Here is a 142,414-nt window from a genome sequence, read left to right on the forward strand (position 1 = left end):
TGGCACAGCGGGCAGCAGACGGACACACAGATGGGACAGTCGGTCTCACAGCTTTTCGTCTGTGTTCATTAGTGGAGTATACAAGTACGCAGCATCGTCCTCCTCATAGATGATGGCCACAGTCCCGCCAACATCTACACTGGTCTGGATGTACGCCTGAGAGAGAGGAGACAACTGAAAGTGAGCTAAAGCCAAAAGAAACTTGAGAACAGCAATTCGAAAGTTTTATTTTTTTAAGATAAATCTGGATTTCATGTAAATACGTCCGAGCTCTCACCCTCTCGAGCAGCTGCAGTCGCTCTTCGTTGAGCAGGTTGTTTTGCCTCAGCTGGTTGACGTTGTTCTCCAGGCCCAGCATCTTCTCCAGGTGTCGGCGGTGTCGCTGCTGCAGCACTTTCACCTTCTTCTGCAGCTCGGCCACAACCGCCTCCAGCTGCTCCTTACTCAGACTGTTCTTATGGTAGCTGCTCATGGAAGGAATGGAAAGAGATTGTAAAAGCTGTAAGTCAGAGAGAGGATATAGGAGAGCTACTGAAGGGGTCTTTCGGAGGTTGAATATCAATATTTGCTGCATCTTTAAAGGTTAACTTCAGTATTTTTCAACCTTATTTTCCAATGTTTTTGTGTCTAACTGACTAATAGGGACAACAATTTCTGAAGTTGGTCCAGTATTGAAGGTGAGCACTGTAGACAGCAGCTGCTCACGGGCTGCAATGTGGTGTTATTGGGGCAAGCTAGCAACGTCATTTACCTTGTTGGCCTGTGCCTGAAAATACAGACATAATTTAGCATGCATGAACTTGTGCTCACCAGTGCTCCTCCAGCTGGTGATCCTGCCGCTCTATATCTTCCTCCTCTGATCTACCGTCGTCTCCTTCTCCCTCATCTGTGTCCAGCCTCTCCACGGTGAGGACCAGAGACGTGGGGGAAGGCGGCGTGTGTTTGGACACTATAGGCAGAGTAGATGTGATGGGCTTGGAGCTCAGAGCGGACGACAGCACCGTATCCGGGGTGAAGTTGAACCGGGCAGGGGTTTTGATGGGGAGAACGTTTGGTATCGTCTCGAAGTAGGCGATGACTTGAGTCTCACGGCCTCCGTGGACGTCTGAGAACTCCTCCGTGGTGCATGTCACTTCTTCAACGCCGAGGGAGGCCACGGTCTCATGTGTGCAGCCCGGCGTGGAGTCATTCATGAGCAGCCCGTGGCCCTGAGATAAAATGCCAGCAGTGATTCCATTCAGGAGCTCGTCTTGACCTTCACCAGCGGGACATTCAGACATCACTACCACCTCTCCACCGTTACTCAGATCATTAACTGTCTGGAGTAAAGTTAAAGGGAAATTTGGCCCCGTTTCGACTGCGTTCACCGATGCCAGCGGGTTCAGGTCTGTCTGGAGGGAGCAGTCAGATTCCCCAACATCCCCCGACTCCACCAGGCTGGTTTCTGCCTGCTGCGACGAGTCGACGGTGATCTCGTACAGATGTACCGTGTGCAACGTGCTCTCCATCTCTACGGCGTCAACAGCCGCGGTCCTGTCATCTGACACCGCTATGCTTTGATTACTGTGAGCTCGAAACCGCTTTGGCTTCTTCTCGCTGTGATCCGGGGCTTTCCGTTTCTAGACAGAAGCAAAAGCAACATGACAGTGTTTACAGTCCAACTGTAGTTCCTTTTTTGACTTGCTGAGATAAATTAACCTAGAACATTCAAATACTACAAATGTTAAAGAACAAATATCAACTTCCTGAAAAGAAAATCGGATTCAGCAAGAATAATGGCAATATAATGACTTTACTTTACCTCGGCCTCCTGGAAGACTGTGGGCACGGCGTCATTCTCAAGGTAACGGATCCCCCAGCGCACCTTGAAGCACGACGGCGCAAAATGTTCGTGGCAAATATACTGGTGTCGAGAGGGAGTCCAGCTCTCACGTCCCATGTTCCTCAGCCAGAGCTGCAGCCGGACCGGGTCCTGGAGAGGGAACCTAGAACAAAACAAAGACTACAGATGTGAGACACTGCTCACACTGCGCTCCTTCAAGAGAAATATTGTAAAGTCTAAAAACTGCCTCCCGAAGCTGGAAATCAGAGCATCAGAACTGATGTTGTGACTCTGTCGACTCGGCACATTTCGGCTTGTGCCGCTACACTCTGTTTAGTAAAATGCAGCCCAACACTGGTAGTTTTTTAGGTACTTAGCGGTGACGCTGTATCAGATTACATTTATTGATGAGATCATATTTCATGTGAGGAAGACAGAATAATAGAAACACCTTGAAATGATAAATAAACACATGAAAGCCACAACAGCAGCTGTTACTGTAAAGCTCGTTGCTTTAGTTTGAATATCCTAGTTATAAGTATTTAAGATTAAATTCCCATAAAATCATCATGTGTGGTGTCATATTGTCAGTGGTGGAATGGAACTAAGTACATTTTATACAACTTTATATTTATACTCCGCTACATTTAATAGGGGAATATTGTACTTTTTACTCCACTACATTTATTTGACACTTCTACTTTTCACTTAAAAAACACATGATATGCTTAGGCCTATACAGTGGTGGAATGTAACTAAGTACATTTACTCAAGTACTGTACTGTAAGTACTTTAATTTTGATACTTTAAGTATATTTTGATGCTAATACTTTTGTGCTTTTACTGAAGTAAGACTTTGAAGGCAGGACTTCTACTTAAAGTATTTTTACACTGTAGTATTGCTACTTTTACTTAGTAAAAGGTCTTAATACTTCTTCCACCACTGGGCCTATAAGATATGATGCAGTACTCTACTACTAATCTACCCAGCAGTAGGGAGGAACATTAACAGGCTCTTACAGGTAACCATTAGTGAGCGGAGCCATTCTGCATAATGAGTACTTTTACTTTGAATCTTTAAGTACATTTTGCTGATAATACTTCTGTATTTTTACCTAAGTAACATTTAGAATTCAGGACTTTTACTTGTAACGGAGTATTTTCAGGTTGTGGTATTTCTACTTTTACTTAAGTAAAGAATATTCTTACTGTAATTCTTCCACCACTGCATACAGGGCTGGGCGATATGGCCAAAATTTTCTATACAGATATATCGATAGAGATATATCACAAGATAGCATGTTTTCTGGTAGTTAAATAAATACATAAATAGTCTATATGAAATAACCACATGGTAAAGCCTATTTATGTATACTCCTGTGTAAATTAAATACTTGACAAATTAAAAGTACGTCTTATTTAATTAAGAACTTTAATGCAAAATGATGGTTTCAAGTGAAAATATAGAGAAAAAAACGAGAAGTGAGAATTTCCAGCTACACACTGACTATGTTTACATTCATGCACACAAATACAGAAAAAATATGATTAAAATAATAGTTTGATTTAACTGAGATTTTCTGAGAAATTAGTTAGTATTTGTTATTATCAATTTAGATGACGTAATTGTGTATCACAATATCTCAATATATGATTTAATCACTATATGATTCCATTGAAAGATGATAAAATATCACATTGAATTGTGGCCCAGCCCTAACTACATATTGTCTGTGAATCATCAGCTCCAGGGCTAAGATGACATCCACAGCTCCAGTCCACCACACTTCCTCCACCATGGCTCAAATCCACTAGAATAAAACTACACGCTGAGTGCTGTTGATGAAATTGTTGTGTTGTTGTTGTTTATTTGTTCTTATTCTTTGAGGTATTTATTTGTTTTTGTCTGATCTTTTATTTTATTTGTTTTCTTTGTTAAATATGTGAAATACATGAAATGTCATGTCTCTCTTTCTCTGATTACTGTGGAAATTCTGACTAAACATTTCATTGTATAATTTAATTATTAATATTATTAGTCTGTCTGTATGTGTTTATATGTTTATATGTTTATATGTAAATAAAATATGTAAATTCAGTAAAAAATATTGTTTAAAAAAATTAAAAAAATTCCACAGCAACATGTTTCCAGAATGAAACAAGTGAAAATGATCTTAAAGGTGAATTTACCCTTCAAAAAAACTCAGGATTTAATCTTCCTTCTTTCTTATCATGATTCAATCAACATAGAAACTCAATTTCTATGGTTTCAAAGGTCAAAACAAGACAAAACAAACATAAAAAAAAACAGAATAATGTTGATTTTTAATAACTACAGTGATTCATGTCAGTCAGTAAACATGTTGTGTAGATTGAGGTTGTGATAGACTGACTTATAGGACAAGAACACGTCCCCTAAAGTCAGAGATGACGTCTCTTCCAGCAGCTAACACAGTAACTAACATTAACTAACACTAACTAACAGATAAATAACATTTAACTTACTTGTAGAAGCTCTTCTTGTCGTTTTCATTCTTACAGTTTGGTACAGAACAATATTTCGGCATCTCCGGTGTTGAAATCTGATTTATCTTCGTGTCCAGATGAAGTCACAACAACAAGGTGAAACTCGTGCTGCTGTGTGTTGTCAAGTGGTGGCGCACAATGTGACGACTGACGATCAGCTGTTCAGAGCCGTGACGTCATATTAAGACGACTTTCGTCCTGAAGAGGAAGCAGCATGTCATTGTTTACCTAGAGTTTAATGAGTTTCTTTATTACATAAAAGCCCTTAAAGTCTGGAAAAACAAAAATGCTTTGAAACTTCTTAGTATAATAGAAGATTATGAATTACAGGTATACAGCCCTATAGCCCTTCATTTATTATTTTCATGTATAATTGTATCTGTTCTTGTGCTGTATGCACCTTCTCCTTTTTATTCTAATGCAATGATCTATGAGCCATGTTGTTTATAAATCTGAATTTGTTCAATAAAAAAAAAGAAGAAATGTCATTGTTTATGACAACTACAGTAAAGTGCAGTGGGGGGTATTTCAGATGTTTTGCTTTAGTAAAAGTAGTAATACTACAGTGTTGAAATACTTTGTTACAAGTAAAGGTTCTGCACTCAAAATTAGCACAAAAGTATTAGCATTAAAATATACTTAAAGTACAAAAAGTACAAATTTAATAATAACAATCTAATTATATTATTGAATTATAGTGTGTTCATTACTTTAATGTTTACTACAGTATGTTTTATACAAGCAGGTAGCTTGTGAATTTCACCAATGGAACAATTAATGAAGCCCATTTCTGCCACTGTGATGAATATTTTGACTTAGTGTCTCAAAATAATGTATATCAATATTTTTACTTTAATGTTGAGATACTAAGTCATTATTTTGAGATAGTTTAAGGATTTTTTTTTCATCACACATCATACTTATCTTTATCAATTATAATACATCATTTATTTGTTGATTATATTTTATATAGTTAATTTGAATCTGCAAAGTAACTAAAATTATCAAATAAATTTAGTGGAGTAAAAGCTACAATATCTCCCTTTGAAATGTGGTGGAGTAGAAGTATAAAGTAGCAGAAAATGGAAATACTCAAGTAAAGTAACCCAAAACTGTACAGTACTTGAGTAAATGTACTTTGTTACTTTCTACCACTAATAAATTGTGTAATAAATTTAAATATATATGTATACATATTTAAATAAACATCTTCATAGGTAGTTGAAACAAACTCCCCTGTTATTTATTTATTGTATATATAATGACCAGTAGCTTGTGAATTTCACCAATGGATCAATAAAGTCTTAACTTTATCCATAATAATAAATCAGAATTTATTTGTTGATTATATTTCGTATTATTAATTTGAATCTGCAAAGTAACTAAAGTTATTAGATAAATATAGTGGAGTAAAATGTAAAAGATTTCCCTCTGAGATGTAGTACAGTACAAGTATGAAGTAGCAGAAAATGGAAATACTTAAGTAAAGTACCTCAATTTTACAGTACTTGAGTAAATGTACTTAACTTTCTACCCCTTATAAATAGTGTAAAAATGTACTTTTTTTTAATTTAACATCTTCATAGGTAATTGAAACAAACCCCCGCTGTGTTACAACAGTAGACAATATAAATAGACATAAATAAAGATACCAGCTTGTTTCTAAAATCACTGGACTGGATTTTTTTATTCAATATTTTTCTCCAAACATTACACGGAATCTTTAAATGATACAGTATATATACATACACATCAGTGTATTTCTTTATCTAAAAAGTTGAGGGCCATTGGACAATGCAGCTGTGCGTTTCAAGACAGGATTGCATTTTGGACGTTTTGTGTACTGAGGAGATCCACAGGTGGGTCACCAGTAGTTGGAACGTGTATCGGAGACTAGAGTGCCATCAGTGTTTGCCGTACACCAAAGCTAGTTTGGAGAGTAGACTGTGCGGGAGCTGCCGGGTGAGTGGCACGACGACGGTCGAGGGTGAAAACATGGAGAGCAGCAATATCTTCCTCAACAGGAAGCAGTGCAAATCAAATGTTACCAGCTACATGACTGAACCAACTAAATACACCACTAATGGCAGACAGCACCTTTGAGAATGTCCACTATGTTTTTGGGACTGGGATCATACATAATCATGTGCGTATTCCTGTAAAATAAAAAATAAACTGACACACTGTCGGATAGTTTCAGAAACACTGATAGACATGCTGCTCTTAACCCAGTTTACAATACTCCAAGCTGTGTACACGGGCCAACAGTACAATGCTAGGTTTCAGAGTCACAAGACGCTCCTTGTAAAAACTGAACAATCATTTTCATTACAGATCTTTGGTACATATCAGCTATTTGATCCCATCTGCTGAGTACATCAAATATGTTAAAAACCAAGCAGCTCCAAGGAGACTCGTCTGACAGGTTGGTTTCTTTACCCAGTGATGGAACACATGATCGGGTAAATGGACAACGGAAATGGGAGTTTTTTTTCCAGTTTTAACTGATAACATGAAAGAACGCACCCAGTTGTGTGTGTGGACTGGGCTGGTTTAAGTGATCTCTTCCCATCTGAACTACACCACGTGGTTTCTGTACACAACTAGCGGAAGTTTGTCAAGGAGAGGGATCCCTTGGGCTAAGCATGAGCGAGAGCATGTCCGAGCACTGTAGGGAGTGAGGTGGCTGGGATGGTTCAGGTCAGATGGGAGGTCGTCAGTGTCACAGACAGGTTAGCGTGGCCTCTACATCATCCCCATCTGCATTAGCGTGTTGGCATACGCCATGGGCTTAACATTCGGATGAGGCTGTAAAGGAGTGAGGCAGACAAACATTAGATTGTGCTTAAACGAACATTTTAAAAGCCCCAAATTAACCTTCAACAGCTTGTTGCAAAGCTAATGCATCAACTAGTAGTCACTTGTGTGTTTTTAGTAGTTATTTAAAACTAAGTTCACACTACAACCAAAACTGGTTGGGCATGATGACAAAACATGCTGAAAAAATAGGACACATCAACTCCAAAACCGGCGGTTAATAATTCTTATTAATAACCGCATTTCCCAATTTAACAATTGATAGTACAGGATACTGACCACAGCAGTGAACTGGTGAAATTCTGGCTTGAGGTCTGATCCCCTGAGATGGATATAAGCTCCTTTGTTTCCCATCTGATCACTGGAGGGAGGCAGAAAACAACACACAACAGTTAAAGGTCACAAAGTGAACAGGCCCAATAACAGCAGACTCAACACCCTCAAAACCCTTTAAAAACAGACTGATCATTGTTTGCATGATTCTGTTTAAATCGATCTGAAATAAAAACCACAATAGCTGGAGCATGCATTCTTTTTGCAGCAGAAAGCTAAGGCTTCTGTCTTTCGGGTCATCACGTTGTACGCTCATGATGATGTCATTACGTTACGTGTGAAACGTAATGAATGTGATCAAAATGTTGGTTTATTGACTTATATAAAATTTTAACTTAGGTTGTGCAAATTTAAGGGGTATGAAGCATTTGACGATACTCTGAGAAATGACATCACAGCAAGCAAAAATACCAATGTAGGCGCTGGCGGACCGTTTCTAATCTATAGTAGAGTTCAAAGAGTTAAGTTAGCCAGCGTGAGTACGTACCAGTAGTTGGGTGCTGAGAACACGGTGATGCACTTCCCTGAGTGAGTGACCTCGTAGCCCTCAGCTTTGACCTCATGACTACGCACAACGAAATCCAGCTTGTTCTGGTCCAGGAAACGCTCCGTCACATCAGGCCCGAACTGACAACTCACTCCTCGCTTGCTGACTGACCGGCCACTCTGCATGACAGAGAGAGAGAGAAGTGGACAGATTAATTCTTAATCTGAGATAGAAGTGGACTGAATGTTGCTCCAACACAAACTACTGGATACCTAATGAGGGAACTGACCTGAGGCTGTGGATCTGACCACAGGAGGTCACACATGGGACCTGTGAAAGAGCAGAGGAAGGTGTTGAGATGGTTTCTTGAAGTCGGTTTTATACTGATGGTGCATTAGGAGTCCGAGCCTACCTGAGTCTGGAGGCTGTCTGTTCCTTTCAATCTTCCTGAGGTCCTCCAATGTGACACCATCTTCACTGAACAGTCCACCATGCATAACCTGAGAAGGAGAATCTTATTACGTCCGGGCCAAACTGCCTACCTTCACAGCAAAACAGCATATTGACATCATACCAGCAACATCACACCTTTCACTACAGTTTCAAAGTCTAAATCCGTAGTCCTACTGTGGGTCAGCCCGGACAGCTGAGCGACAATGCCACCGCTTACCAGTACTTTGCTGTTGATACATTGTGCAAGAGGCAGCCACTGGAAGACCTCGCTGAACAGCTGGAACATCTGGGCTGTGTACTTGGCTTTGACCTCCCCTTCAAATCCATACATCTGGTTCATGTTGTCTGTCTCGTGGTTACCTGCATGTAAAAATCTTGATTTAACAACCCTGTTTACATAACTTCATACGTTAACAAGGTACACGAAAAAGGCTAACGAATGAATTTCAGTGTTGTACTTTGAACTTTATGACAGCACACGTGTTAAGTGTGACACATTAACGTGACATGTTACAGCACACATCTGCAAACACTCCACATGCATCCACAGACTCGTGCACAGGCACACTGTAGGCGCTCTCACCTCGAAGCAAGAAGAAGTTTTCGGGGAAGAGCAGCTTGAAGCCAAAGAGGGTGAGAATGACCTCAAGAGAGAACGAGCCGCGATCCACAAAGTCACCATTGAACAGCTGAATTTTGTAGTTAAGCATCATGACGCACAAGTGTTGATGTTTTAGACACAGAATGGTACAAACAAGGAGGATGACGGCACCAAACAGAGATGTAAAAGCTGATGGATGGCTGTCAACCAGAAAAGGATACGTAGGGGTTGGTCTCTGAGGGTAAGCCATTCAACTTGAAGATGTTCAGGAGATCGTAGTATTGCCCATGAGTGTCACCACAAATTGTTATTTTTTCTGCCTGTCAAAGAGAAACAGAACACCTTAAATAGATAACAGTATAAAACAACAGGAATATTGTGTTTTATTTACTCTCGTGCTGTGACTCTAAAGGCCCAGACACACCAAGCCGACATCAAAGAACTAGCGGAGATGAAGGCCGACTGTAGAGTCGCCTCACGTCGCCTTTGTCTTAGCCGATGAGTTGCATTTGAACACGCCGCAAAGATGACAGCCGACGGACAGTTAGCACTTAAGTTCTGCGTCTGCGTGAGATGAAATAACTCTCCACACCAGCAGGCGGCAGTAGTCTGTATTCGTCATTCAAAAAGGGAAACCTGAAGACCGAAGACGGCGGATATACCGACTATTTCACACCACTCTCACTCACCACTTAGCTTCATTCCAGATGGCCATGTTGCTGTGAAAATATCCGTGTAATGATCAGATGAGAAGAGCCTTCTGTGTTTTTCCTCTTTACTTTACTCGTTGGCTTGCTTTCCTCACTTCCCTTCTCTTCTCTTGCACCGATTCGTTTAAGCTGAACATCCAATCAGAGTGATTTCTCTCGCCGACGGACGCCGGTCAACATGCTGAATCGGCCGACTAGAGCCGACGGTGAAAAAAATAGACCGACAGACGCTCACCGATGGCCCCAAACTGTCCGACATACAACCATCTGCTTGGTGTGTCAAGGCTTTAACCCCTGGAATCCTATTATGAGCTGATCAAAGAATATATGTCTACTGTTGCACTCAATGTATATGAACTAATAGCAACTTTAAAATAGCATCTTTTAGTCACTTCACTAGTGATTATCTGCAAAGCGCTCACCTCTTTTAATGTGATCTCAATAAGACTCGGTAGTTTCGATAGAAGATCTTTAACTTGCACCAAAATCTGAAAGAAAACAAAAAAAGTTTAATTACAGGTTCATGCATGTTTCCTTCAGTCAGTGTGATTCATGTGAACAAACATGTTTACCTGATAAGCACACTTTCTGTGCAGCTTCTTCTGGTCGTTGAACCAATCCATCATCTCCTGCATGAACTTCAATGTGACCTTCCCGTCCTCAAGTTGGGGGCCGTCATAGTCGTCCTCAATCGCTGCAACACAAGATTATCTTCATTTAAGATGACACATCATGAAGTAAAGAATCACACAATGTTCACACTTGTGTATATTTGTTTTACAGCACAAATTTGATCAAAGCACATTATGATTACAGATAAATATTTGCTGAATAACACTGGAAACTTACTCATGTTCTCGATGTCCAGAGAGTCAACGACAGATTTTTTAATCTCATCGCTGGCGATGGCTCTCTCGAAAGCCTTCTGTTTCACAATCTTGTTACATTCCTGATACTTCATCCTCGCATCCTTGTCATTTGGTCGAACCCTCACTACCTATCAACAGAACAGGGAAATGAAATAAATCAACCACACTGGTTAATCATCAACTGGCATCAAGGAAGACATAGGGAAATTGACTCAGTGCAGCTGTAAAGACCAGCAATGTAAACAGCAATAAAAGTATATTACGGTTTTAATTCTGCAGTTTATACTGGATGAAAAATATTGAAACCATTTACAGTCACTGTTGCACCCATCAGGGCTCTAGCCTGTAATCAAAATGGGCCCATATGCGATACGTTTTTTTGAGTGCGAGTAAAAATTTCTTGTGGTCACATTCATGCGAGTGCATGACACAGAGACATCAGCCACTAGCCCCTTTCACACAGAGTTTCCGCAATACTGCCGTAAAGAACATCCGCCGTTATGCCAGCTTTGCTTTTTCACACTGGACTAGACAACGGCGGCTGTCCCGGTGTGTGATTTTAGATATCACGCCGGAATCGCAAAAGCAAACGGGGTGTGATGTTAAACACAACAGCATTGGCGTCTAGTGTGTGTGAGCGTTTAGTTCCGATGTGCCAGCTGTCCCTTTCACACAGACATCGGCTCGGCTCTGTGACGACCTCCACTGCTGGCTCAGCGGCTGTCTCCCTATACCGCCTCCGTACCTTTCCTACAGAAGAGCGAGGAAGAATAACGGCACAACATTTCCGCCTTGAACAGGCTGTGTGAAATGGATTACTGTCTACTGCATCCATCCCAACTGCTCACAGGACCGTATTTGTGCACACGGAGCAGAAATGCTCCAGCGTGAGGATGTTTTTACGCTCGCTCTGTGCGTTTATATCACGTGCATGTGCCCGGTTTTTATGTGCGCGGTTTGAGACTAATTAAACGCCATATGCGTGTACGTAACGGTGCACAGCGCGTGATGTGCATGTACTTAGTGGTGGAAAACTTTACTAAACGATCCATTTAGCTGTTACCATGTTCCAAAAATGAAGCGGTCTAAAGCAGATTATTTTAAAAAGCAGAGAGAGGAGGAGGCTGGTGGTGAGGAAGAGACAACGACAAGTTTGGACTCGCCACTGATGATGAAAGTTCAGACAGGGACTAGAGACTGACTGAACCAGTGTCATTGATTAATACCAGAGGAGGAAGAAGTACTAAGATCTTTGACTTAAGTAAAAAGACTAATAACACAAAGTAGTAAAAAGTAAGTACATAATCAAGAAAATGTACTTAAAGTATAAAAACAAAAGTACTCACTATGCAGCCAAATGGGCCCTTTACATTATAAATTATTAGATTATTATTGATCCAGTAACATGCATATTTTTTTATGTTATAGCTGGCTGCAATAGAGCTAATTATTAATTTTCAATACTGTTGGGTGGTTTAATTCAATGTATAACAATGCATTGTGTTGCATATACTCATTATAAATAAATGTAGTGAAGTAAAAGGTACAATATTTCCCTCTGAAATGTAGTGGAGAAGAACGTAGCCTCAAAACTGTACTTAAATACTTTCCACCACTGATTAATACCATGCGGTAACACAAAAAAGGTGCATCCAAATCATGTACTGGTACTGAGAAAGTTGATAATAGGAAAAGTCAGTCTGGAGCCCTGCCTACACATCTATAGATCTATAAATACATATAAATCCAGCTCCAACCTCTCATAGCTTCATGAGGATTATCTCTCATTTTCTGTTGTCATGGTGCGTGGTCCAGTTTGTGCAGTAAATGTCTATGCTATGACTATGGCTGAGCTTCAGAGGTCTTTGTTGCCAAAGCCCTGGTATATTTATATTCCTTACAGCACGACAAACAATAGAAACTAAATAGCTGTGGTTTGAGTGCCTTCAAACTGGATCTAATTGGCATCATGACTGGATTAAAGGATAATCCCTATTTCAGGCTGTTAAAGTAACATGAAGAGCCTAACTCATAGTGACAGATCAACAGATGGAACAGGACAGGAGAGCTCTTTCTTATGAGAAATGCACATTTAGTTGTGTTTAGCTGCGCACATTGCTCAGGTCTCACATGTTGTAGGTGCTGGAAGTCAATTTATCTTTGTTTTGACTTTGTTTAGTTTAGACATTGAGGCTTTTACTGCTAAACTACCTCAACTTCATCACAGCACGCAGGTTTCCGTTGCTTAGTAAGCGGTACGGCTGGCGTTTTCCACACGTTTTTAGACGCGGCATGTGTACGGCCCCTTATAGGTTCAGACTACATGGCGGTTGAAAGATGCTATATTTCTTACCGTCTCGTAGTCCTTAAGTGCAGCCTTGAACTTGCCCAGTGCCATGTTGGAGGTGGCGCGGCGGTAATACCCCTTGATGTAGTTTTTGTCTATCTCCAGGGCCTTTGTAGCATCAGCCAGGGCGTACCCGTAGCACTCAGTGCGCAGGTACGCCAGGCTTCGGTTGCTGAAGTAGACAGCATTGGTTGGATTGACCTCCAAGGCCTCCGAGTAGTACTTGATTGCATTTTCATAGTCTTTATCTGGAAAACAAATGTCACATCTTCATTGGAGTTTGTTGGGTTCTACAAAGTTACAATAAAACTGTCAGAAACACGGCAAGTAATACAGATGTATTATTCTTTTTCCTGCTAGAACTGATGGAAGATTTTGACAATAATGCTTAAATAAAATATCAACAACGTGCTTTATTCAATACCTCAAGATAAATAATGTGACGATATTCGGTATATGAATAGTGGTGGATTTATTTAATATACTTTTATTAATTCAACATTTAATCTACAGTATGAGTGGGCGATATGGCGTCTGAGAGGAGTTATTAGTAATGCAGATCTTGTTCATTTCACTAAATCCAGGAACAACATTTTAGCTAAATCAAATTGTTAAAATAATCCAAATCCCAAATGACATGTGGGTCACCATATTCATACCTTCAATATATAATATTTCATCTCCATGCCACACACACACTAACATCTGTGCATGTTCGATTCTGCACACTTTGGGAAAAAGGAAGTTATGAAACAGTGAAAACTTCCTTTAATCCCATTAGTGTGCAAATGATAAGGTAACAGCCAATATCACTGCCATGACACATGCTATTCTTATTATTTCCACTCTGTACGGCAAACCTAATTGTAAAATATAGCATTTCATATTGCGTACTAAACACAGATGTAATTTCAGACATTTCCTGAATTAAGGCTCCATTAGTAAATTCAGTTTATAGCCAATACAAAGATGCACTTATCTCAGTGAAATGTTTACGTTTGACATGCATTTGCTTGTTTCTAACCAGTTGGGTGTATTTGATCGTAATTGTTGATTTCCTTACAGTAGACAACAAACTAAACCAGGTTTTGCAGTTTTGTAATATCTGCCATTAAGCAAGCATCAACTGCCACAATGTACTAGTTTGACATGATAAATCTCTCTGACATGAAGAAATAAGTTTTAATATCAGGAGAGGTGATGGCACATTTAAACTACAATTGCCCATGAATGATAGTTAGTAAATATCTAACCCTGTCCTGCTGTTTATGTTATGCAGTATACCTCAGATATTCCCGCCCATCCTACAATAGACAACCTTTCCCTGATATCTGCTCTGAGTCTGACTCATCATTGTCTCTCAGCCCTCTAGAAACTTCAACCTAAAGGGATCATGTTGAAAGCTAATATCTATATCATCAATAACATTAGTAATATCCTATAGTGTTTTGCATTAGGAAGAACAGGCAACTGAGTGACATTTTGAAATACACCTAAATTAACAAGTATTCAAAACAGAGATTACAGAGTGGACCAACGGAAGAGAACTTGGCTTTCGTTATAGATGATTAGGATTATGATGATTGATTCTCTCTGTCAGCTGCAGTTTAAACATGTGAATTTAAGCACGTTCATGTATGACTGTATGTATGATCCATATTTTATGCGTGTATGGACATTGTGACTTTGGTATGTTGTGTGATGCAGTGGCCTAGAGCCCAAGACAAATTTCCCTGTGGGAAAATAAAGTATATCTTATCTTAATTAGACTCAAATGTTAAGCTACCCAGCAGTATATAAAGTAACTAAAATTGGCTCCATCTTTACCAGCTGTAACATTAAAGTGATGAACTGCATTCATGCTTCAGTAATTATAATCCAGTAATATAATATATATGAATCTGAAACTGGGCCATATTTCTTCATAATGAGCACTTTTGGTCCTTTATTTTGATTTTTTTTTTATTTAATTTGAGGAAAACTGTCATAGTATAAAGAACACACCACCATATGCATCATCTGAGTCATTTTTTTTAACTTTTTTTATGCAATCAGAATAGTAGGATTTTCATAGAACGCATATCTTTGCAAATAAAATTAAGTATTGACTGAGTTAATCTTTGCATAATAAACTATTAATTAGAAATTGATTTGCAATGTATTGCAATACTCAATATTTTAGATATTTTCTACCACTCCTAGTAAACACTGAGTCAGTGGTACCAGACAGTAGAAATATGGATCATGTAACCTTAATCACTGACTATTTTGCAATTTAGGAATTGCTTTTAAAAAAAATATTAAGGAAAACGTATCTGCCATGGTGGCAGGTGATCTGAAATGTTTTACCTGCCACAACGAACATTTACTCTGTCTTAGCCCCCAACCCTCTGGAATCATCTCCCCCAATCTATTAGAGCTGCTGAATCTCTGGACTGTTTTAAGCAGCTTCTAAAAACCCATCTTTATAGGCAAGTCTTTCTATAGGCCTCATCCACATGTGTGTTTGTTTTTGTTTGATCTGTTTCTGTATTTAATATTGTAATTTTTCCTGTATTTCATCATTGTTTGATGCTTCATTTGTGTGTGAAGCACTTTGTAACTGTGTGTTTTAAAAGGTGCTATATAAATAAAGCTTTACTTACTTACCCTGTATTTGGCAGGTGACAGGTGCTCATTTCATTCCCTGACTGTAGTACAGTATTGATACTTTTAAGATCTGAATAACTTCCACCACTGATGATAATAATAATATATGTCTTGGACCAAATCGGAGGTGCAATGTGACTGGCATTATTCACATCCTTTCAAAATGAACTGGCCTAATAATAATAATCTTAATTAATAAACAGTAACAGTATTGATTATTGGAACAATGTGACTGTTATTATTTACATCCTTTCTAAATGAACTGCCTCAGGCTTAATATTAATAATAATTTAGATTATTATTAATAACCATATTGATTATTGGAACAATGTGATTGCTGTTAGACTCTGCTGTTCAGGCACATGCTGTCTAACAGAATATTCTAGCAGAGTTGTATCTGAATCTCCCTTTAAGCTAACTGAGACTCTGTAACACGACTGAATACAAACCAGAGAACACAACATGCTCAAAAAAACACATGAAAAGCACCAAATCCGAGCAAGTTAGCTGTGTTTCATATATATATATACACACACACGACACGTGTGGCAGCAGCATGTGTGAACGTCGATGCTGATGTTGTGCTGGCTGCTAGCTGTTAGGTGTTAGCTGCTAGCTATTAGCTGCTAGCTGTTATCTGCTAGCTGCTAGCTGTTAGCTGTTAGCTGTTAGCTGCTAGCTGTTAGCTGCTAGCTATTAGCTGCTAGCTGTTATCTGTTAGCTGCTAGCTGCTAGCTATTAGCTGTTAGCTGCTAGCTGTTAGCTGTTAGCTGCTAATCCAATGAATGGAGGTTGACAGTGTTAGCATGCTTCCACAGCGCTGTTAGCTTAGCTTCATCATTAGCCACCGGCTCCCGTTTGGAGCGTTTTACGACACATTAACGTGTCTACTGTGATGAATAGAGACATGTGAGTGTGTTATAAGGTGCTGGTGGAAGCCGTCGACCTGTCAGGTGCGTCACATTTACCTTTAAAGAACTTATTCGCCTTCTCCTTCAGCAGCTCTGCATCATTACCTCCCTCCGCCATCTTCTTCTCTTCTGCCGTCTTCCGATTAGTCTGCCATTGACTGCACCGGTCGCAAAAGGTCGCAAAGACCTTTTTTTTTTGGCTCCAAATATTCAAAGTATTTTTTTTTTTTTTTTTTTGTAAATATGTTTTATTGATTTTCAAAGATTTTATCCCACAAAAATAACAGATACAAACATTTATAAATAAAAAAAATAGATATCATTCATCAGATCTCAAAGTAATTGTTTTAGTTAACTTTACTTACTGTTTTGCTGCAGATAGATTATTTCTTAATATATGGAAAACACAGCTTGCAGTGCGAAATTATTTTTCAGTTCTAAGAAAATTGTAATTAAATTGAATCATTAGTGTTATTTAAATGTTTATTACTTGAAAAAAATATAGATTAGATTAACTTTATTGTCATTGCAGCACAGGTACTGAGACAACAAAATGCACTTAAGCATCCAACCAGAAGTGCAAAAGCAGTAAAGTGCAGAGTAATGCACAGAATAATGTATAAAATACAGAATAAATATATTGTGGAATAAACAGTAAGGGGTATGAATACATTATGATATATACAGTAGGGGCAATGGGCTATGAACAGTATGTATAAATACACTAAAATACATAGGCAGTGCATGTACAGCCATATAGTTACAGGTAATGCTAATAGTAGACATACCGTTAATATTAGTGTTATTAAAGTAGTGTTATTAGTGTTCTTAAAATGAAAAATACAACAAACACTGTAGTAAAAACAAAGAAACTTTAATAAAAATATAAAAAAAGAAACTATATAACTATATAAGAAATTGGTTCTCAATTAATAAGCCTAATGCAAAACTATAATACACCAGTTCAGTTTAAACTGGGGCTGTTAATTGATTAAAATAGTTAATTGCGATTAATCGCATATTTTTTAAATTTTTTAATCTGTTCAAAATGTACCTTAAAGGGAGATTTGTCAAGTGTTTAATACTCATCAACATGGGAGTGAGCAAATATGCTTTCTTTATGCAAATGTATTAAATACTGAAAATCAATTAACAACACAAAACAATGACAAATGTTATCCAGAAACCCTCACAGCTACTGCATGTCGCATTAACTTTGACAGCCCTAGTTTAAACTATTCTTTGGTAAATTCATATGTGCATCTTTTTTGAGGTTTTTATGCCTGAGAAGGAAACTGGCAGTTTTTGTGAGGGTTTTCCATATTGATTGTTGCTACGTTTTATGTTTTCCTGTCCAATAATAATTTCCTTTTGTGTAAGTAATAAAACGCGTGTGTGTGGGTGGTTAGGTGTGAGACTGAGAGATATTGACAATGACATTTCAAAGCTAAAGGTATAATATGTCAAGTAGGAATAATATCTCCATTTCTGTTCTTTTAGTTTATTAACCAGCAGAGGTCAGTATAGGACTTCACTAAAATACAGATGAAATGAAGCAGCATAACCGGTTGGGTTTACAGGGAATTCTGTCCATGTGAGGTTAACCAGAAAAAATGTTGAGATGGTGAGTAACGTGTTACAACCGAATCATTAGCTGGAGATTAGGTAAATGATTCACGTCGGAGCCAATTTCCCCTGGCTTGTCTTGAATCAGGACTTTGATTTTGAGAGATGCTCCGTTCTCATGTCTCTGCCTCTATGACTGAACTGCAAAAATATTCCAATAAATTAAAATGATGTAACACAAAAGCCTCAGTCACAAGTCCTTTTGGTCGTAATCCAGATGCCTCAAGGATTGAGGAAGTTACAGTGGAAGTTTCCTACCTCCGGGCAACCACAGATATACGGAGGGACAAATGTGGCACAGGTGCACATCTACACAACTTTAGTCACCCACACATGGCATCTGACGCACCCCGGCCTCAAACAACTGGTTGGCAAAAACATCACGCAAACTTTAAGCAGAAACACACCCAAGCTGAGACTCGAAACTCTCATCACGTTCTCATCCCAACTCGTCAAATACTGATGCTTTGTCAGGACCCCTTGCCGTGCTCGGTACCCCAGCGCCTCAAGCTGTGGCGCTCCACTACGGTCGCAGTAAACACGTGGTTAACGTTGTGGTTTCAAAGAAAAAAATAGCTTAGGTTTAAGCAACATAACCACTTCGTTAGGTTTAGGAAAAAAACATCATGGTTTGGCTTAAAACTATTACGTTTGTAAAGGGAAAGTGAAAGTTAACGTTGTGGACACATTGAATTATGAACAGGCTTCTGTTCTCATTCCAAGGGCGTCAAATGCTGACGCTTTGTCTCGGCCGTCGGCGTTCGATAATGCCACACAAGGCACCCTTTATGAGACGCACGGGGCTTTCCAGTAACTACAATGTAAATCCAACGGCAGCAACAGTAAACGCTCAGGGAAAGTGCTGTGGTGACGTAGTTTAAAGAGATAAAGAAACACACCGGGCGGGCGGGATGGGAGGTGGATGGGTCCAACAAACATAAGGCTTTCATCCAGGAGACCGCTGTTCATGTCCGTGCGTTACGTTTCACTTTCACATTACAATCAGCTGTTCATTTGTGTCCTGTGTTCACAATCTTTAGTTTCATTTTCATTGTAGCCTACAAACGTAGTCATTTTAAGCACAACCATGTTGTTTTTCCCTAAACTTTAATAAGTGGTTTTGTTGCCTAAACCTAAGCAAGTGTTTTGATTAATTCACAACATTAGGCATGTGTTTACTGTGACTGAAAAGTGACGCAGAGGGGTCTGACATAGCGTCAGTATGTGAGGAGTTGGGATGAGAATGTGTTGAGTAAACCCGTGGATAACGTTGTGAATTCAAACAAAAACACTTGTTTAGGTTTAGGTAACAACCATAACCATAACCATGGTTTGGGTTCAAATTACTACGTTTGTAAAGTGAAAGTGAAACGTTGTGAACGCAAATAGCGTGTTGTTGGTTTCACACAGGACACGAACAGCAGTCTCCTGGATGAGAGCCATGTGTTTGTTGGAGTCATTCACCACCTCTTCCTTGTTTTTTTGCTCTTCAAACTACGTCACCAGTCCCCACAGTCCCCGACCACTTTCTGTGAGCGTTTAATATTGACACGGACGGGTTTACATCGAAGTTACTCTGAAGTCTCATACAGACGCTAAAGGGTGCCTTGTGCGTTAGTATTTGACGTCCTTGTGAATGAGTGACTGAAACTCTACACTCAAAAAGAGCTGTGGTGAGTGGAGTCAGGAGAGAGAAGGACATCTGTCTTGTGTACCAGAAAGGAAAAGTCAACCCTTTGAGATATAGGTTTGTGGTTTTGGTGTGTTTGGGTTATAGATGGTTATAGGGTTACAAGTTCAACAGAATGAGAGACGTTCAAGAGAGGCATGTGACACAGAGGATACAGCCCAGTCCAGTCTGCCGCCCTGACTCACAAGCGACATCCCGCAGCGAAGAGTAAGAGGCCAAGCAGCCGGGTGACTCACCGTGACCCCTGTCGAACACTTACTTACCCCACACTTTCTCTCAGCTAGAGCACCTATGAGTCGTCGCTTTCTCTGAGCCATAACACGTCTAGCTCTGTGATGGTTTTACTAGTAGCGCTTGAGGGAAGGTGGGGAGAAAAAAAAAAAAACAACGACGAGATTGACTGGGAACGAGCTGACGTTACCGCCTCAGCCCCACATGAGAGTAAACGCAGACAGTGAGTGGGAGAGACGGGCTGTGGGAGGGAGAGAGGGAGAGAGAGAATCTGGCTAGAACGGGGAGAACGGAGGAGGGAGGAGGGAAATTGCTGTCCTCTTGGGTGTACGATGCATGAGCGTGGGCTTCGGAGGGGTCCTGAGAAAGTTAAAACAAACAACGAGTGGAGGAGCGCAGAGATATACGAGCAACCAGAGAAAGAGACACGTGAAGGTCAGGGCGAATGTGAGTGACATTCCAGGGTCGCGAGCCAATGAATGATGAGGCCTCCGAGCGAGCGGAGTATACGTTACATAGGCCTGATCCAGACCCTCTTACTATTTATCATCCTGTAGCATAAGTGTTTTGAACAACCCTTTTATACTCCACCCCCTTTAACCGTCATGTCAGACTTTGTAGAAGCTGAAATAGCAGCAGTCTTGTTTCCCCTCCTCTGCTCCACTCTGTCCAAATAATTCACTAATGAGAGCTTGACTCCAGGGGGTCTGTGGGGGGTCGCACTTATTTGAACCATGTGTTTTTCTAGCGGGCAGGCCAAAGGACTTCAAGCGAAATTAAAGATAAACTGAGGGGAAAAAAAACTCATCCTCTAGAGCTCTACCCTTCCTCCTTTTCCTTATTTCCCTCTATCTTTTCCTGTGCTTAGTTTAGACATTTTAGTTCCTCTGTATTTTACTGATCTGTCTCTTTGAGTCATCTACGAATTGCTCACATTATACGTCTCTCCTGCATGTACCAGTACGATCAGTGTGTAAATCAACATCCTGACATGACACATCGCATCGTATTTGGGGAGTGAGGAGTCGGAAATTTCATGTAGTTGGAAAAAGCAACATGATGCATACCTGCCTGAAAAGTCTGTTTTACCTTTTCCACATTAACCCCCCCACCCTCTCTGTTTTCTCTTGGTGTTGTACCCAGGGGGGTTGGAGGGGTGGAGACTGGAGGAGGGTATAGAAAGTAATTGTGTTTATATTTTGTTGAGCGTCTGTTTACATTTCTTGTAGGGCTGTTTTAACTATAAAGTCGGGTTGTTACCTTCAGTGCCTGCAATGAAATCAGCCGCAGTGGGAGTCCTGGTTTTATAAGAATCTGAGTCCAGATGAACTTAATGTTTTGCTTTGTTTGTTTCTTAAAATTCTTCTCTAACTTTTGCATTTAAACACATTTTTTAGTTATGGAGTTATTCAATAAGGGTTTAGTTAACCCTAAGAGCCCACATGGACCTGATTTTGTCTTTTTATGGGGGATTTAGAAGGTCAACAGTATCTATCATGTGGTGTACATCATCTGAAAGCGATTCATTTGAAATGCAGCTCAAAATGCAGCTTAGAAATAGATTGCGAAACATTATGATAGAAGTATATGATGACCATTCCCATGCTCACTTATGTCTCCTACGGTTTTTGCAGCCATTTTTGGGTTGATATCATTTGTTACGCATATTTGGTGCTGACTTTAATCATTTTTTACCACTCGAGAATTGATAAAAATGATCAAAAAAACGCTCCAAAATACCACATTAAAAAGGGAGTGACTGATACTCTTTGATCAACTTAATGTTATTGAAGTATAACAACCCTAAATAACACTTCAGTTATTCCTATGCTTGATCATAACGACTTAATATGACCTAAAACCTAGGTGTTATTTTTATTCTGAATTGTTATTTGATACTCACGTGACAGTGGTGCAGTCCTGCTTTGCCCAACTAAGACAGCTTACCAAGATCAGGTCATTCCTTTCATCTGCAGACTTAGAAAATGTCATCCATGCTTTTATCTCCTCAACAAACTTTATTCTGGTGTTAGCAGGGGAAAACATCCAAGGGCTGCAGATGATAAAAAAAAAACCCGCTGCTGCTAAGAGAAGAGACCACATCATACCGATTCTTGCTGCCCTTCACTGGTTGAGTTTTAGATTTGATTTTAAGACTTTACTGCTTGTTTTGAAAGCCTTGAATGGTTTGGCTCCTGCCTGCTGCTTGAGATCCTCTGGCAGGATCCTGGACCGGGCTTTTACTGTCTGAGCCCCTCAGCTGTGCAAACTCAGCGTCTTCCTTTAAATCTCATCTTAAGACTTGTGGCTTTTTCTTAACTGCTAGTATATTGTTGTAACTATTTGAATTATTTTATCTTGTTTATATCTCAAAGGTGCTAAATGCAAGATTGGGAGCATTTCTATTGCCTCCACAAGGCTCTCAACATGGAGACAACAGAGCTGGCGGCTCACAGCTAACATTGCTAACAGTGATAACCTGAGGGGGCTACACTTCCATAACGTCAGTCACATGCACTCAAAACACGCGTGACCGACCTGGCGATGTCGACAAAGCATGCACAGAGAAGCTCAGATTACAACACGCACAGATGGAGAGTGACTTCATTCTCTGCTCAGGTAGACATTACTCCTCTATATCTTTAAATAGCTAATAGCTGTTTGCTGTTATGTTAATGCTCTGAATTTTTTTTTTTATTATTGTAAAGCACTTTGTAACATTTTTTTTGAAAGGTGCTGTATAAATAAAGATTGAATCGATTTTTTTCCGCTGTAAAAAATAGGAAAAACAGAAACTTCTTTCCACATAGAAAAAGTTGTGGCATTTGGAAACAGAACAAATAAGGAACTTTTAAACTGACTGTCTCAAATGTGCCCAATTGACTCCTTCGTTATTAACAGCTCTTTTCATTTCAGTACTTCGGTAACAAAAAGCAGATTTTATATCTATTATATCTGTATCTGTCAGTTTTATATATCATATTTGCTGGTAGAGCAAACTGTGAGTACGTACTGTACTGGCATGTGGCTCTTTTTTAGAAAATCTTTCCAAACCAGAAGGCAGTTTTGACTCGTGCACTAAAACAATAAAAAAACAGCATTAGCCACTGAAACCACGGCTCCATACCTGAGTGTGAGCCCACACACACACACACACACACACACACACACACACACACATACACAAAGCCTGAATGGAGTCAATCCCTGACGATGGAAATGTGAAGCAGACTATGGGAGTTTTTTTTTTTTTTTTTAATGGCTCGTACCCAGCAGCAGCAGCCGCCCCCGGATCGACTGGCACCACAGCCTTGTTAAAGGAAATTTAGAAAATGACCGACTAAACAGATAATTAGAAGGAATAAAAACAAATTGCGATGGGAAGTGAAAGCAGCCCAGATTCCTTAAAAATTAGATTAGGATGAAAAAACGATTTTACAGTATGAACTCAGCGTTTGGCACGAGTCTGGCCTTATTTGGCCATATCTGCTGATATGATGATAATTCTTCATTTTCCTTTGGTTTTCACTGTCATCAGTCCGGATTCTTCCCTCCCACTGTCATCATCCTGGTTCTCCCATTCACATCTACTTTTGCCATCATTCCCTCATTCACATGCTGTCCTCCCTTCTGTCTCTTTTACTAATTTTTGAGCCTCACAAGTGTTTGATGTGTGCTGGGCACGAGAACAAGGGAATCGGATACACACCCCAAACAGGAAATGAGAAATTCAAGCAAATAGACCCGTGTCTGTGTGTGCCTCGGAGAGAAAGACTCGCGGAGAGGAATGCAGATAGATAGACGCCGGAGGAGGAAATGATATAGACACACACTGAATCAAGAGAGCTGTAAATGTTGGAGGTGAAAAGGTTGTTACATACTGTGTGTGTGAGGACAGAGAGAGGAGGTGGAAGAGTATTTATAGACAGTGACCAGCCCAGATGCTGCTCTACATCATCGCCCTATGACATCATCCATCCATAGGGTTCAAAAACGTCCATTTAACTGCACACGTGATCTCAGCCAGTCACCTTATACTTCTCAACAACACCTTTCCTGTGCTCATGTCAGCTCACTTGGAGTCAGACAGTGTTGTGTTTGTTTGCTCATTTCACCTGGAGGTTACACCATCAGCTTTGTGACAGGTTCTGCATCACACCCACATCACACAGACTAATGTGCTATAGACCAGTGGTTTTCAAAGTGGGGTCTGGGGACCTCCACGGGGGTCTTTAAGTGGGTTCCAGGGGGTCCCAAGCTAAAAGGGGAATCATTTATGTTCACTGTAATTCCATCCATAAGTAACACAATGACAGAATGTCATGTGCAAACTATTAGGGCTGTCAAAGTTAACGCAATAATAATGCATTAACGCAAATTAATTTTTAAGCTAGAATGACGGTTCTGGTATCATATGAAACTATAAATCCATTGGTACCAACCATGTCATACTAGCTTGTCACGAAGGAGGTTAAATAACGCTCCAAAGTTACGCTAAATTTTGGCGAGGAAAAACTATCATGGCCATTTTCAAAGGGGTCCCTTGACCTCTGACCTCAATGTATGTGAATGAAAATGGGTTCTATGGGTACCCACGAGTCTCCCCTTTACAGACATGCCCACTTTATGATAATCACATGCAGTTTGGGGCAAGTTATAGTCAAGTCAGAACACTGACACACTGACACATATTTTTCATGCTAAATGCAGTACTGTGAGGGTTTCTGGACAATATTTGTCATTGTTTCGTGTTGTTAATTGATTTTCAATAATAAATATATACATACATTTGCATAAAGCAGCATATTTGCCCACTCCCATGTTTATAAGAATATTAAATACTTGAATCTCCCTTTAAAAAGCATCTGTATTCCAGTTTGTGTGTGTCCACTGTTACGCAATGGTTGGGAAAGTACTGTTGCTCTACTGACTGATATTTGTTTGAACTGTTGTGTCATGGTTGTCTGTCTGCTGCTTTGCTTGTTTATTGCCGTCTCGCCACATCAGATCTCAGCCTTTCACGCCACTTGAGACAATTCAGCGAGAGGCTGGGGTGGTTTTCTCTCTCTCCACCTTGTTCTCAGAGCTGTGGAAGTCCTCCTTCCCTTTCAAGTCTCACAGTCATCTAACGGTCAGAGAGTGAGCACCCAGACATCCTGAGTCACTTATGATGCGGGTTCCTTTCTGTGGGGAAAGTTTGACCATGTGTGCCGCTGCGCTCCGTCGTTCATTGCTCATAAACAGTAGGAGCACAGCCTGCGATGTTAAATAAACTAGCCGCCACAACATGTCGTCGCTACCGTTAACTAGAGAGAAAACAACAACCACACTGCCAGATGAAAGGGCTGCAGCGGGTCACTGTCGCTTTGACAGATAATCCCTCTCTTGTTTTATGAGTTTAACCGGGGTTGCCGTCTATAGCAGCGGTTTCCAAACTTTTTCACCTCAAGAACCCCTAAACTGACACGAATTAGACCCCCATTTGATAAGATTTTGTCCGAGCGTCCCCCATCTGATAGGATGTTTGCTTTTAGATGTTTTATTACAGAAAGTGTATGAAACCAAAACAGTCATGAGATAAGATAAGAAATAACTTTATTAATACCAAAGAATATTCTTTTGCCAGAGATAGCTCAGAAATTACAACAACATAACAATAAAAAACACAACGGAGTAATAAATATAAAGTGTATAAGAAGTAATATTAACACCAGTGCCTAATAGAATAACAATAAAAGTTAGATACATTTAGTAAAGAAGTAAACTGAAATAGAAAAGTAATATAGCACACGATATTGAAAAAGTAATAAGTAATATTTAGGGCTGTCAATAGATAGGTATATGATAGATATAGATATATATTTAACCACGATTTATCGCAAATTGATCACACATTTTTTATCTGTTCAAAATGTGCCTGAAGGGGAGACACCCCAGATGAATAGGGTACAAAATTGAACTAACAGATATCACCATGAAGCATTCCCGATTGATTACTTACATTAAGACAATTTTTTTTTGTATTACAACTTTTCTGAAAATGTTTAAATATGCAAATTATGTATTAACTTATTAATTTTCATAGATTTCCAGAACAGAAATCTGAACATTGAATAAAGCCAGGTTCAAAATTCTTGTTTCATTTTGTTGACATATTAGAGTTAAAGGTTTTTACAGAGGGGATTTTGGATATCTCTTTGCATCACTCCATAAATCAGGAAATAGTGTCAACCGCTATAAAATAAATAAATAAACAATTCGACATGTTTTTAGGAATGAAATGTTATATAAATCAAAATATGAATAATATATGAACAAACCCCCCTGTAAAAACCTTCAGAATATAGATAGGACTGAAACTGGACAGGTAAGTGCTGCTGAAGTGGAGATTTGCACATGATTCGACTGTTATCAGGCCATTAAATAAGCGTTATCAGTCACTATAAGTACCATAGATGTGGGTCATTTGGGGCCTATTACGCCTACTACGTTGTAAAATTGAAAGAGAAACTTAAAAGCAACAAGTACTAACATGTAAAACTGAATGAAACGTCACATTTTGAACACAAAAAACGGTTTCTTTAGGTTTAGGCAAAAAAAAACAAAACATTGTGTTTTGGGTTAAAATAACTACGAACACAAAGACAACTACACATTGTTGGTTTCACACGGGATGCAACCTCTGGTCTCCTGGGTGAAAACCCTGTGCAGCGCCTGACTTCTGCTTCTGCTCCTGTCATAATTATGGTCGCTAGAGGTCACTGTCGTGTTCTTTTATACCTTCTTTCTGTGATTTCGACCATGTGAATAGATGATAAAACCTACTAGTGGGTGTAGTAGGCCCCTATTAACCCACATCTATGAGGGTTATAGCGACTGATAACGCCTATTTATTATCTCAGAGTATGAGAAAAAAACATAATTTTGGCCTTTAAAAGGTACATTTTGCACAGACACAGGTGAATAGGGTAAAAAAACAAACTAATAGATATCATCATGAAACTTCCCCACTTGATTACTTACATTAAGACGATTATTTTCTGTATTAGAAGTTTTCCGAAATGTTTAAATATGAAAATGAGGTATTATCTAATGTTAACTTTTGTTGAATTTAGGAGAAATCTACAGACGCAAATAGACAAAGTAGTAAAATAAACACCTAAATGAATATTTTGGATGTTTTCGTTCCACCAGTCTGAAGGAAGTTATGGAAGCAAAATAGCCCAAAATCTCAAAGTTAGCCAGTGTATGAAAAACAATGTTTTTTCCTGGGGTGTCTCGCCTTAAGTCACTGAACCTCTGCCATGTTAATACCAGCTGCGAAGCACAAACACAGACTCAGAAACCTTTGCTCAGTGTCTGAAAATATCCAGTCACACATCGGCAAGCCATCCAGGATGCAGAGGGGGAGAGTTTCCTCTTCCTGTTGCTCTTTCTGTTGGACTTTCCTGTCAGTTAGCATTAACTACTGACAGACCTTTGGGTGCCTTCCAGACTCATCCCTGAGCCTTTTTTTTTTATCTCAAGGGAGTACGATTCCTTACTGTAAAGTTCACATCCTGTACACTTGGGTGGCCGGGCAGGGGAGGCAGCGTAAATTTACTCTCTGGAGCAGACACCAGCGGGTATATCTAAGAGAAAACCAGGACCACACTCAGCGGCTCAGTCATACGAGTTCATCAGGTGGTGTGAACCAAAAAACCCACAGATAGCATCTTCCAAACTCTCACTGGACCCCCCGGTGGAATGCTTTATGACCTCCCTCTTTATCATCGCTGTGGTCAAAAAGCTGATCACCCTGAATTCATTTTGTTACAGATTGCTCAGATGCCACTAGGGAAGGCGTGCCGTGCTGTGTGTGCAGCTCTCGGTGTATCGAGCCTTTATGATTCAGCTGTGCCAGAGGGATGTGGATGTTAAGATGGACTGGCTTGAATTAGTGCCCACTTTTGGAGTCTGGGTTCTGTTATACCTGACCACCCATGTTTCCTTTTTCTCCTTGTGTTGTGCACATGTGTTTATAGGTGTGTGCATGTGTGAGTATGTATTGTACTGTATGCTACGGGTGAAGTCAAAAATGTATTTGTTTGGAACTTTAAAATGGAGGCAAAGAAAGAAGAGCAACACCGAAACTGAGACATACTGTATGGAAAATGAGCAAAAGCAATGGTGGAAAAAGAATTAAGATTATTTACTTTCAGTAAATGAAAGTACCGCAATGTCAAAATATTCAATGACAACTACAAGTTCTGCAGTCAAACATAAGTGTTAACAGAAGAAATTAACTTATCTATCAAAAGTTAAAGTAGTCCTTATACAGATTTGACATTATAGTTAGCTATATAAAACAAATGTTTGGGCAACACGGTGGCGCAGTGATTAGTGCTGTTGATCCCTGGTCTGTGTGGATTTTGCATGTTCTCCCCGTGTTAGAGTGGGTTTCCTCCGGGTTCTCCAGTTTCCTACCAAAATATGTTTTCCCCCCTGGAGGGGTTGCATCAGGAAGGGCATCCGGCGGAAAACCTATGCCAAATCAATGTGCGCACCAATGATCCACTCCCTAACGGGAGCAGCCGAAAGTTTAACAACATACGTATAATATATATTTGATTATTATTACTGGTACATTTCATGAGGAAACCACATTTTAAAGTAGCTCGCTGATATGGAGATAATTTGACTAACGCTTGTGAAACTGCGGTAACGTGAGCTGCCGAGTGCAAAAGCGTGGTCCGCCAGCCGCCATCTGACTTCAGTTGCTCCTAAAGTAGTGTCATTATGGTAAGGATGACTTCTGAGCGAGGCGAACGGCGTTACCACGGTTTTGCACTCGGCGGCTCACGTTACCGCAGCCTTGGAAAGGGAGGAGTGAGCGGAGGGGTACTCGGTTGGTTGCAATCTACAAGCACACCGCTAGATGCCGCCAAATCCTACACACTGTCCCTTTAAATATTGTTACTGGTGTATTCATGAGGAAACATCATTTTAATGTAGCTGGTTGAGATGGTGATAATTTGACCAACTACTGTGGAGTTTAACATATAAAAATGAATCCTACTGCATTAATTAATCATGTTTTTTAAGGTAAGACCTGCAACTTGTAACTATATTATATATAATAAAAATGTGGTGGACTAAAATGACTATATTACCATCTGAAATGTAGTAGAGTAGAAGTTTAATAAAGCATATCAGGTTAAGTACAGGTGCCTCAATATTGTACAATAAATGTAGATTACTTTCCAACATGGTTAAAAGTGCAAAATAACAGGTAAAGAACGTATCAGATGTAGCTAAAAAGTAGTGAATAGTAGTAAAGCCACTTACTTTATAGGTATAAATTCATGAGCACGTGTGCAGATATTACATACTACACGTGTGTTTGAATATGTTCTCATGGGTGCACATGTTTAATGTGATTGCGTGTGAGAGTGCATTGAATGGGAGGAGAAATGAGGAAGGATTGCATAAACCAAACACATAACTTCACTCTGATGCCCGCTCCCAAAGTGCCCCGATCGCAGGAAATGGGTGTAAAGGAATGACTCAGCTTGCTTTGACCTCCTCCCCCCCACCCCCCCACCCTCCTCTCCTTCAGGGCTGCTTTAATTAGAAAAGCAACTTGTTTGTTTTTCTTCGTCACAACACCCAGTCTGCTCCTCTCAGTTTTTAAAAACGAGCGCATCCCAAGTTTGGTGATGACTCATAGCTTTCTCCTCCACCCATCATGCACTCTCTCCCTCCCTCTCTCTGTGTGTAACTCAGCTGGCCTAGTTTCGCCTTCGGTGCAACGATGTAAGTAAAAAAAAAAAACAGCTGTCACACAGATGTATGTCCTTATCATACCTGCTCAGGTGTGTCCGATTTGCAGGATTCTCTCAACACGCTCCAACTTTGATAGTGTCATGCTGAAACATTTATGTTTTCACCAGTTGCTCAAGGCTAACACACACACACATTTGTACATTCGTGCACCCGTGCTCACACACGTACACAAACACTCACATGCTGCTTCAAAGGATGGCGTGTCGTAAACAGAGGGACTGGGAAGGAGGAATGTGTTGTTCATTGGGGAATTCGGAGCCAGTTGGGAGAGGAAGGAGGGGTGGGGGCACGCTGACCTAATGTCCCTCTGAGTGGAGGCGATGGAGGAACAGGCCGCCAAGCCGAGCCGAGTCGAGCCGAGCCTTCCTCTCTGCTGTCATAACCCTTGTACGCCCATCAATACAGCCGAGGAGGCCGCAGATCACGGCTGACTAATCTAAAACAGACCCTGTACCCAGCTAACACCTCCCCAACCTCCCATATATCCAATAAGAAGAGTCAGGTTACCATGTGATACAGACAATGTGTGTGTGTGTGTGTGTGTGTGTGTGTGTGTGTGTGTGTGTGCATTCAAAGATGATATTTCTTCCTGTCCACTGTGTCAGTTTAACGCCAGTATGTGTGTGATTTGTGGCTTTAGTCACACCTCTCTCGATTGGAGTCAGCAGCGTTACCCCTGCTTTACTATGCGTGTCCATGTTTGTGGATGTGTGTGTGTGTGTGTGTGTGTGTGCGTGCGTGTGTGTGTGTGTGTGTGTGGGATGAGTAATGGAGTGTGATTGAACTTAAGTTTACTCCCTCTGGTGAGGGTCACAGCTTTGACTCAGTTTATGGCAGAGCTGAAGCCCCGCCCCATCTCCCAGCATGCCTCTGTTCTACTGGCTTCTGTAACTACATGACTGTGTTCAAAACCCTTCACTATTCACTACACTAGGGAGGAGGTCGGGGTGGATGGATGGATGGGTGGGTCAAAAACAACTTGACTCGGCGTTCAAACCCCGAAAAAGGTCAACGGTGATTTGTCACGTAACTTCTGGTGTTGTTTTAACCCAAACCACGATCTTTTCCTAAACCTAACCAAGTTGTTTTCTGTGAAGACGGAAGTTTATTTTGAAAAGAGTAGAGTGTAAATTGACATGTGCATCACATGCTGCTAGACATTCATAGGACAATGCACAACAAATGTGGAATAACTTTTCGTAAGATATCATACGAACCGTTGTATGAGGATATGTTGGTCTAGTTAGCATTATATAGAGGACAACAATGATCTGACAATGAAATGCTCAAATATAATCATTAGTAATGAAACATTTCCACTGATCAATATATGTATTTTTTCCTTTTACAATGAATCCCATAACGCGTCATGTAGGTTAGCAACTAACGATCTTTTTCTTTATCGATTCAATAATTTTCGAATAACCAATTTGTTCAGTCTCCCAATCTCTATTTCCTAAAGCCCAATAAGGTGATGTCGTCAAATTGATCGTTTCATCTGACCAAAAGTTACAAACCCAGATATATTCAGTTTACTGCAACATGAAGCAAAGACAAGCAGCAAATCCTCACAAATGAGAAGCTGGTTATGTTATGAAACTATTGATTAATCGATTATTAAAATAGTTGCTGGTAAATTTTCTGTTGATCGACTAATCAATCAACTAATCGTTTCAGCTCTAACGTCATTTGAAAGGGGTAACTCGCTCACAGTGACAAACCCTCTGAGGATAATCTCTGTGGCTTTACGTTTTGGTTTTAGTTTACCAACCCTGTCTCCATCAGCAGCCGGTAGCTGTTTTCAGCAAACTAAAGCCCCTTCCCCACTGGACAAAACACCCACTAACACCCACTAACATCTGGCTTTTGTCTTTAGTGGGAATGGTTACAATCAGCATTCATTCCCGGGACAAATGACTCCGCAGTAGTCAATTTTTCGCCCCTTTTCCGGTGCGATGCTATGTGGCGCACATTGAAGTGAATATATAAATAATATCAACAGGGATTTGGACAATTATTCTAATTTATTAACGTACAAAACATACAATTAATATGCTCTTGTCAAAGCCACTAGACTCCAGTCAGACAACCATTATTTGACCTCGCTGATCATCAAAACACACTTCATTCAAATTCGACAGAAACCAAATGAAACTCACCAAAACCGTCTTTGTTAGTCTTTCCACTGTTCCAACAATCACCAACTTTGAAATAAACCCTTAATTCACAGAGTGAGATGTAAAAAGAAACAGCCGTTGTATGCTCTCCTCAAAGCCACCAGACTCCATTGACAGAAACATTAATTTGACCTCACTCATCATTGTTAAACACACTTCATTCAAACTCGACAGAAACTAAATAAAACTCTTTGTTATTCTTTCCACTGTTCCAACAACCACCAACTCTGGTTTGGTCGAAATAAACTCTTAATTCACTGAGTTAAATGTGAAAAGAAACAGCCGTTTTATGAGCTCCTCAAAGCCACCAGACTGCGTTGACAGAAACAGTAATTTTATCTTGCTAATTGTTGTAAAACACACTTCATTCAAACCGTCTTTGTTAGTCTTTCCACTGTTCCAACAACCACCAACTCTGGTTTGACAGAAAAAGAAGTAACCACTGTGACATTTTCACTGTTTACTAACCCTGCTTTCCAGCGTGTTTGTGACGTTGAACATGACACACCAGAAACAAAAACAGAAAGCCATACTCGTGTGCTGGCAATGGGAAAGGAGCCTATATTTAGTGGGGTTTCCAGTGTTTAAATAACTGCGTATACGTGCTAATTTTGGTGGAATAAATAAACTGTGATGAACCCACTGGATTCTCTACCGACCGGCAGAAAAGGTTAGTGTAAGTCAAACATCTAGCTGGATATTTATGTCTCAGCAATTGCTGGAAAACAGAAGCTGAGTTTACATGTCAGTGAATGTTAGACTTACTTATGGTTAGCCATAAAGACTTTATAGGGTGAAAACAAATCAAGGCCATCTGTTTGTCAGCTTGTTTTAGATTAATCTATCCCCAACAGAACCAAACATAAAACTATTGATGCACATTTAAAATTGTTGTTGTGTTCAACAGAAAACCCTCAGAAATATGTTCAGAGTTTTTAGAAAAGACTGTTGACAGAAACCTCTAATTAAAAACACATTGAGTCACACATGCTAGTGCATTAGAGTGCTGCAGGGATGACGTATTTCTGTAGGCCAACCAGGAAGTTAACATCGCCCCTGGCTCCCTCGACAAAAAGACAATAGGATAGTTTTCCATTGGGTTTTGCAGAAAATAAGCTCTGTGGCAAACACGTTTATGATACCTACACGTTTTGTTCTGCAAGATAATCTTCATAAATGACCATCACTTTTATGAGTTTTGAAGTGTAAATACAATCGGCAGAAGTAAAAAGCTAACGTTAAGCTATAAATGAACAACACCACGGTTGCATGAACGCAAGTATACACAACGAGGCAGTAAAGGTTAGAATCTCTTAACCTCTTAAGCCCTCGGGTGCTGGAAGGTGTGGTTCTCCTAGACAGACATACCAAATTAAATCAAGAATAGCTCCACAACTATCAGGTCTATATGCATGATCTTGGTCTCTATGGATAGGTAAGACCTCAGAGAATTCATCCCCAGTGTGAGTAACATTGTGACTGTTACTGTGCCTGAGTAAATTGAACCAAAGGAAAAATTTACATTTTTATCCTCGCCTAAAATGTTTTCTAGATTAGACAGTGGATAACACCATTATAGCAATGATGTCATGCACAGAGATGCCACTGAATTTGTTCAGCAACTCCTTGACTACAACTGTGCCAAAGTAGATATAAATAACACAAAGCACATAGATTCTACAAAGGTTTTAGTAAGGATAGGACCAGGTAGTTTTCTACCTCTTGAAAGGGAATCTGGCCATAAAATACTACTGATATCCACTACAGGAGGCTATGGGCACACAATGGAGCCTTTGGCCATGACTTTTACCTCGTACATTATCACATTCTACCATTGTGCAACAGTATAAAATCCCCCCCAAAAAAAAAGAAATTATAATTTTGACTCCATTATAATAATGAAATACAATAAAGTAAAACTTCAATAATAACAAATAGGATCAATCAATGAGATCAATAATGATGCCAATGAGATAATAAAAAATTAATCCAAAGTCAAGAATGTACATTCAATATATAAACATATTATAAAGAAAAAATGCAATTTCTCGTGCGTTGATTTTGTCACTAAAATATTGAAATCATTACCAAACAAACATTGTTTGGACAAAATACACTTGGGAGTGTTGTTTTAGTAGCGTTAAAGGTCCCACATTGTAAAAAGTGAGATTTTCATGTCTTTTATATCATAAAGCAGGTTTAAGTGATATATAAATACTGTGAAAGTATCAAAACACTCAATCCATGAAGAAATAACCACAGCCCGTATTCAGAAACTGTGTTTGAAACAAGCCGTTAGGATTTCTGTCCATTTGTGATGTCACAAATCTACAATATTTAGACCATTTCACAGTTTTACACGTAAACATACTAAAAGTGTCACAGTTTATTTCCTGTTGCAGTGTATGTGAATGACATCAGCTGACAGGATGTAAACATGGACCCGAGCTGTTGCCTAGCAACGCACTTCCGTTGAAATGCGCTAAAACGGTGCGTTTCAGACAGAGCATGAACACAGAGGTATATTCAGACAGACTATATGAGAAAAATAATGAGTTTCTTCTAGTAGACACCAAAAATACAAACATGAACCTGAAAATTAGCATGATATGTCCCCTTTAAGGCCTCTAAAAGACAACCACAGCATTTTATGAAGTTTTTAAAGGCAGTGTTTTAACACACAACTCATTAAGCTTATGTTAACCACAGACCTTATTTCAGGCATTTAACTAAAAACCCATTGACTTCCAGACGAGGGAACCGGAGGTGCTTTTAATGTTTTAGGACTCATTCCTGCAGCTCTCTATAGAGGCTATCTCAGGGCTGCTAAAGAGAATTAATGGGATCTCCTCCTCGCCCACCGTCACCATCATCCACTGATCTGTTCCTCAGTTGGGATTGTGAGATTAAACCCTGCCTCTCCTCTGGTTGGAGAGTCATGGTCAGTGTTGTCAGCTCCTCTCCTCTGTTTATTACCCAGGGAGATGGTAGCTGTTTATAGAGGGGGGGAGGGATGTGTCCCTCTGTGTCCAGGGACAGAGAGAGAGAGAGAGAGAGAGACTCTGAGAAGAAGGAAGGAAACGGAGGGGCGGTACCGTGAGAAGGAGCCAGTCCAGAGATGTAATTGGTACCTTTCCTTTTTTAGAAAACGCTTCTTACTTACTGAGGTCCAGCAAATGAGTCAGGGCGCAGCGTGCTTTATAACCACACTCAGACACTCTCACATGCTTTATCATACTTTCCCTTTGTAGTTTCCACTTTGAAGAAGGTTTGAGTTTCTCCTCTTCCTCTTTGATCCTCCGTGTGTTAAAGCTATGATGTTATAGCTGGTTATGTGCATGACAAAAGATCACAGCCACCATCTGGTGAATGAGAGATTTTCATTTGTGAATACGTCCCCAGTTGATTTTTATATTGTAGACTATAGCGAGCAGAGGTGTGTGGTCCTTTTATTCCCTGTTCATTCACGCCCCTACATCTGTTTTCTTCCCCTATCACTGGCCTTGTTTAGTTCAGGTGATAACTCTGGAGAGTCTTCAAAGAGCTGGCAGGGGGTTAACATAAAGATGAGAGAGGAAAAGAAGAGACGGAGCGAGCGACATGGTCCGCTGACTCACACTGTGATAGAGATCTCTGCTTAAACTTCAGGTGTGAAGTGAGAGGGACGGCGGGGAAGGTAAGACAGGTGGAGAGGGGGAAAACCTGTCAACTCACCTTCTGCATATTCAGCAGTTCAGCCTTCACACGAAATCTGAGGACTCACAAATGCAAAAGTTTAGTTTATATTTATCACAAGATTCAGTGAGATAGGATGTGTGTGAGAGAGAGGTTCTTTCACTTCTTCTTCTTCTTATATGAGTGAGGACATTTCCTCTGGTCCTCATTTCTATAAAGGGCTGTTTGAGGGTTAAGATTTGAATTATTAAGTTTATCAAAGACGTCTTTACAGACACAGAAGTACAAAAATTGCATGTGTGTGTGTTTGCATTGGAGGATACCTATGCAATATAGTAATCTAACTATAAAGCAAGGAATCTCTGTCTGCCTGTCTGTACGTCTGTGTGTCCTTCGTATAGCTCTAGAACTGCTCATCTGATCTACTTCACACTTGGCGGGCGTATTGATGGGGACCCAAGGATGTGCAGTGTCAAATTTGTTGCATTTTGGACATGCGATACATTCAATGTTCATAAAATGTGAATAAACAAGCGATATCGCTCTGTGCAGCAGCGGGGGCGGGACTTCAGGGCTCTGCGGACTAAGTCGAGCATTTCGTCTGCAGCAGGCGTCTAGTTTTGCTGCTGGATATACTAACGTTACAGTGGCACCACAGACATTAAGGCCGTTAAGGCCATGGATGTATTAAGAGAACTGGATACAGCATTGGAGGCGGGGCCCCGTTCATTCCTATGAAACTTGCTCAGTGGTGCATGAAGCCAAAATGGCTCGACTTCCGACTGGAAAAGTACCCGGAATTTCCGATGATCTTCCCCATCCATTGGGCACATGAAGCAGGCGCAGTAGCGTCCGCTCGGTCACATGGCTGAGTCAGAGGGTCACAACCGTCACGCCATCGTGACAGCTTGCTAACTCCACTTCCCAGTGCTCGCTTCAGCCTCGGTCTGGGTCTCTTTAACATGAATGGAGGAAGGGAAATAACTCTGGATTCAGCTATTAGTGCATTTTACAACTTTTAGGACTTAATGATTTAAATAAGAGTTATTCAAGTGTTGTCATCTGCTGAGTTACAGATGTCTCTTTCCCAATGTAAGTCTATGGGAAAAAGTCTTTTTGGGCCCAATGACATCACGTGACGGACACGGAAGTTGGAGTGCCGCCGTTTGGTCACTACGAAAATTGGGATCAATGACAGGCGCTGTTCTTGGGGGCTTGGTTAAGGCATATACACGCAGGAAACCTGCCAACCATCCTGTTATTAAAATATAGATCTCTATTAGTACAAAAATATTACTTCACGGTTCAAATCACTCAGGCATGAACACCTTGGTTGACTTTAAGTAACAAACTACAGTGCAAGAGGAGCTCACAAGTTATACGCCGGAGCACTTACTATTGCCAGACCACAACAGTCCGGGGAGGACAAAGCTAAAATAAATAAATAAAACAAAAACATAATTAATCCCACACAACAACTCCTCACAACAAAACAGAAAGAAAATATACTTCAAAACCCCACCTGCTATACAGCAAACGTATTCAGATTACTCACTGAGCAGCGAACTACCAGCACACACACACACAGAGAGCCACGTCAGGGTAAGATGCCTCCCAGACACTGAGCTCGCCTATGAACAAAACATATAATTTCATTCCTTGCCAAAATGACAAAACCACAGTATTACTGTACATCAAATAGTTTACTCACAATGAAGCAGGAACGTCCACAGTTACCCTCAGCCTAACGCAGGTAACTTCAGTCAACTCCTGCTGCCACACACACACACACACACAAACACACACACGGAGGAGACAAAGGTCTCAGAGCCCGCAGCCTGCCAACAGGTGCCTTTAATCACCTAATCACTGCCAGTGCACTACATGACAGGTCCGACCAGACCAACCATCCTACACCGTCAGTTCCACCTATAATACAGCCAAATGGAAAAATCACATTGGCTTTTTGTCGAGGGAACCACGTCGATGCTAACTTCATGGTTGGCCTACAAAAATACGTCATCCCTGCACCACTCTATAGTTCCATTTTTGGAAAATTATTGAATTAAGAAAAAACATTGTAAATGAAATTGCAGCCGGGAATCAGAATTGAAATTAAAATGATAATAATAATAATAATAATAATAATAATAATAATAATAATAATAATAATAATAATAATAATAATAATAATAATCACTGCACAATTATAACTGGGGGTAGGAAGGTATGTTTATTGATGCACAGATTCAGCACCTGGAGCAACAATGGCTTTGAGCAGCTGTGTGTTTGTGGAGCAGCAGCAGGACACCAGGGTGTGTTATTAAGGTCGAGCTCCGTCTGAGTCCACAGGATTTTACACCGGGTCGCTTTACTGCTCCACTTATAATGACCAGTGGCAAAAGATCAGTGGACATATAATTGCAAATGTCATAGATGTTGTAATAAGACAGAACCCAAAATAGCATTTCAGGGACCGGCGGCGTGGCGAATCAGCTAACATGACCTCCTTGTAAAAACAAAAAAAGAGAAAATGTTTCAGGCAGCGTTACATGAAACAGATCCACTCATTTCTCTGCAAATAAAAGAAGACGAATCACAAGCACATGGATGCAATTAAAGAGCCAATTATGACAAAATTGACTTATTCGCTCTGATGATGTGCAACAAAAGAATAATTTTCCGGTTACTCATGCAGTCGTATAAACGCGGCACGTGGATTGCGTTAGTGTTAAAAGAACACCTGCTTGACCTTGAAATGCTGCAGGCATCCGCCATCTCTCTTGCGTAACACGACGATGGATTCAAGTGCCCCCTTTTTCGTCTCTTTGGACGGAGCGTTTTCTGGGATGCGCTTGGCAGGAGGTGTCAGCAGTTTGTTTCAGTCCCATAAAAAGCCTGAGGGCTCGAGAGGAAGCAGCTGCTGAGAAATGAACATTGGTTAGAAGGACAAGCCTACTTGAGTTTGACTTCCCTCTGGGACTGTTCCATTAACACCGTGATAGATTTACGAGCCTCTTGACATACGTACTCTTTGTTTGGTCATTACAGGGAAAGTAAAGCAGGTGGAATGGCGGCATTTTTAGAAACTAATGTTAATGATCTTGTCCCCTCCAACAAAACTCATGTTTTTGCTTGTTTGGGTTTGGTAATGATGCTGCATTCATGGAGAGAAACCTTTTAAAATTCCTATTACATCTGCCCTGCCAAGATAAAACAGCACATGATGTGCCTCGGCACCATTAAAAATCAAGAGCTGGCAACAGATCTGTCTTAGAGGTGAGACAAAAGGGGATTCAATTATGATGATCGTGTTTCATTTTACTTTGTTTATGTGCTTTCTTTCCAAACAAGCACTCTCTGTGTGTTTGGCTTGCAGGAGGAAAATTCCTGTGCTTTCCAGAGGAACCCTGGGTAACCAGCTTTGGAACAAGATAGCACAGATCACTGTCACCTTGTTAGCAACGCACGCATCCCCCACACCACACTCCCTATAGCTTATGTAAGGTATTTGACGTTGATGTGTGCTTGAGCCGCGGCTGCGTGTCAGTGGGTTCAGTGTTTTCATGTGCATGTGTGCAGTATGTGTGTGTTTAATTTTCCATGTAGTCACTGCCCTTAAGTCTGGGACTTACCAACGGGTCTGGACCTGCTCTCCTCACTCCCAATTCAGCCTCGTGGGCTGCCAGTAATCCCTTGAGTACTGAGGGAGAGGGGTGGGGCTGGGAGGGTGGGGGTGGACGAGGAGATAGTAAAAAAAAAAAAAAAAGGTTGATATGGCGTGCATCCCAACAGGTAAAGGCTGTGCCAAGAACGGGGCTGTGCGTCCGGGAAGCCCAGCAGGGCTTGCTGCTCTTCTTCAGTCAGCCCTCAGTGGTCCAGAGTAAACAGGCATCCACTGCATGCCCAGAAATAGACCACACGCACCTGGCATACGGCACGCTTTTCCACTGGTGGATCTCTCTCCTGACACTGGACAGTTGTTGCCAGTGGACAATCAGGTTTTATAAAATTTGCTGAAAGAAGCATGATGTGTGTTCTGTGCATGCTGAGTGAGGGATTCCCCTCCCTGCCGACAGTGGTCAGCAATTTTTTGTTGATGGTTCTAAAGATTATCTTTCCAGATATTCCTGTGGTGTGAGGTATGTTAAGAGTGTTTTTTACATCCCCCGATAGGCTTGTAACTCCATCGATCTCAAATTGCAAATATTAATCATATTCAGTGTTTACAATCAGATATCCTGTTGTGTGTGGGGAACCCCGAGGACAGCAGTCGTCTCAAGAAGGGAGCCCAAAATTGCAAAATCTGATCTGAGATCTGCAAAAAAACTCTTGCGAGACTCGCCGCCCGACGATTTATCCTCCTGACCTAAAATATTTAAGATCAATGCCTAATCTTAACCGTCTTGTGAGTGTCCCCAGTTCGCTGGCTACCTTCCAGCCACTACCGAGAACAGACGATGACGCAGCAACGTGGGAGAGGACGATAGCCAATTGAGAACCAAGCTGAGGTGAAGCGGAAGGACAACAACAGCCGTCATGGCAAAACACAAAGCATAAAGTAGATGGACCTCAGAAATGGAGGACCAACACGAGTGTTTATTGAACATGTCTCCATGACTTCATCCATATTTTTCTTTTTTCTTCGTGAATTTTCAGCTCAAAGTAAAAACAAACATCATTAATTCTTCCTGCCTGTCGTCCGCCGTGTTTGTTTACACTAAAGTCACGTTTGATCGCGAGAGATTATGCGAGATTTTGAGAGTCGTGACTCTTGTTGTTCATGAATGAATCTGTTAGTGTGTGTTGTGCTGTTTTGGCCAAATCGTTGCGCTCCACACACTATAGGAACAAAACTGTTAAATTTATCATAACATGTCATTATGTGTGGGCTCTCTCACATTTGAAAAATCTTTTAGTGTGGGCCAGAAGTAGAAGAGTAGTGTAGGAGGTGTTGTAGTTACACGTCAGTTATACGTCACGGTGTTCATGTCCACAACACGCTAGGTGTGCTTGTTGTTGCTCATTTCGTAAAATGTTCTCTCCCCTTGCCGGAATTAAAACACACACACACACATGCATGCACTGACAAGTGCGACACACACAGACACATGCCTTTACAGCACAGCTCTCTGACAAGTGGAAACATCGCATGTGGTTTTATTTTGCTCACAAAAACCTTCCCCTCTCACGTGATAATTTAACATCAATGTTTATTTCAAATTGTTAAAATATTTACAAATTTTCAAATTGTAAGTGCACTATAAAGTCTTTTGGAGTTGTTCTTGAGTTGTGCAAAAAGCATCACACGTCAGATGAAAGTTATAAACCTGAAAGAAAAGGCAATAAATTGCCCCTAATTCACTATGGCGAATAAAAAACAAACAAGCAAAATGTGTGTATTGGGTCTGACTGGCTTCCCTAAAACCAACACCACAACCACATCCCCCTGACCCTCGCCATCTAGAGACAACAAGCTGGCTGTGAAGCCCGAGAGAGAGGAAAAACATGGTGTCATCACTCTTACAACCACTGCTATTACTCATGGCTTTGACAGCACGGGAGGCTTCATAACAGGACAAACTGGCATTGAACTATGAACACAAAAAAAGCTTTGTATAAATCACGTGGGTTGAAAAAACAAACAAAGTAAAAGTGATGGACGGTTCGTGTGAAACTCCAGCTTCCTCCGTCAGAGGGAGTTTCCCCAGGTCGGACTGTCCCTGCGGTCGTCTGTTGTCCTTTACGGTGCCACTCTCTCCAAAAACACCTGTCGCATTATCGTCCAGGAAAACCCCAACAACTGCTGTTTTCCATACCTGGGATTAAGCACCTTTAACTGTGACCTCATCAGGAAGATGATATGGAAATAACAGAAACGTCCCAGAAAACAAAAAAGTGTTCTTCCATCAAGGTCATTTTGGTCCTTTGGTATCCTTTATCCACCTTTTTGGGGGGTTTTATAAATCACTTTTTATCCTTTTCCATGTCAAACTGACACACCTTTACACCACTTCTTTACAGATCTGTCCCTCCAACAAATAAATTAATTCATTTCAAGACAGATATTTTTTACTACTGCGAGGAAAAAAGTATATACACATAGAAAATGATATCTTTAATATCTATATAAAGAAGTTCATGGTTTGATGTGCGTTCAATGTGATAAGGAGGAAAAGTTGGACCACAAAGATCCTGATGACTTCAAATATTCCCCTCGTCCCCTTAACCTCCGTCACACGCTCCTCTCTGTGGTCTCCGACACATCTCTGTGTGTGTTTGAGGGGAGGCAGAGCAGTGTGCCGCGTTGTATTTTTAGCTACACTTGCAGGACTTCACAATCATATTGGACAGCTGCTCCACCTGAAAGTGAAAAGCAACAGGAACGTGATGAATCATCTGCATCAAGAGTTGCTTTCACATAAAGTGTTGTGTAAACGTTTCACCTCAGAATGGAGGCTACTTGGCTGCGGTATAGATACCTTGTGTTGCCGGCCCACGTAGTAGAGGATTGGCAGTGGCTCCAGAGCCTGGGGAACGCAGCAGGGCTGGGCAGAGGCTCCTGGGTTGTGATGCTTGTACAGGGCCAAAATCTGTAAACAATTATACGAGGGAAGGATGTGAAAACGGAGAACTCAGCTCAGAAATCACCAACATGACGGATTTACGAGTTTGAGTTTATGATGTTCAAATCCAGGTACAAGCCGCAAAGTGTTGCTTCTTGGAATAGACTTTATAAATGTAATTTAGAGCCCAGTTTCCTTAAAATGACGTTCCCATACAACTAAACTGCATCCTCAATTACATTCAGAGGGAAGCGGATTTTGTCGCGGATCAGACGTATCACAAATACGTTGGCAATGACAGTCTGTGGAAAGGCCGCAGCAAGTGACACGCAGCAGCACGCAGAGCAGATGACGTATATCAAGTGACCGTTAATGAGAGTTACGTGGAATAATGATGAGTACAACAAGCGAGAAAGTGTACTATGAGTGGACAGGTAAAAAAAACACAGGACTATCCCCCAGGAGACAGCAGTTCGTGTCCCGTGTGAGAGTCAACGTTCACTTATTTTTGTTGCCTAAACTTAACGAAGTAGTGTTGTTGTTTTGTTTTAATTCACAATGTTAACGTCTTAACACTTTGCGACCGTAATCCGGGAGAAAATACGTTTCCCTCAGAACGTAATTGAGAATACAGTTTAGTTGTATGGGAATGTAATTTTGTAGGAGACAGGGTCGGCCATTTAATATTTGTAAATTAAAACATTTATTAATTGGTTGACACTAAATTTCATCCATCCAGTAGTTGTTGAGATATTTCAGTCTAGACCAAAGTGGTTTTGGTATCAGTCAAAGTCAGTCAGTGAATCATGATTTGAATTGGGCCTGCAGCTAGTGATTACTGTCATTAACAATTAATATGTCATTAGTCTGTTATTTTTCTGACTAATTAAGTCAACAAAATGTCAGAAAATTGTGAAACTAATTCAAAGGGAACATATCGTGCTCATTTTCAGGTTCATACTTGTATTTGGATTCTACTAGATCATGTTTACATGCTTTAAGGTTAAAAAAACACATTATGTTCCTCATACTGTCTGTCTGAATATGCCTGGTCGCCTGGTCTCTTTAAAAGGTCCCATATTGTGAGATTTTCATGTCTTTTATATTATAAAGCAGGTTTAAGTGATATATTAATACTGTGAAAGTATCAAAACACTCAATCCACAGATAAATACACACAGCCCATATTCAGAAACCGTGCGTTTGAAACAAGCCGTCAGGATTTCGGTACATTTGTGATGTCACAAATCTACAATATTTATATAAGATAAGATAAGATATCCCTTTGTTAGTCCCGCAGTGGGGAAATCTGCACTGTACAGCAGCAGAGGGGATAGTGCAAAAACAAGAAGCATCAGCTAACACAGCAAAAAAAGAGCTAAACAAAGTGTAACAAAATATGAACCATTTAAATAGAAGGAAGTATAAAAATAGGAGCAGTATATACAGTATTGACAATAAACAGACTATTAACAAAATTGCACAGTTTAGACATTTTCACAATTTTAAATGTAAACATTCTAAATGTGTCCCAGTTTATTTCCTGTTGCAGTGTATGTGAATGACATCAGCTGACAGGAAGTAAACATGGAACCAAGCTGTTTCCTAGCAACGCAATTCCGTTGAAATGTGATAAAAAAACGGGGTGTTTACGATAGAGGTATATTCAGACAGACAGTATGAGAAAAATAATGTGTTGTTTGAACATTAAAGCATGTAAACATGTTCTAGTACAAACACAAAATACAAATATGAACCTGAAGATGAGCGTGATATGTCCCCTTTAAGACCCCCTCCTGAAAAAGCCCAGTCTGCTCTGATTGGCTTGAGGGAAAAACATGGAGTACCTTTGGACAAAAGCGTCTGCTAAATTTAAATTGTACTTTTGCAAAGGTTGCAAAGGTTCTCAAGCTGTGGGCGGTATATTCTAATGATCCTGCCTGTGACATAGGAAGGGGAGCCAGATCTGAATGGCTTGTTGAATCACATGTTTTCTGATCTCAGCAGCCCACGGAAAACTGACTGGGTTGTCTTCTGTCACAGTCCGTGGGTTGGTAGGCACTCCAGATACCCATATTGAAAAAGTGAGTTTTTTATGATATGTCCCCTTTAAACCCTCTTAACAAGCCGTGGCTGTCAAACAACACAGACCTCACCACTACTGGTCCTTTAGTAACCAGAGGAGGAGAAAATCAAGTTGTGAGAAAGCTTTTGGTCTGAGCTGCTAATCAGCCATGTAATCAGATGTGGATTGCACACTACAGTGAGGTGTTGCTGCACTATACCTGAGAATATTTGTTTTCAGCATTCCAGATGTAGGTGCAGGACCCCATGCAGTAGTTGGCATTGTAGCCCGTCGGCTTGTGTATCCACTTCCAGCCCAGATCTTTCCTGAAGTCGATGTACAAGCTCCGCACGCAGCACGTCTCTGTCGTGCTGCATGAGAGAAAACAGGGAAACGTCTTTTGTGAAGTGTGTGATGAGATGGCGTAGAGATTCTTAGAGCATCGTTGCTGTATTAGTCAGTTTTAAAGCTGCACTAAAGATAGTTTTAATGTAGGATTGCACACATCCCATCGTTGTACAAATTGCCAGAGGTGGGACCAAGTCATTGTTATGTAAGTCTCAAGTCAAGACGGAAAAGTTTGAGTTTCGAGTCCTAAACAAGTCATAAGGTGCTCTTCGACTGACGTTAACCAACTGTTACTAATGTTACGCTAGTTCATAGTTTTCTCCTACAGCTTGATTGGAAGCTGGCGGATTGGTTCAAACAAAGTGGATCTGGGGAATCAAGTGTAAGATAATCAATTGCAAGTCCCAATAATATTCACCATAAATAAAGAGTCCAGAGTTCAACACAAAAACACCATTTTTCGGAGATTCAGCACCAAACAACAAACGATAGAAATTCAGTTTGTTCCCCCAGAAGTAAATCCTCTTCCCAAACAAATCAATAAAGGATCACTCAAAAAGTAAATAAACTCAACATCTCTGACGCTGTCAGATTTACCTCCGGTACCGGGCAATTGATCGACTTTTTAAATATCATAAAACTTTGGGCTTGTGGGGGAAGATATCAAGTATTTTCAAGTCAAAGTCCAAGTGAAGTCCCGAGTCACTGGTGTTAAAGTCCAAGTCGAGTTGCCAACTTGAGTCGAGTTGTGACTCGAGTCCACACCTTTGCAAACTGCAGCTGCATCTGAGAAGTCTTTCCCCGCCTAAGCAGGAGTCTTACAGTAAGATTTACTGAAGTTACCTAAGTGAAAGTCTGGTGTCTGATATATTGCAGTCGCTTCTCTCCCGACAGAAAACAACAAATCAAAACGTGTGTAAAACTACAAACTGTCCCCTACAGCGCTCCAGTGCGGCTGTGGCCCAGAAGAAAGAGTAGGTTGGTGGTCTGAACCCCGGCTCCTCCTGTCTACACGTCAAAGTGTCCTTGAGCAAGACACTGAACCCCATCTGCTTTGCATGGCAGCTCGACCTTGCAACAGTGTGTGTGCGTGAGTGAATGAGAGGCACATTGTAAACTGCTTCATCCTACTGAGGTTAAATGTAGTTAAAGGTGCAAATGTAGTCAATTTACCAAACAGCTATGAGTTGTGAAATGGATACTCAGGAGTAGTTAATGTGTTTTAACCTGTTGCTGCCAATGTTTGCCTAGTGCAGCTTTAAAAAAATATAAATGAAATACAATACAACAGAACAGTGTGATATGTGCAGGGTCGCTTACGCTGTGCAGGTGTCTTTCGTCTCCGTGGAGCGTTTTTTGCGCGAGGAGACGTGGGTGCTGCTGTTCTGAGGGATGGACATGGTCAGGATGTAGGGTGGTTGCTTTGTCATCGATTGTAACAATCCCGTGTCTCCCCTACCGGTCTCGATCCCAGAGATGGAAAAACTGAAGCTACTGTCGACACTTGCCTGGCTGCATTCACAGAACAGCCGAAGTTGGAAACTATGCTCATCCTCTGGTGACACAGAAATACATAACATTTAGTCATTTAAAACCGGTTGGTCACTTTATTTGTGAAGTAATGCACAGGATTGCACATGGGTTGAGCTGAACGAATAAATAAAGCTTGTTTGTCTCACTGGTCCCTTTGAGCCAGTTCTGCAGGGTCTCGGTGACATCGAAGGACAGCCATTTGTCTTTCCACTTGTTGGTGACGAAGCGGGAAGCGAGGTAGCTGGCCGAGGTATCCAGACCTTGGTACAGCTCCACCCGCTGCTCAGTTGCGATCGTGGTTTGCTTGATGAGCATCCGCAGCTCGGCGCTGGTCAGCAGGCGGTAATCTCCCACGCTGTCCCGTATCTCTGAGATGTTGAAGAACATCGGGATCTTTATGGAGCTCTTGGTGGTCCCTGTGTCATTTTTTGCTGTGGGATATAAAACAATTACTTATTAGGAGATTTCACAAAACCATTTTGGACGAGCAAGTTCAGGCAAGACTTAATCTCAACACAGATAATGACTGAGGCACAATATGCTGTGAGTAAAGGCATGTTAGAGAGACAAATGGATGTGTTAAGGCCTGTCATATAATCTAGAGTTTCAAACCAACCTCATCCTTTAAGAACGGGAGCTACTTTGAATGGGAAATGTAATTTAAATGTTCTTCTTTTAAAGCCCTTTACACACCGGAGGGCATTTCTTTTGTACAATTAATTCAAACGTTAATATATTTTTTTCGAACTGGTGTTCTTGTCATGAATACTTTCACGCAGAACACAAATATTACACAGCGAAAAAGAAACATACTTTTTTTCCGGAACAAGGTAGATTTTTCTGAACTTTCGCACAGCGAATAAAGGCATCAACCAATCACATTGTGCACAACGGGTTGCATTACACCTACATTTATAAAATCAACCACACGGAGGCTCCATAGTCCGATCCAGGACGGCTCCTTTCAACCTTGACAAATTTAATTTTCAATTCAATTTATTTTTATATAACGTCAAATCATAACCATATTCGCCGGCAAGTATTTCACATTTTCGTGTTGTTTATTCGGTGTGCAAAGTGTTCTAACTTGTTGGTCTGTGTTTTAAAGGTCTTGACACCATGGATGTATTAAGAGAACTGGATACAGCGTTGGAGGCGAGGCTCCGTTCATTCATATGAAAGTTGCTCGTGTTCGTATTGGGAAGTTGATTCCCCTCAAAAAACATTATCCGCTAATTTACAGAAGTCTCTTTCCCAATGTAAGTCTATGGGAAAAAGTATTTTTGGTCCCAACGGCATCACGTGACGGACACAAACATTGTAGTACCGCTGTTTGGCCACTGCGAAAATTGCCATCAACGACCGGCGCTCTTCTTGGGGGCTTGCCTGACACAACAAGCCGACGGTCAGCCGTCGTACAGTTCTGTCGGTGAGCGTCTGTCGGTTTAGTTTTTGCGGTGTGTCCCGCTCCGTCAGCTCTAGTCTTCCCTTGTTGGAGTTTTTTCAGCCGATTCAGCATGTCGAACAGCACTTCATACATATATCACTGTAATTTATTATGTCATGTAACCCTGGGATGTTTGTTACTCTGTTTTTCATAAACAAACAGAATTCAGTACACACGCTAATAAAAAAGAATGGTTACTCAATAATGTTAACTGCAGCCAAACATTCATCTATTCCAGCTGCTGTAAAGTTGACCATAAAGAGCGTTTTGTTTTCTTACAGTATTCCTGTTCATGTTTGCAACTTTTATTCCTGAGCCTGCCCATATCATGACAGCGGGAACATTCCCCCCGCAGAGGCTGATAGAAAACAGAGCCAAGCTACTGAAGGCTTTAACACCATAAATCCACCAGCACTACATCGCAAAGGATTAAGTCGGACGGAGACGTGCAAAGATAAGCGGAAGAAGAGTGAAACACAGCGTGGAAAGAGAGAGTGAGGGGGGGTGGTAACAGGCAAAGAAAACTGAAGAATGCACTCATATGAATATAACTCACAGTTGTGAGTGGTGGGAGTGGGGGTGCTGAGAAATTGGAGATGTGTATCAATGGAGCTTGGGACCTGGCGCTGGCCCAAAACTTCTACTCTGCCTCAGCCTGCCAAAGCCGGGATTCTCTGCTCTCAAGTCCGGGAATTACTCTTTGACAGGAGGTGAAATCCAGCCTGGATCCAGGCTGTACCAGGATCCTCCGTGTCACGGCTGCTTCTGTATCATTTACCAGTATCACCATCTGTGCTGTTGCTTAGGTAGTGTTTCACCCCCTTAGTAGTGAAGCCAAACTGAAACTGAAAAAAAAAAGAGCGCTGGCTTGGAGTGTAAAAGGGAAATGAGATGACAGTTTACTGGTCCCACCCAGAGCACAGCCAAATGTTTGGTTGTAAGAGCTTGAATGGAAACACGGAGCGGCTGTCACAACAGTGTACAGTATGTGAAGAGCGGTGAACTCGCCGTGATGTACCCAAGCAGCAAACACCAAGCACGGAAAGTCTCCAGCTACACTGAGATAACTGTGCTAAGGGTTGTAGAAGTGTTTACGAAACAGGAAATTAAGTCACTTCCCCTAAGATGCACGCTGGCTTCAGTACCATAATTACAGTGAAGCTTTATCCTCACTTCTACTTTCCAATTAACACCATCGTCTTCCTATCACTGCTCATCTTGACACTTCGAGAGGACAAAGTGTCTTCTCCAAGGCCTCGCTGTTCCAGATAAGGGTAAAGAGAGCACCCCAGCCTGCGTACTAACATGGGTGTGGGGGGGATTTGTGTGTGTTGAATCAAGGCCTATCCGCAGGTAAGCCGGGGACAGCTGTTGTGACAGGTAGGGAGACAGCTCTGTAATTACCAGTGGGGAGGAACCAGATTCCAGCAACAGGCTAAATACCTGCCTCCTTCATATATACGCTCGGCTCCACCCTCCCACAGCGCACTAGTTTCCCCACCTCACCCTGTTTTACACAGACCCCCGTTGCTACTCTTCTCCATCGTAGGGTGGCAGCAGCTTCATTTCCTCTTGAATATAATAATTACTCAGTAAGCAGTGAACTCATTTCACTCCCGAAGTGGCTGCTTTCCAAAAAAAGGGGAAAATGTTCTCTCTGTTAACGAGCTGAATTACATTTGGACCGATACCATGTCAAATGGGAGAGGTGAATTTGTGTGGGCTCCGAGGGAGGGATGTGACTGCTAATTCACAGAAGGAATCTAGCCTAAATCTACCACACAATTACCACGATGGAGGCTAAAACTATTAAAGTTGCTGCACTCAAATATGCATCCCCGCAGGCTGATTTGGGATCATCAGGAAAGTGTGAGTCGTCCAATAAAAAGAACCTCAAATTGAAGTGACGAGCCGGATTTAATAATTAACTAATAGGAAAAAACTTGTTCTCCACTTGGCTTCTTCTTTAATTGCTTTGCTCATACTCAGCCCTGTCTTTTATTCACAGAAGAGCAGAAGCTGGATTGTCACCTACAACCCTCCTGAGGGTGTGTGTTTTGTAGTTTTTAAAGGGCGGGTCCATTATTATTATTTTTTTATTAGGGTTTTATATCATTGTGTAGCTTCCCAGTGCTGTTCCTTATGTATTCAAATCCAAACATTCAAATTTTGGTCGAAGTACGTATGTTTTAGCGTCAAAATGCTATTTTCCCAAGCTCTTCTAAAAACGTTTTGACCTGACGCAGGTTTCTGCATGATGATGCCGCTACAAGTACAGTATATATACATCCTTATAGTCAGTGTATTAACGTTACATACCGACTGAGGCAGCGGTAGACCAGCAACTCCCGTGTTCTGTGAGGTAAAATTACTGTTTTTGTGAAGGGAGTCTGGTGGCTTTGGAGGCCGAGATATAAGGGCTTCAGTTCCCTGTTGGAAAGAGTTTTCTGACGGCAAAGTAAAGCTCTGAAAATATTCTAAATAAAGAGTACACTTAAACAGATTTTTTTTAGGTGGCAAAAATACGTTTTTCTCCCGTTCACAGCCGCTTTACCTCGCCATCAGACGGCTCTTTCCCACGGGGAACTGAAGCCGTTATATTGTTCTCTTTAAATCCACCAGACTACATTTACAAAAACAGTGATTTTTCCTCGCTGAATTGAAATCTCGGGAGTTGCTGGTCTACCGCTGCATCCGTCCGTTAGTTTGTTTGTGTTATTGTGTGACTTTCGGATCTGAAATAATAATAACTAGTCATTTTATCTTGCAAAACACGGGAGTATACATACAATCCCACTTCAATGAATACGAACTACCTCTTTCAGTTATTACCAAACTTAGCACAGCTAATGTTGACTCAGCTTGTGTTCACATTAGTCATCACCTTATTGATTAGCTGACTTTGGTAACCTACGTCACTGCTTTATGCAATAGCTAAATGGGAGTTTCCATTTAAAAAAAAAAAAAGGGACAGAACCTCAAATGGAACCGCCCTTTAAATAATTGCAAAACACTTCTTGCTGGGCCTGCACACGTACACTTCCCAGAGTGCAGTCTGTTTTAAGGAGCCGTGCTGAGGGTTAAGACAGTGGATGGGTGTTCTCTGGCATTCCACAGAGGTAGGAAACACATGCTCCCCATGGGCACCGCTTGCACCGGACCTGAGTCACTCGAGATCTCAGTGGCCATCGGCCTGCCTTCCTTCCTGCCAAGCTGCCCTGTCACAAACACACTGCAAACACACTGATAATAAGCTCAGGAAACCCAGCAGAGAGAGAGAGAGACAGAAAGAGAGAGAGAGAGAGAGACGGGTAATCATGGGCAGGGAGATATGGGAATGAAATGGAAAATGGTCAGGGAGAAGGAGATCTGATGGAGGACAAGTGACAGGATAAGCAAGGGAGAACCCAACGCTCAAATTACAGGAAACCCCCAATCCCTGAGGGACAGAGAGAGAGAGAATGAGACAGGGTGAGGGTGAAGGAGTGCATTTCATGTCTTCTCACATCTCATTTTTCCCTCCTGTTTCTTTGGTTTTCATTTAAGCAGAACAAAATCATGCCCCTTCGTTTTGAAAGTTTCCTTTGTTCTCTCTTTGGTCTGCACACTCCTCAGCACGGTCCATCCACCCACTTTTGAAGTGGTGGATAAAAGAGGCATAACGTGGATGCCTGCCTGATAGGGTGAGGAGTATAGGCATGTAGAGAACAATGGAGCAAAGAAACCAAACTAAAAAAAAAAAAAATCTGTTTATCATAATAGTTTGAGAGTCATTGCAGGTTTACAGCCAAAAACCATTTGGCTGAACAAACAGCGTATGCACGCTTAGCCAAACAAACAGCGCTAATAACGCAGTAAAAATGCCAAAGATACCACGAAAGCAACACGGAGCATCAGAGCAGATGCAACACACGGTCCTGCTAACGTGTAACGCCTGTGATCTCTAAACTCCTCAGGCTGCCTGGAGATGTTGGGTGGAGATCAGAAGGGGTACACATGTTGAGGGGATTTATGGACGACATTGGAACTGACCTCAGCCGTCGGGCCAATGCTGATTAATTTGGGCTGCAGCTGATACGTTTGTCCATCCCAGTGATTGATTTAAGATGTATTTATGCTGAATGTAGCAACCCAGTCGTTACAATGTTGGCATTGTAAAAATATATGTTCAAAAAAGTTTCATAAATAGGTTTCTCGTGTCACGCTTGCAGAAATGCTGCGTGGTTCACGTTGTGAAACGATTGGTTAGGTTTAGGCAACAAAACCAATTTCGTTAAGGTTAGAAAAAATACAATGGTTTGAGTTAGAGCTGCAACGATTAATCGCCAACTATTTTGATAATCGATTAATCGGTTTGAGTAATTTTTTAAAGAAAAGAGAAGTCTAAATTCTCTGATTCCAGCCTCTTAAATATAAATATTTTCTGTTTTCTTTACTCCTCTATGAGAGTAAACTGTATATCTGTTTGGTTTCACACGGGACACAGACAGCGGTCTCCTGGGTGAAAGTCCTGTGTTTGTTTGACCCATCAACCACCACCCCGCTTTCTTGCTTATTATACTCGTCATTATACCACCTACCTACCACATAACTTTCAATAACGGTCGCTCAATATACTGTCTCACTTGCTCTGACCAAATGCAAAAACATCGACATTCAATGCATCCGTGCTTTGCAGAAACGTGCAATGCCAAAATGTTTTCCTGGCAACTGGGCTGTGAATTGTGGTGGGCTAATCTCTATAAACAGATTCTGCATTCATTGTTGTATCTGCAAGCGACGGGACAATATTTTAGTATCAGAAGTGTTCTGGGCTCCGTTTGTAGTCCGAGTAGTATTGACAAAATCCCGCTCGAACAGGCTTTGGTTGAATGCAGGTAAACAGTCCGCGTGGAGCGCAAAAGAGGTGGAGCGCATCGGCCGAAATGCAGTCTAGGAACCCACCAGCTATTGTCTAACAATGATTTAGCTTTTTATTGGTTTAAAATGAGCCTGTAAATTGGAAGTCTACACCCGGATATCTGCTCCCTTGCCCCCAGAGGCTTATCCTTTGACAGACCGATAGCCGGTGCGTTCCGAGATTGGTGGTGGGCCAACATAATGACAAGGTGAAATATTGGCTTTGAGCGACAAAATGTCTTAGACCATCTTTGTTTTTTGATATATTTGTATACAGCAGTTCTCGTTCTAAAGGGCACCTGTTGATTTCCCTCTGCCATTAACAACTGTCAATGTAAGATCTGAACAACGTTTCAATCATCTCCAGGATCTTTGCCTCCATGTGTGTGTGTGTGTGTGTGTGTGTGTGTGTTGAGCAGTCTGTCTCAAGTGGCTGTAAATGTAGGAGCATAAATCACAGTCGTACTGTTACTTGACGTTCTTAGTGCCGTAGTTAAGCCATCACCAATTCTTGACAATGGGCGTCCATGTGTGCAGAAGACATATGTACTCACTGGTCATGTTGAACTTATGCAGCACCTTAGCGAAGTACTCCTCCTCCTCCTGATGTTCGGAGATGTCCGTCTGGACCTGGGTCTGCTGCTCCCTCAGCATCTCCTTGGTGCTGTTGTAGAGGGACAACAGGGTGGTGGGGATGTCCTCGTCGTCTCCAGCCTGATCTGGCTCAGGCTCTTTTGGCAAGCGCAGTTTGCTGAGGATCTGGCTCCTGATGGCCTCAATGCGCTTTTTCTTCACCATCTCCAGGTCCAGCGTCTTACACGTAGACATACCGGCTACGTTGCCCACCGTGTACACAACCATGAGCATCAAGACCGCCAGCTTCATGGTGCCAACCTGACTGTTTGCAACCGGGGGATGCTTAGGGAACGGTGAATCACTCCGTGGAGAGGTGCGAGTGACGCAAGGTGTTTACACACAGCCAAACAATTAAAGCAGTGTTGAGAGTCCTCAAAGTTCAGGACGACTGGTGCCAACGCTGTCGCTGCTGCTGCTGCTGCTGCTGTGAAAACCACCTAACACTTGTGTCTTCTTTGCACAGGAGCAGATGGAGAGAATCCCAGAGGGCAGACAGACGGCAAGTGACGAGCCGACCTCTGACTCAGCCACACAGGTAACACAATGACGTCCAAGAAATGACTCCAGAGCGGAGCTGTCAAATGCTTACAGAGCCCAACCAAACATGCACACAGACAGCAGATTCAGAAGACCCCTCAGCGAGTCCAAAACACTCAAACAGAGCCGGTTCTGTACTCCCAGACCAGCTTGTGATTCATATGATTTCAAGCCTCCACCCGGGATATTAAACTAACTTACTGCGAAGCGAGTATATAAACCTCCACGTGTCAGATCAGTGCTCACCAGGCAGTTTCTCTTTACATGTCCCCGGAGGGCAGCTGAGCCAATGTGAAGGGAGCTGTATAACACGTACTTACTATCGGAGTCTAAGGCTTTTCAGCTGACACTGCTTCCTGTCCTCCTTGACCCAGAAGGTTTCCTCACAGATCATTCAGGGCTACCCTGAACAAGGATGTGATGTCAAGTAGGCTCTCTCTAAATGTCTCTAAGGAAGAGAAAATAGCTACAATGAGTGTAAAAAATGCCCTTTCTATTTTCCTGTTTCTGATCAGATGACCTCAGGGGCTTTGAGCCAACCCGGAGCTAATCAAATATCCACGGTGAAGGGAAAGAAACTATATTTATAAATCTCTTTATAACTTATAAACTTATTCTAAACCAGTTCACAAACGTATGCAGTCAAGCCCTCAAGAATAGTCCCTAAAGAGAAAAAAGAAAACATCTGATAAACTTGTGTCGCTCTCCGCTCTGACTACCTCTTTTTTAGAAATAACAGCATGTGATCCGTGCACAGCTGCAGTTCACCAGAAAATGCTCTCAGCGCCTCCGATTCATGCCGACTTCACACACACAGAGCGGCTGTCTCCGTAGCTGTGTCTTCATTCTCAATAATGTGATGTCTGAGATGAGCAGGGATGCTTATCAGAAGATAAAAAAAACGGACAAAAAGTTTGACACACCTTCTCTTTAAATGAGTACCATCCAGACACAGCAGCAGTAGAGACAGCAGCAGTAACAGTCCCTCTTAGAGCACACTGTTTAGAGAGTCGGATTCTTGTCTCTTGTCTCTATCCATCCATCGGTATCACCTCGTTTATGCCCTCTGCAGCTCCTTCACACCTTCCCTCTCGAGTCTCCTCTGACACAACTCCCTATTCGCACCTCTATTTAACTCCCTGTCTCTCTCCCTTTCTCCCTCTCTCCTGATGCTTGTCAGAGCTTGCTGGTGACAAAGTGATTTGTGGAGGCTCAGCTAACTTTTCTCTTGCACTCCCTCGCTCTGCCTCGTTCTCTCTCTTCCCCCCACCCCACTCTAACTCTTCTTTTTTTTCTGGTTCCTGTTACTCGTCTAATAGAGCGGGGAGCTCTCCGCCCAGGAAATGAGGGTAACGGCCGCAGTGTAAAACATCTGCTGTTTAACAGAGCTCTGCTGCTTGCCTTCTGTCCACATCAGGAAGCCAGGAGCTGAACACGCTGAATGACTTGACTTTAGAGGCACCAGCTCTCTCTCACACACATACACCACACTCTCTAGCCTGTCTGCCACTGACTGACATGTCAACAAAGCCCTGCACGGCACCAGTGTCCCACCAACTGACCGCCACATTTACCTGGTGGCTTTGAAGGTGAACGCCTGCCAGGGCCAAAGAACTGAGCCACTTGGGACCGGCGTGTCTAAAAGTAGAAGGGTGCATTTGAAGGGATGGAGAGCCAACAGGGCTGGACTGTGTGGTGCATTGACCTACGTCTGGGTGCTTTTTAGAGGTCGGATTGTGTATTTTCAAAAGGAAGGCTAGACTAAAACAAACCGGTGATGGTTTCAATCATTTTGTCTCTGTCTGGAGGGATGATTCAACAGGGAAGTAAAGAAAGTAAAATGCCATGCATTCAGTCTTTGCTCTTGGATTTTTTACGGCTTTGCCCAAACGTGTTGGTTGTTTATTGTCTTCCTTTCACTGTGACAGTTATGAAGAATGAGCTATTCATCAAACACTGACAATAAACGGTGACATTTAGCATAGGGAAACTCACAGCAAAAATCCCCTGAAATACCAGCAACAATAGCAGAAACAAAGATGACTCAAACAAAGATACTACACACAATTTGTCCCACAGTATCAACAGCGATATATCTCCGATTACCATTAATGATAAAAAAAAAGAATAGGAGTGTGGCTATCAGCTGTCAACAACACTAATGTGTCCTGTTGTGTGTTGGTCTGTGCTCTGATGGGTGTGCACTGCCGTCTGGTGGCAAAAGATGGTACATCATTTATAGGAGGTTGTCATCAACCTCAACTCTTATGTTTGAATATTGTATTATATTTTTTTCTGATGCACACTTATGTTCTTTTTCGCACAAAATAAATTGTGCAGTACAAATGTACACAACTTTTATAACAGTAGTGTAGTTGAGGTAGATGCCTCAGTAGCGCATCCAACATAAGACCCATCCTACCCTGGACACCATCTGTTTCACCTGCTGCCCTCCGGCAGACACTTCAGGTCCATCAAATCATGGACAAACAGATAAAAAAACTATTTCTACCCCACAGCCGTACGTGAACTGAACACTGACAAACACTGACACCGACTGTCTGCCTGCAATAATACCAGCACTAAACTACATTTACAGCTACTTTGTATATATGTCTATACAGCTTTACATTACGTATTTACATTTCAACTGCACCTTAGTTATTCCTTTGTAAATTTGTATTCCTGTATTGTGTATATAGAGCCAATACAACTCAGCAAACGTGCAATGTCTGATGTGTAATATCCTACTGTTTTTATAGGTCAAGCAGTACATATTTTTCTATTTATACTTTACTACTATACTATTTTTTTTACTCTTCTTTATTTGTACTTCTGTTTAATAGATGTGTATGCACCGTCAGGATTACTATTTAATTTGGTTATACTCTGTGCAATGACAATATAGAAATTCTATTCTATTCTATTCCAGAGAAAAGTCACAACAGACACAATTATTGATCTTACTCCTGTATCATTTTGTCAACACAGCAGTGATGTATTTGAAAACTGAAGCTAATGAGCATTTCCTCTTTCGCTCTTTTAACCAGAGATGCATCCTGTGATAAAAATTAAGGGCGTCTGAGTCACTATTAGACAAAGAAAGAGTACTAACAGAGCTTAGGAAGCTACTGAACACACACTGTGCTAAATTTCGCTCCTGTTCTTGTCGTGCAAATGAAGCCTGATTCAAAATCCCAAATAATTGTCATGACCTATTATTCTCTTCTCTCCATTTGTCTGCTAACATACTGCATGGGCCTCTGAACACAACAACCAACGTGCCTCACTGACCCCGATACCCTAACACGTCTTACCAGTCTGCCATGGGGCATTTCATACCCTCCACCACAAGGCCTCGGTGCCAGCACCTCAAGGTGTCTGTGTGTCTCTGAGCACAAGAGTGCAACATGGTCTGCTTTCCCATCATTCGCTGTGAAGTCCTAAATGATTCTGCAGAGGATCCCATGGAGCTGTGGCAAAGCCCAAAGTCTCGCCGAGGGAGGACGCTGGGGGAAAAAAATATTCACAGTCAACAGGGAGAACAGAACAGTCTATAATTCATTGCTACCACATCAGAGTTGGTCCGGCATACATTTCATATCTGTGGCAGAGTGACATGATGCTGCAGCTTCTTTCAACAGTCTTCTTTGTGACTATTGGGCAGTGGAATGAGGTCTGCTCTGGAACTTTATTTTGGATAGCAGCTCTTATATTAATAGACAAGCATGTAAAGTGCACAATACTATGAGGCATGTTCCTATTTTAGTACATAAGGAGTGGTGGAAGAAGCACTGTCTGGGATCTTTCACAACAATTTAAAAAAACTGAATTTGTCACGACATAATGCAGGATACGACCCAAATGCATAGAGACAGGATTAATTCACTGATTTAATACCAAAGTGAAGGTATATATACTATAGGCTTAAAGTCAGAATTGCAGGGCTCAGAGGCTCAAAAGTAAATGGCAAGAAACAACATAGCAACCTTGACAAACTGAGAGGGAGTGAGTGGAAATGGGCAAGTTAAATACTGCAGGGCTGACGAGGGAAAGTGGAAACAGGTGAGCAAGTGGGCGGGGAAGGTCTGGCAACTGCAGAGCAAATGAGGGACGTGGGAACAGGTGTGTAGCTGGGCGGAGCAGTCAGGTGATGGAGAAAGGAGGGAAAGTCTGAGGTGGATGGATGGAAAATGGCAATAAAGGGGTCTGGGGAACAGGGAGTGTGACTAAAGAGGAGGGACAGTCCTGCATTCAAAATCTTACTCAAGTAAAAGTACAGAGGTGTCATCAGTAAAGGGTACTTAAAAGTATCAAAAGTAAAAGTACTCATTACGCAGCTGAATGATTGCTGTCAATGTTATATTATCATATAAAGTTTGATTAATATTGTATATGTGTTTTAAGAAAAGAAGCATTTATGTGGTAGCTGGTCAATGTTAAGCAACTTTTAAGAACTTTATATGCTATTAAAATAGATATTAAAGGTCCCATATCATGCTCATTTTCAGGTTCATACTTGTATTTTGTGTTTTGTACTAGAACATTTTTACATCCTGCAATGTTAAAAAAAACACGTTATTTTCCTCGTACTGTCTGCTTGAATATGCCTGTACTCATCCTCTGTCTGAAATGCTCCGTTTTAGCTCATTTCAATGGAATGGCAACGGAAGTCCATGTTTACTTCCTGTCAGCTGATGTCATTCACATACACTGCAACCGAAAATAAACTGGGACACATTAAGAATGTTTATGTCTAAAACCATGTAATGGTCTAAATATTGTAAATTTGTGACATCACAAATGGCCAGAAATCCTAACGGCTTGTTTCAAACGCACAATTTCTGAATACGGGCTGTGTGTATTTCTCCGTATATTGAGCATTTTGATAGTTTAACAGTATTTATATAGCACTTAAACCTGTTTTGTAAATAAGAAAAAGACCTGAAAATCTCACTTTTTACAATATCGGACCTTTAAAGTAATGTAAACATTAATGCATCAATAATTATCATACAATAATACAATATACATTAGTCTGAAATGGGCCTGCAAAAGGTTCTCATTCTGCATAATGTGCTTTTAGTATATTAGTATATTTTGATGCTAATACTTTTATACTTTTACTTTTAAAAATTTGAATGCAAGACTTTTACTTATACCAGAGTATTTCTACACTGAGATGTTTGTACTTTTACTTAAAGTAAAACCTCTCTGAGTACTTCTTCCATCACTGAGGTCAACTGAGGTTAGGAAAACTATAACAGCTGCTTCCTGTTGACGTCATCACGCCACCCGTCTCCAAGGTTACAACGTACGTGTATCCATGAGCGTGTTTTAACTGACGTAGCCAGCTTTTGTGAATTGGCATCCTGTGTCTTGTTGCTCTTTTCTGCGCAGTTTCTAAGCGGTAAGTTAAACATTGTAATGATTATTTACTATTTCTGTGTTTATGAATGTACGAGGCATCGTGTCAGTGTGAAAAACTGACTGAAAATGAAGACAGAGTGAGTCAGTTTACTGTTTAACGACATACTAATAATAAGCAGAGAGGGTTACCATGGTGACGACGCTCAGGACGAGGAGACGGCAGAGGGAGGGAGTTATAGTAGCAGCAGAGACACAGAGAGACACCTCTGAGATCCTCCTTACTGCTGCAATAGTTCAGACTTAAAGGACTTTCGATGGACTTAAATCACCTGCAGACTCGCTGCTGACTTGTCGATGAAGACCCTTTCAGATTGTGGACAGGTGAGTGTGCCTCTCATGCTGGTTGTGACACAAAAACTATAGTTAATAAGTGTCCACAAGCAGTATTCTCTCTCAGGTGTCACAGGTTAAGAAAACAAACCCTTACCTAAAAGAAGTTTATTCAAGTGTGCCATTAGTATACTTCTTTTAAACTTAGAATAAGAGAGCATACTTTCAGTTTGCTTTTTATGTACTTATCAGAGATAAGTATACTTAAGAAAAGTCTAAGTATACTTGGCTTATACTGACAAGTATACAGAAAAGTCTAAGTATACTTGGCTCATACTGACAAGTATACAGAAAAGTCTAAGTATACTTGCCTTATACTGACAAGTATACAGAAAAGTCTAAGTATACTTGGCTCATACTGACAAGTATACAGAAAAGTCTAAGTATACTTGGCTTATACTGACAAGTATACAGAAAAGTCTAAGTATACTTGCCTTATACTGACAAGTATACAGAAAAGTTTAAGTATACTTGGCTCATACTGACAGGTATACAGAAAAGTTTAAGTATACTTGCCTTATACTGACAAGTAAACAGAAAAGTCTAAGTATACTTGGCTCATACTGACAGGTATACAGAAAAGTTTAAGTATACTTGCCTTATACTGACAAGTGAACAGAAAAGTCTAAGTATACTTGGCTCATACTGACAGGTATACAGAAAAGTCCAAGTATACTTGGCTCATACTGACAGGTATACAGAAAAGTCTAAGTATACTTGGCTCATACTGACAAGTAAACAGAAAAGTCTAAGTATACTTGGCTCATACTGACAGGTATACAGAAAAGTTTAAGTATACTTGCCTTATACTGACAAGTATACAGAAAAGTCTAAGTATACTTGGCTCATACTGACAAGTATACAGAAAAGTTTAAGTATACTTGCCTTATACTGACAAGTAAACAGAAAAGTCTAAGTATACTTGGCTCATACTGACAGGTATACAGAAAAGTCCAAGTATACTTGGCTCATACTGACAGGTATACAGAAAAGTCCAAGTATACTTGGCTCATACTGACAAGTATACAGAAAAGTTTAAGTATACTTGGCTCATACTGACAGGTATACAGAAAAGTCCAAGTATACTTGGCTCATACTGACAAGTATACAAGAAAGTGTACTTTCATAAACTCAAAAGTGGGCTACAAGTATAAAACTAGTAAACTATCACTATTCAAGTGTGCTATTAGTATACTTCTTTTAAACTTAGAATAAGAGAGAGCATACTTTCAGTATACTTATGTACTTATCAGAGATATACTTAACAAGTATACTTAAGAAAAGTCTAAGTATACTTGGCTCATACTGACAAGTATACAGAAAAGTCTAAGTATACTTGCCTTATATTGACAAGTATAAAGTCTAAGTATACTTCGCTCGTACTGACAAGTATACAGAAAAGTTGAATATACAGTATACGAAGTACAAGTTCAAAACTAGTAAACTATCAGTATACTTATAGTTGCAGTACAAAATAAAACTTATGTGTAAACTAGTTGTGTACTCAAAGTTTACTATACTATACCCCTTACCTAAAATAAGTTTATTTAAGTGTGCTATTAGTATACTTCTTTTAAACTTAGAATAAGAGAGCATACTTTCAGTTTACTTTTTATGTAGGCTCTTATCAGAGATATACTTAGCAAGTATACTAAAGAAAAGTCTAAGTATACTTGGATCATACTGATAAGTATACAGGAAACTCTAAGTATACTTGGCTCATACTGACAAGTATACAGGAAACTCTAAGTATACTTGGTTTATACTGACAAGTATACAGAAAAGTCGAAGTACAGTATACTTGGCTTATACTGACAAGTATACAGAAAAGTTTAAGTATTCTTGCCTTATAGGCCTACTTGTACAGTACTTAATCTTTTGATTGAGATATACTTAAGAAGTATACTTTAAAGTGTACTTTCATAAACTAAAAAGTGGGCTACAAGTATAAAACTAGTAAACTATCAGTATACTTATAGTTGCAGTACAAAATAAAACTTATGTGTAAACTAGTTGTGTACTCAAAGTTTACTATACCAATAAAAAGTGGGCCAATTTAGTCCCAATTCTTCATAAAATAAACTTAAAGTATATTACTTTTTCGAAAGGAGAATAATAAAATTAAGGTTAGGTTAGATTACAGTGTTAGAGGAAAGTTAATAGACATGTGCATACAGCGTACTAATGTTATTCTATTTGGGGAATCTATTACATTTTAGTGAAGTGCTGAGTGTGTTTGTCTTTTGACAGGTGACAGGTACTAACTGCCCGATGGAGAAATATGAAAAGCTGGCCAAAATTGGCGAGGGTTCCTACGGTGTGGTGTTCAAGTGCAGACACAGAGACACTGGACAGATAGTTGCCATCAAGAAGTTTGTGGAGTCTGAAGATGACCCTGTCATTAAGAAGATTGCATTGCGAGAAATACGAATGCTGAAGGTGAGAAGAGATGAGTATCGCCCAATAGTATCAAGTTGGCTCACATCTAACACCACAGGCTTTTATTGCTTTGTTTGGAAGGTGTCATGCAGATATAATTAGCCCATTCATACACAAGGCAAAGAGCTTTAAAGACATTTAAACTAGGGCTGTCAACCGATTAAAATATTGAATCTGGATTAATTGCACTCAACATGGGAGTGGACAAATATGCTGATTTATGCAAATATATGTATGTATTTATTGTAAGGAATCAATTAACAACACAAAACAATGATAGATATTGTCCAGAAACCCTCACAGGTACTGCATTTAGCATAAAAAAATATGCTCAAATCATAACATGGCAAACTGCAGCCCAACAGGCAACAACAGCTGTCAGTGTGTCAGTGTGCTGACTTGACTATGACTTGCCCCAAACTGCATGTGATTATCATAAAGTGGGCGTGTCTGTAAAGGGGAGACTCGTGGGTACCCATAGAACCCATTTTCATTCACATATCTGAAGGTCAGAGGTCAAGGGACCCCTTTGAAAATGGCCATGGCCGTTTTTAAAATTATTTCTGTTCTATTGTCATATTGTACTGAAATGGCCTGTGTGGAATAATAAAATATTATGAATATAATAAGCGCTTTCAGTCCAAAATGGCGGCAGCGACTGTTATCAAAAAACATTCATCTCCTTACTCTTACTCTTTGGCAGTACTCTAGCCTGGAACGTCATGAGGTTGGTTGGCTCGGCTGAGTTACACAGATACAAATAGAGACATCCCTTAAAAAATATCGTAGCCATCACAAGCTAACGTAAGGCACAATAATTTATTGTATTTTATTTCTTATTCTTTTATTGCAAAATACTCATACGTATAAAAATAAATATATATGTACACAAACATCCACAGAATGTCCAATATATATTTGCATTTTTTTTTTTTATTTTATACACCCAGTGGTACAAATAGATAATTTATTTTTGGAACAAAACTTTACTTTTTTAACCCAAAATGTTGACCGTCTGACCGTCTACCGCTGGAGGCGAATGGAGGCAAACCAACCTTGTTACGTATGCAATGGCGTCACTCCAACATGGCGGCTCGCTAGCTAGATACCTAGGTAGAAATTACGAAAATAATTTGTCACATTTGTGGTTTTAACAACTTTTTTTAAATCAGATTTTATGCAAGATGTTTTTTCTAATACATTTGGCCACTACAAGTGCCAAAATATGCACGTTTCATGCCCTGTTTAAGTCTGTGTTTAAAGACTAAAGACAGATTTTAGATCCTCTATAGGTTTAATTAAACATTTTGCACTGAAACAGTGTCCATGTTCTCCGTTGGTCCTGCAGCAGCTGAAACACGTGAATCTGGTCAACCTGCTGGAGGTCTTCAGGAGGAAACGACGGCTCCACTTGGTGTTTGAGTTCTGCGAGCAGACGGTCCTCAACGAGCTGGACAAACACCCTCGAGGGTAGGTCAGGGGAGTCTCGCCATTGTCTATGAGTTGTTCTGAATTACATCAGTGAGTTGTGGAAGAAACTGAAGGGCCACATATGTAGAAAATTGAAGACAATCATTCACTTTACATCTTCAGTGTGTGTGTATCTGATCTATGTTGTTGGTACTGCTCTCAAGAACATTTTACTCATTTTGAGGCACTTGTACTTTAGTCGAGTACTTCCCTTTTATGCCTCACTACATCTTAGACAGAAACATTATACTTTTTACTCTACAGCATTTAGGCAACAAAACCACTGTCGTTAGTTTTAGGAAAGAACTACAGTACATGGTTGGGCTTAAAACAACTACGTCAGTACAGTGAAAATGACACTGAACGTTGTGAACACGAGACACGAACGAACAGCTGATTGTAAAGAGACGCGCAGGACACGAACCCCAGGATGATCCTTACTTGTTGGACCCATCCACCTCCCTTCCCGCCCGCCCACCCGATGTGTGTCTTTCACTCTTTAACATCACCACACTCCTGTTTACTGTCAGAGCGGATGGGTTGCTTATTTCACAGTTTGTGGGTTGGTAGGCACTCCAGATACCCAAATGTATGTTTACAAGCACTGAGAAAGTGAGTTTTTCATGATATGACCCGTTTAAGTACAATATGGATGCAGGACCTTTAATTGAAATGGAGTATTTTTACATTGTGGTATTGTTACGCTAACTTAAGTAAAGGATCTGAATATCTTCCACCAGTGCAAAAGTGGGCCTCTCCTTAACATATAAGTCATTGTGTGTACTTGCATTTGTTAAGAGTACTGCTTACAGAAGAAGGACAGCAGAAAGGACCGGGGTGAATTACAAAGACTGTTGCCAAGAGATTTCAAAGACGTAGAGAGTTGTTGGCAGCAGACTGAAGGAGGAACAGCTATTTCGGGGAATGGGTTATCCTTTTTGCTCCTCATGCAATCTATAGTCACAAGATAAGAGTTTTAGTTTCGTCATGTGAAGTCACACAGCACGCCCAGGCTACCAGGTGCTATCGGACCATTTCTCCTTTTCCCGCAAGGCCGTGCAGCAGAAACTCTAGCTGCTCCTGAAAACAAAGGCGCTGTTGCTGTTAGAGACAGGCCTAAGGTTACCCGGGTGACAAGAGGGCTGTGTTAAAGCACCACTTCTGTTTTTTTTTTTTTAAATAATAGACAAGCAAGACATGACTAGTAAATAGGTTTTGTTTTGTTCCTCTAACAACAATCAATATTCCTTTGTCTCTCTGCAGGGTACCAGAGGCTCAGCTGAAGAGTATAGTGTGGCAGACTCTGCAGGCTGTCAACTTCTGCCACAAGCACAATGTCAGTATATTTTCAATACTAAATCATCATGTATTTAGTCTTTGAGCCTCTCCATACTGGTCACGCAGCGACCCGTTCCCAGTGTGACAACACTATAAAAGTTGGGGGACAAAATCCACAGCCTCATATACTGTAAGCTCCAGCTTTTATTTACAGAATGTAAATCAAAGACTGTGTATTTTGTCCACCATATTTTAGTTGGAAAGGACGAATAACTCTCTCAACATACAGCTGATTATTGTTTTAAGATACACTTAAAAAAGAAATATGAACATATCCTTAAGATGTTTTATTTTTTCACTGTTTTACTGTTGACTATTGCTGCTGTTGACTATTGCTGCCCAAAGTGGGGCCTGTGAGCCAAGTTTGGCCTGCCATAAGGTTCGATTTGGCCCGCCAGATGTTAGCGATTTATTTAGTTTTTTAATTGAAAGACCCGCGGGAACTTTACTGCCTTTCAGAGGCTGTAGCAGGCTCAGTTAAAAGGGGTCCCTTGACCTCTGGCCTCAAGATATGTGAATGAAAATGGGTTCTATGGGTACCCGTGAGTCTCCCCTTTACAAACATGCCCACTATATGATAATCACGCACAGTTTGGGGGAAACCCATAGAGTTTTTTGAATGCGGTGTGTTATTTTTGCCTATTCTTTAGATTATTTCTGCATGCTGGGGTCCTTAAACAATCTCGGAAATTCATAAATTATGACTGGAAATGAGCTCAATTGTGAGCAAAAGAGTTTACTTTTGGCCCGTGGCCCACCATTGAGTTCCTTGGCCATCCAAGGGAAAACCATACCATAAATTAACCTACAAATTGATATAAACATGCTTTTCTTACGGTACAAAATATTTGAAAAATTGTGAGAACTGACTGAAGAGGTGCACCATCTCAAACCACAAAACATGTGAACTCGTCTAACATAAATGTAAAGACAATTCCAGATCACAATGAGCAAACTTTGTTTAGGCTTCGATCCTCCCAACAGGAGTCATTTAAGTCTCAGTAACTGCGATGCAGTATTCAGTTTCAATACTGAAATGTGTACAGGTTCCTGATCTCTTGCTATTGTTCCTCCAGGTCCTTCCCTAATATAAGCCTCTTTCTCCGTCACTAAGAGACTGTGTATCACGTTGCTAAACCTTGATGCCGAGCGTTTGTGTTGCAGTGCATCCACCGTGATGTAAAGCCAGAGAACATCCTCCTCACCAAAACCGGAGTCATCAAGCTCTGCGACTTCGGCTTCGCCCGCATTCTGAGTAAGTCATCCAGAGAGCGAGTGCATTTAAGTGCATTTAGTGCTAATCTGCCTCTAATGACTTATTCAACACGGAGCCTGAATGAGCTCCTGCCTCCTCACTTTCAATGTCTCGATGAATGCATGGCACAGGAGGACCGCTCAGCCACTCTGTGTCTCTGTTTACCCTTCCTGCTTTAGGTTTCCGTGTTATGTTACCATACATTAACATGTAGTCATTCAGCATGCCTTGTAATCCCTTCCTCTACAATGTACGTGTTATTCAGTATTCATTATTTAGCATTCTAAGTGCATGTGTGTCTCGTACAAGTTATCTCCATCTTGTCTGTGTGTCGGTGTTCTCAGCGGGACCGGAGGATGACTACACAGACTACGTGGCGACCCGCTGGTACCGGGCCCCTGAGCTGCTGGTCGGGGACACTCAGTACGGGCCTGCCGTGGACGTGTGGGCCCTGGGCTGCGTCTTCGCCGAGCTGCTCAACGGGAATCCACTGTGGCCCGGGAAGTCTGATGTTGACCAGCTCTACCTCATCCGAAAAACTCTAGGTACACTGAAGGGCCACAGAAATAATCTACCTAGGGATGCATAAACTCACTTGCAGAATTATGACATTGCTTTCTTGTTAGTTCCCACGATCAGCAGATGGATTTAAGAGTAGAGGTCGACCGATAGTGGATTTTTAAAGGCCGATATCAACCGATATCACACTGATGATCTCCTTTCTGACCTTAGGTGACCTGATCCCTCGTCACCAGCAGGTCTTCCGCTCCAACGTCTTCTTCAGTGGAGTCAGTATTCCTGAACCTGACACGACGGTACGACTCCTCTTACCATTAAGAATGCATAATAATGTTCTTAACAGAGAGGCGATGACGTGTGGTCGATGTTATTATTTCCCATTTATATTTGCTCTTAGGAGCCCTTGGAAAAGCGCTTCCATGGCGTGTCTCTTCACGCCCTCCAGGTTATGAAGGTACGTTATGTTTATGTGTGATAGAGCCTGACTGAAATGCCAACACTCCACGCTAACTCTTCACGCCTTTGTGTGAGCAGTCGTGCCTGGTGATGGACCCCTCGCTCCGGCTGTCCTTGGAAGAGCTGCTGGAGCTGCCTTACTTCCAGGAGGATGGAGTCAACTGGGGCCGTGAGGGCGAGCGCCCGGGAAGACGACATGACAAAGGTTCACGACGCAGACAGCCAGGGGTACGTATGAAACATAGCGGCTTTAAGGGATAGTTTGGGTGTTTTGAAGTGGGGTTGTATGAGGTACTTATCCATAGTCAGTGTATTACCTACAGTAGATGACGGTCGGCACGCCAACAGTTTGGAGAAAAATCCCGAAATACGAAATATCCCTTTAATGGTGTAAGAAATGTTGCCTTAACCCCAAACTTACAGACTGTGCACCCTGCTATAGCCACACACGTCTCATTTGTCAGACACAAGAGCTGCTTTTTTACCATTGCCTATACATTCAAAGAAGAAACTACCTACTTAACTTAACATTTAAACGACGGTCCCTCTTCCTATTTTTACCACAGGTGTAAAAAAATAAAGCATCATCTCAACCTGTTTTCTCTCTCTCTTTCTCTCTCCAGGCTCAGTACCTGCCTCAGTTACCCAACAGCAACATCTCACCAGCACCGGATGTTAAGAAGCAGGTGAAGCATAAATATCACCTGCCCAACATTTAACAAAGCAACACGTTTGTGTCTGAACTGAGAAGGATGGACTTGTGGAAACATCTGAATACAGTACAGTTTGCATATATTCTTGGTGTGGCGGTGAAAAAGTGTATTTTAAGTCTATGATCACTTTCACTTGTCATGTTTGTTGACATCACTTAGTGTACACAACACTCAACAGTTAAGACATTTACACTTGCAGGTTAGGCAACATACTGTACTTAAAGTACCCAAAGGATACAGCAAGTGTCAGTGCTGAAGACGTCATTCACATCTCTATAAAATGATATTAAATAGCTCATGAAAGTCACCAGTGTGCCGTCATCTCATGGCAAATGTACTGTAGTTTTCTAGTGCAGCCAATGACAACTGATCCCCATGCAGGTTCATAGCGGCTACTAAATAAGCACTACATGTTCCCCTCTGAGACCTGCGGGATCAGCAGTGATTTTTTTTAAACTTGACCTCACTGTATAAAATGACCTCTGGTGACCTCTAGGATAATCACAGCCTCTTGAAACTTTACAGCCACAAACTAAAGAAATAGGGCATTCAGAGGATGGATGGCTTTCCTAGGTAGAATTACAATAAGGGGGTTTCTGAGCAGTTTACACAACAGAAGTGCTCGCCATCTAATCGCCAAATGTCAAAAGTTTCTGTTACCAAATCACAGCATGGCTGTTTCTATGGTGTTCCTCAAGGTCTTGGTGTTTTAATGTGGAATTTAGCAGGGATTATTGATTATTTTTATCAATTATCGAGTGGTAATAAATGGTTAAATTTAGCAACAAATCTGTGTAACAAATGGTATCAACCCAAACATTGCTGCAACAACTTATGAGACATAATAGAGCATGGGAATAACCATCGTCTACTTTCATCATAATGTTACATGCACAATGTGCTGAGATGCATCTCAAATTAATCTTCATGTTCCCAGCTTTCAGATGATGTACACCACTTCTATGTGACATCTACTGTTGACCTGCTATCTCCCCCTAAAGACCCCCTGCACCCCCTAAAAAAGACAAACAATGGGTCTGTTAGGATTAAAGATAGTCAATAAACCACAATATTTTTTAATAATATTTATTTCCTGATACATTTTATTATAAAAATATAGAATGAATAAATGCATTAGTTTACATGATGTAAATGTTGTATTACAAAAACAAAAAAAAAGTACTTAGTATATATCACAGTACCACATCTAATACTGTACGCTTGATGTCTATGTTCCTGGGTCTCATCAAGGTTTAATAAAAACCTGCCGTGACAGTTGACCCTCAGTAATTTAATGAGTTCTTGACACATCGCAGCCTCAGTCTTTGACAACGATCCCTAAAGTCTGACAATCAACACACCGACAGCCTGACACGCAGCTTGATCGATCACCTGACCTGAACTCATCAAATTACTGAATGCTGTACGTCACTGTGCTACTTCCTGTAAACCAACACAGTCCGTCACAAGATGATTGATGGAATTTGGACAAAATACTTCTCGTTTAAGCATAAAATACATTTATATACAATTATGTTTTTATCATGTGATTCCTGCATTTATCTTCTTCAAAAAAACACCTCCCAAAAAGTGCATATAGTCAGGTGAGGAAACAAAACATTAAACAAAAATGACCCCAAACAACTCTTTAAACCAATACTAAAAGACGCTGTTAAGAGGATATATGTTGTTAACTGTTTTACAAGTGTTATATTATTTATTCCTGAGTAGCTGCAGATGAAGCTTTTATCAGCTAAAGCAAAATAAAAATAAAAAAAAGTGCCCTCTTGTGGCGAAATGCACAGCTGCACGGTGGAAGGACGGATTGCAAAGTGGACTTTACTGCATCAAAGTGATGCGGTGTGTGAGCGTCTCTGAACATAACACTTAACAAGATGGGAAACAAACTTAATTACAGTATGATACTGAAGCTTGTTCCTGTTTGAGGTGTGCTATTACAAAGAAACTACACCGTAAGCCAAACTTCCCGTATTTAGATGTCTATGTAGTGACAGGTGGTTTATATAAATTATAACATAATTAGACAATCAGGGACTTAATCTGTTCTTTGGGATCATTTCAGATTATTTACTAATAATATAGAAGATAAACTTTTTGTATTCTGGGGGTTTAACTAAACTTTTAACATTTGGTAAAAGCTTATTCGAGATCATTAACTGAGAATCTTGTTGAAAAGATGACAAAGTTGTTCATAATTTTATAATAATATACCAAACATGCTGACAGAATATGTATAAACATGATGTGAGCAGGTCTGTAAAGATTACATTAGATTAACTAAGGCACCGTCTTTAATGTCACCCTTCAATTATTATCTCAGCAAGAGTCTAGGAAATTCACATTACCAAATGTTTGGGTATTTATTTTTTGCTTTGGCATCATTTAAACCATTAAATTGTTAATTAAAACTATCAGTGGGAGTTCAATCTAAAGAGCAGTGAAGTGAGCAGCTGGGTACAGCTGGCACAGGAGAAAGAATTAAATCAGTGTGCTTGATCTACGTATGAAATTAGGCCCCTGGGTATCAAATGATGCACTTTTTCGGAGGTTCGAAGGCCATAACAAAAAGGTTGAAAACACGGGACTATGCTGTAAAATATCATTACCACCGGGGCGTTGCAATGATCTTGTATGTGCGAGGCAGATTGGCGAAGCTGCTGTACTCGGGGCTGAGATCCACGCTGTCAGGTCCTCCGGAGCAGGACAAGGTGAAACGCTGCAGAATGGACACCAGGAAGAGGAAGATCTCCATGCGAGCGAGGGACTCTCCGACACAAGCTCTCTTTCCTGAGAGATAACCACAAACAAACCAGTCAGAATTAGAAGAATATATACCAATAAAAAAAAATGATTGCAGGGACTTGTTTAGCCTCTTGAACACATCATAGCTCAGAAAAGAGCAGGACAACACTGTTGTTTAGCAAGCCACATTTTCTGAATGAGTGAAACAGAGTTGAAGGAAATGTACTTAAAGGGATAGTTCATGTGTTTTGAAGTGTGGTTGTATGATGTACTTATCCATAGTCAGTGTTTTACCTACAGTAGATGACGGTCGGCACACCCCCAGTTTGGAGAAGCAGACAGGAGTACGAGCACGGGATCAAAGCAATGTACTAATGTACGAGCAAAAATATTCTAAATATAGCGTACACTTAATTAACGCTGATATTGATATTTTTTAGGTGGGCCTTTCTTTTAGGTGTCTAAAATACGTTTTGCTGCCCCCGTCCACAGCAGTGCATTGCTTTGCTTCTGTGTGGTAACTCCTATCTGATTCTCCAAACTGGGGGCGTGCCGACCGTCATCTACTGTAGGTAATACACTGATTATGGATAAGTACCTCATACAACCCCACTTCAAAACATCCAAACTATCCCTTTAACAATTTACCTGCAGAGAATGGCAGGAATGCAGGATTTTTCTTAAATTTGCCATTCTGGTCCAGGAAGTGCTGGGGGTTGAAGGACCAGGGTGTCGCCCACTGTTTCTCCTCTTTCAGCACAGAGTGCAACAAGGGAATGACCACAGTGTCCTATTGAGAAAAAAGACATGATGTTAGCGTGCAACATGGGAACAGTGATTGTACAGACAAACACCATTTTTATATTATCTGGAAACATTCTGCATCAATAAACTTAATGTGATGAGAGCAGAATACCTTGGGGATTGTGTAACCCCTGAAGGAGATGTCCTGGAGTGCGTAGTGAGGGATGCTCATGGGGACAATATCCATAACACGCTGAATTTCATGGAGGACTGCGTCTGTAAAGGGGAGGGACTTCTTGTCCTCCATATAAGGACAACGCCCCGGTCCCACCACAGTGTCAATCTCCTGCTGCATTTTATCTTCAGAATGAGAAAAAAACAGTTATTTAACAATTAGTCGAATACTTAATTAGCAAAGCAATAAAATACTCGTGTTATTGCGTCAAACTGACTAATAAGGACAAACAATTCTGAAGTTGGTCCAGTATTGAGGGAGAGCGCTGTAAACGGAAGCTGCTCACCGGCTGCAATATGGTGCTATTGGGGCAAGCTGGCAGCGTCATTTACGTCCACTAAAAGTGCTTCTTGCTGCCATGACAGGCTCTGGTTGTTATCATAAGTGAAAGAGTCTGCGTACATATTTTCTTTTACACTGCTCTCTGTGACCTACCCTGTATTTCGGGGTGTTTGATCAGCACACTTAGTGCAAATCTGATAGTTGAGCTGGTGGTTTCGGTTCCTGCCAGGTACAGATTCAACACCGTCGACACCAAGTTGTCGTGGTGGAACTCGGTTGTGGGAATGTGCTTTTCCTAAAGAAACGAAACAAGAGCAATTTTACTGATTTGACAATACAACCTGCTGCAGGATCACAATTCAAGATGTTCAAATGGACTCGTGGGACTGTGCACAGGGAGTACGTGCATTTTGCATCAGTGAATAAGTATGTGTAATGAGTAAGCATGTCCACAGTAAATGAAACGAACTTCCAGGTCACATATATTCTAGTTAATACCTGACTGAGTCTAGTGAGGAAGCAGTCGATGTAATCTCTGGGTGAGCTGGAGTCCAGCGTGTCCTGGTGTTCCTGGATCTTTTTCACAATAAACTTTTTCAGCTCTTCAATTCTGGCGAACACTTTGTGATGTCGACCTGGCAGCCGTTCCATCAGCCAAGGGAAGACATTATACATCTGTGATGGAAAAAATAATCATGTGAATAATGTGTTCCACGACCAGCTGTTATGTGAGTAGAAAGTAGCTGCCAACCTTTGGTACCAGATAGAAAGCCACCGACCCTCCCTGCAAATCATTCCCTAGAGGACAAAATTAACAAAGAATAGTTTCTGAACCTTGGTATCTACACTTGTACTTTGTACTTTGTTAAACTACAACTAAAAAATAAATATATAATGGACCCTCCAGTTGTGCAGTTGTCTTCCTAACCACTGACCCATCAACACATTCGCACTCCCAACTCATCTCGTCGTCCCGTTTGGTCAGTGCCCCTCGGCATCGGAGACACTCGGCGTACCCCTCTTACGTTACTTTTGGACGGACCAGGGACGGCGTGTCAATATAGGCTCGTTACATGCATAGTGTCCTTTCAAAATAAACTTCACAGGAAGTTAGGTTTAGGCAACACAACCACTTCGTTAGGGTTAGGAAACGGTCGTGGTTGACGTTAACTTCACCGACTAGCGACTCATGGGACTGACGATACCGACGAATCACGTGACTAAAGACTGACGTGAAAAAATAAGTCACACGGGACACCAACAACGGTCTACTGGATGAAAGTCTTGTGTTTGTTTGACCCGTCCACCACCCATCCCGCCCGCCCTGAACGACTCTCACACTATTAATATTACGTCACTTGCTCCGACCGCCAAATAACGCCACGGGTGGATTTACATTGGAGTTAGTTTAAAGCCCGGTTCGTCACATACTGTTGCTAAATGGTGCCTCCGTGCGTCGGTTTCCAATGCCGAGGGGGCACTTACCAATCGGCGATATTTGATGAGTTGGGAGTGAGAACGGGTTGAACCCAACCCACCACGGCAGTATTCTACGGTATAGTCTTTCTCTGCACCTCCTCTTCTTACCTGACCCCAGGGACTGCTGCCAAATCTCAGGGTGTCTGAGATTATCTGTAGCAGGGAGAGGAAGTGGTCATCATCGTAGCTGAAGCGCTGACCAAACACCAAGCAGCAGATCACGTTGGACACGGTGCAGCTCATGAAGTAGGTGGGATCAAAAGGTGTGGCTGGAGAGAAAAAGGAATAAATAAACTTTCAGTTTGACTGTTAAAACAGGTCAGCACCACCTGGACGATTCTGTCCCGTATCTGTTTACTCAGACTTCAATGTTACAGTTTATTTAAGTTTAAAATCCATGAATATTGACAAGAGTAATTTTTTAGTTGTGAGTATATAACTGATGTAGAAACACACAAACAGAACAAACATACCTTTGGTACTCTCTATGCGGGCCACCAGGTGTTTGCTCTCCTCCTGGATCCACTCTTCCATCCCCTTGCGTCCCATCCCAAAATCTCTCAGCGTTGTTAGGGTGAAGCGTCGCAACTGCCGCCAGCGCTCTCCATTACTGATCGCCAAACCTTTTGAAGATGTAGAAATGATAATAGTCATAATAAATCTGGCCTCCACGTACGAAAGAAACAAAATAATTAAAGCTTCTTACAGCGGACTGAAACCTGAGAAACTGTGACCATAAAAAATTGAATAAAAACACAATGTCACTAATAAAGCCACCGTAAAGACACACAGTGTTGTACTCAAACATGCTGTTATGTTACACGTAAACATATAATCCCTGTATTACCATAGCCCCTGGTAACTCTCATCAAGAAAGGAATAGGTCCTCTGCCATAGAAGTCATCTGCTTGGTCCACCAGCGCCTCCTTCACGGCGTCATACCCCACCAGGACCACGGAGCGCTGAGGGCCCAGGTACACCGTCATCACAGGGCCGTGGCTTTCGCTAAGCTGGAGAGCAACAAACATGTATCTGATTCTTGTACAGACATGCAAGGAACAAACCAAAGTGAACACACCCAGAGAACTGCAGAGAACGAACCACATACCCTGGACTCACAAACATGTAAGGGATAATGTACAGCGAGCCGTTCATTGTTGTGAAATAAACTTGCATCGCCCTGAAGGGGTTTATTTCACAACAATGACCCTGGTAGCTGTACATTATCCCACTTATTACACGGCTACTTACTGAAGAAATCAATCATTTTAATGCAGCAACAAATTGGTCAAAACCTAAACAGGAATTGAAATTCCAGTATATAATGTATACTGTATATGAACATTGAATTTAATAGATGGGCCCCATTGTCACTGATATCCGATCCAGCAATTTGAGTCAGTATCTACCCGACATCCGATCTGGTAATGGTACGGGATGATCGAGAAACAGGATGAAATGACTTCAGAGACACACAGTAAATGATGAAAATGATAAAAATATATATATATATATAAATAAATACATTATAAAGATAACTAAATAAATATATAAATAAATAAATACATTATAAAAATAAATGAATATATAAATAAATGAATACATTGTAAATATATATATATACATTATACAAATAAATATGTAAATAAATAAATAAATTACAACTATAGCTTTTTTTTGTATAATCACAGAGTTTATCATGGTCTATAAAATAATAATAATAATTAGAATAAAGAACATTTTTAAGTATTTTATAATTTTATGGTTTGTAGTTCTTGTAGAAAGTGCTTAGGCTACTTTGCACTGGGGACATGGTAAAATTGAGCACATGTACAAAAAAAAAGCTAAATAAAAGAATGTTAATGTGCATTAGTCTGTATTGATGTGATGAATAAGACCGTAATCTATAATTTAAGACATTTATTATACATATTTGGCACTTTTTAAATAAAAATATGAGGGTCATGGGGACAGAAATGTTGCTGCATAACAGAACAGGAGTGACCCCAGTATGTAACTTACAGTATATAGTATAGTTTTATTATCACTCATTCTCACCTTCAGCATAGTTTTGAAAGGAGCTCTTTTGTCCAGCTGGTGCAGGTTTCCTATGACGGGCAGACTAACTGGTCCTGGAGGTAAACACACATGTTTACTGCTCCTCACCTTTAACAGCCACAGAAAGGCGATGATGAGCCCTGCTAGAAGAAACGTGGCAAACAACTCCATAATAATAATAATAATAATAATAATAATATACACGTCTGTCCTCTGCTGCTACACTAATCTTTAGAGAGAGAGACACACTGACTGTTTAACTACACACAGCTGCAGCTCGTCGAGCGGTCAAACTTCCGCCTCTGGAGTGATTTCATGTTGATTTGCGGCAGCACGAAGGAAACTGAGGTAACCTCGAGTAACTCCCTTTCTAGGAATAGAAGGTAACCCACAAGCTGCGAAACTCTTTTAGGTTAGATTGGATTGGTAAGAGCGTTTGTCTCGCGAGAGTTGGTGCAGCTTGTAGGTTACCTTCTACCCTGATCCTGCTCAGAAACAGGATCAGAAAAACATTATTGATCCGTTACAGATGCTTTTATATAAAAGCACAGAAATATAAGAAAATATAAATAAATAAATATATTTTTTTCTGTGCTTATATTTAAAAGCACAGAAGAAATATAAGAAAATAGAAATAAATAAATAAATATATGCATATATTTGTTTTCTGTTTTTATATAAAAGCACAGAAATATAACAAAATAGAATAATAATAATAATAATAATAATAATTATAATTATAATTATAATAATAAAATGTATAAATATATACATATATATATATATATTTCTTATGCTTCTGCACAGAAATGTAAACAAATAGAAATAAATAAATATATATTTTTTTTTCTGTGTTTTTGTATAAAAACACAGAAATATAAGAAAATAGAATACTAATAATAATAAAATGTATAAATATATATATATATATTTATTTATTTATGTGCAGAAATATAAGAAAATAGAAATAAAAGCACATTTATTTATATATATACATATATAATGTAAAGAAAACATTCTAAAAGGGAGATACAATTATTCATAGCAGCAAGTAATTTATTTCCATTTGTATGTATAAAAGGACTTAGTACTTTAATGTAGCAATGCATTTTTATAGCAGCAGTACCTTTATTGTTGTTATATAAGAACGCATGTTCACAATTAACACAGGACCAAGAATGGATTAAAATATATACCAAAAAAATATATGTATGAAAAGACAACCAAAGCAAGAGACAAGAGGATTCATAATCATGCTGACGGGCCTGTCTGCTGCAGCAAACACCAACTGTACAACAAACATAAATGTGTGTCACAATAAAGCAATATATGCTGTATGATCATCCTTGTGAGGGCCTCAAGCGATGATAGGCGGTCTGAGTGGACTCTTCTCAACGCGGCGTGGCGATGATCTGTTGCGCGCGAGGCAAGTTGGCGAAGCCGCTGACCTCTGGAACTAGGTTTATACTGTCGGGGCCTCCGGGGCAGGAAAAGGTGAAATTCTGCAGCAGCGACACTAAGAAGATAAAAAGCTCCATACGAGCCAGAGACTCGCCAACACAGGCTCTCTTCCCTGTGAAGACACACAAACACAAACAAAGCGTAAGATATGTAGCACAAAATGACCCGTTAGTCCTGGACAAACCACACTCACAAACAAAAATATTTCACAAAACAGAGAAGAAGATATTTATCGATACTTTTCTACTATTTGGTGGAAAGACAAGACAACAATAAATTCAATTATCATAACTGGTATTTTATTGCTTTGTGAGTCTCAAAGTGACCTTTAACATAAATACAATTTAGAAAGTGATTTGTTTATTCAAATTATTATTATAATTTTTTTTTTTAAAGTCATTTTATTGGTTTGTTATTCATACTTTGCATGTTTGTTTTGATTTTGATATTATCAATGCAGCCAAGTTAAATTAAAACATATTTTTTTATGTGTAAAAACTAGAGCTGTCAAAGTTAACACAAAGCTTTAACGTATTAACAAAATCGATCTTTCGAAGGTTGTAGCGCGATCAGTTTTAAAGCTAGAGTGAAGGTACTGGTATCATATAAAACTATAAAACCTAACGAATCCATTGGTACCAACCAAAGGATAAATATCACTCTAAACCTATGCTAATTTTTGGCAAGGAAAAACTTTCATGGTCATTTTCAAAGGGGTCCCTTGACCTCTGACCTCAAGATATGTGAATGAAAATGGGTTTATGGGTACCCACGAGTCTCCCCTTTACAGACATGCCCACTATATGATAATCACATGCTGTTTGGGGCAAGTCATAGTCAAGTCAGCACACTGCCATGTTATGATTTGAGCATATTTCTTTATGCTAAAATTACCTGTGAGGGTTTCTGGACAATAATGTCATTGTTTTGTGTTGTTAATTGATTTCCAATAATAAATATATACATACATTTGCAGCATATTTGCCCACTCCCATGTTGATAAGAGTATTAAATACTTGACAAATCTCCCTTTAAGGTTCATTTTGAACAGATAAAATAAATGTCTGATTAATCAAGATAAACTATGCACAATCATGCGATTAATTGCGATTAAATATTTGAATAGATTGACAGCCCTAGTTAATATGCATGATTTATCAACTGCAGCTGAAGATGTGTTTTACCTGCAGAGAATGGCATGAATGCAGTATTTTTCTTGAAGTTGTCATTCTGGTCCAGGAAGTGCTGGGGGTTGAAGGTCAAGGGGGTCGCCCACTGTTTCTCCTCTTTCAGCACAGAGTGCAACAAGGGAATGACCACAGTGTCCTGTTGAGAGAAGACATGATGTTAGCGTCATAATGCTTTATTTCCCCTCTAATGAATATAATATCTTGGGCTGGACAGTACCTTGGGGATTGCGTAACCCCTGAAGGTGATGTCCTGGAGGGTGTAGTGAGGGAGGCTGAGGGGGACTAAGTCCATAAAGCGCTGCACCTCATGGATGACTGCATCTGTGAAGGGGAGGGACTTCCTGTTCTCCATGCTGGGACAACGGCCTTGTCCAATCACAGTGTCAATCTCCTCCTGGATTTTCTCTGCACAAAGCAAAAAGTATTTCCACATGCTTATTCATTTACTGACTATAATGTATGTAGAACTGGTAAAATAAGACGACTGTGTCCTCCATTAGGGGACCTATATGTACCCTGTATTTTGGGGTATTTGATCAGCGCACTGAGGGCATATCTGATGGTGGTGCTGGTGGTTTCTGTTCCTGCCAGGAAGAGATTTAACACTGTAGAGACCAAGTTGTCATAGATGAACTCAGTTGTGGGAAGGTCCTTTTCCTGAGGACAAAGTGGTAAAAAATGCACATGATCAGTTTAAAAAAACACTTTAAAGGGACTGTAAGAATCAGAATTCGCTTGTTAACAGCGACACCTGTGGCCGTTAAGTCAACGAAAGTCAGCGTCCTGTTGCTCGCGCTTGTGCTCGTTCTACATAGACATGACAAGCATCGGTCAAAACAGTGAGGCGACACACGTCAGCTAAAACCACAATATCACTCTATATTTCAGCTGCTTGGCAGTAATGTTAGCTGACCAGACGAAGGTCTCTCCATGAATCAATGCTGATCCTAGTGTTGGCTTTTCCTGCCTCAGCCTCCCGACCGCGGCCGGAGGGAACAGGGGAGACACCGGAGTTTTGGTCGGCGACGATAACGTTTCTCGCTGCGGAGCTCCGTCACTTCACAAGACACGCGACACCTCGGTTGGTCTGGAGGAGCTGCAGCAGTTATTTCTGTTCAAACGTCGACTGCAAATTCACTAGATATTTTCAGAACTAAACTAACTCTTCTGCAGTGTGTAGTGTGCGCGCATGCACGTGAGAGTGGAGCGAAAGAGCGAGAACGAGCGCGGTGTGTGAGTGAAGGCAGGCAGGCAGAGGAGCAGAGTACAGCAGAGACTCCGGCCCTGGAGACCAAAGCTACGGTCTCCGACCGCGGCCAACACTGTTTAACAGACGGGCTTCACTAGATAGAACTTTGCGGTTTTGGTGCTTCCGTGTAGTTTGTGTTGGAGTCCTGTCTGAACAGCGTAGCCACATGCAAGCGTGCATAGGTCACCGACCCGGATTCATTTATACGTGTAAGAAGTTACAAACAGTCCCTTTAACACAGTGGTTTTTCCGTTCTGGGCTACTGTAGAAACATGGCGGTCGGCTCTGTGAAGAGGACCCGCTCCGTATGTAGATATAAACGGCTCATTCTAAGCCAACGAAAACACAAAGACTCTCATCATCAGGTGATTATACACTAAAGAAAACATACTTGTTAATATTATATTCTGTTTCTGCCGATAGATTTGTTATACACTGTTCCTTTTAAAATGACAGATATGGTCTCGGGTTCCTAAAAACAAAACAAATGATCGTTTCCAACCTGATTCATTCGGATGAGAAAGCAGTCGATGAAGTCCCTCGGGGAGCTGGGGTCCAGCGTCTCTTTGTGCTCTTGGATCTTCATTTCGATAAACTCTCTCACCTCATCTACCTTGGCAAAAATAGTGTGCTGGTGGCCGGGCAGACGCTCCATGATCCAGGTAAAGACGTTGTACATCTGAGGGAGATGGAAGCACACAGCACACTGCAGCTTTGTTTCTCAGGGGATAATAAAATATTGTATACAGGACACCATCTGAAAACCCAGCTAATATCAGCCTGTGACTCTCTGGCTCCCAGCTCCACCTACCTGACCCAAAGGGCTGCTTAAGAACTTTATAATCTGAGATGTGATGTTGAGGAGGTGCAGGAACTTCTTGTTTTCATAACCGAAGCGTTGGCCAAACACCAGGCAGCAGATCACATTGGACATGGTGCGGCTCAAGAAGAACGCTGGGTCAAATGGCTTGGCTGGAGGCAGACACAGTTAGCTTTATTAAACATACTAATCAGAAGAAAAAGGTTATGTTGGCAAGAACACAGAATCCAGTTTTATCTGCCATGCAAATGTTTTTCAAATGTTTTAAGTAAAATGTTCAAACTTTGCTGGAGTTTGAACATTTTTTAGCTCACTTTGGACGTTTTAATAACCTGCGTTGACCTGGGAGAAAAGTTTGCATCTTTAAAAGATGATTTCGGTTTATTACAGCTTGGGGCCTGCCATGTTTTTGAAATGCCTGCAGCATTTAGCTTGAAAGCACAATCCAAGGCCATGTATGCATGACACCAAGTTTGTACCTCTGTTGCAACCTTTTTTTTACTCTCATTCAATCATTAACTTTTATTGATCAATATAAAATGTAAAAAAAAATCAATAGAAGTATTATTTAAATTCAAGTTGATCGCCTCCAGTGAAACAATCTCATATTTGTTTAAATGTAAATGCAGTTTAAAATTCCCTATTTGGTATTCCAGTCAATCAAGGCTGTGAGTGAAGCTTCGCTGGTTTAGCGGGTTACGTAACATATTCTGTGTTTACTTTGCACAGACTGCCATCAGAAAGAGATAAAGATTAAAGAGTGCAGCCGAAGCAAGAGAGATAAACACGCCGAGCAATCCAACAAAGCATCCCACACACTCTTTTCAGTTGTTGAGTGATTATTTCATGAATCATGTAGTTTTCTTTACGTCCGTCAGTGTAATTGGTCACATTTGGCTGACAATATTCAGACTTAAAGTTTTATGATTGATAGGGTGTTTCCTTTGTTCTCGGTGTCTCTCAGATTCCATCTTTTTGGTCATTTCATTTACTGTCCTGAAACATACTGTAGCTGTGAGAAACCATTTGGGACCGAAGCTGTGATTCGGGGCCGTACAAAGCAGAACTTAAAGGGAAAATTTGCCTCCTTTTATGTAGATGTGCAATCAGTGTTGATCGACTTATTGACGAGTCCTCGGTGCATGCTGTATTGTCTAAGAAAGCTGAGTTTGCAGCTGCAAGAATCTGTTGTTCTTCCAGCATCCAGCGCCGTCATTTGATGTAGTTGGAGGCAAGAAGAACTGCAACTTCCAGCCCGATCACACAAACAGGCGTGTGAATGACACAATAATGAACAAGGTAAGCGTGTAATAAGAACGCCGTTCTTGCGTGTTATTTCCACACCATGTAGTCTGTACTGACTGCAATGTAAACGCATCTGTGTGAATATGCTACGCTCAGAGCTAGTGACATAGAATAAAAAGTGAGAAAGATTGCCGCTTATGGCGGGCAGGAAGGTGCACGGGTCGAATTAACACAGGACTTTCAACCAGGAGACCAGTGTCCAGGAGAGTGATGTTTTGTTTTGTAAGTTACGTTAGTGACGTGTGCGACGTGCTTTAATAATAATAACACATCGGATTTATATAGCGTTTTACAAAGTTCTCAAAGACGCTTTACATACTGTAGAGAAAAAAAAATCTAAATAAAACAATTTTAAACATAAAAAGAAGTGAAAAAGAGAAAAAAAAACAGATTCATGTTGCATTGATTACGCATGTATTGTAGTTTACGTACTAATTTTAAGGCCAACCATGACGTTTTTCCTAAACCTTCATATACGCATGTAATATTCACGCCTCTATTACACACTTTGGCGTGATACCAATTTGGATATTCAGCCATATTTATTCGAGCCAGAGTATACGACCAAAGAAATGCAGCCGAGAGAGAGAGGCCGAGGATACGGCACAATGCATCCTGGTACATGTAGGCGCTGCCGGCACGGCTCTGCAAGCAGGAGAACTCGGCTTACTCGGTCAATACAGCACGACCTGAGGAATTTAATCTAATTTAATTGACTACAGTTACCATCAACACTGATTGGACATCCACATAAAAAGGTGGTGAATTTTCCCTTTAACTTGACAGATTGTGTATCCTTGTATGAAATATGTGCTCTTACAACAAACAGCTGAAAACACACCTTTAAATGTATCTATGCGAGCCCTCAGGTGTTTGCTCTCCTCTTGGATCCACTCTTCCATCCCCTTGCGTCCCATCCCAAAGTCTTTCAGGGTTGTCAGTGTGAAACGTCGCAGTTGGCGCCAACGCTCCCCGTTACTCATCCCCAAACCTGACAATAGAAAATGTGCAGAGCATGTGTAGATAAAGAGACATGCTGAAATCATGCATGAAACCATTGAAAAAATCCCTGAGATTTTAAAGTGTCTCGTGTTACCGTAGCCTCTGGTAGCCTTGATCAGAAAAGGCAGCGGCCCTCTGCCTGAGAAGTCATCGCCCCGGTCCACCAGAGCCTCCTTCACTGCATCATATCCAACCAGAACGACCGTCCGCTGCCAGCCCAGGTACAACGTCATCACAGGACCGTAGGTCTCACTGAGCTACAACAAGACATGATTTGTCAAGGTAATAAACAGTCTGATGCAAAAAAAAAATTATCTTTGTGCAAAAGTGCAATAAAAAATTTAATAATTAAATCAAAGTGAATAATGTTAAATAAAATCTCACCTTGAGGAAGCTTTTAAAAGGTACATTCCTGTCCACTTGCGGCAGGTTTCCTATGACAGGAAATGCAATGGGTCCTGGAGGTAAACGATTCTTCCTACTGGTTTTGACTCTAAACAACCACAGCAGAGCTAAGATCAGCCCGGCCAACGCAACTGTGGCAGTAAGGTCCATAATGCTCTTTACACTTTGTCTTCTGGATTCTTCGCTGGTCGACAGATCTCTCTTATACTCACTTTCATCCTGTGATTGGCGCTTATATCTGAATAGTGTTTATATTTAACAGGGAGTTGGCAGGAGCGCTGCATTAGGCCACAGGTGAGTCATGTGACTCTCCTGTCTGTTTGCCTTAGTGCACCTTCACCTGCTTATTACTTTTCATTGACAAAGCGAGGCTGACAAAGCAAACATCTGACTTGAATGGACACAAACATGTAATTTACTTCTTCTCTGGCTGGATTAACATGCTAATCCAGCCATAATGGAGCCTGGTGGCTTTTTGACATGCTAGAACTAGAACTACTGCCTCGCAGTTTTACACCTCTGCCCACACTACAGCCCTTCAAACACGGTGTCACACTAGCCAGCTAGAAATCAATGTGGCCGAGACGAAAGAATTAATCATGTGCTGCACAAAACAACATTTGATCACAGAGCTAGTTTCACTTGATGGCCAACATGTTGAAACTGTGGAACACTTTAAATACCTCGGTACAGTCCTGGACACCCAGGTGAGCTTCTCTGTAAATACAGAGTATATCTTCAAGAGATGCTCACAGTGACCTTTATCTTCTAAGGAAACTTAGTGGCCTCGGTGTCAGCCGGCAGATTTTAGAATTAGTGTACAAAACTATTGTTGAGAGTGTTTTAACCTTTAACCTTCCTGCCTGGTACGGTCACCTACACTGTAGATAGAAGAATAAACTGTCTAGGATTGTGTCAATGGTAGGCAAAATAGGTGGTAAACCCCAAAAGCCCTTGACTCAACTTTTTACAGAAAGGACGAGGAAGAAGGCGAGGAGCGTCCTGGCAGATAGCTCCCATCCTCTCTTCAGCCAGTCGGGAGGAGCTATAGAGCCCCTCTGGCAACTAAACATGTGTTTAAAAAGTCTTTCATCCCAAATGCCATCAATACTCTTAACTCAACACAGTGACTGAGCAGATCTGAGCCACAGACACTGACATGAACTGTTTTTAATGTGTAACATAACCTGTCTCTGTTTTTTACTAACTGCTGTCTGTTGTTTTCTGTGTTTTGTGAGCCGAAGAGAAAAATCCACCCTGGTGGACAATAAAGTTTGATTGTATTGATCAGTTCATTATGAGTGGGCCTTCTGTGACGTTACCCACCGTAGGGGTCAAAGGTCACCACTCCTCAATCCCCAAGGATTTTCTTTTCAGTCAAATTTTCAATTTTGACGCATTTATAGATGAAAAGTCAAGTCAATAATCATGGTCAATGATAGATAAGTATGGTTGATCAGCATGTTTGCCAACCTTCAGACATCATAGTCTAATATGAGGATTAATCAGCCTGAGTTCTGAACGAACCGGCCCTCTACCTCCAAGAGGTCAGGGCCCAGTTACGTGTTGGTTAATCTTGTGTGACAAAGAGATTTTCCAAACAGACGGGTTAAAGCATAATAATACAATTTATTCCGAACAATTAATGTTGCATAAGTAAGATAACAGAGTTTACAGAATTCTGGATCCAATCAACGTGTCCCTGACAACATACAATGCATGGGTCAGTTCGCGAAGTCTGAACCCCGAGCTATCCCTGATCCAGCGTTTTTATGGTTTACACAATATCAATAGTCATGAGCTTATGGCACGTGATGTTTTTGCTGCATATCTTCTTTTTTGTTTCTTCTTCTGACTCCATCCTCCCGTGACCTTGTGAAAAGAACAGAACATGCAGTCCCGTGTGCCTCCCCCCTGTCCTCGCCCTTGAGTAGTTCAAAGCCTCTCCAAATGCTGCCGGAGATTATTACAATGTGACTAAATAGAAATCTACAGTCACCGAATCACCTCCTCAAGGAACAAAACAGTGCAACAACAACTGAACAGCCCAAAGTCCTTCATTCCTTCACCCTGAGTTATGCCCTTAGAAGCTAATAATTGAGAGACAGTTATTGAGCAATCATGAAACAATACAACAGTTTTCAGCTTCCCTTATAAGCAGGTTATTTCAGGTCATTGTAAGCACTTTTGTACATAATAAATCCAACAGTTCACTAAAAAACTGAAATCACTAACTTTCTGTATTCTGTTTGGTGGTTTATGAGGCTTTTCAATAATTTCTAGTCTATTTGGTATAATATGTAATTTAGTTAATTTGTTCGACATCATGATAAGGCAGATTTTTCAACCAGTGGTTATGACATTAATGCCAGCTAGACAGAATAAAGCTCTGTCTGTCATGACAATAGAACTGTACTGAAAGCCTTTCCTTTACTCGGGTGACTCTTTACAGCCTTCTGAAGACAGCAGGTATCTGTTAAATCTACAGTATCTGGAGTGATGGAGTGGCCTTCAGTCCAGTACAGTATTGTCATGACAGACAGAGCTTTATTCTGTCTAGCTGGCATTAATGTCATAATCGCTGGTTGAAAAATCTGCATTATCATGATGTAGAACTACTCGGCTACAGTCTTCCTAATGGAGTGCAGGGGATCAGGTGGAAGTGTCAGGTGTGTTGAAAGGATTAGCCACATAGTGCTTCTCACCTGCCGACATAAAGAAACAGCCCATAGTAAGGGTGTGAGAGAGAAAAGTGTCAATTATGTGAGAGATCTGAATAACATCTGTAGAGACCCTCCCTGTTGTATAACATCTGTAGAGACCCTCCCTGTAATTTATCACACACTTTTTGGATAAAAGACATTCATGTGTTAATGAAAATAACAAAACAAAAAAATATCTATGTATGTACTTATTTGTGTATTTATTTAGCCTATTTATCTTCTACTGTTACCTAGATTCTGAGCTTAAATAATGTTACACTTTTATAGAATGATCAAACTATCTTCTTGGCTTTTATTTTGACATGTTTGCCTTCACTTCCGGGTCACGTGACTGCCGTTCTCCGCTCCTCGATTCAAAACAGAAAATGACAGAAAGAAAGTTGAAGAAACTAAATCGGATCATTTTTTTAATTTGTTTTTTTTCGTTTTTCGTTTGGAAACAAGAAACAAACAGAGCACCACGTGATTCCGTTTTTCGTTTGTGGTTTAAAAGGAAAAAACGAAAAACCCACGTGACTTCCGTTCTTCAATTCAAAACGAATAATGAGAAAAGGAATTCGCAAAAACAAACAAACGGCCCGGTTTGGGTTCGTTTTTCATTTTTTGATTCAGAAACCAAAAACCAGAAAACGGCTGTTTTCTGGTTTTTGGTTTAAAACGAAAAAATAAAAAAACGTTTTTTCCTTTCTGAATTCCAAAGGAAAAACGGAATATCCGATGATACCCAGACCAAAAAGCCAATGGGATTTTTCCATTGGCTTTTGCATTAATGCAGAAAATAAACTCTGTGGCAAATAAACGTTTATGATACTTACACGTTTTGTTCAGCAAGAAAATCTTCACAAATGAACACCACTTTTATGAAAAGTGTGAATGCAATCAGCAGAAGTAAAAAGCCAACGTTAGGCTATAAACAAACACCATGGTCGCATGAGCGTGAGTACAAACAACGAGGCATGATGACGTTTAGTAGTCTCGTTTAGCCACTGTTGGATTTATTATGTACAAAAGTGCTTACAATAACCTGACTGTTGGATTTGTTATGAATAGAGTGATTGTGAGGAAAGGGAGGAGGCAGGTGCTGTATTTCTTTTGCAAGGTCAAGAAGAGGAAGTAGTCAGAAGGAGATAACGAAGAAGACATGCAGCAGAAACATCACGTGCCATAAGCTCATGAATATTAATATTGTGTAAACCATGAATAGGCTGGATCAGGGATAGCTCGGGGTTCAGACTTCACGAACTGACCCATGCACTGTATGTTGTCAGGGACACGTAGACTGGATCCAGATATCTGTATACTCTTTTATTTTTACTTATGCAACATTGATTGTTCGGAATAAATTGTATTATTATGCTTTAACCCGTCTGTTTGGAAAATCTCTTTGTCATACAAGATTAACCAACACGTAACTGGGCCTTGACCTCTTGGAGGTAGAAGGCCAGTTCCTTCACCACCTGTTAGCAACCGCCTTTTTTAAGACACATAAAGGCTTCAAAATTCACGTGTGGGATATTTACTGACGTATTTTATGTCGTAGAACAAAACGTTAAAATAACTTCAGCTTGTGTTAACCACAGACCTTATATCAGGCATATAACTAAAAACCCATTGACTTCCAGACGAGGGAACCGGAAGTGCTAAAATGCTAACTCATTTCTGGGTTTTAGGACTCATTCCTGCTGCACTCTATGACCTTGACCTTTGACCACCAAAATCGAATCAGTTCATCCTCGAATCCAAGTGGACGTTTGTGCCAAATTTGAAGAAATTCACTCAAGGCGTTCCTGAGATATCGCTGATCCTAAAACATAATGCCTCCGACTACAGCTGTCGCCACAAAACACAACACCAAATCATAACAGCAGTCAAACACACGTACATACAACGTGGCAAAGTGGAAATACTCGTTACTGAAACAGCCTTTACCTATTTTAAGAGAATGAACTCATAAATTGATCATTATCATTGAGACAACTGACCATGCACGCTGCACATATATAAAAACTAAATTTGACATAACATACTGTATGTTGTATCTTAGTAAATCAAGTCTATGAGTGGAGCTATCGGCATGTTAAACGGTTACGTAACATATTCTATGTTTATTTTGCCATCAGAACGAGATGATAAGATAATAGATGTTAATGCGCTGAGCAATCCAACAAAGCTTTCACACTCTTTTGACTGCAAACCCATTGCTTTAAGTATTTGGTCAATAGCTGCTCGTCTTAGCACCAGTGTGTCTAGGCCATAGATACAGTTTATGATGTTTGAGCTTTTGCTTGTTAATGTTTAGGGTGATTGGAATTGGTCATTTCACATTAAATCCGTGTGAAATATTCACAACAACAGCTGAAAACACACGTTTGAATGTGTTTAATCTTCTACTCGATCCACTCTTCCATCCCGTTGCATCCATCCCATAATCTCTTAGTGTTGAGAAAGACAGAGCCGCAACACCTACGCCATTTATCTCAATCTGTGCTTTAGTCGTGCATATACTCAAACACATTTGTAAGGATATGTAACTGAATTTCAAACCCACACAGCTTGTTCCTTTCAGGGGCAGGGTACTGCTGTACGAGCAAAAATATTCTAAATATAGCATACACTTAAACTGATATTGATATTTTTTAGGTGGGCCTTTCTTTTAGGTGTCTAAAATACGTTTTGCTGCCCCCGTCCACAGCAGTGCATTGCTTTGCTTCTGTGTGGTAACTCCTATCTGATTCTCCAAACTGGGGGCGTGCCGACCGTCATCTACTGTAGGTAATACACTGATTATGGATAAGTACCTCATACAACCCCACTTCAAAACATCCAAACTATCCCTTTAACAATTTACCTGCAGAGAATGGCAGGAATGCAGGATTTTTCTTAAATTTGCCATTCTGGTCCAGGAAGTGCTGGGGGTTGAAGGACCAGGGTGTCGCCCACTGTTTCTCCTCTTTCAGCACAGAGTGCAACAAGGGAATGACCACAGTGTCCTATTGAGAAAAAAGACATGATGTTAGCGTGCAACATGGGAACAGTGATTGTACAGACAAACACCATTTTTATATTATCTGGAAACATTCTGCATCAATAAACTTAATGTGATGAGAGCAGAATACCTTGGGGATTGTGTAACCCCTGAAGGAGATGTCCTGGAGTGCGTAGTGAGGGATGCTCATGGGGACAATATCCATAACACGCTGAATTTCATGGAGGACTGCGTCTGTAAAGGGGAGGGACTTCTTGTCCTCCATATAAGGACAACGCCCCGGTCCCACCACAGTGTCAATCTCCTGCTGCATTTTATCTTCAGAATGAGAAAAAAACAGTTATTTAACAATTAGTCGAATACTTAATTAGCAAAGCAATAAAATACTCGTGTTATTGCGTCAAACTGACTAATAAGGACAAACAATTCTGAAGTTGGTCCAGTATTGAGGGAGAGCGCTGTAAACGGAAGCTGCTCACCGGCTGCAATATGGTGCTATTGGGGCAAGCTGGCAGCGTCATTTACGTCCACTAAAAGTGCTTCTTGCTGCCATGACAGGCTCTGGTTGTTATCATAAGTGAAAGAGTCTGCGTACATATTTTCTTTTACACTGCTCTCTGTGACCTACCCTGTATTTCGGGGTGTTTGATCAGCACACTTAGTGCAAATCTGATAGTTGAGCTGGTGGTTTCGGTTCCTGCCAGGTACAGATTCAACACCGTCGACACCAAGTTGTCGTGGTGGAACTCGGTTGTGGGAATGTGCTTTTCCTAAAGAAACGAAACAAGAGCCATTTTACTGATTTGACAATACAACCTGCTGCAGGATCACAATTCAAGATGTTCAAATGGACTCGTGGGACTGTGCACAGGGAGTACGTGCATTTTGCATCAGTGAATAAGTATGTGTAATGAGTAAGCATGTCCACAGTAAATGAAACGAACTTCCAGGTCACATATATTCTAGTTAATACCTGACTGAGTCTAGTGAGGAAGCAGTCGATGTAATCTCTGGGTGAGCTGGAGTCCAGCGTGTCCTGGTGTTCCTGGATCTTTTTCACAATAAACTTTTTCAGCTCTTCAATTCTGGCGAACACTTTGTGATGTCGACCTGGCAGCCGTTCCATCAGCCAAGGGAAGACATTATACATCTGTGATGGAAAAAATAATCATGTGAATAATGTGTTCCACGACCAGCTGTTATGTGAGTAGAAAGTAGCTGCCAACCTTTGGTACCAGATAGAAAGCCACCGACCCTCCCTGCAAATCATTCCCTAGAGGACAAAATTAACAAAGAATAGTTTCTGAACCTTGGTATCTACACTTGTACTTTGTTAAACTACAACTAAAAAATAAATATATAATGGACCCTCCAGTTGTGCAGTTGTCTTCCTAACCACTGACCCATCAACACATTCGCACTCCCAACTCATCTCGTCGTCCCGTTTGGTCAGTGCCCCTCGGCATCGGAGACACTCGGCGTACCCCTCTTACGTTACTTTTGGACGGACCAGGGACGGCGTGTCAATATAGGCTCGTTACATGCATAGTGTCCTTTCAAAATAAACTTCACAGGAAGTTAGGTTTAGGCAACACAACCACTTCGTTAGGGTTAGGAAACGGTCGTGGTTGACGTTAACTTCACCGACTAGCGACTCATGGGACTGACGATACCGACGAATCACGTGACTAAAGACTGACGTGAAAAAATAAGTCACACGGGACACCAACAACGGTCTACTGGATGAAAGTCTTGTGTTTGTTTGACCCGTCCACCACCCATCCCGCCCGCCCTGAACGACTCTCACACTATTAATATTACGTCACTTGCTCCGACCGCCAAATAACGCCACGGGTGGATTTACATTGGAGTTAGTTTAAAGCCCGGTTCGTCACATACTGTTGCTAAATGGTGCCTCCGTGCGTCGGTTTCCAATGCCGAGGGGGCACTTACCAATCGGCGATATTTGATGAGTTGGGAGTGAGAACGGGTTGAACCCAACCCACCACGGCAGTATTCTACGGTATAGTCTTTCTCTGCACCTCCTCTTCTTACCTGACCCCAGGGACTGCTGCCAAATCTCAGGGTGTCTGAGATTATCTGTAGCAGGGAGAGGAAGTGGTCATCATCGTAGCTGAAGCGCTGACCAAACACCAAGCAGCAGATCACGTTGGACACGGTGCAGCTCATGAAGTAGGTGGGATCAAAAGGTGTGGCTGGAGAGAAAAAGGAATAAATAAACTTTCAGTTTGACTGTTAAAACAGGTCAGCACCACCTGGACGATTCTGTCCCGTATCTGTTTACTCAGACTTCAATGTTACAGTTTATTTAAGTTTAAAATCCATGAATATTGACAAGAGTAATTTTTTAGTTGTGAGTATATAACTGATGTAGAAACACACAAACAGAACAAACATACCTTTGGTACTCTCTATGCGGGCCACCAGGTGTTTGCTCTCCTCCTGGATCCACTCTTCCATCCCCTTGCGTCCCATCCCAAAATCTCTCAGCGTTGTTAGGGTGAAGCGTCGCAACTGCCGCCAGCGCTCTCCATTACTGATCGCCAAACCTTTTGAAGATGTAGAAATGATAATAGTCATAATAAATCTGGCCTCCACGTACGAAAGAAACAAAATAATTAAAGCTTCTTACAGCGGACTGAAACCTGAGAAACTGTGACCATAAAAAATTGAATAAAAACACAATGTCACTAATAAAGCCACCGTAAAGACACACAGTGTTGTACTCAAACATGCTGTTATGTTACACGTAAACATATAATCCCTGTATTACCATAGCCCCTGGTAACTCTCATCAAGAAAGGAATAGGTCCTCTGCCATAGAAGTCATCTGCTTGGTCCACCAGCGCCTCCTTCACGGCGTCATACCCCACCAGGACCACGGAGCGCTGAGGGCCCAGGTACACCGTCATCACAGGGCCGTGGCTTTCACTGAGCTGGAGAGCAACAAACATGTATCTGATTCTTGTACAGACATGCAAGGAACAAACCAAAGTGAACACACCCAGAGAACTGCAGAGAACGAACCACATACCCTGGACTCACAAACATGTAAGGGATAATGTACAGCGAGCCGTTCATTGTTGTGAAATAAACTTGCATCGCCCTGAAGGGGTTTATTTCACAACAATGACCCTGGTAGCTGTACATTATCCCACTTATTACACGGCTACTTACTGAAGAAATCAATCATTTTAATGCAGCAACAAATTGGTCAAAACCTAAACAGGAATTGAAATTCCAGTATATAATGTATACTGTATATGAACATTGAATTTAATAGATGGGCCCCATTGTCACTGATATCCGATCCAGCAATTTGAGTCAGTATCTACCCGACATCCGATCTGGTAATGGTACGGGATGATCGAGAAACAGGATGAAATGACTTCAGAGACACACAGTAAATGATGAAAATGATAAAAATATATATATATATATAAATAAATACATTATAAAGATAACTAAATAAATATATAAATAAATAAATACATTATAAAAATAAATGAATATATAAATAAATGAATACATTGTAAATATATATATATACATTATACAAATAAATATGTAAATAAATAAATAAATTACAACTATAGCTTTTTTTTTGTATAATCACATAGAGTTTATCATGGTCTATAAAATAATAATAATAATTAGAATAAAGAACATTTTTAAGTATTTTATAATTTTATGGTTTATAGTTCTTGTAGAAAGTGCTTAGGCTACTTTGCACTGGGGACATGGTAAAATTGAGCACATGTACAAAAAAAAAGCTAAATAAAAGAATGTTAATGTGCATTAGTCTGTATTGATGTGATGAATAAGACCTTAATCTATAATTTAAGACATTTATTATACATATTTGGCACTTTTTAAATAAAAATATGAGGGTCATGGGGACAGAAATGTTGCTGCATAACATAACAGGAGTGACCCCAATATGTAACTTACAGTATATAGTATAGTTTTATTATCACTCATTCTCACCTTCAGCATAGTTTTGAAAGGAGCTCTTTTGTCCAGCTGGTGCAGGTTTCCTATGACGGGCAGACTAACTGGTCCTGGAGGTAAACACACATGTTTACTGCTCCTCACCTTTAACAGCCACAGAAAGGCGATGATGAGCCCTGCTAGAAGAAACGTGGCAAACAACTCCATAATAATAATAATAATAATAATAATACACACGTCTGTCCTCTGCTGCTACACTAATCTTTAGAGAGAGAGACACACTGACTGTTTAACTACACACAGCTGCAGCTCGTCGAGCGGTCAAACTTCCGCCTCTGGAGTGATTTCATGTTGATTTGCGGCAGCAGGAAGGAAACTGAGGTAACCTCGAGTAACTCCCTTTCTAGGAATAGAAGGTAATCCACAAATTGCGAAACTCTCGCGAGGCTAGATTGGATTGGTAAGAGCGTTTGGCAGAAAGTCTCGCGAGAGTTGGTGCAGCTTGTGGGTTACCTTCTACCCTGATCCTGCTCAGAAACAGGATCAGAAAAACATTATTGATCCGTTACAGATGCTTTTATATAAAAGCACAGAAATATAAGAAAATATAAATAAATAAATATATTTTTTTCTGTGCTTATATTTAAAAGCACAGAAGAAATATAAGAAAATAGAAATAAATAAATAAATATATGCATATATTTGTTTTCTGTTTTTATATAAAAGCACAGAAATATAACAAAATAGAATAATAATAATAATAATAATAATAATAATTATAATTATAATTATAATAATAAAATGTATAAATATATACATATATATATATATATTTCTTATGCTTCTGCACAGAAATGTAAACAAATAGAAATAAATAAATATATATTTTTTTTTCTGTGTTTTTGTATAAAAGCACAGAAATATAAGAAAATAGAATACTAATAATAATAAAATGTATAAATATATATATATATATTTATTTATTTATGTGCAGAAATATAAGAAAATAGAAATAAAAGCACATTTATTTATATATATACATATATAATGTAAAGAAAACATTCTAAAAGGGAGATACAATTATTCATAGCAGCAAGTAATTTATTTCCATTTGTATGTATAAAAGGACTTAGTACTTTAATGTAGCAATGCATTTTTATAGCAGCAGTACCTTTATTGTTGTTATATAAGAACGCATGTTCACAATTAACACAGGACCAAGAATGGATTAAAATATATACAAAAAAAATATATGTATGAAAAGACAACCAAAGCAAGAGACAAGAGGATTCATAATCATGCTGACGGGCCTGTCTGCTGCAGCAAACACCAACTGTACAACAAACATAAATGTGTGTCACAATAAAGCAATATATGCTGTATGATCATCCTTGTGAGGGCCTCAAGCGATGATAGGCGGTCTGAGTGGACTCTTCTCACCGCGGCGTGGCGATGATCTGTTGCGCGCGAGGCAAGTTGGCGAAGCCGCTGACCTCTGGAACTAGGTTTATACTGTCGGGGCCTCCGGGGCAGGAAAAGGTGAAATTCTGCAGCAGCGACACTAAGAAGATAAAAAGCTCCATACGAGCCAGAGACTCGCCAACACAGGCTCTCTTCCCTGTGAAGACACACAAACACAAACAAAGCGTAAGATATGTAGCACAAAATGACCCGTTAGTCCTGGACAAACCACACTCACAAACAAAAATATTTCACAAAACAGAGAAGAAGATATTTATCGATACTTTTCTACTATTTGGTGGAAAGACAAGACAACAATAAATTCAATTATCATAACTGGTATTTTATTGCTTTGTGAGTCTCAAAGTGACCTTTAACATAAATACAATTTAGAAAGTGATTTGTTTATTCAAATTATTATTATAATTTTTTTTTTTAAAGTCATTTTATTGGTTTGTTATTCATACTTTGCATGTTTGTTTTGATTTTGATATTATCAATGCAGCTAAGTTAAATTAAAACATATTTTTTTATGTGTAAAAACTAGAGCTGTCAAAGTTAACACAAAGCTTTAACGTATTAACAAAATCGATCTTTCGAAGGTTGTAGCGCGATCAGTTTTAAAGCTAGAGTGAAGGTACTGGTATCATATAAAACTATAAAACCTAACGAATCCATTGGTACCAACCAAAGGATAAATATCACTCTAAACCTATGCTAATTTTTGGCAAGGAAAAACTTTCATGGTCATTTTCAAAGGGGTCCCTTGACCTCTGACCTCAAGATATGTGAATGAAAATGGGTTTATGGGTACCCACGAGTCTCCCCTTTACAGACATGCCCACTATATGATAATCACATGCTGTTTGGGGCAAGTCATAGTCAAGTCAGCACACTGCCATGTTATGATTTGAGCATATTTCTTTATGCTAAAATTACCTGTGAGGGTTTCTGGACAATAATGTCATTGTTTTGTGTTGTTAATTGATTTCCAATAATAAATATATACATACATTTGCAGCATATTTGCCCACTCCCATGTTGATAAGAGTATTAAATACTTGACAAATCTCCCTTTAAGGTTCATTTTGAACAGATAAAATAAATGTCTGATTAATCAAGATAAACTATGCACAATCATGCGATTAATTGCGATTAAATATTTGAATAGATTGACAGCCCTAGTTAATATGCATGATTTATCAACTGCAGCTGAAGATGTGTTTTACCTGCAGAGAATGGCATGAATGCAGTATTTTTCTTGAAGTTGTCATTCTGGTCCAGGAAGTGCTGGGGGTTGAAGGTCAAGGGGGTCGCCCACTGTTTCTCCTCTTTCAGCACAGAGTGCAACAAGGGAATGACCACAGTGTCCTGTTGAGAGAAGACATGATGTTAGCGTCATAATGCTTTATTTCCCCTCTAATGAATATAATATCTTGGGCTGGACAGTACCTTGGGGATTGCGTAACCCCTGAAGGTGATGTCCTGGAGGGTGTAGTGAGGGAGGCTGAGGGGGACTAAGTCCATAAAGCGCTGCACCTCATGGATGACTGCATCTGTGAAGGGGAGGGACTTCCTGTTCTCCATGCTGGGACAACGGCCTTGTCCAATCACAGTGTCAATCTCCTCCTGGATTTTCTCTGCACAAAGCAAAAAGTATTTCCACATGCTTATTCATTTACTGACTATAATGTATGTAGAACTGGTAAAATAAGACGACTGTGTCCTCCATTAGGGGACCTATATGTACCCTGTATTTTGGGGTATTTGATCAGCGCACTGAGGGCATATCTGATGGTGGTGCTGGTGGTTTCTGTTCCTGCCAGGAAGAGATTTAACACTGTAGAGACCAAGTTGTCATAGATGAACTCAGTTGTGGGAAGGTCCTTTTCCTGAGGACAAAGTGGTAAAAAATGCACATGATCAGTTTTAAAAAACACTTTAAAGGGACTGTAAGAATCAGAATTCGCTTGTTAACAGCGACACCTGTGGCCGTTAAGTCAACGAAAGTCAGCGTCCTGTTGCTCGCGCTTGTGCTCGTTCTACATAGACATGACAAGCATCGGTCAAAACAGTGAGGCGACACACGTCAGCTAAAACCACAATATCACTCTATATTTCAGCTGCTTGGCAGTAATGTTAGCTGACCAGACGAAGGTCTCTCCATGAATCAATGCTGATCCTAGTGTTGGCTTTTCCTGCCTCAGCCTCCCGACCGCGGCCGGAGGGAACAGGGGAGACACCGGAGTTTTGGTCGGCGACGATAACGTTTCTCGCTGCGGAGCTCCGTCACTTCACAAGACACGCGACACCTCGGTTGGTCTGGAGGAGCTGCAGCATTTATTTCTGTTCAAACGTCGACTGCAAATTCACTAGATATTTTCAGAACTAAACTAACTCTTCTGCAGTGTGTAGTGTGCGCGCATGCACGTGAGAGTGGAGCGAAAGAGCGAGAACGAGCGCGGTGTGTGAGTGAAGGCAGGCAGGCAGAGGAGCAGAGTACAGCAGAGACTCCGGCCCTGGAGACCAAAGCTACGGTCTCCGACCGCGGCCAACACTGTTTAACAGACGGGCTTCACTAGATAGAACTTTGCGGTTTTGGTGCTTCCGTGTAGTTTGTGTTGGAGTCCTGTCTGAACAGCGTAGCCACATGCAAGCGTGCATAGGTCACCGACCCGGATTCATTTATACGTGTAAGAAGTTACAAACAGTCCCTTTAACACAGTGGTTTTTCCGTTCTGGGCTACTGTAGAAACATGGCGGTCGGCTCTGTGAAGAGGACCCGCTCCGTATGTAGATATAAACGGCTCATTCTAAGCCAACGAAAACACAAAGACTCTCATCATCAGGTGATTATACACTAAAGAAAACATACTTGTTAATATTATATTCTGTTTCTGCCGATAGATTTGTTATACACTGTTCCTTTTAAAATGACAGATATGGTCTCGGGTTCCTAAAAACAAAACAAATGATCGTTTCCAACCTGATTCATTCGGATGAGAAAGCAGTCGATGAAGTCCCTCGGGGAGCTGGGGTCCAGCGTCTCTTTGTGCTCTTGGATCTTCATTTCGATAAACTCTCTCACCTCATCTACCTTGGCAAAAATAGTGTGCTGGTGGCCGGGCAGACGCTCCATGATCCAGGTAAAGACGTTGTACATCTGAGGGAGATGGAAGCACACAGCACACTGCAGCTTTGTTTCTCAGGGGATAATAAAATATTGTATACAGGACACCATCTGAAAACCCAGCTAATATCAGCCTGTGACTCTCTGGCTCCCAGCTCCACCTACCTGACCCAAAGGGCTGCTTAAGAACTTTATAATCTGAGATGTGATGTTGAGGAGGTGCAGGAACTTCTTGTTTTCATAACCGAAGCGTTGGCCAAACACCAGGCAGCAGATCACATTGGACATGGTGCGGCTCAAGAAGAACGCTGGGTCAAATGGCTTGGCTGGAGGCAGACACAGTTAGCTTTATTAAACATACTAATCAGAAGAAAAAGGTTATGTTGGCAAGAACACAGAATCCAGTTTTATCTGCCATGCAAATGTTTTTCAAATGTTTTAAGTAAAATGTTCAAACTTTGCTGGAGTTTGAACATTTTTTAGCTCACTTTGGACGTTTTAATAACCTGCGTTGACCTGGGAGAAAAGTTTGTATCTTTAAAAGATGATTTCGGTTTATTACAGCTTGGGGCCTGCCATGTTTTTGAAATGCCTGCAGCATTTAGCTTGAAAGCACAATCCAAGGCCATGTATGCATGACACCAAGTTTGTACCTCTGTTGCAACCTTTTTTTTACTCTCATTCAATCATTAACTTTTATTGATCAATATAAAATGTAAAAAAAAATCAATAGAAGTATTATTTAAATTCAAGTTGATCGCCTCCAGTGAAACAATCTCATATTTGTTTAAATGTAAATGCAGTTTAAAATTCCCTATTTGGTATTCCAGTCAATCAAGGCTGTGAGTGAAGCTTCGCTGGTTTAGCGGGTTACGTAACATATTCTGTGTTTACTTTGCACAGACTGCCATCAGAAAGAGATAAAGATTAAAGAGTGCAGCCGAAGCAAGAGAGATAAACACGCCGAGCAATCCAACAAAGCATCCCACACACTCTTTTCAGTTGTTGAGTGATTATTTCATGAATCATGTAGTTTTCTTTACGTCTGTCAGTGTAATTGGTCACATTTGGCTGACAATATTCAGACTTAAAGTTTTATGATTGATAGGGTGTTTCCTTTGTTCTCGGTGTCTCTCAGATTCCATCTTTTTGGTCATTTCATTTACTGTCCTGAAACATACTGTAGCTGTGAGAAACCATTTGGGACCGAAGCTGTGATTCGGGGCCGTACAAAGCAGAACTTAAAGGGAAAATTTGCCTCCTTTTATGTAGATGTGCAATCAGTGTTGATCGACTTATTGACGAGTCCTCGGTGCATGCTGTATTGTCTAAGAAAGCTGAGTTTGCAGCTGCAAGAATCTGTTGTTCTTCCAGCATCCAGCGCCGTCATTTGATGTAGTTGGAGGCAAGAAGAACTGCAACTTCCAGCCCGATCACACAAACAGGCGTGTGAATGACACAATAATGAACAAGGTAAGCGTGTAATAAGAACGCCGTTCTTGCGTGTTATTTCCACACCATGTAGTCTGTACTGACTGCAATGTAAACGCATCTGTGTGAATATGCTACGCTCAGAGCTAGTGACGTAGAATAAAAAGTGAGAAAGATTGCCGCTTATGGCGGGCAGGAAGGTGCACGGGTCGAATTAACACAGGACTTTCAACCAGGAGACCAGTGTCCAGGAGAGTGATGTTTTGTTTTGTAAGTTACGTTAGTGACGTGTGCGACGTGCTTTAATAATAATAACACATCGGATTTATATAGCGTTTTACAAAGTTCTCAAAGACGCTTTACATACTGTAGAGAAAAAAAAATCTAAATAAAACAATTTTAAACATAAAAAGAAGTGAAAAAGAGAAAAAAAAACAGATTCATGTTGCATTGATTACGCATGTATTGTAGTTTACGTACTAATTTTAAGGCCAACCATGACGTTTTTCCTAAACCTTCATATACGCATGTAATACTCACGCCTCTATTACACACTTTGGCGTGATACCAATTTGGATATTCAGCCATATTTATTCGAGCCAGAGTATACGACCAAAGAAATGCAGCCGAGAGAGAGAGGCCGAGGATACGGCACAATGCATCCTGGTACATGTAGGCGCTGCCGGCACGGCTCTGCAAGCAGGAGAACTCGGCTTACTCGGTCAATACAGCACGACCTGAGGAATTTAATCTAATTTAATTGACTACAGTTACCATCAACACTGATTGGACATCCACATAAAAAGGTGGTGAATTTTCCCTTTAACTTGACAGATTGTGTATCCTTGTATGAAATATGTGCTCTTACAACAAACAGCTGAAAACACACCTTTAAATGTATCTATGCAAGCCCTCAGGCGTTTGCTCTCCTCTTGGATCCACTCTTCCATCCCCTTGCGTCCCATCCCAAAGTCTTTCAGGGTTGTCAGTGTGAAACGTCGCAGTTGGCGCCAACGCTCCCCGTTACTCATCCCCAAACCTGACAATAGAAAATGTGCAGAGCATGTGTAGATAAAGAGACATGCTGAAATCATGCATGAAACCATTGAAAAAATCCCTGAGATTTTAAAGTGTCTCGTGTTACCGTAGCCTCTGGTAGCCTTGATCAGAAAAGGCAGCGGCCCTCTGCCTGAGAAGTCATCGCCCCGGTCCACCAGAGCCTCCTTCACTGCATCATATCCAACCAGAACGACCGTCCGCTGCCAGCCCAGGTACAACGTCATCACAGGACCGTAGGTCTCACTGAGCTACAACAAGACATGATTTGTAAAGGTAATAAACAGTCTGATGCAAAAAAAAAATTATCTTTGTGCAAAAGTGCAATAAAAAATTTAATAATTAAATCAAAGTGAATAATGTTAAATAAAATCTCACCTTGAGGAAGCTTTTAAAAGGTACATTCCTGTCCACTTGCGGCAGGTTTCCTATGACAGGAAATGCAATGGGTCCTGGAGGTAAACGATTCTTCCTACTGGTTTTGACTCTAAACAACCACAGCAGAGCTAAGATCAGCCCGGCCAACGCAACTGTGGCAGTAAGGTCCATAATGCTCTTTACACTTTGTCTTCTGGATTCTTCGCTGGTCGACAGATCTCTCTTATACTCACTTTCATCCTGTGATTGGCGCTTATATCTGAATAGTGTTTATATTTAACAGGGAGTTGGCAGGAGCGCTGCATTAGGCCACAGGTGAGTCATGTGACTCTCCTGTCTGTTTGCCTTAGTGCACCTTCACCTGCTTATTACTTTTCATTGACAAAGCGAGGCTGACAAAGCAAACATCTGACTTGAATGGACACAAACATGTAATTTACTTCTTCTCTGGCTGGATTAACATGCTAATCCAGCCATAATGGAGCCTGGTGGCTTTTTGACATGCTAGAACTAGAACTACTGCCTCGCAGTTTTACACCTCTGCCCACACTACAGCCCTTCAAACACGGTGTCACACTAGCCAGCTAGAAATCAATGTGGCCGAGACGAAAGAATTAATCATGTGCTGCACAAAACAACATTTGATCACAGAGCTAGTTTCACTTGATGGCCAACATGTTGAAACTGTGGAACACTTTAAATACCTCGGTACAGTCCTGGACACCCAGGTGAGCTTCTCTGTAAATACAGAGTATATCTTCAAGAGATGCTCACAGTGACCTTTATCTTCTAAGGAAACTTAGTGGCCTCGGTGTCAGCCGGCAGATTTTAGAATTAGTGTACAAAACTATTGTTGAGAGTGTTTTAACCTTTAACCTTCCTGCCTGGTACGGTCACCTACACTGTAGATAGAAGAATAAACTGTCTAGGATTGTGTCAATGGTAGGCAAAATAGGTGGTAAACCCCAAAAGCCCTTGACTCAACTTTTTACAGAAAGGACGAGGAAGAAGGCGAGGAGCGTCCTGGCAGATAGCTCCCATCCTCTCTTCAGCCAGTCGGGAGGAGCTATAGAGCCCCTCTGGCAACTAAACATGTGTTTAAAAAGTCTTTCATCCCAAATGCCATCAATATTCTTAACTCAACACAGTGACTGAGCAGATCTGAGCCACAGACACTGACATGAACTGTTTTTAATGTGTAACATAACCTGTCTCTGTTTTTTACTAACTGCTGTCTGTTGTTTTCTGTGTTTTGTGAGCCGAAGAGAAAAATCCACCCTGGTGGACAATAAAGTTTGATTGTATTGATCAGTTCATTATGAGTGGGCCTTCTGTGACGTTACCCACCGTAGGGGTCAAAGGTCACCACTCCTCAATCCCCAAGGATTTTCTTTTCAGTCAAATTTTCAATTTTGACGCATTTATAGATGAAAAGTCAAGTCAATAATCATGGTCAATGATAGATAAGTATGGTTGATCAGCATGTTTGCCAACCTTCAGACATCATAGTCTAATATGAGGATTAATCAGCCTGAGTTCTGAACGAACTGGCCCTCTACCTCCAAGAGGTCAGGGCCCAGTTACGTGTTGGTTAATCTTGTGTGACAAAGAGATTTTCCAAACAGACGGGTTAAAGCATAATAATACAATTTATTCCGAACAATTAATGTTGCATAAGTAAGATAACAGAGTTTACAGAATTCTGGATCCAATCAACGTGTCCCTGACAACATACAATGCATGGGTCAGTTCGCGAAGTCTGAACCCCGAGCTATCCCTGATCCAGCGTTTTTATGGTTTACACAATATCAATAGTCATGAGCTTATGGCACGTGATGTTTTTGCTGCATATCTTCTTTTTTGTTTCTTCTTCTGACTCCATCCTCCCGTGACCTTGTGAAAAGAACAGAACATGCAGTCCCGTGTGCCTCCCCCCTGTCCTCGCCCTTGAGTAGTTCAAAGCCTCTCCAAATGCTGCCGGAGATTATTACAATGTGACTATATAGAAATCTACAGTCACCGAATCACCTCCTCAAGGAACAAAACAGTGCAACAACAACTGAACAGCCCCAAGTCCTTCATTCCTTCACCCTGAGTTATGCCCTTAGAAGCTAATAATTGAGAGACAGTTATTGAGCAATCATGAAACAATACAACAGTTTTCAGCTTCCCTTATAAGCAGGTTATTTCAGGTCATTGTAAGCACTTTTGTACATAATAAATCCAACAGTTCACTAAAAAACTGAAATCACTAACTTTCTGTATTCTGTTTGGTGGTTTATGAGGCTTTTCAATCATTTCTAGTCTATTTGGTATAATATGTAATTTAGTTAATTTGTTCGACATCATGATAAGGCAGATTTTTCAACCAGTGGTTATGACATTAATGCCAGCTAGACAGAATAAAGCTCTGTCTGTCATGACAATAGAACTGTACTGAAAGCCTTTCCTTTACTCGGGTGACTCTTTACAGCCGTCTGAAGACAGCAGGTATCTGTTAAATCTACAGTATCTGGAGTGATGGAGTGGCCTTCAGTCCAGTACAGTATTGTCATGACAGACAGAGCTTTATTCTGTCTAGCTGGCATTAATGTCATAATCGCTGGTTGAAAAATCTGCATTATCATGATATAGAACTACTCGGCTACTGTCTTCCTAATGGAGTGCAGGGGATCAGGTGGAAGTGTCAGGTGTGTTGAAAGGATTAGCCACATAGTGCTTCTCACCTGCCGACATAAAGAAACAGCCCATAGTAAGGGTGTGAGAGAGAAAAGTGTCAATTATGTGAGAGATCTGAATAACATCTGTAGAGACCCTCCCTGTTGTATAACATCTGTAGAGACCCTCCCTGTTGTATAACATCTGTAGAGACCCTCCCTGTTGTATAACATCTGTAGAGACCCTCCCTGTAATTTATCACACACTTTTTGGATAAAAGACATTCATGTGTTAATGAAAATAACAAAACAAAAAAATATCTATGTATGTACTTATTTGTGTATTTATTTAGCCTATTTATCTTCTACTGTTACCTAGATTCTGAGCTTAAATAATGTTACACTTTTATAGAATGATCAAACTATCTTCTTGGCTTTTATTTTGACATGTTTGCCTTCACTTCCTGGTCACGTGACTGCCGTTCTCCGCTCCTCGATTCAAAACAGAAAATGACAGAAAGAAAGTTGAAGAAACTAAATCGGATCATTTTTTTAATTTGTTTTTTTTCGTTTTTCGTTTGGAAACAAGAAACAAACAGAGCCCCACGTGATTCCGTTTTTCGTTTGTGGTTTAAAAGGAAAAAACGAAAAACCCACGTGACTTCCGTTCTTCAATTCAAAACGAATAATGAGAAAAGGAATTCGCAAAAACAAACAAACGGCCCGGTTTGGGTTCGTTTTTCATTTTTTGATTCAGAAACCAAAAACCAGAAAACGGCTGTTTTCTGGTTTTTGGTTTAAAACGAAAAAATAAAAAAACGTTTTTTCCTTTCTGAATTCCAAAGGAAAAACGGAATATCCGATGATACCCAGACCAAAAAGCCAATGGGATTTTTCCATTGGCTTTTGCATTAATGCAGAAAATAAACTCTGTGGCAAATAAACGTTTATGATACTTACACGTTTTGTTCAGCAAGAAAATCTTCACAAATGAACACCACTTTTATGAAAAGTGTGAATGCAATCAGCAGAAGTAAAAAGCCAACGTTAGGCTATAAACAAACACCATGGTCGCATGAGCGTGAGTACAAACAACGAGGCATGATGACGTTTAGTAGTCTCGTTTAGCCACTGTTGGATTTATTATGTACAAAAGTGCTTACAATAACCTGACTGTTGGATTTGTTATGAATAGAGTGATTGTGAGGAAAGGGAGGAGGCAGGTGCTGTATTTCTTTTGCAAGGTCAAGAAGAGGAAGTAGTCAGAAGGAGATAACGAAGAAGACATGCAGCAGAAACATCACGTGCCATAAGCTCATGAATATTAATATTGTGTAAACCATGAATAGGCTGGATCAGGGATAGCTCGGGGTTCAGACTTCACGAACTGACCCATGCACTGTATGTTGTCAGGGACACGTAGACTGGATCCAGATATCTGTATACTCTTTTATTTTTACTTATGCAACATTGATTGTTCGGAATAAATTGTATTATTATGCTTTAACCCGTCTGTTTGGAAAATCTCTTTGTCATACAAGATTAACCAACACGTAACTGGGCCTTGACCTCTTGGAGGTAGAAGGCCAGTTCCTTCACCACCTGTTAGCAACCGCCTTTTTTAAGACACATAAAGGCTTCAAAATTCACGTGTGGGATATTTACTGACGTATTTTATGTCGTAGAACAAAACGTTAAAATAACTTCAGCTTGTGTTAACCACAGACCTTATATCAGGCATATAACTAAAAACCCATTGACTTCCAGACGAGGGAACCGGAAGTGCTAAAATGCTAACTCATTTCTGGGTTTTAGGACTCATTCCTGCTGCACTCTATGACCTTGACCTTTGACCACCAAAATCGAATCAGTTCATCCTCGAATCCAAGTGGACGTTTGTGCCAAATTTGAAGAAATTCACTCAAGGCGTTCCTGAGATATCGCTGATCCTAAAACATAATGCCTCCGACTACAGCTGTCGCCACAAAACACAACACCAAATCATAACAGCAGTCAAACACACGTACATACAACGTGGCAAAGTGGAAATACTCGTTACTGAAACAGCCTTTACCTATTTTAAGAGAATGAACTCATAAATTGATCATTATCATTGAGACAACTGACCATGCACGCTGCACATATATAAAAACTAAATTTGACATAACATACTGTATGTTGTATCTTAGTAAATCAAGTCTATGAGTGGAGCTATCGGCATGTTAAACGGTTACGTAACATATTCTATGTTTATTTTGCCATCAGAACGAGATGATAAGATAATAGATGTTAATGCGCTGAGCAATCCAACAAAGCTTTCACACTCTTTTGACTGCAAACCCATTGCTTTAAGTATTTGGTCAATAGCTGCTCGTCTTAGCACCAGTGTGTCTAGGCCATAGATACAGTTTATGATGTTTGAGCTTTTGCTTGTTAATGTTTAGGGTGATTGGAATTGGTCATTTCACATTAAATCCGTGTGAAATATTCACAACAACAGCTGAAAACACACGTTTGAATGTGTTTAATCTTCTACTCGATCCACTCTTCCATCCCGTTGCATCCATCCCATAATCTCTTAGTGTTGAGAAAGACAGAGCCGCAACACCTACGCCATTTATCTCAATCTGTGCTTTAGTCGTGCATATACTCAAACACATTTGTAAGGATATGTAACTGAATTTCAAACCCACACAGCTTGTTCCTTTCAGGGGCAGGGCAACAGGGTAGTTGGGTAGTTGGCTGTTTGGCCTGGTAGGCAATCATACCAATATTGAGCAACAAGGCTTTGAGGAATTGCATAACATTCATCATATGATAAACACAAGTGAAGGTTTGTGGTAAAAGTAAATCAGAAAAAGATGATCAAAAATTATTTCGAAATAGAAATATTCATATTGGCAAGGGAAAGAGTCTATGTATAAAGAAATGTATAAAGAAAAGAATACAGAAATCAATAAGTTTGTAAAAATAAATAGGGCAAAATTGCAAAGGGAAAATCATCAATAAATATATTTAATAATAAATAAATATATTTTAAAATATATTTTAATAAAAAATCAATTAAAAGAATATGTTAATTAATTTAAGTAAAAAAAAATGAATAAAAGGGAAAATTAAATAGAGTAGATAAATAGGGGAATTAATACAAAGGTAAATAAATAAAATCCAAAAATATTAATTTATGCCACATTTTATTAACTCATTTTTTTAGGGCTGTCAATCGATTCAAATATTTAGTCGCAATTAATCGCAAATTAATCACACAATTCATATCTGTTCAAGATCTTAAAGGGAGATTTGTCAAGTATTTAATACTCTTATTAACATGGGAGTGTGCTGACTATACTATGACTTGCCCCAAACTGCATGTGATTATCATAAAGTGGGCATGTCTGTAAAGGGGAGACTCGTGGGTACCCATAGAACCCATTTACATTCACATATCTTGAGGTCAGAGGTCAATGGACCCCTTTGAAAATGGCCATGCCAGTTTTTCCTCGCCAAAATTTAGCGTAAGCTTGGAGTGTTATTTATCCTCCTCCACGACAAGCTAGTATGACATGATTGGAACCAATGGATTTCTTAGGTTTTTCTAGTTTCATATCTTCACTCTAGCTTTAAAACTGAGCCCACTACAAAAAAAAAATTGCAAGTTGCATTAATGCGTTAAAGAAATTAGTGGCGTTAAAAAAAAATTGTTATTATCGCGTTAACTTTGACAGCCCTAATTTATTTTAAATATTATTTTTGGTACATTTAATGGCATTTTAATGTATTTATCGAATAATTTATTCATTTGTTTATTTATTTTTTATTTTGGCAGATTCTGTCCGCCATAGCTGAGTCCTTCTTGCATGTGACAAAGGAAGACAGCAAGAAGGTGTCCCTGCAGGCTTTCCTTTAGGATGTCTATCTCAGCACATACAGTATAAAAACTGAGAGCGCTCACACAAACAAACGCATACACAAGTCCACATTCAGCAGCACATGAGCTGTAAACCCAAGAGATTATTATTTTTTTTGCTATGCGACAAAATCTCAGATAAGCACACACGACCATCCAGGCTCAGCGTATCATCCCTCCTCTCCAAACCGTGGCCCTGCTTTCAGCACGCCAGCCAGCAAACAGCAGATGGATGTAGAGAGAAAGACGCACGGTTCATGGTGACAGCAGGATTTATTTAGAGCTCACCTTTGGACTGCATTTCATGTAGGATATGTGCAGATGTGGGTTAATGGGAGTGATTCCTGAAAGCAGGGCAAAGGGAGCAAAGCGTCAATGAAATGGAGAGAATGTGGATGAGGAGGAAATGTTCACTGAGGTCAGATAAAAAAAAGTATAAAATGAACACAGCAATGAGACAAGCAGTGGAGAAACACAACTGTGAAAAGACTAAAACGTCCGTGTGGCTGTCTGGAATCATTACGCCGCTCACTCAGTTAACCTCAAGTCATCCTGTGGCATGGAAAGACTGATACAACACAGACAGACAGTGTTCAGAGGAGTCAAGATCATGAATGATTTACCTGAGGAGCATGGGCATAACGCCAGGAAGAACACCTTCATTAATTTATAAATTCGACGCATAGATAACAAACGAGTGATTAATTAATGCCCTTATATTATAAAGGAAAACCAACACAAGGGTTTTGATGAGAAGAAAAGGTCCCTCTCTTTCTAAAAAGCAAATCCTCCACAGTCAAATGCATCAAAGTCGGAGTCTCCTTCGAAGTCGAAGCTGTTGAAGTGAGGGGAGTCCACGTCCTGGCTGCAGGCGTGGAAGGAGCCTCCGGCAGGGAGCTCGGAGAAGCCCCCTGTGCCGTGGGCGATCTCCGGGGCTCTGGTGGCGAGGGGAGAGGAAGGGGGGCAGGAGGTGAGGTAGCCCAGAGCGGAGGAGGCCGCTGCCCCTCCCATCAGCAGGCACACCGCCCTCACTGCCCGGGCATCGCTGCTGTTGCCATGGCGAAGACAATCTGACATGCGATGAGGAGGGACCACAGAGACGCTGCGCAGGGGTCGCCGTGGTCCACTGCCTGTAGAAGTCATTGGAAAAATAATATCAACAATACATAATTAATTTTGCTTTTATTAAATACACCAAATCAGAAAACCACTTAGTTTAGGGAAAAAGTCGTGGTTTGGCTTAAAAAAAGTACGTAGACTAAGTAAAACACATACGGAAACAACGTAGCACAACTACGGAAAACACGTCACAAACTTCAATAAAAAAAACGTGACCAACGTCATGTGACAAACATCACTAACATAACTTACAAAACAAAACACCGGTCAACAACGGTCTCGAACACGGTGTTTCCTGGTTAAAAGTCGGGTGTTTGTTGGACCCATCTGTCTCCCCAACCGCCCACCATAAGTGGTCTTTCTTGCTTTTTATTGTACGTCACTAGCTATGAGCATTGCATTTCTACGTGGATGCTTTTACATTGCAGTCAGTACAGGATACATGACGTACAAATGAACTGCAGAAATCAAGAAAGGCGTTCTTATGTACGCTAAACGCCTTGCGCATTATTGTGTCATTTTTGTGCAAACGGGTTGTACATGCATGAATATGCACTAAAAGCATGCGCGGCCGGCCCGGCTATGTCAACAAAGCATGGAGAAACTTGGATTACAACACACACAGAGGGAGAGTGACTTCATTCTCTGCTCAGGTAGACATTACTCCTCTATATCTTTACATAGACAATAGTTGTTTACTTCTACATAAATGCTCTGGATATTGAATTTAGCACCTTTAAGTGGTGAAGATGTTTTCTTCATTTGCTTTTTTACTATATGCAGCTTTAAGCTGAGTTATTACATCTGGATGACCTGATAGCGGACCTATGCTGTGGCTTCTCTCTCTTAAGGAGCCTCCCCGCTCAGGGACTCGAAAAAAAGGAGGGGTGCCCTCGCCAACCCTGGGTGACCCGGGGTCTTTATCACTGGAGGAGTCGGGCAGGGGGTCTCTGTCGGTGATGCAGGGAGTGATGCTGCGCTGTCTCTGAAGTGTCTGGGGTGACATGACACCCTAGAGAATGAGACAAAAACAAGGTTATTATATCACAGAGATACATGGTGTAGTGGTAACACAGAAACCTCACAAGAATTCCCTTTGGATGTTTGTAGATATTACATGTTTTTAAGATTTCTCAGATATCAGAAACGTATGTATAAACTTGAGCGGTGAGGTGTTGAGATGAAGACATGAAAACAAGGCTCAAAACTGCTGACTCACCTCTCTCACTTTCCTGATCAAGTTCAGCCACATACTGTGAAAGGTAAAATGACGAGTCATTATATTTGAACCAGAGCCATGCCTGTAAATTATTTATGACAATACAGGCAAAAGAGCAGTATTGCCCCCAATCTGATAATCATCTGCGGTAAACATGTCTGATAGTAAGTGGGACAAAGGAGGCCAAAATTCTTGCATGCGTTCGGCAATATGTCACCATGTGCAGTTAACATCCCATAATGAGTGGGGCAAAGGACATGAACCCAGCGTGACTGTGTGAGAGACAGACTCACTTGCAGTCATCTGGGTTTTCAGTGAGGAGCAGCAGGAACTTGTTCTGTGGCAGGATGAGGGCGAAGCAGCAGTCCCTCCTGCCCCCTGGAGGCAACTTGGGCAGGTCGAGGATTTCTCGTCCCTCTACAATCGACTCGCAGTTGGTTTGTAGCGCCACCAACTGGTCTGGAGGGGACTCTGCATCGCGGCACACCAACAGGCTTCCCTCCAGGGTCAGCACAAGGTATTTCTCCTTCCACTGCTTAAACATGAAGCCTCCTGCAGCAAAATAAAAGACACAAAGAGAGGCATGTCTGTAGGAGCTGGAGTTTGTCTGTTTATTTTTGCTTTCGTTGTCTTGGGTGATTCATGGAGTGAAAGAATGCTGTAGATGAAAGTAGATGTGAAAATCTGGACAGAAGATTGTTTTTTAGGACTAATACTCTATAGCTATGTTAGCAGCTCTGAGGATGTAACCTACTTTGGCACAGCGGTGCTTCGAGCTAGATGCTAATGCTAGCATGGCATTGGGTCGAGTCTAGAAGGTAACCCGCAAATTGCAAAAACTCTCGCGAGACTCACTGCCCGACGACCTATCCTAACCTTAACCATTCAAGGTCAATGTCTAACCTTAACCATCTGGCGCGAGTTTCGCCATTTGCGTATTACCTTCTAGCCACGGCCTGAAAATTGCTCGCCTGGCGCATACGCCAAAAAAGTTTCTAGCTTCTGAGTTTACGTCTGGGGTATGCAGCCCTCTGAAAGATGGTACATGCCCACAGGCTCCGCCCTTTCCACGCTTCCCATTCATTATCTATGTAAGCAACCGTGCAATGCATTCTGGTAACGTGGCGGCGCGATTTGAGAAATGCACCCTCACGTCAGCCGCTCCTCATTTATATAAAGCTGAAGTCTAGGCTACTTTATGCACATCAGGGGCGTCCGGTGCGACTCGCCGCCTCTGGAAACTCCCAAGAAACTTTTAAACTAAACTAACCTGGTGCCTAAACCTAAAGAAGTTGTAGTTTTGTGTCTAAACCTAAAGAAGTTGTAGTTTTATTGCCTAAACCTAAAGAAGTTGTAGTTTTACTACCTAAACCTAAAGAAGTTGTAGTTGTATTGCCTAAACCTAAATAAGTTGTAGTTGTATTGCCTAGACCTAAATAAGTTGTAGTTGTATTGCCTAAACCTAAATAAGTTGTAGTTTTATTGCCTAAACCTAAAGAAGCTGTAGTTTTATTGCCTAAACCTAAAGAAGCTGTAGTTGTATTGCCTAGACCTAAATAAGTTGTAGTTGTATTGCCTAGACCTAAAGAAGTTGTAGTTTTATTGCCTAAACCTAAAGAAGTTGTAGTTTTACTACCTAAACCTAAAGAAGTTGTAGTTGTATTGCCTAAACCTAAATAAGTTGTAGTTGTATTGCCTAGACCTAAATAAGTTGTAGTTGTATTGCCTAAACCTAAATAAGTTGTAGTTTTATTGCCTAAACCTAAAGAAGCTGTAGTTGTATTGCCTAGACCTAAATAAGTTGTAGTTGTATTGCCTAGACCTAAATAAGTTGTAGTTGTATTGCCTAAACCTAAAGAAGTTGTAGTTTTGTTGCCTAAACCTAAAGAAGCCGTTTTGTTTGTGTTCAAATTGTAACGTTTCATTCAGTTTTACATGATAGAACGTGTTGCTTTTAAGTTTCACTTTCACTTTTACAATGTAGTAGGTGTAGTAGGCCCGTAATGACCCACATTTATGGTGCTTATAGCGACTGATAACTCCTATTTAATGGCCTGAATCGGGTGCCAATTTCAAGTAAGGGCTGCTCTAAAGCTGAATAAAAAACTGAAACAATGACAGAAACGAACAAATGGTGAAAAAAGCAACTGCATGTGGCCTGAAATCTGAAATAACTGGAGAAATGTAAACTAGAGATAGAGAGTATAATGCTCAGAGCAGCATGAAGATGTGAAAGTTGAATAGTTATAATGTAAATCTCCCTGTCCTTGCAACCAGCCATCAAGGACAACTTTAACGAGCAGAAACAAAAGGAAAAGCTTCTGTTATTGTGAGTTTTCAGGACAGGACACACATGATGCCGTAAGTGCCCCAGTCAGCCGTCCATTGTGTAATAATGATAATAGATGGCGAGCACATGCTGATGGACGGGGAAGATGTGCTCTATTTCTCCATACAGAGGATTAAAGATGAACAGGTGGAGAGGGGGAGAGATAGAGATATAGGAGTTTAGATGGACTGCTATTATCATGGCATCTACTTGGAAACACTGATGTGCCAACAACTTTATAGATTTAAAAACATGATTGTTATGGTATTTTACTATTATCAGTCCACAGGTAAGAGATAAAGAGAATACGTTTCACTGCTAGTAAACTAAGCCACCGTGACGCCACTATCAAATGAACTCGATGGAGATATAAAACAGATGTAACATAAGCACAAAGACATCGGCTGAATCCTGACTTTGAAAACAAACTTGTCATTCTGTTAGAACACATCTGGGAGCGATTCAATCATTGTTAGGTCTACAGCTGTTCTTGGAGGAATAAATACCAAATATTTATTACTCCATTAGAGGGAATATCACAAACACAAGTTCAATACACTCAATAAGTCTAAAATTGTCTAAAAAAAAAAAAAAGACTGAAAAAGTGTAATTTTGTCAACTCAATGCCTGAGATTCTTCAAAAAGTATAAAAATGTGTTTGAATTTTGGCTGTCAATAATGTTGGACAGACAGTTAGTATTTAGTTTAGTCTATTTGTGATGGGACAGTGCAAATTAATAGATACATATGGTATAGAATAAAATGCCAGAATTAGCCAAAAGGCAATTTTTCATCTGTTGTCCCTGGCCAAGGTGTTACAGAAGGCATCATAAAATACATCATAACACATGACGTCAACTCTGATCATTCACTGTCTGCTTGTCAGATTCAAATTAGAAACTGCAGTCAAACATAGGTGGATAGGGAGAGTATTTAAAAAAAACACTGTGCTTCAAGTAACCCACATCTAATGCTGAAATGTTTTTTATAGAATGAGCACAAACATGAAGTAAACAACAATCAGACAAAGAGATACAGTCCATCAGCCACTAATGAAGGCAGAGTAGGAAGGAATCAAAGCAGGCCTACCATATTTCTTGAGGAAGCCTCGATGAACGCCTGCTGTGCTCATGCCTGTGGTCATCACAGCAACAGGGACTAAATGAGAGGGAGAGCATTTGATGCTGAAAAATAGGGTAAGAGAGAGAGAGAGAGAGAGAGAGAGAGAGAGAGAGAGAGAGAGAGAGAGAGAGAGAGAGAGAGAGAGAGAATAATCCCCACTATTTAGGCCTTCCTTCCTTAAACCCGTGCTGTTGTGAGTGGAATTGGAACCGTCCCCGCTTATGCACACATAAACATCATATGAGCGTAAGAGCCAAATAATCATAACAGCAATGGATAAATCCCACCAGAAAGATCCCATGATTTTACATGGCGGCCATCACCAGATGTCTCGCTGGACTCTTCCCATACTTCTCCTCTCACACAGATTTAAACCTCTATTCGCAGTCTTTGCACACAACATATGGGCGATTCATATTAGTTCATCATTAAACCGTCATCAAACCAGTGTATCTCTGTGCCCTTGGATGGCCTCCGAACTAGGGCTTGGGTCACCTCCCGCTCAGGCAGATTAAAAACAGAGGGATTATTATTCTTGCACAGCTGGAAGCCTGTTGTTGCAGTGCTGTGGATAGGCCCAACCAAGATTTTAATCTGCCCAGACCTGGGATATGTGCCCTCCTACAACAACCTCCAAGATATTAACTGATTTGCAATGTCATATATCCAAGCGGGATTAAACGTCGTTGTCTCTCGGGCTGTGTTTGCTTATCACAGTTAGAATAACATTATGTAACAAGAGGGATCTAAGACAAACACTGTCACACCACGAGGTCATAGTATCTGATGGGAGAGCTTGATTTCACAGAAGCAAACTTAACCTGCATGTTTAGTTTCATCCAGTTTTATTTTGGCTTGGGTTTGAGACATTGGGAGATTACTTGTGTCTTTGGTAAAACTAACCATCATTTATAAATGGTAAATTGATAGTTAATTAAACTTATTTTACTGTTAACAAACAATGAAATGATAATTGATCATGTTTATTGCTATAATATCTGTTATTTTATCATTAGTTTGTGTAATATGAAATAATTAATTAATTAGTAGTTTGCCAGCTAGTTTGCCAAATTGTCAGCTAGTTTGCCAGCTAGTTTTCCAGCTTGCCAGCTTGCCAGCTAGCCAGCTATTTGCCAGCTTGCCAGCTAGTTTGCCAGCTTGCCAGCTAGTTTGCCAGCTAGTTTGCCAAATTGCCAGCTAGTTTGCCAGCTTGCCAGCTAGCCAGCTAGTTTGCCAGCTTGCCAGCTAGTTTGCCAGCTTGCTGGAACGTAAGCGGAGTTTTTTTAACGGAGTGTTTCTGCAGGAAAAGTTGCTGTGTCTCAGTAAAAAAAATGTCTAAAGTTGAAACGCTGAGAGCTTTTGTCAACGAGCGACTGACTGCTTCTGCTGAAGAGGTATTTGAGCTGTTTGAAAGCACGCTAGCAGAGTACGAGGAGGAACTGTGTTGTCTAAAAGAGGAGAACGAGCAACAGCGGAAACTACTGGACGCCTTTTTCAACCCTGAAGTCCGGTTACTCAGAGCAGGTCTGTACAGTTTCATTGTTTTATTATCACTTTTAACTGCTGAGAAAACCAGTGGAGGAAGTATTCAGATCCTCTACTGAAGTATAACATACTCTGTTACAAGATCTTATATACCGTCTATGGTTACAAGTAAAAGTAGCTTTGGTCCAGGACTACTTCCTGTCAGCTACTGCATTAACAGACATTGCAACAGGAAATAGAAGGGGACCCATTGAGAATGTTTAAGTTGTCATGATTGTCAAGGTCTCTAATCAGGCAAATGTACTTTAACTATTTAAAGTAAAAGTACTCACACTTGGGTTGATTTATTTATCAATTTTATTTAGGCAGGTCTGTACAGTTTTATTATCACTTTTAACTGCTGAGAAACCAGTGCTGGAGATTTAGATCTTTTACTGAAGTAAAAGTACTAATACCAAATACTCGGTTACAAGTAAAAGTCTATGAAAATGTAACATAAATGCCGTTAGCCGTGATGTCTAGCTCTGCTTTTCATGGTAATGTGTGAAACCCAAAGTGTTTCCATACTTTACTGTATGTGTAGTGTTTACCACTTTGGATATAAAATGTGAGGGTGCAGGTCGTATCCATGCAGGCCCTCCGCCGTTTTCTGCTTTGTCATTTCGGCTCGCTGCTGCTGGCTGCAGGTTGTTTTGGTTGAAGGATACAGAACGTATATGACGTCACGTTACTCTGACTACAACAATAAAAGCGGTAACTTCCCTCTACCTCCACATAGACTCAAATGAAGCAAATATATAGATTCTGGCATTAAAAAATCAATTTAAAAATCGTGAAAACCAAAATTGCGTTACATAGGTGAATCAATCTTTTTTCCCACCCCTATAAGACGTGTGTATGTATTTCATGATTCTCCACAGATGTCCAGCAGCTGGCGTTGAGTAAAGAAGAGGTTCCCCCTGAACAGCAGGAGTGGAGCTCCAGTTTGGACCAGGAGGACCCAGATCCCCCACACATTAAAGAGGAACAGGAGGACCTCTGGACCAGTCAGGAGGAGGCTGATATCAAGGTCCAATTCACTTCTATCCCTGTGAAGAGTGAAGATGAAGAGAAAGCTCAGTCCTCACAGCATCATGAAGGCCAAACTGAGGATAACAGAGAGGCAGAGCATTTGAAAACAGAAGCTGATGGAGAGGACTGTGGAGGATCCGAACCAGCCAGGAACGCAGATCCAGATAGTCCTTTACAACCAGCTACTCAGGACAAGACTTGCCAGACACACTCCTCTGAATCTAAGACTGATGACAGCAGTGACCGGGAGGAAACTGGGGAACCTCGGTCAGGTTTAAACCATCTGCAACACAATGTATTACCTGTAAGTGATATAGAATGTAATACTGGAAAATCAGCAATTAGTTCCTCTGAATATGCTAGCAGCTTTGGCAACAAGGGACACCTTCAGAAACACACTGGAGTCCAAATAGGGGAGAGACCATTTCGTTGTTCAGTTTGTGGTAAAAGATTCACACGAAAGCAGCATCTGAGACAAGCAGGATTGAAGTACTGATGGCAAAACTTGGTTCAGCACTGATGAGCTAAAACTGTCAGACCAAAATAAGCCTCTTCAGCTAAGATGAAGCTACACGACCATTTCAGTTCTGTATTTATTTGCCTCTACATTATTTGTTATTTTTCAGGGCACTGTGCTTTTTGGTATTACATGTATTCATTGATTAAATTTGTTTACAGCTATACAGCGCTATGGTTTGAGCTGAATTATCAGCAGTGGTCAAACTGAAGCAAAATATTTAACCTTATTCAGCAACATTTTCTCTAAAAGTTCATAAATTCATTACTTTCTAGTTTTTGCTTTACTTTAGAAACTACATGTGTGTGCCATAACTGAAGTATGATTATTATTTGAAAAAGTAGAGTGGTTAATTGTGTACATCCTCGTTTCGAGTGATTTTCTTTCTTTGTGCACTGCCATGGAAGGTGAATCTTGCATATTCAGCAAATATTTCAGTTCCAGTTTCCTTGTTTTGATGTGCAGGAACTTTGTTTTAGGACGTGAATATTTTATCTTTTGTTGACAGATTTCTCTCTGTTTAATCTGTATTTACCAGAACAACTATCATAACAACTGCTCAAGTAATCTGTTCAAATTCTGTTTCATGATGGCTTACAAAGAGTTGAAAAGTTCAGCCGATGTTTTCACCGTAATAACTACAGTTCAAGGTTCAATATTTGCCAACGTTTGGGTAACTAAGCAGTTTGTTGCTTAGGAAATGTAACACTTGTATACAGATATTTCTTTATTTACTTAAATAAAATGAAAATTAAACAAAGATTTTTACATCTGTTTCCTAAGTGGTGGTTAGTAATTAGCTGCATTTACTCCATCACTCCAGAAAAATTGGTTTATTCCACTTTGAATCTTATTTTTGTAGTTTTGAATAATTTTGTACTGTCCAAGTTAATATCTGTGATCAAAGTGACATGACTAAAAATAAACCAACTAACAGTTTATCTAAATCACTTTGTGAAATGAAAGACAGACCGGTGAGGAGTGAGCCCAGAAAAGAGTCCCCTATGTCAGTTGGTACTGAGGCTACCGGCCCCCTCTCAGACACTCAGACCAGTCTCACAACAACAACACGGCTCTCCAAACACCAGAATAAAGCAAATTATAACGCAATGTAAAGAAACCTATTTGGAACATTTGAAAGAAGAAACTAAAAGCCAAAGTAGATTAAAACTGGCAGAATATCTCTCTACTGTGAGAGATAGAAAGCAGAGACAGAGCCTAACCAAGTACAGGTTCGGTGACGACACTGGCAATCGAAATAGGAAGACACGAAAAATCATGGCAACCAAGCGAAAACAAAATTTGACAGATGAGTGTTGTGGATGGCAGGAAGGACATAAATGCAGACTCAAAGACGGGCTGCTACAATGAAGATACTTTAATAAATTAAAACATTCTTAAAGCTGCAGTGGGTAGAAATGGAGCAAATATGATTTAAAAAGTTATTTTTTATAAAACGGTCTCTATATCCTGAAAGTAGTGCATGAGACAGGTAATCTGGAAAAAAACAAAAAAACATGTGCCTCTGTGTCCTCCGGTGTCCTCATGGCATCTGTAAGATTTCACAGACCGGAGGAAAACAACCAATCAGAGCCGAGCTGGAGCCTGCCGTCTCTGAGCAGCTGTCAATCACTCACATACTCCTGATCAAACGGTCAAACTCAGGCAGAAACATCTTGTAGTGTACTGTTTAGCTGTAAAATGAGAAAGTTTGTGACCCGGCAGCCATGTTGAGATCAGTTGAGGAAATACCAAGCACCGCCCGCCAGCAAGCTTTCTCATTTTACAGCTAAACAGTACACCACAAGATGTTTCTGAAAACATTTGAGGTGAGAAATAGGTATTACAGTAACAGAATATTGATTCATATTGGATCAGCGCTGCCTAGTTTGACAGTTTGATCGAAGTTCGTGAGTGATTGACAGCTGCCTCTGTTGAATGAACAGCCAATAAGAACGCTCTCTCTCCGAAATGGCCTGTGATTGGTCAAAGTCTCCTGTCATGGGCAAGACTTTTTAAATCCTGAAAACAGAGCCTTGAAGAGGAGCAGAAGTCTAGTTTTATCTCAGAACACTTGAATTACAATATGCTGAAAGATTATTAAGGATTGTTTTGCCCAATGATGACAAAAACATTCTGCCTACTGCAGGCTTTCATATAGTAAATGACTGATTGGCAAGTGAGAACAGGTGATGAGGGCTAACGAGGGACAGGTGAAACTAATCAGGGCAGTGTTCTGAAACGAGGAGAGGTGAGTCACAACATAAAACAGGAAAACACTCAACATGATTGATATGAAATGAAACAAAGGAAAAACAATAACACTACTTCAGGAGCAATGGAAGACGGCAGACGGTTAGTGGTACCACGGTTTTACTCTCTGTGTGGCTCACATTATATTTCATGTTTCACAAGCGTGTTGGAGAACTACGGTGGCCTTTAAGGTAACATGGTTGTGTATTTATGTCTGTGAGTTACTGTCAATTCTGTCGAGGAGTATTTGATCTCATGTGCAGTATAAGGGCTTTGCATTTGTCACCAGCAGGGGGCAGAAGGGCCCCTGTAAACTTTAGACAGTCACATGTCATTATAGTCCTTGTGATGCATCAAAGGCCTTCAGCCCTGAACCCTCAGGGACTTGACTGACTTCACCTGGTAAATGGTTGAGTGTGAGAGGCGGCAAAGGCATGAGATAGGATAAATATGAATGGGACAGCACTTTGCAGAGACATATCACGTTACCGTGACGATGTCGATTGAGGGTTTTTTATTTTATGTTTTTTACTGCCTATTTGAACATATTCCAGTCTCTTACCCTACGAGACTAAAGGTAGTCTTGAGGAGGAGCAGGAGGATTAGAAGAAGAACAAGAAGAAGATGAGGATAAGAAGAAAGAAGAGGAATCGGAGAAGAAGAAGGAAGAAGAAGAAGATGAGGATAAGAAGAAGGAAGAGGAATCGGAGAAGAAGAAGAAGCAGGAGCTGAAGGAGGAGGAGAAGAAGAAAGAAGAGGAGGAGAAGAAGAAGAAGAAGACGAAGGAGGAGGAGGAGGAGAAGAAGAAGAAGAAGACGAAGGAGGAGAAGAAGAAGAAGCAGGATGAGGAGGAGAAGGTGATGAAGAAGAAGAAGAAGAGGAAGAAGAGTTTTTTTTGTCCTAAAGTAACACAAGAGGGGTACCCTGTGCGTCGGTCTCCGATGCCGAGGGGCACCGACCAAGCGGCGGCACTTTGTCCACAACCCTCTAACCTGGGAGCATCTAACCACGCTGCCTACACTCTTCAACCCTGCTGGAGTTCTTCTGGGCCTGGGCCAGGTGGACCAGGGCCAGGTGGACCAGGACCAGGTGAACCAGGGCCAGGTGGACCAGGGTCGACTGAGGCTGCACTGTGGCCTCCCCCCTCCCCCTCATGTGTTCCTCAGTAAGGACTCGGCCTACAGGGGACCTTGTGGGGCTGCCGGAGGCCCGGTGGTTGCAGAGAGATTCCCTTCCAGTCAGTGATGAATAAGAAACTCTCCAATGGGAGCATCAGAAACACACCCACTGCTCCTCAGAGCGTTTTGATCTTTGGCTGTCATTTGAAAGGCAAATTTTTCATCTTGAAGGACTTTTGGCTGCCTCTTTCCACGCTCTGCGTGACCCCGGACCTGCAATTGACTCCCTCCCCAGGACGCAGCCCTTTCTCTCAACCAAACAACCCCCACTGGTTTGGGATCGGGCCAGAAAGAGTCCTCTGTCATGTGAAGTGTGAGGAAAGGGTGGGCTTTTAGCAGCGGGACTCCTTGATTTGTCTCAGTGTGACGGTTGTCAGACAGTAGGGGGTCCTACAGTAGTACCGCGCACGTTCCTGCATATGTGTATGGGAGCACGAGCGTTACGTGCCGTTTGCTCAGTCGCATTTCTGCGTGTGTGAGCAAAGAGGGAACAATGTGTGAGCAGCGGGGGGTGAGATGACGAGGTGTGAGTACAGTGACACCAGCGGTGTTGACACAGAGCAGCGAGGACAGGTGGTAACGTGGTTTATCCCGCGGCCTGCCTTCGAAAGGACAGTAAGGCTGCCCTTCTCTGACCCTTTGAAAACCACAGGACTCCCAGAGACTTCAAAAGGGGCGACAGAGAGCAGGAGAACAGAGAGGGAGAAAGAGAAAACAGCATGCATGAATTAAAGACAGCAGGTGATGACTTGGTAAAAAAAAAATGAGCTGAGAGGGTTTCCCAACAGCTTTCATGCCAAGAAGCTCTGAATAGATCAACTGGATCTGAGAAGGTCTTTTAAGGTGGTACTGAGCTGCTACTTTACATCAGAAGTGGTGATTACAGTATAGTAATAGAGAATTGTCTTGGCACAAGTCGTTTTATTAGTCAGGTGTTGAATAAAAAAATAATTTAAAGGGTAACTTTGGTGTTTTTCAACCATGTTTTTGTGTCTAACTGAATAATGGGGACAACAGTTTTTAAAATTGGTCCAGTATTGAGGGAGAACGCCGTAACCGGCAGCCACTAAACGAGCTGTGAGGTCAAGTGAGCAGCGTGAGAGTGGTATAAAATGGTCGGCAAATGCCGCTCTGTTTCATGTACGTATCACAACAACAGCTTGTATATCCTCCATCCTCGGTCTTCCGGTTTCCCTTTTTGAATGATGAATACAGACTACCGCCACCTGCTGGTGTGGAGAGTTATTTCCTCTCACGCAGGCGCAGAACGTACGTGGTAGTCGGCCGTCGGCTTTGTGGTGTGTTCGAGTGCAACTTTTTGGCCAAGACAAAGACAACGTGAGGCGACTCAACGGGTGGCCTTCGTCGCCGCTAGTTCTTTGATGTCGGCTTGGTGTTGCCCACAGCTCAAAAGTCAAACTTTTCCCAACTTTTGTTGGCCGCACTTCGCTGTAGAATCAAATGACCACAGCTCGCTGAGCCCGGAAGCAGCTGCCGCTGCTTTTCATAGACATTGCATGGCAGTTCGCCACAGACCGCGCTTCACCACTGCTCTGGTGTGAATTCGGCATTAATTAAGGCCCAGACACGCCAACCATCACAGAACTAGTGGCGACAAAAGGCCTACCTTCGAGTCGCCTCACGTCGCCTGTGTCTTGGCCAAAAAGTTGCATTCGAACACATCGCAAAGACTACAGGCGACGGACAGTTAGCACGTATACGTTCTGCGCCTGCGTGATAGAAAATAACTCCCCACACCAGGAGAAGGACCGTGGATATACGAGCCGTTGCTGTGATACGGACATGAAACAAAGCGGCGTTTGCCGACCATTTTCACACCGCTCTCACTCACCACTTAGCTTCATTCCAGACGGCCATGTCGTGAAAATATCCGTGTATTGGAACAATCAGATGAGATGAAGATGAAAACTGAGAAGAGCCTTCTGTGTGACTTTACTTCTTTCCTTGCTTTCCTCACTTTCTCATCTCGTGCACTGATTCGTTTAAGCTGAACAGCCAATCAGAGTGATTTCTCTCACCTATGGGCAGCGCCACTGATTCAACATGATGAATCGGCCGAAAAAAAACCTCAGACATGGGCAGACTATAGAGCCGACGGTGCGGGACACACCGCAAGACGCTCACCAACGGCCCCAAACTGTCCGATGGCCGACCGTCGGCTTGGTTTATCAGGGCCTTTAGACACAAAAACATGGGAAAATAGGGTCCAGGTTGAAAAATACTGAAGTCACCCTTTAATAACTGTGTGCTCAGAGTTCTCTCTGCATCTAAAACCTCCTCTTGTGTCTCTTCCCCTGGTTGCATGTTAGGCACAGATTCAGTTTTGACCAATTTTGGCAAAAGAAATGGTGAAAGTATAAACATTTCCTCATTTTCTCCTCCAGCCCCACGGCTCCAAGCCCCACTGGTGAACCACTGGTGCCTTATACTTGGCATAGTTCATATTCTCCACTGTGACCACTATGATTTTAAGTATTGCAAGGCCCTCCCCCCATCTTCTCCTTTCTCTTTTTCACTGTTGAAAGTATTTAGTCAGCGCAGTCAAACTGTAAATCTAAGCAATTAAACCAAGCATCAGTCAGTCGGAGCACTGCAGGGGCACTTCTGGACGTTTGAGCCAGTTTTCCATTGAGCATCATTCATGCATGCACGAAATCAGTTAAGAAGCAGCAGCAGCGGGTCTGACTCAGTAATAACCGGTGAGTCAAGGAGAAGCCTGTCAGACTGTCGCCTCTCAGACCACTCACTCATCAGGATGACTGTGTGTTGATGTTTTACGGTCGAGGCACATCTATCGGCTTTTAGGAATAAAGTGTGTGGAAGCAATTTGAGTCTTGTAAACAGAAATGAGAGGGGTGTGATGCAGATTTCAAAGAGCAGAGAGCAGAGAGAGAGAGAGGTGGGGGTTTCCAGGAAGGATGGATAAGACGTTGTGCCATGTGTGCGTATTTGGCAACGTCTACTGTAATGTAGGCTTTCTGAACATGAATTATATGACAGGGTGTAGTGGTTTGAGATGCTATATTCCTCCTAAGTACCTCCATTTCATGCTTCTTCAAGATATTTATTCACATGTTGTACTTTTTATTCTCATGTTTTATTTTATTTTAGCTTATTTTTTACCTTTTTATTTCACTCTTTTATGTGTCTTTTATTTCTGTTATGTTTTGTCTAAATGCCTTTTGATGTGTAAAGCAATTTGAATTCCCTTGAAGGTGCAACAAATAACCCTTTATACTTCTACTCGACTACATTTCAAAGGGAAATATTGTACTTGTGCATCCCAATGGTGGAATGTAACTACTGAAGTACTGTACTTATGTACTTTACTTGAGTATTTACATTTTGTGCCACTCAGCAGTTCTTCTTTGTAGATTTCAAAGGGAAATATTGTACTTTTTAGTGCATCCCAGAGGGGGAATGTAACTAAGTACATTTACTTAAGTACTGTACTTATGTACTTTTGTACTTTACTTGAGTATTTACATTTAGTCCTGCTCAGTACTTCTTCTTTGTCCATTTCAAAGGGAAATATTGTACTTTTTAGTGCATCCCAATGGTGGAATTTAACTACTGAAGTACAATGTTTGTACTTTACTTGAGTATTTACATTTTGTGCTGCTCAATACTTCTTCTTTACTATATTTCAGAAGGAAATATTGTTCTTTACTCCACTACAAATAGATTATTTACAAAATGCATGAGGAGTTTATAAAACACAGTGCACTGCTGTAGTTTCAACTACCCAACAGTATATAAAGTAGTTCAAATGAGACCTGTATTGGCTAACAACAACAGTAAAATGCTGCATAATGCATCAGTTATAATCCATAAAATGACACTGACAGGGAACATTTTGCTTTATAATTTGCTTAATAAATGAAATAACTTTCATTTTGATGATAATACTTCTGTACTTTTACCATAGACTATATTTAGCATATGATAAGGAAAAATGCCACAAATTTTTTTCTGATTAGTCAAAAGTCTTGAAATCTGGTACGTACATTTGGGCAAGTATCTAACAGTATGAGTTTTAATTTTTTTAGATCACATGAAAAATTACACTTTTATTAGGCAAGGCAAGGCAGCTTTACTTGTAGAGCACATTTCAGCAATAGGGCAATTCAAAGTGCTTTACATAAACATTCAAGAACATTGCGACAAAGTGCAAAAGAACATTAAGACATAATTAAAACAGTTATAAAAAAATTAAAGATTAGAAAATAAAAACAAGCTAAAAATAAAAGCTAGGATAGAAGCTAAAATAGAATATAACACACACGAGTAAAAGCTCTAGTTCAGTATATAAGATCATTATCTGGTTTAATAAAAGGCAGCAAACAGGAAAGTTTTAAGCTTTGTTTCAAAAGAACTCAGAATGAATAGTCAATGTCAGGATATTTGGAAAGTGATGAATAAAATTGTGTTTATTTAATGTTATCCATAAAACATTTACTGTATTTGTGAGCATATCTTTGATATTTTATGAGTTTAAAATAAACTTGAAGTATATTACTTATCCTGTAAGGGTTTATCATTATAATTACATTAATTGGACTGAATTGGATGAAATATTATCCACTTTTTTCACCAGAAATTAAGCTCTTCATTGGTGCCAACTGATGGAAATCACACAGGTCCTCTCCCAGAGGTGTCAAAATAAACCAAACACCCCAAAACACCCCCGCAGCAACCAGAGCCAGTACATTTGGAAATAGCTTCTGCCCGCTAATTGCCTCCAGTAATTATTGCCACACACACTCTCCATCACTCGGAAACAGTGGCGGTGAGAAGAAGAAGAGGAAGAGGAAGAAGAAAAGCTCTCTCTAAAGTTTCGACTGTGTCCGCAAATGGATCCAGTTTGTATGAATAAACATCAACTCTGCAAGACTTCTTTGCATTTGCATATTGAGTGAGGAAAAGGCCCCTTTTCCGTTGCGCAAAATTAGCTTTACAACGCCTCTTATTACCATCATTATCCGCATCAGCATGACAGAGGCTGCAGAAGCATCGTGCGCATCTTGTTTTGTTGCTGTGAGAGACATCCTGCGTTTGACTCATATATGCAATAGATGAAGCTCCTGTAGTGGATGCAGAACTTTTTTTTTGTTTTTTGTTTTTTTGTAAAAGATAATTGAATGAGTTACCTCCTTAGATGTCTGCCTATGATAGAATAACCTAAAAATGCAACAGGAAATGCACAATTACAGCCACAGTCTGACTTATCTAAACATGAGTCAGAAATAATTGGGTCCTTAGATGCATTTCCAGCAAATTAAACAGAATTTTTGCTCTGGACTCTGTAAAAAATAGCATATTAACACTGTTTCCCCAAATCCAGGAAGCATCTTGTTTCATAATTTATTTTCCATACACTATGTGCTATTATGAAAATGCATCAACATATTATATCAATAGGCTATAAAACATGTCCAATAAGATGTAAATGTTTATTTTTTTAAAACCACATAATAAAACATTTGCATGCATAGTGTGCTGTAGGCTATTCCAATCGTTTTGCTTTTTTTTGGAAAGAAAAAGACCGAACTTCATTAGAAAATCCGTCAATTATATGTTGTTTTCTCAGCAGAAAAGGTCAAAATACATGAAGCTACTACTTAAAACCTTTTTCCCAAATCCATAAGGTATAGCCTTGAATTCGGCATGGGTATACACTTTTAATAATAGCATATTAACATTGTTTCCCCTGCTTTAACCAAAATAACATGAGCAGAGTGGAAGCCATATAGCTGAAAGGAGTATTAAGTGAGTGGTGATTGAATACTGGCCTCATCATGTGCAGGAAGCATCTTGTTTCATAATGTATTTTTCGTAGACTAGGGTATCTTGTTATAAAAATGCAACCTATAATATTCAATGCTACATCAATAGGCTATAAAACATGTACAATAAGATGTAAATTGTTTTTTTAAAACATCATGATAAGAGCTGTGCATGAATAGTGCATTCTAGTCGTTTTGCTTTTTTTTGGAAAGGACAAGTCCGAACTTCATTAGAAAATCTGTCAAGTATATGTTGTTTGCTCTCCAGAAAAAGGTAAAACTGCATGACTCTACTACTTAAAACTTTTTCCCAAATCCATAAGGTATAGCCTTGAATTCAGCATGAGCGTACACTTTTAATAATAATAGCATATTAACATTGTTTCACCTGCTTTCATCGATAATGTGTGCATGAATAGTGTGCTGTAATCTATTCCAGTCGTTTTGCATTTTTAAAAAGGAAAAGTTCATTAGAAAATCTGTCAATTATATGTTGTTTGCTCACCAGAAAATGTATGAATTTGTTCTGGAGCCTCTCCAAAGCACCAGGATCTATTCTACTATCCTATATAAGTGCAGAAAAAAATATTTTATTCCTCTTTTTAACAAATCACACGGCAATTTAAGAGCCATTGTAAAAGCAAAGAGTAAAACATGTCATGCTTGTTAGTGCAGCAGGCTTCCATGTGATGAGGAACAGGTGGTGTGACTGCTGCAGAGGCACATCTGCCAGACCATCATAGCTCACTGGCTGAATATTCACACCTCCCAGTAGGACCAGCAAACAGGATGCGGTCCCCAGTGTGAGTGTGTGTGCTGTATATGTCAGACAGACAGACAGATTAAGGGAGGAGGAGGAGGAGGAGTGGGTGATACTGTTAAACAACATGCATTTATGACCTGCAAGCTGAGGCGTCTGACAAACTAGAGCAAATACACAGAGAGTGAAGTCTATGTGTATCCATCCAGCTGCACCATTATATGGATGATTTACAGCCAATACCTCACACACCCACACACACTGTAAACAATTGCTGTTAATTTACAGCAGGATTTCAACAATATTAACCTTATATTGCTAAAAACAGTGCTTTACTGTTAATAGTATATTTTTAATTCTGGGACCTGATCTGCTCATGTGAGGCTTGTACATTGTACATGATTGTAAAATCAGTGAATTAGCTTTATTGTTCTTCACTCACATGTTGTTATGGTTTGCATTATGTGCTCAGCTATAGACAGACATTTTGGGGAAAAGTGTCAACAAGTCTATTATAGCCTTTTTCCTAACAAGTGCCTTTAATTGCATTTAGTGTGACTATTCCTATGTCTGTAACCTGCTAAGTCTATTCATCTAGGCAAAAAAATAATGTTTATTAAAATGTATGTAAAAAAAATATACAACCTAAATAGTGCATTAAAACAAATCAGTAAGATAATGCAAAAGAAAGGGGGAAAACAGCTATATAATGTATCTTTAAACAGTAAATTAACTGTAAAAATACTGTGAAATTAATAAAGTTCAAACTGTATTTTTCATTAACACTACAAAGCTGTACATTTCAGTGACAGTATAATAATGTTCATTTTACAGTAACATAAAGGAAACCCTGCTGCCAGTTCTTTACTGTTCTTTTACTGGGAAATTGTTAACAGTGTATCCATCCAGCTGCACCATTGTATGGATGATTTACAGCAGATACCTCACACACACACACACACACACACACACACACACACCAAACATGCATGAGAGAAACATTTCGATAATGTCCTTGTTATGATGTCACATGTGTTGCTTCATGTTTCTTCCATGCATATTGTTCTCCTCAGAGAAGTTCCTGGAATGAGAAGCAATATTATTATTAAGAAAATGAACATTTGCTCCGTCTGCTTCTAATTGAGTCCTGCTTGGTCGGACTCATAAAGAGTCCGTCCACAGCTAATCGATTTTATTGGGCTGTAATGCTTCATGACATTTTAGAGATGACTTCAGAGTTCATTCTTCTTTTTCTCCTCTAATAATCCCTCTCTCCGCAAACAGAAACAGCGAGATGGATCAATTCAAGATGAATCTATTGGGGGGTTTTTTTATCAAGAAAAAGCATCTGCAACTAATAAAAGATTATGGTCCTATAAATTGATGCAGCTCAGAGTGCAGTGATCTGGAACCTAGCCTACTCATATGCGGTTAAATTCATTGCAAATCATCTCACTATCAATATTTTATATTCAATAATATATCAATAGGCTATAAAACATGTCCAATAAGATCTCATTTTTATTTATTTTTTAAACATCATAATAAGAGATGTGCATGAATAGTGTGCTGTAGGCTATTCCAGTCGTTTTGCAAAGGAAAAGTCCGAACTTCATTAGAAAATCTGTCAATTATATGTTGTTTGCTCGCCAGAAAAGGTAAAGCTGCATGATGCTACTCCCCAAATCCATTTCATAATCTTGAATTCGGCATGAGTATACACTTTTAAAAAATAGCATATTAACACTGTTTCCCCTGCTTTAACCAAAATAACATGAGCAGAGTGGAAGCCTTAAAGGAGTATTGGGTGATTGGCGATTGAATAATAGCTTCGTGTGCAGGAAGCATCTTGTATCATAATTTATTTTTCATACACTATAGAGCTTTATTATGAAAATGCATCAACATATAATATTCAATACTATATATATAGGCTATAAAACATGTCCAATAAGATGTAAATGTTTTGGTTTTTTAAACCTCATAATAAGAGATGTGCATGAAATGCTTTTTTTGGAAAGGAAAAGTCCGAACTTCATTTGGAAATCTCTCAATGATATGTTGTTCGCGCACCAGAACAGATGGAACTGCATGATGCTACTACTAAAAACCTTTTTTCCCAGATCCATAAGGTATACCCTTGAATTCGGCATGGGTATGTACTTTTAATAATAGCATATTAACATTGTTTCCCTTGCTTTAACCAAAATAACATGAGCAGAGTGGAAGCCTTATAACCCAAAAGAGTAGCCTATTGGGTAAGTGGCGATAGAATAATGGCCTCATCATGTGCAGGAAGCATCTTGTATCATAATTCATCATTCTATCATAATAATTAGCTTTTATTTGGAAAGGACAAGTCCGAACTTCATACGAAAATCTGTAAATTATATGTTGTTTGCTCACCAGAACAGATGAAACTGCATGATGCTGCAAATAAAAACGTGTTTCCCAAATCTGTAAGGACTACTCTTGAATTCGGCACGGCTTCATGTGCAGGAAGCATCTTGTATCATAATTTATTTTTCCAGACACTAGTGTTTTGTCATGAGATAGAGTTTGGAGCCCTCCCAGAGAGTCCGCTTTCCAAACTGGACGTCTCCAATACACAAAACTCGCTGCCGTCATTATCCCAGTGGGGCTATAAGTGTACTGGGTTTTTGTTAGCTCCAATAGACAATTTAGCATCCAGTCTGCCTAATGAATCACCGTGTGCGGCGCAGAAGAAAAGTGTCGCTTATCACCCTATGATGAAGTGCAAATAGGCCATCATCGACTCCCATTGCTGCTTTGGAAAGAGGGGGGGATGATGGGTGAGGTGGGAATCTCCACACCCGGATGGAAGTGGCTCCCACAGGCCACATAATGTGACACATGCATAAAAATAACACCTTGTGTTCGCACCTTGGCCTGCACTTTTGGCACAAAAAACGATTAGATTTAGCACTTTTTTACGCAGTTGTTTTAGTATAAAGACACAGAAGTTTAGGGTCTCTTGGTCTGTTGACTAAAGTGGGCCATAGAGAAATTTAGGAAGAAAATTGTGCTTCTCAAAGTGGAGTCTAGAGACTTTAAAGGGAGCAAACTCATTCCCCCTCGGCACGACACAAAGCGCCTGGTTCAGTCCTTCATGCTGGTAGCCATCAGGCTCCACAACCAATATGACCCCCATATGAGAACTACTGGGACTTTAAGAACTTTAAACATGCACTATCTGCCTTTAAACATGCACTATCTACCTTTAAACATGCATTATCTGCCTTTAAGCATGCATTATCTGCCTTTAAACATGCACTATCTACCTTTAAACATGCATTATCTGCCTTTAAACATGCACTATCTACCTTTAAACATGCATTATCTGCCTTTAAACATGCACTATCTACCTTTAAACATGCATTATCTGCCTTTAAGCATGCATTATCTGCCTTTAAACATGCACTATCTACCTTTAAACATGCATTATCTGCCTTTAAACATGCACTATCTACCTTTAAACATGCATTATCTGCCTTTAAACATGCACTATCTACCTTTAAACATGCATTATCTGCCTTTAAGCATGCACTATCTACCTTTAAACATGCATTATCTGCCTTTAAACATGCACTATCTACCTTTAAACATGCATTATCTGCCTTTAAGCATGCACCATCTACCTTTAAACATGCATTATCTGCCTTTAAACATGCACTATCTACCTTTTAAACATGCATTATCTGCCTTTAAGCATGCACCATCTACCTTTAAACATGCATTATCTGCCTTTAAACATGCACTATCTACCTTTAAACATGCACTATCTACCTTTAAACATGCATTATCTGCCTTTAAACATGCACTATCTACCTTTAAACATGCATTATCTGCCTTTAAACATGCACTATCTACCTTTTAACATGCACTATCTGCAACCATCTTGGACTCTAACCACTGGCACACTTTACACTTACTTCACACTATACATCCTATATACCATTTTATAGACTGCACATATGCACATATTACATTCATTTATTGCACATACTACATTTATGTATTGACGGACTGTACACACTATGTTCACCCATTCACTCTGTATCTTTTATATCTCTATTTATTGTTTTTATATTTTTTGTATACCTTCACCTCTCCTGTGTTTCACTCTGTTTGCTGATGTTGCTGCTTTGACACCTGAGTTTCCCTCCGGGGATTAATAAAAGGTCATCTTATCTTATCTTATCTTATCTTAACAGCAGAATGGATTGTATTCTCACTAGAACTGTAGATTATATAACAAACCACAGGACAACGTGTACAGTGAGCTTGGCAACATTATCCTAATCATTATTATCAATCACTCCTTTATTCCAAACATCTCAGCCGTGCCTGACCTTTTCTGAACTCTGAAATAAATCACCCCATGAGCACCACCACAGCAATGTAAACTTGAACCGCAGAGCAGTTGTTCTGGACCCCGAGAGACCACAATGAGGATCTGGACTGTTGCTCAACAGCTCTGTTTTGTTTGATGGGAACATTTCCCAGATCTAAATAGGAACCTAATAAATTTCACTAGTTGTTGATGTTGTGAAGCGCCACGCTGGCCACGGGGACGTTTTAAAGAAACAGCTTTTGGCGCCTGTATCCATGTGTTAGGGGTCATAATAATAAATGGGATTTTAAGTATAGACTCGTCCAGGTATAGGCTTTTAAGGAAGCCAAAAGAAACAGTTTTGAAAAGAGGACAGAGGTTTGCAGATGGCCAGGACAAATTGAAACGGGTTTGCCTCGAGGTATTCCAACTATTTTCATTTGTTTCTGTTAAGTCACTTAGGTCTCAGCTCCAAACACACTTGAAAAAATAGATGGTGGTGCAGCCAGCTCCAGCAGCAGACACCCACACATTCCTTACTGTACATGATCTGGAGATTCACACACTCTCTCCACAGGAGCACTAATGCAGTTCTGCCCCATCGGCGTCAACTGACTGAAGTGTGGCACCCAACCAACTGAACAGATTCTTCAGGGTTTATCCCTGTGACAGAGTGTGAAAAGCACCGTAAATCGATGTGGAGGCCAGAAGACAAACAGTAAAACAAATAAACAAATACATAGATAAATAAGGGAGCATTTGGTACCAATGACCAACACCATAATAATAATAATAATAATAATAATAATATAAATAAATAAATAGATGAATAAATAAATAGATTAATAAATACATAATTTAATTAATTAATTAATTAATTAATAAATAACAACAATATACTACTAATACTAATAATACTAATAATACTACTACTACTACTAATAATGATAATAATAATAATGATAACATTTAGTTTGCATATAGTACTTAAATAAACTCAAATAATAATAATAATAATAATAATAATAATAATAATAATAAAATAAAGAAAAGTACTAACCAGAAAAACAAACTATGAAAATCAAAACAAATCTATAGGTCTACTTACTAATATCTATAGGTCTACTATAGGTCTACTTACTAATATCTATAGGTCTACTATAGGTCTACTTACTAATATCTATAGGTCTACTATAGATCTATTTACTAATATCTATAGGTCTACCATAGATCTATCTACTAATATCTATAGGTCTACTATAGATCTATTTACTAATATCTATAGGTCTACTATAGGTCTACTTACTAATATCTATAGGTCTACTATAGATCTATTTACTAATATCTATAGGTCTACCATAGATCTATTTACTAATATCTATAGGTCTACTATAGGTCTACTTACTAATATCTATAAGGCTACTTACTAATATCTATAGGTCTATTTATTAATATATATATATATATATAGTTATGGTTAAGTACCCACTTAACAAATGGAAACTTTTATTTATTTAGCAGAAAATGTCATTAGCAAAGCTAATACTAATAATTTCTAATCCATTCTGTATCTTTCACTAATACTACTCATCATAGCTTCTATAGCTTCACTTTCTTCCTGAAAAACAGAAAAAAACAGTCTTGTGAAAGAAAGTTTTGGTAGCCTATAAAATGAATCAGACTTAGGCTCGTTTCCATATCTTTAGTGAATAGATAGATAGGGGCGTCAATTTCCCTTTTCCATCACCCCACCCACCATCAACCCTCCTCCTCCTCCTCCTCCCGGCCGGTGGCCACTCCGAGCTGTCAGGGCAGCGGGCTATAAAGCAGAGAGGCTCGGTGACTGGAGGACGCTGCTGGTACTCTGAGGAAACTCTGATCTGTCCTGTCTCCGGAAAACTACTGACTGAACTGCAACCTCGGATGATCTAAAACTTTCTAACTCAACTTTGGACGTTAATGGATGAAGGAGGTGTGTAATTAGTCGCTTTAAGACGACAGAGGCTCCATAAAGTCCTCGATATATCGGACCTAGAGACGTACAGAGACGTACTGAGACGTACTGAACTGAGAGGGAGGTTTTTGGGATGCTGGCTCCTCGCGCGCTTCTCCGCTCCTTGCTGTGCGCGCTGAGCTGCGCGTTGCTGCACACCGGAGCGGCCTCGCGACTGAAGTCTCCAGCTCTGCCCATCCAGTCAGAGAGAGAACCGCTGCCCTCCAAAGGCCTGGCAGGTAAGAAGAGTCACCTGTTATTACAGTTATTGTTCCCTATAGTCCTAACAGTGTTATGTTAGACATGCAGTAGCATTATGTGTAGTAGCAAGAGGGAAGCAAAACTACTGTAAAACTACTGTAAAGTGACTATAAAACTACTGTAAAACTACTGTAAAACTACTGTAAAGTGACTATAAAACTACTATAAAACTACTGTAAAACTACTGTAAAGTGACTATAAAACTACTGTAAAACTACTGTAAAACTACTGTAAAGTGACTATAAAACTACTATAAAACTACTGTAAAACTACTGTAAAGTGACTATAAAACTACTATAAAACTACTGTAAAACTACTGTAAAGTGACTTTAAAGTGACTATAAAACTACTGTAAAGTGACTATAAAACTACTATAAAACTACTGTAAAACTACTGTAAAGTGACTTTAAAGTGACTATAAAACTACTGTAAAGTGACTTTACATTTAAGAAGAGACAGCTGTTAATTCGACTAACGTTCAATATTCAAATATTCAAAAAAGCTTTATTGACATGATTGTTCAGGTTACATTATTGCCAAAGCGAAATACATATATTAATATATTAATGAATAATTACATTTACTGTACTATAGGTCTAGTTACTAATATCTATAGGTCTACTTACCAATATTTATCTGGCTACTTACTAATATCTATAGGTGTACTTGCTAATATTTATATGGCTACTTATTAATCTATAGGTCTACTTACTAATATCTAAAGGTCTACTATGGGTCTAATAACTAATATGTATAGGTCTACTTACTAATGTATAGGTCTACTTACTAATATCTATAGGTTTACTTGGTAATATCTATAGGTCTACTTACTAATGTATAGGTCTTCTTACTAATATCTATAGGTCTACTATGGGTCTAATAACTAATATGTATAGGTCTACTTACTAATATCTATAGGTTTACTTGGTAATATCTATAGGTCTACTTACTAACGTATAGGTCTTCTTACTAATATCTATAGGTCTACTTATTAATATCTATAGGTCTACTATAGATCTAGTAACTATTATCTATAGGTCTACTTACTAATACCTATAGGTCTACTTATTAATATCTATAGGTCTACTATAGATCTAGTAACTATTATCTATAGGTCTACTTATTAATACCTATAGGTCTACTATAGGTCTAGATACTAATATCTATTTCACAAGAAATAATCACAAAATAATCACAATATACCAAATACATTTTAAATATACATTCAACATTCAATATTCATTTTACCATCAATTTCAAGATGTGTTGACTCAACACAAACCATAGGGGGCAGCAGCAGCAAAGCACTAGCTAGCTAATTAGTAAGCTAACAATTTAGATTTCCGTTCAAATTAATGTCGTTATTTGCTATCACAATTATGCAGTGATCATACTATTGCTGTTACCAGTTGAAGTGCACGTAGGCCAAGACGTGTAACATACATATTTACTGCTGTAAAAACAATAAATATTGAATTGCTTCATGAAGCTTGCGGTTGTTGTTGGTGCGTACAGGTGTTATGTTGAAGTCTGCTCCCACGTCGAATAGTGTTTCAGCACCACCCTTCGGTAGTGGTAGGTTTAGGTAAGGTAACAGGTAAGGTTTAGGTAAGGTAACATTTAACAGAGTTAAAAGAGGCTAATTTTGTGAATTTCCACGTTTCCTTAAATTGTTCTTCAATGTCTGAGTTTCTCCAGCGTACTAGAGGCAAACATCTGAGTCATAACCGCAGTGAATGCCATTTGATTCATGTGTGAAAGCCCCTACGTATAAAAGCCCACTGCGGTTTTTCACAAGGTAACTAACTCTGGAGTTCAAAACTGTGGGAACTCCACGTTAACCACCGCCTTTATTTTTTAAAACGTGTAATTCCCTGTTGGAAAACTGTAATCAATCGACTTTCCATTACAAGCATTGGCTCCTCCGAGATGATTTATTTCAGCAGAGACAGAAGTGGCAGCGGCTCACAGTTTGGCTCCCTTTAACTGGACTGGACTGTTTAAAGTGTGCAGTCACTTTAATGAAAGAATAATGTGAACCAGGTTGGTAGCAGTGAGCAAGGCAAGCCATCAGGGGTAACAACAATACGTTTGGTGTGTGTGTGTTTACAGGCAGTTATCCTAACCCAAAATCACTATAACATTCCTGCAGTAACACAGCGTGACTAACACTCAATTATGATTTTAGTATAGTAATAATAACAGTTATTTTTGTCTCCCGTAACACCAATATAACGGTGCACACCCTATATATTAGAACAGTGATCTGTTTTTTTTATAGTTATGGCAGGAATTATGGCTCCTTTTTTAAAAGGGCTTCAGTTTCTACATGTTTTATTTGATGTGGATGTAAACACAGAGTCAGCACTCATAGTCATTGTTTCATTTAAATTCTGATAATGACTTTTACTATGTATGGTACCCACTGTAATAATCCTTTTAATATGCACACATAGTGTGTTTCAGTGAGGGTTTATTGATGCACTTTATAGTGCTTGTTACCTCCTGTTGCTTTCTTAACTTACTATCATATCACATTACAGCATGGCGTCAGATTTATTACATTACTTCATAAAATCTTTTTTTTCTTGGCCTGCTTTATGCGTATTTCTGGGAAATATATTTCAGTGGAAAATTGAATGTCTCCCTCGCCTGCTTGTGGATCATTTAGATGAGACAGGATGCAAGGTTGAGTACCAAAACTCATGAGGCATCCAGTGAGTTTCAGTTGCCTCCAACATGCCTGGGCGATGAGCTATGCAAGATTTATTTGTTGTTAAATATAAAAATGGGTACAAATGGCTGAGCCTGCAGAGTGTGCCTGACACTTAATAAAAGCCTCGTAGTTGCACTTTCTCGTAAATATTAAGAACTTTATATAAGTCAGCTCATATCTTAAAATGCCTCAACTGAACTCCTCTGTTCTCCCCTTAATTCTAGCACGATTAAAAAGGACAAACCTCATATACAACCACATCATTTCACAGTTTGTTACTGAGATGTTTCCTCGATGTTTGACCCTGAAGACACACGTGTTTAATCAGCAGTGTTTGTGTTACAGGATGCTCATTCGGAGGTCGATTCTACTCTCTGGAGGACACATGGCACCCAGATCTGGGGGAGCCCTTTGGTGTCATGCACTGTGTCCAATGCGACTGCGAACCTGTAAGTTTTATCTCAGTGTGACTTCTCTCTAAATGTGTGACTCTCACTCAGTTTCTGTGCAGTAGCAGGATGAACTAGCTCGCCTCAGAAAGGCAGAATTCTTTACTGTGTGTGTTTTCAGGTGAGATTTGCTGAGCGACTAATGTGTTTGTTTCTCTGGTGTGTTTCTCTTCCAGCAAAAGAGTCGTCGTGGCAAGGTGTTTGGGAAAGTAAACTGTAAGAACATTAAACAGGACTGCCCAGCCCCGGAGTGTGACGATGCCATCCTGCTGCCAGGACACTGCTGTAGAACCTGCCCTAAAGGTAACCATCTGCTGACCCAATCTCACCACCTGCTGCCCTCAGGTTTACTTGTGATCCAATTCTTCTTGTCCTAAATGTAGGGCTGCAACTAGCGATTAATTTCATTGTCGATTAATCTGTTGACTGTTTTCTTGATTAATCGATTAGTTGTTTGGTTTATTAAAATGTCAGAAATGGGCTTTAGGCTTTTGAGCCAGGCCGTACTGCAGTACAGCATGACACTAAATCACTGATTTAAAAAACAGAGAAATAATTTTGCCACTGGCTCCGAAAGATCTTCGTCTACAAAGAAAGTAAATGTGCTGCACTATAGTCCCGTTGGACTGTTGCTGGGACAACACAAGACATTTGGAGGTTATTTTCTCGATTAATCGATCAGTTGATCTATAAAATGTCAGAAAATTGTGAAAAATGTTGATCAGTGTTTCCCAAAGCCCAAGATGACATCTTCAAATGTCTTGTTTGGTCTACAGTTATAACAGATATTCAGTTTACTGTCATAGAGGAGTAAAGAAATCAGAAAATATTCACATTTAAGAAGCTGGAATCAGAGAATTATGACTTTTTTTCTTAAAAAATAACCAGATTAATTTAATAGTTGACAACTAATCGATCAGTCGTTGCAGCTCTACGTAAATACATGCATTTCAGTCAGCTGAGAAAACAAATTCCCGCAAAAACCTTATGGGAATAAAAGCAAAACTGAATTGCTCTCAGTTGTTCCCCTCCTTTGTTACATCGATGGCTTCTTTTTCTTTGTTTGATCCATACCGCTCTCTCTTTCTTCTTCCTCTCCCTTCCTCCCCCTCTATCTTCAGCCGTTAGATGCAATGAGCAGGTCAATTGATTTCCCATTCAGCTGCATCAAATGGACATTTTCTCTAACCAGCCACATGTGAAAGTACCACCCATCTATTTAGCCTCATTCACACATTGCCACTTACCTTGTCTACACACTATTCCACCTTATTAGAGAATTAGAGCTCCACTGCACATGCTCACACACAAACACACAGGGTGGGTCTTCATGCTGCACTGTTACTCAGCAGATTGTGTGTTTTTCTACGCCGTGTGTCTGGTAATGGAATGGAAAGTAAAGGTAAAGCACTGTGTGGACAACACTGAGCTGTGTGTGTTGTGGTCAAGTTTTAAGGAAAAGGTTGAGTGTGTTTGTCTTAGCTTTGGCACCAAAGCAGCTAGTATGTTTGTGCAAGTGATGGAAAAATGGTGTGTGTTTGTGTGTGTGCACCTGAGGATACAGCGTTGCTAAGTGGGGAGAAGTGAGAGTGACATTACCCAGAAGCCTTTGAGCATGCCCAGTGGAGCAGAGCGGTGAGGGAGTGAGAGAGGAATGATGAGATTTGAGATTTGTGGGTGGTGTGAATCAGACACCGAGAAAGAAAGCAGTCCAGCCGAGCTTCTCAGAAAACTGCCGTGGAGAAATGGAGTTTGTGGGTGACTAAGAGCCAGCGTGTGTGTGTGTGTGCAAAGCAGTTACATTACATCAAGACGCACAGCAGTTTCTGTGGAACAGCGGGTCATTGTTGGGATCGCACGCCAGCGTCACTCCCAATTCTCCTTAAGCTCTTCAGCTGCGAGAGACTACCCTGGTTAGTTACCCCTGGCTGAGAGAGAGAGAGAGAGAGAGGAAGTGAGGAAGACAGAGAGAATGTGCTGCAGCCTTCCGCACTGGATTGAAATGGGTGTCTGTTCCTTCTTCCCATCTCTTCTGTAATTTCTACCTGTCTTGCTTGCTCAAACTCCATTTGTCTCAGTTTCTCTCTGGCTGCACACACCTCACACTCGTCATCCATATTCAACATATAATCAAGTGAAAAAAGGAGGACAGACGATGCTTTAGTCTCATCTGTGCGCCAGACTTCGAGAGCGATGTAGTAGAATGTGTTTTGAAATGTTTGGGCTCACTTGGTTTATTTTGCCAGATACTAAAACAGCTTCAAAGGCAGACACTAAAAGTCTATTAGAAACCAGAATACCTCTACTGCCAGCAGGGTTCGCACAAAGTCCTGGGAAAATGCTAAATTTTTAACCGTTATGTTTTCAAAGTTAGGAATATGCTTGGATTTGGATATACTCCTGAAAAATGCCGTCATCATATTTGTTTGTTGTCTTCTGGCGTCTCACACCAGACTCAGTGGACACTAACCCCAAACGATAAAGTAAAAGAACTGAATGAGTTACCATGAACACTAAACCTTTCTCTCGTTGTTTTTGTTTTAAAGGTTATTTTTTGTTGGCATTTTCACCTTCATTTGACAAACGACAGTGTAGAAATGGGGAGAGATGCAACAAACTATCAAGCGTTAAATAATCATGATCGAATTATACAATAAAAGCTAATATGAGCAGCTGGTAAAATAAACAAAGTGTTGCTATGGGTATAAATGAGTTCTGTAAACTTTATTTTTCACAGTTGCATTCATATCAACAATTTAGATGTGATGATAAAGCAATTTGGGGTTTAGGTACCTTGAAAGTGCTTGAACTTTACTCTTAAAAAGCTGAATGATCCCTGTGCTAATAGTATTCCTATCAGGACAAATAAACATAATAAAATATGTTCCTAGGTCAGCATTCAAAGGCTAACATTAGCCATATACAATATACTAGCAGGTATCTCTCTTTTATTAACTGTTTTTTCCCTCTACAGGTGAAGCTGACAAGAAACAGACTGACGCTGTGCTGGACAGCTTTGAGTATTTCCATGAGAAGGGCAAAGATAAGGAGGATGACCTCCACAAATCTTACAATGACCGATCCTACCTGAGCTCTGAGGAGTTGGGCCCCGGGGAGAGCCGCACTGGTGAGTGTGAGCACCCACAGACAGCTGGACAGACCACCGACACACGTACATTAAAACAGCATCTACACAGCGGACTGCATAAACAGCTATAAATGACTAATAATATCATACAATTATATATATTATACATGATTCAGAGACTTTCACATATGCATGCAAATATGAATACACTCAAACACGCAGGATAATAAAAGCATTGCATACAGGAATGTTTATTATGGCATATGTTAGTAAGTCACCCTCTCTCCTTCTCCAGACTTTGTTGCAGTGTTGACAGGAGTGACGGAATCATGGCTTCCCAGCGCCAATGGTGTTGCCAGAGCTCGCTTCTCTCTGACCCGAACTAGCTTGGCCTTCTCCATCACATACCAGAGGTAATACACACAGCTGAAACGTCTACATCCTTGGATTTTTTTTTGTAGCTTTATGGCGCTTTCACAAGCCAACGTTTAGGCCGTTTTAATCTAACTGCGATGCGGTTCGTTTGGGCAGTTGTGAGCGCAGTAATCGTACTCTGGTGTGGACCAAAACAACTGGACCGAGACCGCTTGCGAGAGGTGGTCTCGGGTCATGCGCCGGTAAACGACAGTTTAACATGGGTGGGAGAGGACTGACCTAGACTTCTGCAGAAGTCCGATGTTTGCTTTACATCCGGGTGGAAGAAAACATACAGAATATGCTAAATAAAGTCCACAAAAATAATGACGTTTATAAAGTTAGCAAATTTATATTTTTATTTGGTCCATTTTAATTTTGAATCGTGAAACGGAACCAGACTAAGTAGAAAACAAACCAAAAGTATTATGATTATGGCGTGTGAAAGCGCCCTTAGTCTCTGAAGGTTTTTCCTTTTTCTGCTCATCCTTTCTGCATCAAATATAAAACAAGTCACAATCTGTCTGTTTCAACCATAACTTAGTTAAAGCACTCGAGCAAACATAGTGAGATGTAGAAAAATATAGTTATGTCTATGACAATGCATTTGATTTTTATACATTTTTATCCCACTGTCTTCCCTTACTTTCCAGAATGAACCGCCCCATTAAAATAGTCTTCCTGGATTCCGCTGGGACCACTGCTTTTGAGTACCGAGTCCCCAAGGGACAGTCAGACATGGTAAGACATCACGTAAATAGAAAATCATCTCTTCTTGCATGCATTAGTGTTGTTTTCATTATGTGTGTCTGTTTGTTTCCTGAGGGGGAGAAATTAAGTACTGGTATGATGAATGCTCTTTCTCCGTGACTCTGCTCAACCTTTTCTCCCCCATAACTCACTCTGCAATAATAAACGCTAAACACACTCACAGACACACACACACACATACACAGTGACACTTCCTCTCTGCTTCATTGCCTCTTTCTAAACACCACAAAACTGATTGCAGTAAACATCAACATACACTCACTCACTCACGAGGTGACATCAGGGAGAAACAGCCATCAGGTCAGAGGTGTGCAAGACTGAGTGTAATAAAAGGCCAATATTATCCTGATAAATCAGTAAACTGATATGTTGGTGTAACAGTAGTGCCCATACATGCATATCCACATACTCCCTATGGTCTGGCTCGATCACTACACATCATATCCTGCCAAAATACACAGATCTCAACCCGAACACTCTGTTCAGCGAGGCAGGAGCCACTTAAATACAAGTCCCAGAAATTGGCCTATTATTATTTTTAGATAAATGTCAGTGTCAAGCACCAGAGGACCTTAGAGAAAACACTCCAACACAAAAAAATGAACTTGGGGGGGAGGGATTTTGCTGGAGCAAAACTTTTGGAAAGAGAATTTTTCACATGTTACATCACTGCTTAGCAGGGGGACAGAGAGCATCGCTAATTAAAACGGAGATTACCCCTGAACTGAAAGTTATGAGGTGCCGGCACACTGCCACATTTCTTCCCTCCACTCGGCTTTATGTTGAAGGTTTGCAGCCAGGGGTTGAGAATACAATCGCATGGTTTATTGTATTTAGCAGATGTGCATGTGTTGTCTGTTTGCATTTCTGTTTTTTACTAGTGAGAGATATGAAAATGTTTGGAGATTATACTGCCCTACAAAGGCAAAAGACCTTCGAGTGTAGAACTGAGAAAAATGACTTTAAATTTTTGTTGTTGTCCAGCATCGGATGGGAGCTCAAACTTGTCTTTTGACCCTTATTCGGACGTTAAGGTATTCTGCCTTTGCATTGCCTGCAAATAGATAAGGGGTCATGCCAAGGTAAAAGGCATTAACTTCCATTTGATCGCTCACTTAGTTGCTGATCACTGTATAAAATCAGTATATGCTAATAATGATAACATCTCCATAAAATATAGTGCTCATGGCACAATTAGGCTTAATATAATATAAGCATAAATGTAATATAATGTAAATGAGAATGATTAATGTGTATTTGAAGGTCACAAAGGTGCATTACCTACTCACTACGTCTTGAGTGATCACGCTGAGGACGGCTTATAGCTGAAACGTGTTTGCCCAAAATAAACTAAAAAAGACTCTTTATCTGTGAGTGCCGGTGATTTGTTTCTTCTGCATTCCCTACTCACCCATCATTAGCACCTATTTTATAACCCTGTTGTTGTACTGAATTGAAACAAAACAACACTATTATAAAACATTTTACAGGGGATAAAAGGTGTTGTTGATGATGTTGTGTGTAAGTGTTGTAATTGTGAATAAAAGTGACACTTTATAAATAAATTAACTTGGATAGAAAGTGAAACCAGCGCGGCAAACTTTACTTTGATGCGCAGCAACACAAAGACTGAGTAGGTCTACTTTAACTCAATTTGGGTGTTACTGAGTGCAGCACAAAAAAGACAAAGACCCGTAACTGATTTTAAGGGATTCTGCATTGTCTTCTTTGGATGCTTTGGAAGTTACGGCAAATACAACTCACTATTTTCTCCTAAAAACAACACAGTTGACATGGGATATTTGTCCATGTGAAAGAGCAGGTCTATGTTGTTCCAAAAATCACCAAAACGTTAAGGTCTTTTGCCTTTGCGTGGCGGTATGGGCCGAGTATATTTTGATGTGTCTCCACTGTGACAATGCTGCAGCTTACCTACCTGTGTTTGTACTTGTGTCTGTGTGTGTAGATCTGTGGAGTATGGAAGAACCTGGCTAAGCCTGTACTGCGACAGCTGCAGTCTGAGCAGCTGCGCATCAGCATGAGCACAGCGACGAGCAGAGGAGAAGAAGTGGAGGGGAAGATCATCAAACACAGGGCGCTGTTTGCTGGTGCGTGTGCATGCGGGATATTAAAGCATTCTGATGGTTCATTGTAATGCTCTTTTAGACATTTCTTTGTGTTGTTGTAGTGCACAGTAAACTCAATATTTACAAAGCAGTGGAATTGTATACGTTCTCATGTAATCTTAAAAAGCCTTGCACGGATTAATGTAGGGCTTTGTTTACAGAGACGTATTTGTACAGAAGAGAATGCAGATACTCAATATGGTAATGTGCCTGTGTCTCATCGTGAACAGAGACGTTCAGTTCAACGCTGACATCGGAGGAGGAGAATTCAGGCATGGGAGGCCTCGCCATGTTGACGCTGAGTGACACAGAGAACAACCTCCACTTCATCCTCATCCTTCAAGGCCTCATCAAGCATACAGACAAAGGTAAGAAGCAAGACAAACACTCCAAACTGAGATTTCTCACCCCTGAAAGAGCTGTTATAGTGCCCTTCAACAAAACACTTTTAGTACCTTTGCTTCCACTGAAAGTAAAAAAACACCGGGGCAAGAATCCTCTTTAGTGATCTCTGTTACCATTTCAGTATCTCTTTCCGCCAATTTCACCTCAGTGCTTCAATCTCCCTAAATCTGGGGACTGTCTCTCTCCTCAGAGCCCCTTGTGGTGCCCATCCGAGTCCAGCTTGTGTATCGACAACACATCCTGAGAGAGATCCGAGCCAACATCACCTCTCATGTGAGTAATATCCAATAGTTTTGAGTTTATTATTTTATTTATTTTACATATGAGTTTGCGATTTCATTTCATTTTAGTTTAGTTTTCAGAGTGCGTTTTCTAGTTTCGGTTTTGTTTCAGTTTTTCAGAAAGGTTTAGTTTTTATATATTTAGTTGTATTTTGTTTCTGTTAGGGTCAGCTAAAATGTCTCAGAAGTATGTAGCTACATACACATACAAAACACATGGTTGGAGAACTGTGGGAATGGCCATACAGTTTATGCCAAATTCACACTAGAGC

The 142,414-nt window shown here is 40.4% G+C and overlaps 10 protein-coding genes across 14 annotated transcripts in view; 2 read left to right on the forward strand and 8 right to left on the reverse strand.

Moving 5' to 3' along the window:
• The window catches only part of LOC141771183 (THAP domain-containing protein 5-like), a 4,761-nt gene extending 248 nt beyond the window's left edge, over positions 1 to 4,513 (reverse strand). The window contains exons 1-5 of the mRNA XM_074641194.1: positions 4,328 to 4,513; positions 1,802 to 1,985; positions 811 to 1,619; positions 278 to 464; positions 1 to 156 (exon numbers count right to left, since the gene is read on the reverse strand). The exon at positions 1 to 156 is cut by the window's left edge and continues 248 nt beyond it. Of these exons, the coding sequence (XP_074497295.1) occupies positions 46 to 156; positions 278 to 464; positions 811 to 1,619; positions 1,802 to 1,985; positions 4,328 to 4,389 (1,353 nt within the window). The 5' untranslated portion in view covers positions 4,390 to 4,513 and the 3' untranslated portion in view covers positions 1 to 45. The remainder of the gene's footprint in view (positions 157 to 277; positions 465 to 810; positions 1,620 to 1,801; positions 1,986 to 4,327) is intronic.
• A 1,491-nt stretch (positions 4,514 to 6,004) lies between these two features.
• On the reverse strand, positions 6,005 to 16,740 carry ppp5c (protein phosphatase 5, catalytic subunit). Its single transcript, XM_074641199.1, has 13 exons — positions 16,583 to 16,740; positions 12,972 to 13,213; positions 10,599 to 10,746; positions 10,322 to 10,443; positions 10,172 to 10,237; positions 9,261 to 9,359; positions 9,022 to 9,127; positions 8,656 to 8,798; positions 8,398 to 8,485; positions 8,275 to 8,315; positions 7,986 to 8,164; positions 7,445 to 7,526; positions 6,005 to 7,156 (listed from the first exon to the last, which is right to left on the reverse strand). Exons 1-13 carry the CDS (start codon positions 16,641 to 16,643, stop codon positions 7,094 to 7,096), a joined length of 1,440 nt encoding a protein of 479 aa, XP_074497300.1. The 5' UTR covers positions 16,644 to 16,740; the 3' UTR covers positions 6,005 to 7,093.
• Positions 16,741 to 40,945: 24,205 nt separating this feature from the next.
• tgfb1a (transforming growth factor, beta 1a) lies at positions 40,946 to 57,767 on the reverse strand. 2 transcript variants are annotated; one of them, XM_074641201.1, is made up of 8 exons: positions 57,376 to 57,767; positions 57,098 to 57,289; positions 53,162 to 53,271; positions 46,408 to 46,692; positions 46,049 to 46,283; positions 44,601 to 44,751; positions 42,232 to 42,342; positions 40,946 to 42,112 (listed from the first exon to the last, which is right to left on the reverse strand). In XM_074641201.1, exons 1-8 carry the CDS (start codon positions 57,534 to 57,536, stop codon positions 42,065 to 42,067), a joined length of 1,293 nt encoding a protein of 430 aa, XP_074497302.1. In that variant the 5' UTR covers positions 57,537 to 57,767; the 3' UTR covers positions 40,946 to 42,064. The 2 variants fall into 2 exon arrangements, with proteins under 2 accessions (XP_074497302.1, XP_074497303.1); XM_074641202.1 differs by lacking the exons at positions 57,098 to 57,289; positions 57,376 to 57,767 and having other exon boundaries at positions 53,162 to 55,058.
• Positions 57,768 to 59,037: 1,270 nt separating this feature from the next.
• LOC141771194 (cyclin-dependent kinase-like 1) lies at positions 59,038 to 68,508 on the forward strand. 2 transcript variants are annotated; one of them, XM_074641206.1, is made up of 10 exons: positions 59,038 to 59,190; positions 61,791 to 61,979; positions 63,328 to 63,449; positions 64,713 to 64,785; positions 65,952 to 66,042; positions 66,387 to 66,587; positions 66,775 to 66,857; positions 66,959 to 67,015; positions 67,096 to 67,245; positions 67,641 to 68,508. In XM_074641206.1, exons 2-10 carry the CDS (start codon positions 61,812 to 61,814, stop codon positions 67,734 to 67,736), a joined length of 1,041 nt encoding a protein of 346 aa, XP_074497307.1. In that variant the 5' UTR covers positions 59,038 to 59,190; positions 61,791 to 61,811; the 3' UTR covers positions 67,737 to 68,508. The 2 variants fall into 2 exon arrangements, with proteins under 2 accessions (XP_074497307.1, XP_074497306.1); XM_074641205.1 differs by lacking the exon at positions 59,038 to 59,190 and adding an exon at positions 59,331 to 59,531.
• Positions 68,509 to 68,868: 360 nt separating this feature from the next.
• On the reverse strand, positions 68,869 to 75,623 carry LOC141771186 (cytochrome P450 2G1-like). 2 transcript variants are annotated; one of them, XR_012594691.1, is made up of 10 exons: positions 75,292 to 75,623; positions 74,081 to 74,243; positions 73,707 to 73,856; positions 73,342 to 73,502; positions 72,253 to 72,429; positions 71,908 to 72,049; positions 71,410 to 71,597; positions 71,142 to 71,283; positions 69,909 to 70,538; positions 68,869 to 69,283 (listed from the first exon to the last, which is right to left on the reverse strand). XR_012594691.1 is itself a non-coding variant. In XM_074641196.1 (9 exons), exons 1-9 carry the CDS (start codon positions 75,460 to 75,462, stop codon positions 70,354 to 70,356), a joined length of 1,479 nt encoding a protein of 492 aa, XP_074497297.1. In that variant the 5' UTR covers positions 75,463 to 75,623; the 3' UTR covers positions 68,869 to 70,353. The 2 variants fall into 2 exon arrangements, 1 of the variants encoding a protein (XP_074497297.1); XM_074641196.1 differs by having other exon boundaries at positions 68,869 to 70,538.
• Positions 75,624 to 76,326: 703 nt separating this feature from the next.
• On the reverse strand, positions 76,327 to 82,953 carry LOC141771187 (cytochrome P450 2G1-like). 2 transcript variants are annotated; one of them, XR_012594692.1, is made up of 10 exons: positions 82,703 to 82,953; positions 82,413 to 82,575; positions 82,158 to 82,307; positions 80,003 to 80,163; positions 79,694 to 79,870; positions 78,458 to 78,599; positions 78,160 to 78,347; positions 77,937 to 78,078; positions 76,608 to 76,864; positions 76,327 to 76,563 (listed from the first exon to the last, which is right to left on the reverse strand). XR_012594692.1 is itself a non-coding variant. In XM_074641197.1 (9 exons), exons 1-9 carry the CDS (start codon positions 82,871 to 82,873, stop codon positions 76,683 to 76,685), a joined length of 1,476 nt encoding a protein of 491 aa, XP_074497298.1. In that variant the 5' UTR covers positions 82,874 to 82,953; the 3' UTR covers positions 76,327 to 76,682. The 2 variants fall into 2 exon arrangements, 1 of the variants encoding a protein (XP_074497298.1); XM_074641197.1 differs by having other exon boundaries at positions 76,327 to 76,864.
• A 1,379-nt stretch (positions 82,954 to 84,332) lies between these two features.
• On the reverse strand, positions 84,333 to 92,767 carry LOC141771190 (cytochrome P450 2G1-like). Its single transcript, XM_074641200.1, has 8 exons — positions 92,441 to 92,767; positions 91,227 to 91,389; positions 90,853 to 91,002; positions 90,488 to 90,648; positions 89,406 to 89,582; positions 89,061 to 89,202; positions 88,563 to 88,750; positions 84,333 to 88,436 (listed from the first exon to the last, which is right to left on the reverse strand). The coding sequence occupies exons 1-8, from the start codon at positions 92,609 to 92,611 to the stop codon at positions 88,275 to 88,277; spliced, it is 1,314 nt and encodes a 437-aa protein (XP_074497301.1). The 5' UTR covers positions 92,612 to 92,767; the 3' UTR covers positions 84,333 to 88,274.
• A 717-nt stretch (positions 92,768 to 93,484) lies between these two features.
• LOC141771188 (cytochrome P450 2G1-like) lies at positions 93,485 to 100,113 on the reverse strand. The gene is made up of 10 exons (XM_074641198.1): positions 99,861 to 100,113; positions 99,571 to 99,733; positions 99,316 to 99,465; positions 97,161 to 97,321; positions 96,852 to 97,028; positions 95,616 to 95,757; positions 95,318 to 95,505; positions 95,095 to 95,236; positions 93,766 to 94,022; positions 93,485 to 93,721 (listed from the first exon to the last, which is right to left on the reverse strand). Exons 1-9 carry the CDS (start codon positions 100,029 to 100,031, stop codon positions 93,841 to 93,843), a joined length of 1,476 nt encoding a protein of 491 aa, XP_074497299.1. The 5' UTR covers positions 100,032 to 100,113; the 3' UTR covers positions 93,485 to 93,721; positions 93,766 to 93,840.
• Positions 100,114 to 106,531: 6,418 nt separating this feature from the next.
• LOC141771204 (uncharacterized) lies at positions 106,532 to 112,228 on the reverse strand. Its single transcript, XM_074641216.1, has 5 exons — positions 112,181 to 112,228; positions 109,056 to 109,314; positions 108,763 to 108,796; positions 108,357 to 108,555; positions 106,532 to 107,554 (listed from the first exon to the last, which is right to left on the reverse strand). The coding sequence occupies exons 1-5, from the start codon at positions 112,221 to 112,223 to the stop codon at positions 107,199 to 107,201; spliced, it is 891 nt and encodes a 296-aa protein (XP_074497317.1). The 5' UTR covers positions 112,224 to 112,228; the 3' UTR covers positions 106,532 to 107,198.
• A 19,218-nt stretch (positions 112,229 to 131,446) lies between these two features.
• chrd (chordin) overlaps positions 131,447 to 142,414 on the forward strand; it is a 22,177-nt gene continuing 11,209 nt past the window's right edge. Inside the window, exons 1-9 of the mRNA XM_074641217.1 lie at positions 131,447 to 131,870; positions 134,954 to 135,057; positions 135,234 to 135,360; positions 138,032 to 138,184; positions 138,441 to 138,558; positions 139,213 to 139,300; positions 141,297 to 141,438; positions 141,687 to 141,824; positions 142,052 to 142,134. Coding sequence (XP_074497318.1) covers positions 131,726 to 131,870; positions 134,954 to 135,057; positions 135,234 to 135,360; positions 138,032 to 138,184; positions 138,441 to 138,558; positions 139,213 to 139,300; positions 141,297 to 141,438; positions 141,687 to 141,824; positions 142,052 to 142,134 — 1,098 coding nt within the window. The 5' untranslated portion in view covers positions 131,447 to 131,725. The remainder of the gene's footprint in view (positions 131,871 to 134,953; positions 135,058 to 135,233; positions 135,361 to 138,031; positions 138,185 to 138,440; positions 138,559 to 139,212; positions 139,301 to 141,296; positions 141,439 to 141,686; positions 141,825 to 142,051; positions 142,135 to 142,414) is intronic.

Source organism: Sebastes fasciatus, chromosome 7 (assembly GCF_043250625.1).
Source record: "Sebastes fasciatus isolate fSebFas1 chromosome 7, fSebFas1.pri, whole genome shotgun sequence".
Classification (NCBI taxonomy): Eukaryota; Metazoa; Chordata; class Actinopteri; order Perciformes; family Sebastidae; genus Sebastes; species Sebastes fasciatus.

Bases quoted from the DNA above. Each gene is read 5' to 3' on its own strand.
- ppp5c (XM_074641199.1), bottom strand. From the start codon at position 16,643: ATGGCGGAGGGAGGTAATGATGCAGAGCTGCTGAAGGAGAAGGCGAAT. The intron at 10,444-10,598 runs GTAAGTTTCCAG...CTTGTGTTGCAG, and splicing joins TCTGGACATCGAGAACATGA to CGATTGAGGACGACTATGAC. The intron at 7,527-7,985 runs GTACGTACTCAC...GCCTCCCTCCAG, and splicing joins TTCTCAGCACCCAACTACTG to TGATCAGATGGGAAACAAAG.
- tgfb1a (XM_074641201.1), bottom strand. From the start codon at position 57,536: ATGCCTCATAGTATTGTGCACTTTACATGCTTGTCTATTAATATAAGA. The intron at 46,693-53,161 runs GTGAGTACATAT...TATATCCCACAG, and splicing joins GCATAAGTTCAACATGACCA to CAAAAAATGACACAGGGACC. The intron at 46,284-46,407 runs GTGAGACAAACA...CTGTGTCACCAG, and splicing joins GAACTGGCTCAAAGGGACCA to AGGATGAGCATAGTTTCCAA.
- LOC141771194 (XM_074641205.1), top strand. From the start codon at position 59,505: ATGAAGACCCTTTCAGATTGTGGACAG. The intron at 66,588-66,774 runs GTACACTGAAGG...TTCTGACCTTAG, and splicing joins CCTCATCCGAAAAACTCTAG to GTGACCTGATCCCTCGTCAC. The intron at 67,246-67,640 runs GTACGTATGAAA...TTCTCTCTCCAG, and splicing joins CACGACGCAGACAGCCAGGG to GCTCAGTACCTGCCTCAGTT.
- LOC141771186 (XM_074641196.1), bottom strand. From the start codon at position 75,462: ATGGAGTTGTTTGCCACGTTTCTTCTAGCAGGGCTCATCATCGCCTTT. The intron at 74,244-75,291 runs GTGAGAATGAGT...GTTGCTCTCCAG, and splicing joins CTTTCAAAACTATGCTGAAG to CTTAGCGAAAGCCACGGCCC. The intron at 72,430-73,341 runs GTAAGAAGAGGA...TTTCCATCACAG, and splicing joins GCAGCAGTCCCTGGGGTCAG to ATGTATAATGTCTTCCCTTG.
- LOC141771187 (XM_074641197.1), bottom strand. From the start codon at position 82,873: ATGGACCTTACTGCCACAGTTGCGTTGGCCGGGCTGATCTTAGCTCTG. The intron at 82,576-82,702 runs GTGAGATTTTAT...GTCTTGTTGTAG, and splicing joins CTTTTAAAAGCTTCCTCAAG to CTCAGTGAGACCTACGGTCC. The intron at 79,871-80,002 runs GTAGGTGGAGCT...CATCTCCCTCAG, and splicing joins TAAGCAGCCCTTTGGGTCAG to ATGTACAACGTCTTTACCTG.
- LOC141771190 (XM_074641200.1), bottom strand. From the start codon at position 92,611: ATGGAGTTGTTTGCCACGTTTCTTCTAGCAGGGCTCATCATCGCCTTT. The intron at 91,003-91,226 runs GTAATACAGGGA...CATCTTCAAAAG, and splicing joins GAGAGTTACCAGGGGCTATG to GTTTGGCGATCAGTAATGGA. The intron at 88,751-89,060 runs GTAGGTCACAGA...CTCATTCTGAAG, and splicing joins CAAACACCCCGAAATACAGG to ATAAAATGCAGCAGGAGATT.
- LOC141771188 (XM_074641198.1), bottom strand. From the start codon at position 100,031: ATGGACCTTACTGCCACAGTTGCGTTGGCCGGGCTGATCTTAGCTCTG. The intron at 95,758-96,851 runs GTTGGAAACGAT...CTTTGTCCTCAG, and splicing joins TTCTCATCCGAATGAATCAG to GAAAAGGACCTTCCCACAAC. The intron at 95,506-95,615 runs GTACATATAGGT...TGCTTTGTGCAG, and splicing joins CAAATACCCCAAAATACAGG to AGAAAATCCAGGAGGAGATT.
- LOC141771204 (XM_074641216.1), bottom strand. From the start codon at position 112,223: ATGAGCACAGCAGGCGTTCATCGAGGCTTCCTCAAGAAATATG. The intron at 108,797-109,055 runs GTGAGTCTGTCT...TACCTTTCACAG, and splicing joins GAAAACCCAGATGACTGCAA to TATGTGGCTGAACTTGATCA. The intron at 107,555-108,356 runs GTCATCCAGATG...TGACTTCTACAG, and splicing joins CAGCATAGGTCCGCTATCAG to GCAGTGGACCACGGCGACCC.